Below are 111,597 nucleotides of genomic sequence, written 5' to 3' on the forward strand. Positions count from 1 at the left end.
TTCCCAATCTTTTTCATATTTGAATGAGATAACCTCAACTAAAAACCGCTTCTTCTTGAATGTGAGAAGTGGTTTTTAGATAAAAGGGGGTCAGCATTAAGACGGTAACGAGGGTCATCTGGACGCTCATCATTTGGACAGGAAAGTTTATTTAGACGCTCAGGCAAAGACAGATCCACCTTTCGGCTTATGGGGGCAGGGGCAACGGCCCCCGCGTGGTTTCAAAGTTTCACAATTATCTAAGTTTTTTTTTTTGTTTAAATATCAAAATTATACATGGTGGCCTCCCACTCAATAAAATAGTGGATAGAAAGGACATTTTCGACTATAAATATTGTCTGACTCAAAACACATACTTCGGACGGAGGATGAATTTCTCACAAATGCTTTGGTCATATTTATTGAGAAGGAAATTACCTCAACAATTAGTTGTAACTCAATAATAGATGATTTTCGGATCTAAGACATCGCTAATTTCCATTTTTGTACATGCTTGACGTATTTTTTTCACCTTTTAGTTATTTTTGATTTTTTAAGATCACGTAGATATTATGTTTTGTAATGGGTATTATTTTGTCATTTAGATATTTTATATTCTTGAACGTTGGAATTTTAAGATTTCATTGTTCATGCTGTGGCCGGCCTTCTCTTATAGCAAATCCTGGTTCCATCCCTGCGTTCGGGGACGGAGACTAAGAAAAAATCAAGAGGCAAAATTGAGAGGGTGACCGTGGAATGTTGTAATCCTTAATACTACTAGTATTATTGTTCAATTCTGAATCAAATGAATTTTTCTTTCCTCGTGAATGTATGCTAGGCACACAAATATTGTCCGTCAAATCACCGGTTCTTGCTTTCGTTCACCTTTATTATTCGCGGTAAATCATTTGAATTGTGTTACTAACAACAGTAACGGAATTCTCATGTCATCATTTAAAGGCCCTCGCAAAGCCCCGCCTATTATTATTGAATACTTTCTACAGATAAAAGATCGCCACGACATTTTGGGTTAGTCTGTCTTCCAAATCTCTCAAGAAAAGTGAATGATAAGTCTATACCTACTAATTTGTTGCTACGTAAATAATTAGGAGTATTACGTAGAAAGACGTCGCATGGTACTCCGGGAACACTTAATAATTACACACTATTGACGTAGGGAGGTTTTTTTTTTGGGTGTTCTTGAAGCATTGCTCTGCACCATTCTAAGCCTGCCATGTGTCATTTTTCCCCCTTAATTACCAATACAAAGTATGTAGACCCCACAAGATGCACCGATCACATAACATTTGGAGCACCAAGTGGATTTACTCCAGGAGCATTCAAAAATTTTGTCAATGGCCCATGGCCGTTGGATGATCAGTAATCATTGGATGATTGGAACATTAATTAGCATATCTCCAAATCAACAGGTATCAAAACAGGTAAAAAGAAAACGTACACACAAAGAACACAAAAGAAGATTTGGATGAGATCACTTTCTTTTGTAATAAAATTCACTAAATTAACAACCCTTAAATTAGGGGACTGTGCTATGCACCATTCGAGCCGTCCGTTCAGCAATTCAACGGTTTGGATCTCATTTCGGCAATGAACGATTCATATGCTACAAAGCGAAGACGAGATCGGAGTTGTTGAATTACCGAACGAACGACTCGAATGGTGCATAATACAGCGTTGTGCCTCGTGAGATGGTGAATCTAGTTAAGGACGCAAACCGAGGATAACGAGACAGTCAAAAAAGGTGGGATTTTGATCTCCCCTACACATATTCTTTTCTTTGCTTTAAGGCGGGACCCATTCATTGGGTTGTCTGTTTGTGATCTCTCTCTCTTTTCCTTTATGGCTCGCTGTTTTTTATCCGTTTTGAGAAGAACAAGGCCAGGGTAGGGCATCGTTTTGGTGCTTTTGATGTTCAAAAAACGACTTGAGGCTTTCCTCACATGTCATTATCCTAGCTAATATCTGCACCTACCTTATATTTCATCGACATATATGTCATTTGTGTGCGTGTATTATATATATTGGAGTATATACAAGCGGTCGGGGGTGCGCCCTCCGTGTGTGCATGTGGAATTGCAAATGAAAATATTTGGGGTGTGAGAGTGTGGATGGGTAGTTTTTTCGGGAGTGGGATGTGTGGTTAAGTTTTAATGATTTTACTATTTCGCCTTAAGATTAATCATGTTACAACAAAATCGGATGTAAAACATGGGTTTTGATTAGGTCAAAAGTGGAAATTACTCTTATGACACGGCTTTAAAAACAGGTCACACCAAAAGCTCCTCTTCCTTTATAGATTAGAATAGATGGATATCGTTTTCAAATCAACTGGGATACTTGTATTGTAAGATGCGTTAATAAAAGTTACAGACTAATATGCAATTACAGGTTAGTTACTAGATAATATAAAAATATGTCGTACGTATATATGAAGAATAAGTTTTTAACTTTTTTGGATGGAAATTTTCAAGTCTTCCGAGTGAGGTCTATCACATTAAGTATTTATGGTGCCTCGGTCAAGGAAAGGGAGAAAGAGTCCTTATCTGATTCAACCAAAGCATAATTGAATATGCTCTTTCTTCTATTTGAGCTTCTAAAATGAATAAATTTTTGGTTTCCTTATTGCTGTTATGATTTGATTTGATATATGAAGGATGCTGCTCATTTCAAATTTTACAGGAGTGAGAAGAGATCGAACTTGAATGGTGAGAGAGTATTTGGAATATTTGCTTAAAATTAGCATGTAAAAGATATTAAAATCTTTATTTATTTATTTATTTTTTTGCTATTTGGTATCTCAGGATCAGCTGGCGATGCTATTAAATGATTCATTATAAAAATTTGATATTTTTGCGGCACACGCATCTAATATGCACAACCTCTAGAGCTTACGAAAAAAAATTACGTGTAATGCGCGGCATGACAAAGAAATTTATGTTTTCAATTGGAAAAAAGAAGAATTTTTTTTTTCCTCACAATGATAATAGGTGATATTATAGATCCAAGAAACAATACATCAAGAGAAAACTGTATCCCTAAACAAGAGGCAAGAAACCAAATAGAAGGGGACTCAGTCCAAAGACTACACTTAATTTCAACTAAACCCATTGCTCCAAACATATGGAGCACTGCAGAAAAATAACCAAAAACACCCACACAGGGGTGAATAGAAAAATCGGTAACAGAACCGGACGGAGTCCGCCGTACTAGAGCAAATTTCATCCACCCACCTAGATCTCCTACTTCGGTGGGAGGAGGACGCCTCCGGCAACCACGATCTACAAGCCACTACATCCAAAAGCCGTTGGACTGCATGGATGAAGAGGCAGAGGAGGGGCGGTAGATGATGGTTTGGAGAGGAGGAGGATGGGGTGAAGGGGGAAAGAGAAAAAACCTCTGGAATCTATAATCGGGAGGTTGAAAAATTCCATGAGGGAGAGAAATTCCTCCCCTCCCGTCACCCATTGGGACATAAAACCCTTGGTGGAGGGAAAGGAGAGATGGGGGCAGTGGCTTCTTTAAGGTGAGAGAGAGAGAGCGCGCAAGGTTTGATAGTCTTGTGGAGTAGTTTAATCGGTGAAATTTAGGGATTAGAGTGCATGCATGGCTTTGCAAGATGCAACTGATCAAGTTCTCACAATAAAAATAAAGAAGCCCACCCTAGATGTCTATATGGCGCTGAAAAGGATGTAATAATTTGATGATCATGTTTGGCCATTTAGTATTACTAGCAATTATCTTCCTATAGCCCCCTTTGATAATTTCCTTCGCAATTCATTTTTGTTTTAAACCTCGAAAGTCAATATGTTAGAATAGTTAGATTAACACATTAAACGAGAAATTGAGTTCCTGATCTCCTTTCTCCTAACATTTAAGTGCGCTCCTCCTTTCTAAATCATGTCTCTCAGGCCATAAAGTTTCCAAATCACTTAATTGTTTTGGCATCCAAGCATTCGCTTTTGCAAATTTGCTAGGGTTCTTGTTAGAGATTAGTTCCATATTGCTTGGGTATGAAATGTGGGAATGACACGAGATATATGTCATTTGTGTGCGTGTATTATATATATTGGAGTATATACAAGCGGTCGGGGGCGCGCCTTCTGTGTGTGCATGTGGAAGTGCAAATGAAAATATTTAGAGTGTGAGAGTGTGGATGGATAGTTTTTTCGGGAGTGGGATGGGCGGTTGAGTTTTAGTGATTTTACTATTTCGCCTTAAAGTTAATCATGTTACAGCAAAATCAGATGTAAAACTTGGGTTTTGATTAGATCAAAAGTGGAAATCACTCCTGTGACACGGCTTCAAAAACAGGTCACACCAGAAGCTCCTCTCCCTTTATAGATTAGAATAGATAGATATTGTTTTCAAATCAACGGGGATACTTGTTGTATTGTAAGATGCGTTAATAAAAGTTACGAAGAAATCTGCAATTACAGGTTAGTTACTAGATAATCTAAAAAATCTGCCGTACACGGTGTTTATGAAGAATAAGTTTTTAACTTTTTAGGATGGAAATTTTCAAGTGTTTTGAATGGGGTCTATCACATTGAGTCTTTCTGGTGCCTCGGTCAAGGGAAGGGAGGAAGAGTCCTTATCTGATTCAACCAAAACATAATTGAAATATATTCTTTCTTCTATTTGAGCTTCTAAAATGAATAAATTTTTGGTTTCCTTATTGCTCTTATGATTTGATTTGACATATGAAGGATGCTGCTCATTTCAAATTTTACAGGAGTGAGAAGAGATCGAACTTGAATGGCGAGAGAGTATTAATTTGGACTATTTGGTATCTCAGGATCAGCTGGCGATGCTATTAAATGATTCATTATAAAAATTTGATATTTTTGCAGCACACGCATCCAATATGCACAACCTCTAAAGTTTATGAAAAAATATAAAATAACGTGTGATGCGCGGCATGACAAAGAAATTTACGTTTTCAATTGGAAAAAAGAAAGATTTTTTTTCCCCACAACGATAACAGGTGATATTATAGATCTAAGAAACAGTACATCAAGAGGACACTCTATCCCTAAACAAGGGATCAAGAAACCAAATAGGAGGGGACTCAGTCTAAAAACTACACTAATGCAGGCCGATATTTTAATTATTTAAGAAATATAGGAATTTTAGTTTATTATTTTGTAATTAGTATTTTATTAGGAATCTTTTCGTTTTAGCATAAATTGCCTAGGATATTGGATTTTCTTAATTAGGTTGATTCTATTTCCTCTTTATTGTTTTCTTGCTCTCTAAGACGTAGATTTAGTTTTCCCTTATTTAGGTTTCCTTTTTAGTATTTCTAGTAGTTATTATAAATTGAGTTGTAAGCCTTCGGGTTAGGAGGGTTGTTGTTATTGAATTAAAGAAAAAATGAGAGTTTTTTCATAATTGTGTATTCGAAGAGGGAGTACCTCTAATTCATACTTATTCGTGTTTATATTTCAAATAGAGAATCTTTAGCATAAGCAAGTTCCTGATATCTTCTTACACATAATTTCGTAACTCCAACTAAATCCATCGCTCCAAACAGATGGAGCACTGCACAAAAACAACCAAAAACACCACATAGGGGTGACAGAAGCTCCACAAACAGGGAAAAAATCTCACACAGGGGACACCGAAGAAAAGAACTAGAAAAAAAAGAGAAAAATCGGTAACGGAATCGGACGGAGTCCGTCGTACTGGAGCAGATTTCATCCACCCACCTAGATCTCCCACTCCGGTGGGAGGAGGATGCCTCCGGCAACCACGATCTACAAGCCACTACATCCAAAAGCCGTCGAACTGCACGGCGGAAGAGGCGGAGGATGGGCGGCGGATGATGGTTTGGAGAGGAGGAGGATTGGGTGAATGGGGAAAGAGAGAAAAACTTCGAGATCTATAATTAGGAGATTGAAAAATCCCAGGAGGGAGAGAAATCATCCCTCCCCTTTTGTCACCCATTGGGGAATAAAACCCTTGGAGGAGGGGAAGGAGAGAGATGGGGAGCGGCAGCTTCTTTAGGGTTAGAAAGAGAGAGCGCAAGGTTTGATAGTCTTATGGAATAGTTTAATATGTGAAATTTAGGGGTTAGAGACTTAGAGTGCATGCATGGCTTTGCAAGATGCAACCGATCAAGTTCTCACAATAAAAATAAAGAAGCCCACCCTCATATCTATGTGGCGCTGAAAAGGCTGTAATAATTTGATGATCATGTTTGGCCATTTAGTATGACTAGCTATTATCTTCCTATAGCACCCTTTGATAATTTCCTTCTCAATTCATTTTTTTTTAATCGTCAAAAGTCAATATGTTAGAACAGTTAAATTAACACATTAAATGAGGAATTGAGTTCCTAATCTCCTTTTTTCTAGCACTTAAGTGTGCTCCTCCTTTCTAAATCATGCCTCTCAAGGCCATAAAGTTTCAAATCACTTAATTGTTTTGGCTTCCAAGCATTCACTTTTGCAAATTTGCTAGGGTTCTTGTTAGAGATTAGTTCCATATTGCTTGGGTATACATGGAATGTGAGAATGACACGAGGGACGATCTCTCCACTCATTGTCAGGTATAAGATGGATATAAAGTTTTTATAGATGCCCAAACAATATATTCAGTGATCACCGATTCCACTTTCAAGCAATGTAAAACCATATTCCGTCTATCAAATTGATGAATTGATAAAGTAATTTGATAACATGACTAGACTTGTTTTAAACACAAAATACAAGTGAGCCATTCACTACCCACTTCCTTAAACCTTTGTGTTCTTCCAAGCACTTATCACCTTCCAAGTTGTCTATCAAATCATTAGGTTTCTAGCATCTTTTTCCATGGAAAATACTAGAATCTTAATTTCTGGACCTACTGGTAGAAAAAAAAAAAAAAATACAGTAGAAAAGATGTTTAGCTGTCATCTCATCCCAATCGTTGTATGGTAAACGCGAAACAAGATTTCTATTTACATATTTCTTATAACCTTTTAGCAGGAGATGAGAATGTACACATTTTCTTCATACTTTTTTTTTTTTTGGTAATGAAGAGTGTCCGTAATGAAGATTGATCCCCGGACCAGCTTGCTCGCACCACATGACTAATCTCTCTAGCCCCCCACCAACCTTTGCTAACCCAAAGGGTTTTTTTTTACGCATGGGGTGCCCCCCCAAGGGCTTTTTGCAATATAGGAGAGTCGAACCTGAAACCTCGGGATGGTAAGCTCCTCCGTCCTCGGGGTTTTCTTCATACTTTAGTGTTACTATCTTAATATGTTAGTAGTTCCGAGCCTCGTTAGTAGCCATAGCCAAGTAGGGTTGATAATACTTCATTGTTCAAATTTGATTTGAAAACATAACGAGATTTTAAAATTTGTTCACCTGTTTATAAGGCAAGCTAATTTGAAATGAGCTTTAATCGAGATGATCTCGAGTATTGGATTTGTTGTGCCTCTTAAGTCAAACAAGACAAGTACTAGCTTTTTTCGAATTTGGTTAGAAAGTTTAATGAACATCAAAAAGGAAAAATGTCCAAGCATGCATGGGTAGTCTATATAACAAACCGATCTCAAAAGTGTTTTTAACAAAATGCCAGGAGCTCGAGCTCGAACAATTTAGTTCTCGTTTATCAACCCTAGTGATTGTGCCGTTTCAAAAAAAAAAAAAAAAAAACCCTAGTGATTGTGCAGACTTTGAGCCCGGCATACTGAATGAAGCCCAAGAGGTCTTATTACCTCTCCTATGGCCCAACCAGCAACAATGGCCCATCAAGTTCTATGGGTCAAGCCTTCACTACAAAGCCCAGGATCTCTGGCTTGAAAAAACCCGCCCAAGCTAAGGAGAAGTTTTGTGCGCGTGGTCAGATTAGTGGTGCCAAAGATTCGAGCCGAGGTTTGTTGTGATCGAGCTCGGCTCATTTAATAAATGAATTCAAAATTCGAGTTCGAGCTCTTAACAAGTCGGGCTCGGTTCATTTAACAAACAAGTCTTTGTAAACAAGCTGAACTTTTTTGAGTCGAGCCAAGTTTTAAAATATTGAACCCGGATCGTTTATTACGCAGCCTAAAATTTGTGCTCAAACTTGGTTCAATTACTATTAAACAAGCCAAGCTAAGTCAAGCCTTAACAAACTAAACTTCGAATAGATCGTAGGCTGCTCGGTTCGTTTTCAGCCTTGAGTGAGATGCTCCCAATTCTTTCCAAAGTTCTACACCTCATTGCCGAAGGTCCACCCATTCACATACAAAGAGACCGTATATTCCCAAACCTGCCCAAAACTCGAGCCTCGAGCTCCAGTCACTGAGTCAACCGAGTTTTGGAGCGTTAAACTTGGCTCGATTAATAAATTAGTCCAAGACTCGAACTCAAAAGCTGCTCGATTACTAGATGAGTCCTAATTAACAAGCCAAGCCTCGAGCAGCTTCCCTCCTGCTTTTTTGATCTCCACCCGTTGCATACCGCATACAGAGAGACCGTATATTCCTTACTTCAGACCCGAAGTCGGCGTCTGAGGATTCGGAGTATACGCCACCAAACGCCTCAAATGGGCTCCAAACTACGACAAACCTCTGACTTTTCGACGCACCCCACGTTTCCCTCCGAATTCGTCTGATACCCACTTCATCGGAGGTACCTTGGAAGCAAACAATCTTGTCTAATCGGGGGAAAAAAAAATGGCCTCTCTGTTTCTTCGACGGAGACTCTCCGCTTCAGTGGTTTCTCGTTATGTCCTCAAAGGTACTGCTCTCAAAACCCTCATTTGTTTCTTCGAAAGAAGTATTGTAGTGTTGTTTGGTTGCAAAGAAAATAACAGCAAATGAAAGTGTTGGCCTTGTGAACCCCGCCCTAAGCAGGAGTGTTAACGTGGGTTATGCAAACCGTAGGTTATAAATGCTCTGTTCCAAAAAGATTGTTCGGTCCGCCCGGGAAAAACCTTAAAGATTGCATTTTCATTGAAAAAAGAATTCAATTTTTTTTTATTGAATTAAAAGAACCCGGTGATATTTAGTAACGAGAGGCAAAAAGTTTGAATTTTTCACGATAAAAGTGCATTCTGTTGAAATTTATAGAAAAATGCCAAGTGCTTGTTTGTGTCCAATCCTTTACAGTTTTCCTATGGTGTCACTGCATCTAAATATATTTAGCTGTTGAAATTTATAGAAACTTTTGAAATAAATTGCCTCAGAACGAGGAAAAGAGAGAAGGTTTTTTTTTTTTTTCCAAGGGTTGGGGGGTGGAGGGTGGAGGGTGGAATTGCGCGGACATATGGCTTCGTCAACAGTATTCCATTGATTATGGGAGATTCTAGGTGTTGTTTCCGAGCTCAACTGCTTGCCGAATAGTTTGTTAAGGCATAGCATTGTGGTGATATGATTGCAGTCAATTCGTTCCCATCCTAGAGTTCCGCTAATGTTTATGCTCTAGTCATCGGTTATTAGTTGGTTTCTTCATTGTCTTTGACACTGAAGAGAGATTGTATATGTTAAAAACAGTTGAAACCTTGTGACTCTACTGCGTTGGCTGGTCATGTGGTATTGCTACTAGAAGTTAATAGCAAAGGCAGGCATTGTAGTCCAACAGCAATGGCAAAAACAGCAGGCTGTGTTATATGCTATTATCATGAATTCTTGCAGATAATTCTTAACATTGGATGCTGTATGTGTTCTGTGGTTGTAAGGTGGCATGTGCATTGTGCACAGTGCTCTAGGCAAAGTTCACAAAACAATTTGGATTTCTTGGTGGTTATACTACCATGACGGATGATTTTTTTCTTTCTCAACACTAAGATAATCCAATCCTCCCCCCGCTCATAACCCCAATGATTGGGGATTAGATGGTTCTGTTATTGTTGGTGGTGTTGTGGCACTAAGATAATCCAAGTTGATGCGATCTACCTTATAGTTTAACTGATTTAAAGTTTAAATTGCTTGACATTTTCCTTCTCATTAGAACCTGAAATATACTTGCTTCAATCTGATATTTCGTGTTAGTGATCGTTTTGCTTGATGTATCTTTCACATTTTGTTTTCTCTTTTCCGATCACAGATTACTTGGAGTCTGACTGGCTGGCCTGGAAATTGGAATATGTATCTTCATGTAGAAGTTGTAATTGCTCAAGGCACTTTAGCAGTTCCAATAGTGCTACAAAAATAGACTTCACAGACCTTACGTAAGAATACTAAGCATAAACAGCCGCCTTAGTGCTATATGAGTTTCTTTCTACAATTCTTTTGTGTTGTTTGTGATCATTTGCTTAGTTTTATTTTGGGCTAGTACTCTGCTTCTAAGCACGTGCTATTCGAAGATGAAAGTTTATTACTTACTGCTATGTTCAAATCTTTTACTCCCCCTCTTTTTTCGAAAGAAATTTTAAATATCACTTGGGTCGACTGTTTTCCTTTCCTTCTATTTTCATTCTTTTGTTAGGTTTGGTTCTTTAGTAGTCATTTCAATGGGTAAGATGATATCTCTCCCTATCTCACACACCCAAAAAGAAAAGAGAAAAACAGAAAAATCCCTCGCCCTCAACGACACACCTCGATATCAAACCTTATCTGTATAATGCTTAATCTTCTCCGTTGTTAATTATTATTTTGATGCTGACTGAAAATTTCCTATCTTCAATTCTAGTCAGCCTCACACATGGTACCCGAATGCTCGAAGAAAGAACCGTAATGTTGTTCTACATGTGGGTCCCACAAACAGTGGTAAAACATATCATGCGCTGAAGCAACTGGAGTCCAGTCCTACTGGTGCGTCTTAAATGCCAAGATCTCGATGGAAGCAAGATAGATATAAATTTTTGAAAACGGGTTTGTCTTGTCTGTTACAGGTGTTTATTGTGGGCCATTACGACTGTTGGCATGGGAGGTGGCAAAAAGGTTGAATAAGGCAAAAGTTCCTTGTGATCTGATTACTGGACAAGAAAGAGAGGAAGTAGATGGTGCAAAGCACAAAGCTGTGACTGTAGAGATGGCGGATATGACCTCGGACTATGATTGTGCTGTTATTGATGAAATTCAGGTATGTCAAAATCTTATCAAGAGCATTTCATAAGCATGGGTGTTTTGGAAGTTATCAGATTAGAACTAATATGGCAACGGCGCTAAAGAATTAGAGGAATGGAATTTTTATACATAGTGCACAAGCCCTTTCACTGTCACTTGCAGGATTCTGCAACAATTTTGTTTAATTCGTAGTTTTACAAATACCAATTTCTGACTCGTGTTAGGTCTGCCATTTGTGATATCTATTGTTGCTTCACCTCATTAAGGTTTTTTGAGTTCTTTCTTATTTTCTCTTTGAGAAACCAGCAATACCAAACTATTCTTTCACAATTGTCATGGTTATGTTTATTATGTGACCATTTTCTCTTCTTTCAGATGGTAGGTTGTAAGACAAGGGGTTTCTCCTTTACTCGTGCTCTGCTAGGAATTTCTGCTAATGAGCTTCACCTTTGTGGAGATCCAGCTGCTGTTCCTCTGATTCAAGAAATACTTAAAGTGACTGGTGACAACGTAAAGGTAATTCAATTGCTCTGGCCTCTGAGTGTGTTTCTTTGTGCACGCACTTAATGCTGGACTGCACGTTCTTCTGTTATAGTACTGTTAGATATGTTTCGTTTTAGTTGTTGGTTTTTCACATCTAATGTAGGTTTTCATGTTTATATTTTAGGTTCAATACTACGAGAGGCTTTCACCCCTAGTTCCTTTGAAGGTTCCTCTTGGGTCTTTCTCTAATATACAGACTGGTGACTGCATTGTAACCTTTTCACGTCGTATGATATACAAATTAAAGGTGAAGATTACAAGCAGCAATATTTTACTTTGTCCTATGAGATAACATTGTTGTCTCTTCCACATCATGGACATAACCATTTAGGCCCATTATTTTCTGTCATCTTACCTGAGTATTTGGAAAATGGTCAATGCGTGTATGCCTTGAATCTTTGTTTATTAAGATGATTTAAAACTTTTTTGGTATGCACGAAAGTTGTAACTACAGAAAATTTCGGAAAGAGTTCTTTAAATTGTGGGTTACAGAGCTCGAAAAACTGTTTGACAGAGAGTCTACTGCCCTTCGATTTGATTTGTTTTGGGAATTGAGATGAAATTGTCGAGACGGGGGCGTTTCAGCAGCTATCTAGCATACTGTGCTTTGTGGTGCGGTGTTGATTACAAACCATGGATGATTCTAATGGTGCCTGCATATTCTTTTATGTGGTCAGAAACAAATTGAACATAGAGGAATGCATCTTTGTTCTGTAGTTTATGGCTCACTTCCACCTGAAACTCGAACAAGACAGGTATTAATTCCTGCCTTCATCAAGTATAACTATTTTCTCTTCTTGGATTTTTGCACCTTTCTCCATTATCTCTGCTGTTGTCTTTTGTCAATTTCCTTTTGGTTTGCTAGCAGAGTTTCGTTGATTTGATCTGTTATCTTAGGAATGCAGGCAACAATGTTCAACGATGCAAGCAGTGAGTTTGATGTTCTTGTAGCAAGTGATGCCATTGGGATGGGTCTCAATCTTAACATTTCTAGAATTATTTTTTCAACATTAAAAAAATTTGATGGTACCGAAATGCGGGAGCTCACTGTTTCTGAGATCAAACAGATTGCAGGTACGCTTCTTAACTATCATAAAAGCTTCAATTCGGATCGCAAGAACCATTAACTCCATGTTTAGGGAAGTTTCCAAAGTTTCAGGTGGTTGGGTTTTCAGAGTTGTGTGTGTAGTATTCATTAGTTCTATGGATGGTGTGTGGACTGTTAAGGTGGATGCTGCATTATCTAAATGGTAGATGAATATAGTTTACAGTTGGCATTATGGGACAACAGTGGGGTTGGTCATTAGAAGTGTTGGGAGTATGACTTCAAGTAAGGGTTAAACATGGTGGCTTGAGAGTTGGAGTTTGTCAACGGTGCACAAAATTCTGTTTCTTATGAAACCGATGGTGGGAGCCATCAGGCCGCTGATACTGTGCGTGATTTGTGGTTTAGCCCATTTATAGCTTTGGCAATAACTGCTACCATAACAGTCATGGCTTGACAAATAATCATTCTCTTTTTCTGTTTCTATGGAGGTATAAGCCTAATCTGCCAGTTTGTTGGGGAGGTGAGGTCAAATATCATTTGCATACAAAATAGAGGTCTGTGGTCCATTTTGAGCAGTAACAACGAAGAAGACACTGGTCAAGTTTGTCCCACATCTGTTAATTACCTCCTCCAAAACTAGTATATAAGCCTGGGCAGGGTGGCCTCTCCACTCATTGCCAATTGGTATTGAGTTGGATGCTTAACATGGTATCGGAGCTAGGGTTTCGGAGAATTTGTTCTCCCTTGTTTGTGCCATAAGTGCACCATTGTTTGTTGTGATCCAAAAATGTTATGGATCGTTTGTTTACCTCTCCACATGCAAGTCAGGGATCGCACATGCGGGGGAATGTTAGAGTTTGTTCCACATCGGTTAATTACCTCCTCCAAAACTAGTATAAGCATGGGCGGCCTTTTCTCTCATTGCCAATTGGTATTGAGTTGGATGCTTTAACAGAAACTTTGATAGCCTGGTTGGCATACCTTAACAATAATTTGGGGCATTTGTTCCATGATGCCCCATGCAGTAAGCCCGTAACCATCATAAATGTGGGATGTAAGGAAAATCTTTACCTCATGATATGAGCCCTTTTGTTTTGAAATCAGGAATGCCTCTAAAAAATACTTACACTAATGCCTCTTTTGGTTAGAAAATACGTGTTTCACGCATATATTTTTTGCATGTTTGTTGCCGACTTGCCATTGATGGAAGTGCTATTGGGCCATTGTCTGTGGTTTTGAGACTTTTTGTGTTACCTTAACTTTCTTTTTCTGGAATATACTATGAAGTTTTACCTATTATTTTAACTTGGTTTTTTGTTTTTGTTGTAGGGAGAGCTGGCAGGTATGGATCCAAATTTCCTGTTGGGGAGGTGACTTGTCTAGATGCAGAAGATCTACCTTTACTTCATTCAGCATTGGAGTCCAAGTCTCCTGTTCTAGAGGTGATGGAGTAATCCTCGCGCTTTAAAATGTCACTTGACTACATTTGGTGATGTTTATTTCGGGCTCTGTTTGTTCTGAAGTAAAACATTTTGCACCGGAAAATATTTTGCACGACAAAAGATTTTGCACGAAAAACTTATTTTCTCTATATTTTCAAGTGTTTGGTAGAAATTTGACAAATATATTAAAGAGGTGGTTATCCCACCTCAGTGGAAATTGGGTAAAATGTTTCTGCAAAATAATTTTTGCGTTTAAGCAAATAGAGCCTTCCTTTGAATTATCCCAAATTAAACTTTGAAATCAATTCTCCACTACCACTTCTAGATTTGTGTTTCTTATACCTACAAGGATTTTGGTTATATTGTTTGCTAAACCAAGGTGCAATTTGTTCCGCAGCGTGCTGGATTGTTTCCAACCTTTGACCTATTGTATATGTATTCCCGTTTGCATCCAAAGAATGGCCTCCACCAGATATTGGTAGACTAACATTGATCTTTCATGTTTTGATATGGCTTACCCATAAATGAAGTCCTGTTTGAACATTTCCTTTCTTTGTTTCCCAGGAGCATTTTTTGGAGAATGCAAAGTTATCTGCCAACTATTTCATTGCAAATTGTGAGGAAATGTTGGTATGTGTTTTTTCTTTTCCTATTTTTTTTACCATTTTTTGTCGTGGCCAGCAAAAGATTAATCCCATTAGAAGTTAGGCATGAAGCTATGAAGAAAGTACAGAAGAGGCTGTTCACCAAGAGAAAAGAAATAAAGGAAATGTGAAGAAAAACAGTTAAAAGTGACAAACAATATTTGAATCTCTAGAAATCATAGACAATGGAGCTTCTTAAGGGGGATAGATATCAAAACCCAAACAAATCATATCCAAAGTCTACAGCATAACAATGACGAATTCATCTGTAATGCCTATTTCTTACTAACTGCTAGGTTCATTTTGCTGTCACCAGAAAGTTGCCGTTGTAATTGATGAGCTGCCCCTGGGGTTGCACGATAAGTTTCTTTTCTGCATTAGGTAACTTCTTAATTTCTTATAAAGGCAGCTTAAAGATGAATTGGCTCGACTCTTATGGGAAAACACATCAACTGTTCCGTCCAACCATACTTCAATGTCTTATATTGCGTTGTTGCTGTTTTTTATTGTTCTTATGGGTGTTATAAATGTCTAAAATTGCATTATTGTTGACTTGTTATTCATAAGCCAATACCACTGATCCAATTGGTGTATTTTGTTATGTTTTCTGAAATATTTGGTGCTTGCCAATTCGAGATGGGTTCTCATAAGCAGAAGTAACAGGAGATAATGGAAAAAAGTTATCTAAGGTATTTTTCCAATTAAAAAGTGAAGCTAGGATGTATAACCACTATATGAACCTTATTTGCTAGATTTTTGATGGATTAGTTTTGAATTTAACCTTGGGGAGTTATAAGTTGGTTTTGTTTTTTCTAATGTCCTCAACTTGTCAAGTTGTTGACCCTTTAAAACTTTTGATTTGTAGTCCAGTTGACATGAACGATGAAATTTCATCTCAGGGTATCACCCAGGTAAGATTTATTTCTGGTTCTTGTATCTAGGTGCTTGTTCTGGATGATGTGATTAATACTGTACACCTGCTGTGTTGGCTAGTTTGCAACAAATTATTCAAATAAGGGCATCGTTCGGCTTCGAGAAATATTTAAGCCGGGGACACTTCAGGTTCCAAAAACGCCTACAGCCCTAGAGGAGCTTGAATCTATTCACAAGGTCAGAATTTTTTTTGTTTGGGTTTGTGTGTGTGTTGGTGCGTGTGGTTATTGGAAATGAAGATGTTTTCCATTGTACCTGTTTCTTGAATGACGAATAAGGTAATTTTTTTGGGTTTCAAGTATCACATTTCACTTTGCGTTGTAGAAAGACCTATGGAAGTTGGTCAGAAATAGTGGGAGGAACTCTAAGGGAGTATTTGGATTAACTTGAATTCTTATGGCACGTTTCACCTGTATGGTCGTTTAGTGTGATTTTCTAACATAGCATGCACTTTTTAAAGAAGAACAGTGTTGAGTTGAAATCTTCTTCCATTTGAAGTTGTAAATTAGCTTGTGCTTTGGCTCTGTGGGAACTCTTGTTATTCATTTATTGCCAGACAATTGTGTTCCTCTTACCTGCCCCTAATTACCTTTTACTTTAGCAGTGTTTCGCACAAGAATATGAATTGGTATGTCGTTTCATTTAAGATTTTTTTCCATTCCATTTTTGGTCTGATAGCACGGCAGCTTTCTTCCATTTTCTTTTTTATATCACATAAGATCTTATTCCCTGATTGAAGACTTTTTTCTCACGCTTGGGTGCTCATAACTGCTTTATGAAAGGATAATTTCATGACTTTCATTGGTGATCTTGAGTTCTGTTTCGGTTTTGTGACTGAAGGTTTTGGACCTCTATGTTTGGTTGAGTTTTCGACTTGAAGACTCCTTCCCAGATCGTGAGTTGGCGTCTTCACAGAAAGCACTCTGCAGCATGTAAGTAAAAAAGTTTGGCCTCTTGTTGTAAGTTCATTTCCTTTTCTTTTTCTTTGGGGGTAGTAAAGATATATTACCACAGAAACCAAAAATTAAAATTAGGATCATTACACTTCCCCACGGTGCATACCAAAAAAGACCAGTCTCTCAGAAAACAGAAGACTAGCCAAAATACCCAAACCGCTCCCCATCTCAGAGGAAAACTGTACGCCTGCCCAGTGAGTACCCATTATTGAGTTTCGGGAGGGGTAGATTGGGTACAGGCCCAACCTTGGTATGAAATGCACGAAGCAGCCTTAGCGTGATAGAGATATAGGATTTTATAATTGCTTTGTCCCGTTTCACTTCCAGCTAGGCTTATTCAATGTATTACCATTTTTTTTTTTTAGGTTGATTGAGGAATTTCTGGAAAGGCTGGGGTGGCAGAGGCCCAAGGGAAAAGCATTGCCACGCCGTACAAGCTTAAGCTCGCTATTTCCCCAAGATGTCAGGCAATATCTCTAAAGATGAGTGTTATTCTCTTTCCAAGAAACCCGTGTGCAACACACAAATCTTCATGCACAATTGTGCGGCTGGGAGTGAATAGCGACGCGACAAGAACTTTTGGGAACACAAAATCCTTGGCAAGCTAAATCTCGCGAAATTGAAGAAATCTTTGACCTTTGTGCCACCTCTTTTGTGCTCCATTTGAATGCGGCTTAATCAGTTCGGATCAGGCTGCTTGAAGTTAAACAGAAACTTTATGCGGCTGCTGCTGCTGCTCTCAACCGGGAATCCTACTTCTGACTTTCAATTCATTTTTGTTTTGGCATCTTTCAATTGTTACCTTGGAAAATATATACTATCTTCGTAACCTTCAGAATAGATAAATTATTTGTGCTTGGTGGATGAAAATATGGAGTTGGGTTCGTCTTTGTAGCTCCGCAAATTCAATTTTATTTATCAAAATTACATGCAGAAGTATCTTCTCATTGTTTAGCTTCATTTTGGTAGATCATTACACTTTATTTATGCATGGCTCATCTTGATTAGCAGACATATTCATTCATTCATTTTATTTTTATGAAACGACATATTCATTCTTTAGGTCATTATTTATTTTGTTGCTAGTCTGAACAAATTCAAGGTGATCGAATATCCTTGCGGCTTTTTTGTTTGTTTTCTTGTTTGTAGTTGTTTTTGTTTCTGTTGTAACTTGTTTTCTGTTTTTGTATCAATTCAATATGTTTATGCTTCAAAAAAAAAAAAACTACAGCTAAATCTGAGCACAAAATAGTATGTGAATATCATAAATCGTTAAGTTGGTAATATATTTTTCTGGTACAATTGAAGTTAATAATATCTAAAGAGCACAATTAATGATTTTCTCATTTTGTTTCTAAATGTTTGCACCAAATAATTAATGTGCATAGGGAATAATGTAACGTCTAATATTGTGTGTTAACCACTCATTAGCTTTTTGTGGTAAAAATTACTGGAACGGAAGAAGAAAATCAAAAACAGAAATCAAGGCTAGAGAAGGGAGAAGTATTTCTTTGCCTAGATCTTCAGAAAAAAATAGAAAGACCAAACATGATCAAATCAAAAATAGCCTTTAAGTTTGAAATCAATTGAGACTTGTTACATGAATACATTTTTTTCCTTTGATGGCCAATTGTGAGTTTATTCAGTGGTTTTGGACACTGCCATCTAGTGTCACAATTCTTTCACAACACGCATTCATGTGAGATTCATTAACGTAGGGTATAAAACTAAAAACTGAAACTGAATACTGAAAAATTAGAGTGGTGCTATTTGCACCGATGAAAAGGGGAGGGAAACGGAACCGTATATACACGAAAAATAGGGTGTCTAGATCAAGCACCCTACACACATCGGATGCCGTTGATTCCCGCGTTGGGCCCCTCGGTTTTTTTTTATAAAATTCTTGGCAGCTCGGATCGGCCGTCCGGTGGCCGGAGACCGCCGCGCGCGGCGGTCGGTACCGTTTCCCTCCCCTTTTCATCGGTGCAAATAGGATTTCTGGAAAAATTAAGTACTGAAAGCTGAATGCTGAATTTTTTAAGTTGAAAAGCTATTTGGTAAACATATTAAGTACTGAATTAAAAAAAGATAAATTAATTTAAGTTCCAATTCTCTCTTAATTTACTAATGGTCACGATGTACTTATAATAATGGTGGAATGGTGATTATGGTGGTGGTGTGTTGGTGGTGATAGAGTGGTGGCGGCAGTGGTGGTGTTGAAGTGTTGGCGATAGTGGTGTAATGGTGGTGGTGGAGTAATGGTGATGTAACGGTGGAGGTGGTGGTGGTGTAATGGCGGCGGCAGCGGCGGTGGAGTGATGGTGTAATGGTGATAGTGAGTGGCGTCGGTGGAGTGATAGTTGTGCAATGGTGGCATTGTGGTGGTGGCGGTGGCGACGGTGTGGTAGTGGTGGTGGCAGTGTGGTAATGGTGGTGGTGGTGATGGAGTGATAGAGGAGTGGTGGTGAAGTGGTGGTGGTGGTGGTGATGGCGGCGAAGTGGTGGTGGTGGTGGTGGCGGCGAAGTGGTGGTGGTGGTGGTGGTGGTATGGTGATTAAATGTAAGTACACAAGAATTCAACCAGAATTAAGTAGCTCAAAACTACTTTTTTTTTTTCAACTTTTTAGCCTACATTTTGAGTAGCATTTAATTTGTTAAGCAATGTATAACATTGTTATCAAACCTACTGAATCACTTATTACTTAATTGATTCAATTTTAAATGCTGAATTTAGGTTATCAAACAAACCATTAATTTGTACAACAGAATGTATAGTCGGAGCATCATCATGTGGCGGTGTCCCTTAAGCATCCCATGATATTTTTTAAGAGCTGGCCAAGTTATTAAGAGTGGTGCTACTGGTACAAATATAATATCTGTACCAACAACTACAAATGATTTTTTAGTCCTTTTTTGGATCTCAAAAAAATAATCGGAACCGCTAATTTTGTTTAGAATACTTTTTTTTATGATCTTTGCAAAAAATAAGCTCAATCCGATATCGGTAAGAGCATTAACAAAACAACTTTGTCATAGAATTCTGGCCTGAATTCTAAAGCAAAGTTGGATATTTTGTAAACGTCCTTACCAGTACCAGATTGAGCTTATTTTTTGCAAGGACCATAAACAAAGTATTTTAAACAAAATGAGCGGTTCCGATCATTTTTTTTGTGACCAAAAACAGGCCCAAATAAGCATTTGTATGCACCGGTATAGATTTATATATGTATCATTATCAATTCTGTTAAATAAGATAGTAGCAAGAAAAAGGAAACCAAACAAAAACAAGGAAACAAATATTATTGTACTTGGTATATTTTCTTTCCTTTCTTGCTCATCACCAATCACATGCAATTCCTTTCTCGTGCTTCTATAGTCAAAGTGACTCTTTGATCATTCCACCATTGGCACCAAACTAATATCTGGTTTTCTCTCTCCCAGTCTCTGCAATTTCTTTTTTTAAACAATGGAGGGGCCAATTCCATGGAAGGAGGAGGTGGATGTCACATTATCAGATGATTCTTCTCCTTCTTCGTCTCGTGATGCACATGGTGTTGGTGGATCATCTGGGTCTGCCAGCAAGAATTTGAATAAAAACATCACAATTGATCTACCTCCCAAAGAAACAGAGTCTGACTCTGAAGGTATCTTCCATATTTGCATCATCTTCTCAATTTACATTTTCCATCCAAATACAATGAAGGTTTTGCATTGGTCTTGGGCCATTTAACTTTTTGTTTATGGAGAAAATTCATTCACATAAGCCCAACAGCACTTACATAGAAAACGATGTCGCAAGAAATGACAATCTTTGACCATCTTCAGAGTTCAGAGTTCAGTGTCTTGGCTCAAATATTTACAGTCTCACTTTGGAGGGTGAGAAAGAATAAGAAAAGAAAATAAAGGAGAATCCTTTCACCTATTGGGATAACCAAATGACATGAAAAATGGTGAGAAAGTATGAGAAATAATGATGGTCAATAAAGGAGAATCCTTTCACCTATTTTTATGATCCAATAGCCAAAAATACACCGGTAGATAAAAGGGTACACAGGATTTGAAGGGCTTTGGAAGTGGGTTATTCTCAAGTCTTGAGAACTCCCTGTGTAATGTAAGGGCCCAATAGTTTGACCAGATATGAGCATCGGATTTGACTATATATCCAGGGTGACCAACCATCCATTGTTTGGTTAAACAATTATGACCCGAATTAAACAATGCTTCAAAAAATAATCCTATAGGGACAATATATTCCTCCAATATTAGTCACCTCAACCAAATGGACCTTAAGTAGACAAACCTATATGGGCTTTGTAGCGTGACAAATCTGCAGACATATCAGCTTGGTGAATCCCAAACTAGAACTGCAACTAATACTGAATTTACCCTTTCAATCAGTTCATAATGCAGAAAGATTATCACTTGGTTTACACGAAAGAAGAAATTGACATCTGTTTCTTTCGCTGTACGGGAGTGAATTTAGGAACATCCTGGTTTGCAATAGCAAGTTCATCTCGAATAAATCGTATGAGTACACAACATTTCCATTCTGTAAGCGATTTGGACACCAACCCAAATGGAGAGGAATTCGTTCTAGCTCATTCCAATGTCATTCAGTATGAAGAAAACATATCAGCTATTGCGCAAAAACATATCTGAGGCGAATTTTGATTCAAGAATAGGGGGCTAGAATGTTGGAAACTTGCTTAATTTTTTTCTCTTGCATTCTCTGCTGTGTTGTAATCATCGCTTCATATGACTTATTGACTTGCCTTGCTTTCTCCAAGCACTGCTTCACATCAACTTGTATTGTAAAATGCAGAGGCAGTGTTCAGAAGGGCGCAAATGTATCAAGACTACATGAAGCAGATCCCAATCCCAACCCACCGTGGTTCTGTTATTCCGTTCACCTCATGGACGGGATTGGGCTATTCCATCAAGAAGTTATACGGGCAGCCCTTGCATTACCTCACCAACATTCTCCTAAAACAGTGGGACAGAATGAGAATCGGCAGTGAGGATGAAGATAGACCGTTGGATACTGTTATCCATCCTTGCAAAGCCGAAGCCAGCATTTGGCTGATTGAAGAAGTTCATCGGCTCACCACGTCTCATCATCATCTAGCAAAACTCTGGCTCCCTGATCCAATGCCCCATGCATTTATCGATCCCGTTTTCCCCATAATATGAACTTCTTCGCGGGGAAATTGAACTCTTAAACTGTACCGGAAATTTGTAAGGGTCTCTGTCATCTCGGAGTGTTAATCTGGCTCTTGAAGGTGTTTCGGTGAATTGGTGTAAATAGATTGATTATCTCCTACATCTCACTTGTTTCATTTCTGCTGTTTTTGTAGCTGTATTTTGTTCCCTTTTCTTTCATACAGTGTTATCCAGAGCAGTAACAACCGGTATTCTATGTTTCAGCTATGGTCTATTCTTATTTGTACAGGTTAATGGTATTCTATGTTTCAGTACTGAGATGGTGAAGAAATTTGACATTTTGCAAGTACTATGTGAAATATGTGGTGCAATATTGATTTCTAAAGAATGTGGATGTCTCTTTCGATTCACCAAAAATCATTACAAGAACAAAATCCTTGCCGGAAAAAGTGAAAGCGATTGTTGTCCCGAACAACAATTTCCCTCCCATATGTTTTCGACACCAACTTTATGACTGAATGACAATCAGAGCACATTCGGAGATTCTTAACTACACGAATAGGTGTTCCGGGACTGGTACTAATAAGCCCGAAAGCTGTAGCCAGCTTCTCACTGTGTCGACTGAGCAAGAACTCTTTCTCCTTGTCATCAACATCCAGTAAAACATTGGTGAGATCCGGAAAATACCCAGAATCTCCGATTCTACTACTCATTTCACGAACCATTAGGGAAATGTGGGTCATTTCTGGGTGCGATTCATCACTGGAGGTGAATTCATGAATAACTCCGTCTATCTCAATTGAGCTTGATCCAGGAACTTTTAATAGTCCCTTTTCCTTCATTTGTAGCCTTACTCTAGCAACATCGGTCCATTTTCCAGCAGATGCGTATATGTTTGATAAAAGCACATGGGTTCCACTCCTTTCCTGAGCCGATTCATTCATCATCTCAGCTACATATGTTGCCATATGGGTATCTTTTTGTGTTCTGCATGCGGCCAAAAGTGCTCCCCACACCACTTTGTTAGGTTCCATTGGCATTCCATTTATCAGATCAAGCGCATCACTTAACAACCCAGCTCGACCAAGCAAATCTACAATACAGCCATAATGAACGATTTGTGGGGTAATTCCGTAACTTTCCTTCATGGAGCGGAAAATTTGCATGCCTTGCTCCACCAACCCTCCATGGCTGCATGCGGTTAGAACTGCTACAAACACTACTGCATCGGGTTTCACCCCTTGATTTGTCATCTCATTGAAAATCTTCAATGCTCGGATCCCGTTTCCTTCCATGGCCATGGCTCCAATTGCTGATGTCCAAGCTGAAACGTCTCTGTTCTGTATCTTGTTGAAAACTAGCATTGCACTTTTAGTATTGCCACACCTAGCAAACATGTCAACAAGGGCTGTGTCAAGCTTCAAATCGCGATGAATTCCAAACTTTTCTATGTAACTGTAGGTCCACTTTGCAAGATCAAGAGCTCCCAAGTATCCGCATGCAGAAGCAACACTTACCATCGTCACCTTATCTGCTTTTATACCTTCACTCTGCATTACTCTGAAAAGTTCAATCGTGTCCTCAAATAAGCTCTCTTGCACTAAAGCACCCATCATGGTATTCCAAGTCACAAGATCAGTCTCCGGCATTTGATTGAATAATCCCCAAGCTGAGTCTACATCACCGTTTCTAACAAAACCAACGATCAAGGAGTTCCATGAGACCACCGATTTGTTAGACATCCGATCAAAAACTCTGCAAGCCAAGTCTTGTCTCCCGCAATTTGCATACATGTCGATAATGGCATTACTAACACTTTCCCAACCTTCTAATCCATTCCTCATAGCATAACAATGGCACTGCCGTCCAAAGGCAAAATCACCTGACTGTCCAGATGCTGAGAGTGCAGATAACATTGTAACCCTATCTGGCTGCAGTCCTTGTTGAAGCATTTCAACCAATATAGCAAAAGCTTCGCTTTCCATCCCCTGATGCACATAATTCGACAGTATCATGTTGTACAAAACCAAGTTTTTATCAATGCATTCATCAAAAAGGCTTTTAGCTCTATCCATGGCTCCACATTTCATGTACATATCAATAAGTGCATTCACTAACACTGTATTATTAAGCCCCTGCTGGCCTATACAAGCACATATCCTCTTACCCAAATCCAAGTCCCTCAACTTCGCACACGCAGATATCGCACATACCAGGGTAACCGAATTGTGCTTAATACCCGCCTTGATCATCTCAAAAAACAAAGAAACAGCCTCTTCATGCCTGTCCCTCCGAGTGCAACCACAAATCAAGCTAGTCCACGACACGACGTTTCTCTCAGACATTTTGTCGAACACCTTCTTCCCAAGATCTATCTCCCCACACTCTGCATAAAGATGGATCAGGCAGTTCTGTATAAACAAATCTCCCTCCAAACCCAACTTCACCACTGACCCATGAAGCTGAATCCCCTCAAGAAAGGCTGCACCTTTCGTGCACCCACTCAGTACAAATGGAAAGGTGTAGTGGTCAGGGTTTACACCTCTTTCAACCATGTGTGCATAAAGCAAGATAGCTTCATCACAAAAACCAGCAGCAGAGTACCGTCTGATCAATGAATTGAGCATGTGAAGTGAAACTCTATTGCTCGCATCGCCTTCGAATAACTCGTAGGCCTTTTTCGCGTATTCCAAGCTATCAGGGGTGGCTATTTCTATACACAAAGCTATTAGCTTGGTGATACCAGAGGTGCGGCTGTTACTGAGGCCTTTTTTGGTAACCTGAGCATGTAATTGCTTGACTTCTTTCATGTTTTTGCATTGTCTGAATGACCCAGTTCTAGAAGGGTGTTTGGTTTTGTGTTTTGGTTGGCTTTGGGTGGTTAGCGTGAGAAGCGGGGAGAAGCTGGTGGCAGCCATTGATGTTGGGTGTCCAATGTTTCAACAAAAAAACCAATTGAAAATCACTCTATTTCTCAATTTAAAGTGAACCCATTGTTGTTGGGTCTCCCTCCCTCCAGGCTCCAGGGGGTTGCCCTTGAGCAACTTCTCGAACTCCAAGATTTGAGAGGTCAAAAATCTTTTCTTCCGAAAAAATGCATGTACATTTGTTTCCGTGCAATTTTAAGATTGCACAGTAGTCTTTTTCCGGAAGGGTTTTGTTAACGTATGCCCCCGGGGCATATGATAAACACTATATATTTTCTTTCATTTATTTTTTTTTGTATGGGAAATCTAAATTCTAAACACTTGCCATAAACTCTACATTTATTATTTTTGAAAAGATCAACTTTTTTTGTTTTGGACAGAAATACCCCAATCAATCATACACTTTCCCTCCCAAACAAATTTCGGCTTCCTTCATTCCCTCCCAAAACTGGCTGGGTAAAGGTACTTTTTCCTTTTCCCTGCACAATTCATTTGGCTCCCACCATTTTTATGCCTTTTCACATTCCATGGACTTTTGACATGCATCCACGAGCATATCTCACATTCTTCTTCTATAAATACTCACATTTTTCTTCTATAAATACTCATACACAGCCATTAGCAACAAAAACAGAGAAAAAACATGGTTGGAGAGTTTGTTGATTTGGACAATTTCACTCACCCTTCATTTGCGTCATCGAATACTGCAATGGATGGAGAGTTTGTTTCAAAAACCCATTTTGATTTGAATGAGTTTCCTTTGGAAGGTACTTCTCTTCTTTTAATTTCTTAACAAATTTTTTTTAATGATGGAATTGATACTGATTGTTTTGTTGATTGCCCTCCCATTTCAAAGACAAAGGGGCGTCCGAAGCAAAAAAGAATGAAAGGTGGAAAAGAGTTGACGAAGCGAAAGAAACATTGTGGACTTTGCAAGCGTGCCGGCCATAATATCTCTACCTGTCCAGAGAAGGAGAACGCTACATTCTCAAATGGAGCAAATAAAAGGAAGAAAATGACTTCAACAACCGTAGAGTTGAACCCGATTTTTTGTTTGAAATATTAGATTAAAGTTTTCGGAAGAATCGTTCATGATTTTGGATGTTGATTTCAATCTAATGAAAGTTCTAAGTTTGAATATATCTGATGAGTTTTTTAGTTTTTCAAATAATTTTTTATACTAGTCAGAGTGCAAGGAAGGTGAAAAGGAATCAATCTGTTCAAAATAAAAATAAAAATTTCGGTTCCAAAAAAAGCTGAAAAGGAATTAATCAACTAATTTTGGGAGGGAACGAGGGAAGCCGAAAATTTTTTGGGAGGGAAAGTATATGTTTGATTGGGGTATTTCTGTCCAAAACAAAAAAAGTTGATCTTTTCAAAAACAATAAATGTAGAGTTTGTGGCTAGTGTTTGGAATTTAGATTTCCCATACAAAAAGAAATAAATGAAAAAAAATATATAGTGTTTATCATATGCCCCGGGGGCATACGTTAACAAAACCCTTTCCGGAAAGAAGAGTTGTGCAATACGGTGACTGAAATTAGAAGATAATAGATGTATGTGCATTTTGGGTACAAATGACTTGAGGTGAAGATTTGATGTCCCTGAATGAATGCTTATATACCAGAAAAAACATAAAATTTGAACTATCAATAATCCGATGTTGAGGCTTAGCTAAGTGCCTTGTTCCGCCAAGGTTCTTATTTTTTAAACACTTATTTCTCGTTTTATGAGACATGTCATTTTTTTATAATTTTTTAATTCAAAAAATAAATACCTATTTATATCAGTGGAACACACCCTAAGCTCATTCTCCTTAGAGCTCCAACCTCATCTACGAGATTGGCCGGGAGTTCAACCCTCGTCAACCCGTTCCCTCCCCCTAGAATAGAATAGATGTAGGACCAGGATCTGGTTTATCAAAAGAAAAAACCTATCAATAATCCATTTTTTTCGCCTTTTTTGTTGTTGTTGTTGTTGAGTCCAAAAAAAATAGGAGGGATATGTATCGTTTATGGGGTAAGGGCCACCCCTATTTGGAAAGTCCCATAATTACTTTTGGTTTTTGGTTTTACTTTAAACATTTAAATGTTGCCCCACATTGATTTGTTATGCAAAATATGACATAAAGAGTAGCTCGTGTTTTCTTACTGGCCAGAGTTGGTCATGTAGTGGTCCCCTTTTTCGTACGCGCACCTCGACTAAATTTTAGAGGGAGACTAACACAATAACCCACCGCCATGGCTCCCCACTTAAGCCATGGTTTGCTTTTAGGGAGAATCAAACCCTGCCATGTTGCAATTATAGGTTTGTCCTTACCACTGAGGCAATCCATGGGTGGGTCATGTAGTAGCCCTTTTGTATATGAAATCCTGGTTCCGTCCCTAGCAAACCCAATAACCTGGAATACTGCAAGGGGTTTGCAGCGCTGCGCTGCCCCAAGATTGGTTTTTGACTCGCAACCTGGCCTAGCGTTGCTGAAGCCATGGTATATGCTGGAAATAATCGTTAAAATTTTTGCACGAGACAATCACAAAACTAACAATATGTTGAGAAAATTACTATTACAAAAAATATGATAACCTCAGGTAATTAAAAGAAAGAGAAATGAAAGAATACATGGTGGGATACGCATCATTTTCCGAAGGATACGATACAAATCGTACGATACGTATCATGTATCGTAAGTTTTTAACAACCATGATCAAAACTAGAAGTGTGATGTACTTTTCGCCTCTAGGTATCGTTGATAAAAAAAAAAAAAAAAAACTTCCGCCAAAATCACCTCTCCAGCTTGTGCGCTAGCCACTGTATACGACAAAACCATCGATAACTGGCATTAACAATTGCACATTATATGAAATTCAAATATTAAAGAGGCATACAGAATGTGCCCCAACATCATTCAATACTTCGAACTCGTATCATCTTGGTCAATTGACCGCCTGGGAATCTCATTCAAAATCTTCATTTCTCGGGTCCAAGATGAAACGTCTATGCTATTTATATTGTCAAACACTAGCATTGCGCTTTCAGTATTGCCACAACTATGGAACATGCCAGCAAGGGCTTTGTTAAGCTTCAAGTCGCGCTGGATCCCCTGATTTTCAATATAATGGTAGATCCACTTTGCGAGATCAAGATCTCCTAAGTACCCACAGGCAGAAGCAATAATCGTCATTGTCACCTTGTTTGCTTTCACTCCTTCATTCTGCATTACTCTGAAAAGTTCTATCGCGTCTTCAAATAATCTCCCATGCACCAATCCCTTTATCATGGTGCTCCATGTCACAACATCGGTCTCCGGCATCTTATTGAATAATTCCCAAGCCGAATCAGTGGCTCCGCATGTCATGTACATATCAAGAAGGGCATTCCCCACGAAAGTATCGGTCATGAGCCCCGCCTCCCTTATATAAGCAATTACCCTCTCACCCAAATCCAAGTCCTTCAACTTTGCACAGGCCACTATTGCACCCACCATGGTAACCGAATCAGGCTTAATACCTGCCTCAACCATCTCAAAAAACAAAGAAACAGCCTCTTCAGGCATGTCCCTCCGCGCACAACCATGAATCAAACAAGTCCACGACACGACATCTCTCTCAGACATTTTCTCGAACACCTTCTTCCCAAAATCAATCTCCCCACACTCTGCATAAAAATGAACCAGGCAGTTCTGTATAAACAGATCTCCCCCTAAACCCAACTTCAAAATTGACCCATGAAGCTGAATCCCTTCCCGAAAAAATGCTGCCTTTGCACAGCAATTTAGAACGAATTGAAAGGTACAGTCATCTGGGGTTATACCTTTTCCAACCATTTGTGCATAAATCATGATAGCTGCATCAACCAATGCAGCAGCAGAGTACCCTTTGATCAAAGAATTAAGCATGTAAAGTGAAACTGAACTACTTACATCATATTCATACAACTCATAGGTCTTTTTCGCGTATTCTAAGCTTTCGGGAGTGGCTATTTTGGCACACGATGATATTATCTTGGTTATTGCAGTAGGGCAAGTGTGATTGAGGCCTTTTCTTGTAATTTGAGCATCAAATTGCTTGACTTCTTCCAAGTTTTTATCAACACATTCCTCGAAAAGCAGTTTTGCTCTATCTGAGGCTCCATATTTCCTGTACACATCAATAAGGGCATTCACCAAAAAAGTACTGACCGTGAGCCCTGTCTTGCTAATATAAGCACTTACCCTCTCACCCAAATCCAAGTCCTTCAACTTTGCACAGGCCGATACCGCACACACCATGGTAACTGAATTGGGCTTAATACCAGCCTCAACCATCTCCAAAAACAAAGAAACAGCCTCTTCAGGCCTGTCCCTCTGAGCGCAACCACAAATCAAACAAGTCCACGACCCAACATCTCTCTCAGACATTTCCTTGAACACCTTCTTCGCAAAATCAATCTCCCTACACTGGGCATAAAAATGAACCAGGCAGTTCTGTATAAACAAATCTCCCCCTAAACCCAACTTCAAAACTGACCCATGAAGCTGAATCCCCTCCCGAAAAAAAGCTGCATTTGCACAGCCATTTAGAACAAATTGAAAGGTATAGTGATCTGGGGTTAGACCTTTGCCAACCATTTGAGCATAAATCAAGATAGCTGCATCAACCAATCCAGCAGCAGAGTACCCTTTGATCAAAGTATTGAGCATGTAAAGTGAAACTGAACTACTTACATCATTTTCATACAACTCATATGCCTTTTTCGCGTATTCTAAGCTTTCAGGAGTGGCTATTTCGGCACACGAAGATATCAGCTTGGTTATCGCAGTAGGGCGGGTGTGATTGAGGCCTTTTCTTGGAATCTGAGCATGAAATTGCTTGACTTCTTCCATGTTTTTATCAACACATTCCTTGAAAAGCTGTTTTGCTCTACCCGGGGCTCCACATTTCGTGTACATATCAATAAGGGCATTTACTACAAAAGTATTGACCGTGAGCCCTGTCTTGCTCATATAAGCACTTACCCTCTCACCCAAATCCAAGTCCCTCAACTTTGCACAGGCCGATATTGCACTCACCATGGTAACTGAATTGGGCTTAATACCCACCTCAACCATCTCAAAAAACAAAAAAACAGCCTCTTCAGGCCTGTCCCTCCGAGCGCAACCACAAATCAAGCAAGTCCATGACCCGACATCTCTCTCAGACATTTCGTCAAACACCTTCTTCCCAAACCCAATCTCCCCACAATCGGCATAAAATTGAATCAGGCAGTTCTGTATAAACAAATCACCCCCTAAACCCAATTTCAAAACGGACCCATGAAGCTGAATTCCCTCAAGAAACAATGCTTCCTTTGCGCAGCCATTTAGAAGGAATTGAAAGGTATGGTGATTTGGGGTTAGACCTTTTCTGAACATTTGTGCATAAAGCAAGATAGCTTCATCAACAAATCCAGAAGCAGAGTACCCTTTGATCAAAGAATGGAGCATGTAAAGTGAAACTGTACTAGTTACATCATTTTCGTATAACTCATAGGCCTTTTTCGCATATTTTAAGCTTTCGGGAGTTGCTATTTCGGCAGACGAAGATATTACCTTGGTGATACCAGTATTGTGGCTGTTGCTGAGGCCCTTTTTTGTAATCTGAGCATGTAATTGCTTGACTTCCTTCATGTTTTTGCAAAGTCTGAATGACCCAGATCTAGAAGGGTGTTTGGGGTTGGGTTCTGGTTGGTTTTGGGTGGTTGAAGAGAGAAGCAGGGAGAGGCTGGTGGCAGCCATTGCTGTTGGATGTCCAATGTTTCACCAAAAACTAAACTAAAAATCAATCGATTTCCCAGTTTAAAGGGAAACCATAGTTATTGGGTCTCTCTCTCCCTAGGAGTCTCCGCCATATTTTTGTTTGTTGAAAAATGAAAACCATTTACTCCGTAATAGTTAAGGGAAATTGACTACACCGGTCTCTACTTGTTTGTTGTTGAAGAAAGTCAATAAAGGTGATATATTTATGGATTTAATTATTTGATTTAATGGAATAATTAATTGTATGGAGTTACACTAGTTCGGATGAACAACTGTCTACAAGAGTTTCCATAATTTGTTCCACATGAGATTAGAGAGTAGTTTTTTTTTTTTTGATAATTTTCATGTGAGTCTTGAGTGAGTACAAAATTCAAGTTGCTTCGTCAAACCCATCAAATGTAGTTCTACTCCAATGGATTTTCGAATGTTGTATCCGTAAGTACTATAGCAGGAACCGATCTAATATGAGCATCTCCAGTGCCCTCCCAAAAAATTGCTTCTAAACTGAACCTAAGGTGGAAACATGCATTAATGAGACCTGATTTTGTGTGCTAAGAATTTGTTAATTTCGAAGTAGAATGGTACTCCAATGGATTCCCTAAATTTGATTCCTAAAATTAGTCACATTTTGTTTGGGAGTAAAAAAATGTAAGTGGATCCCCCACTCCTCTCTCACTCTTCTCCTTCTCTCTCTCTTTCACTTTATTCTCTTCACTCCCAACTCCTCCTAGAGCCCGTTCCAGAACACCTTCTTAAAAAATAAGTATTTATTTCACATTTTCAAACTTAAAAATAATGCAAATAAAAAATAATTTTTTAATTTTTTTTTCACCGTATTAAAGATCTCAATGAGATCTTTCAAATAAGATCCATATTGCATATTTTTAAATTTCAATAAACCCATCATTTTGGAGCTTGAAATTGCCTTCTTAAAAAATAAGTACTTATTTAGCGTTGCGGAACGGGCCTAAGGCTCCATTCCGCAACCTTAAATAAGTACTTATTTTTTAAGAAAACAATTTCAAGCTAAAAAATAATATGTTTACGCAAATAATTTTTCTACTAATATGGATCTTGTTTGATAAATCTCATCAAGATCTTTTATACGGTGCAAAAAAAATTAAAAAATTATTTTTCATTTACATTATTTTTGAGTTTGAAAATGTGAAATAAGCTGCTTATTTTTTAAGAAAGTTTCTGGAACGGGGCCTTAGCACACCAATCATGAGATAACTTAGGGAGCCAATCTTTGGAGCCACTTTAGGGAGTCCATTGAAGCAGTAAAATGAAGAAATATTTGCTTACCTTTGTCAATGTCACCTAGGTGTAAGTAGTAGCCATTGAAGGAGCCCATTGAGGATGAGGAAAAAGCTTCTAACGCTAGCCTTGATCATCTTTCATGTGATTTTACATGTTCTATCAACTTATGATTGTCATTTATGTATCCATCATTTTAATATCCTAATCACACAAAGAGTATAACTATTGGAAGTTGGTTGCCAGTGCAGTTGGCACGACTCATTGCCCCCACTAAGGTGTGGGGTTCGAGCCTAGTTCGAGAGCCCCATAAATACTAACGAAAACAACCCTATATGTGCGTGACCTAGGAGTACATAGCCGCTGCGGGGAGGCCCACAACGAAGGCATAGGCGAATCCCGTAACCTGAAACAATGAGCACAGATACTTTGCAGACACCCACTCGTCCCTGGCCTAGCAATATGCTGAAGCCATAGTGAAGTTATTGGCTTAAGATAAACAAAGTATGGGTCCGGAAAAAAAATCGTTAAAATTTTTGTACACTCAATCAATTGGAGATAATCACAAAACTTATAATAATAAGTCTAGGTACACAACAATCTCATTTAAAATCTCTATTTCTCGGGTTTAAGATGTAACGTCAATGTTCTTTATTCTGTCAAATACCTGCATTGCGCTTTCAGTATCACCACACCTACGGAACATGCTAGCAAGGGCTTTGTTAAGCTTCAAGTCGCGATGAATCCCCTGATTTTCAATGCAACGGTAGATCCACTTTGCAAGATCAGGATCTCCCAAGTACCCACAGGCAGAAGCAATACTCGTCATTGTCACCTTGTTTGCTTTCACTCCTTCATTCTGCATTACTCTGAAAAGTTCTATTGCGTCGTAAAATAATCTCCCATGCACCAAAGCCTTAATCATGGTGCTCCACGTCACAACATCAGTCTCTGGCATCTCAGTGAACAATTCCCAAGCCGAATCCACATTGCCGTTTCTTGCAAAACCCGCGATCAACAATTCTTGTTTTCCACAATTTGCATACATGTCGATAATGGCGTTACCAACAGTTTGCCAATCATCTAATCCATTCCTCATAACATAACCATGGCACTGCCGTCCAAAGGCAAAATCGCCTAACTGTGAAATTGCTGACGCTACAGATATCATTGTAACCCTACCTGGCTGTATTCCTCGTTGAAACATTTCAACCAATATAGCAAGAGCTTCTCTTTCCATCCCCTGACACACGTAGTTTGATAGCTCAACATTGTACAATTCCAAGTTTTTATCAACACATTCCTCGAAAAGCTGTTTTGCTCTATCCGCGGCTCCACATTTAAAGTACATATGAATAAGGGCATTCACCACAAAAGTATTGGCCATGAGCCCTGTCTCGCTTATGTAAGCACTTACCCTCTCACCCAAATCCAAGTCCCTCAACTTTGCACAGGCCGATATTGCACCCGCCATGGTACCCGAATTGGGCTTAATACTTGCCTCAACCATATCAAAAAACAAAGAAACAGCCTCTTAAGGCTTGTCCCTCCGAGCACAACCACGAATCAAACAAGTCCACATCACGACATTTGTCTCGGACATTTCCTCGAACACCTTTTTCCCAAAATCAATCTCCCCGCACTCAGCATGAAAATGAACCAGGCAGTTCTGGATAAACAAATTTCCCCCTAAACCATATTTCAAAACTGACCCATGAAGCTGAATCCCCTCCCGAAAAAACGCTGCCTTTGCGCAGCCATTTAGAGCAAATCGAAAGGTATAGCGATCTGGGGTTAGACCTTTTCCAACCATTTGTGCATAAATCGAGATAGCTGCATCAACAAATCCAGCAGCTGAGTACCCTTTGATCAAAGAATTGAGCATGTAAAGTGAAACTGTACTACTTACATCACCTTCGTATAACTCATAGGCCTTTCTTGCGTATTCTAAGCTCTGGGGAGTGGCTATTTCGGCATACGAAGATATTAGCTTGGTTAGCTCAGTAGGGCGGGTGTGATTGAGGCCTTTTCTTGTAATCTGAGCGTGTGATTGCTTGACTTCATTCATGTTTTTGCAAAGTCTGAATGACCCAGTTCTAGAAGGGTGTTTGGTGTTGTGTTCCGGTTGGTTTTGGTTTGTTAGAGTGAGAAAATGGGACAGGTCGGTGGCAGCCATTGCTGTTAGGTGTCCAATGTTTCACCAAAAACCAACTAAATTTGCTGTCGGGTCTCTCTCTCTTGGGGTTGCCCTCGAGCACCTTCTCATGCTCCAAGATTTGATGGTAACTCCAGAATGCTGATATAACAAAAACATAACGCCTGGTTTTCTTATAACTATCACTAACCGAAAAAATAGGAGTGGCGGCCAGGATGTAGCAACCCTGTACGAGCATGACCAAGGAGTTCATATCCGCTGGTAGAGCAGCAAACAAGCCGATCTCGAGTCAAGTTTTCTTAGGTTTGAGTCATACTTGAACTTGTTCACGAACTTTAACTAATAAGAAAAATTAGATATTTATGCTCTCACACTACTTATGCTCTCACACAAGTTTAGAACTGCAAATAACGGTTCCGGTGATTTATCCATTTAATTTCGGGATACCTTTTAGGGGTACATAGAATTATTGCAGTCCTTATGGGGCATTTGCTCAAAAGTATATACTATCAAATAACTATGCGTATTACATACTGTAGGTATATTTGTTAAGAACTTTCATCAAAATCAGCTCTCCATCTGTGCACAATAAAAATATTATTAACCCCTGCATATGAAATGAATTTGAATATGAGAGAAAAGAATAAGAGTTTCAAATATTAAAGACACTATAGTGTGAGGCTGAGCCCTAATGTCATTCAAAACTTCGAACTCTTAGAGCATCCACAATATAATAATCAAAATCAAAAGATTGCTAAAATTAGCAATACGTGCTTAAAAAAGTGTTCACATTGTAATAATCAAAATTAGCAACTTCCTAACCAATAATCAAATTTGTGCATTTGAATAATCAAAAGTAACAATGTGGGATTTTACATTGCTAACTTTAACAATCCTTTAAATGAAAAATCAAAAACTGACGTGGCAAATTTTGATTATTCACTTTTGATTATTACATTGCGGATGCTCTTATCCTCTTGGTCACTAGACGATTGGCGCTTGGGAATCTCATTCAAAATCTCTATTACTCGGGTCCAAGATGAAACGTCTATGTTCTTTACTTTGTCAAACATCTGCATTGCGTTTTCAGTGTCGCCACACCTACAGAACATGTCAGCAAGGGCTCTGTTAAGCTTCAAGTCGCGATGAATCCCCTGATTTTCAACGCAATGGTAGATCCACTTTGCAAGGTCAAGATCTCCTAAGTACCCACAGGCAGAAGCAATACTCATCATTGTCACCTTGTTTGCTTTCACTCCTTCATTCTGCATTACTTTGAAAAGTTCTATTGCGTCATCAAACAAGCTGCCTCGCACCAAAGCACCAATCATGGTGTTCCACGTCACAACATCAGTCTCTAGCATCTCATTGAATAATTTCAAAGCCGAATCCACATCGCCATTTTTAGCAAAACCTGTGATCAAGCAGTTCCATGAGACCACCGATTTGGTTGACATCCGATCAAAAACTCTGCAAGCCAATTCTTGTTTCCCACAACTAGAATACATGTCGATAATGGCATTACCAACAGTGTGCCAATCATCTAGTCCATTCCTCATAACATAACCATGGAACTGCCGTCCAAAGGCAAAATCACCTAACTGTGAAATCGCTTTGGCTACAGATATCATTGTAACCCTATCTGGTTGTTGACCTCGTTGAAGCATTTCAACCAATGTAGCAAGAGCTTCTCTTTCCATCCCCTGACGCACGTAGTTCGATAGTAAAGCATTGTACGATTCCAAGTTTTTATCAACACATTCACCGAAAAGCTGTTTTGCTCTATCTGTGGCTCCACATTTCATATACATATCAACAAGGGCATTCGCCAAAAAAGTATTGACCGTGAGCCCTGTCTTGCTTATATAAGAACTTACCTTCTCACCCAAATCCAAGTCCCTCAATTTCGCGCAGGCTGATATTGCACCTACCAAGGTAACTGAATTGGGCTTAATACCTGCGTCAACCATCTCAAAAAACAAAGAAACAGCCTCTTTAGGCCTGTCCTTCCGAGCGCAACCACAAATCAAACAAGTCCATGACACGACATCTCTCTCAGACATTTCATTGAACAACTTCTTCGCAAAATCAATCTCCCCACACACTGCGTAAATATGAATCAGGCAGTTCTGTATGCACAAATCTTCCTCCAAACCCAACTTCAAAACTGACCCATGAAGCTGAATGCCCTCAAGAAACAAATCTGCCTTGGCGCAGCCACTTAGGACGAATCGAAAGGTATACCGATCTGGTGTTACACCTTCTCCAACTATTTGTGCATAAGTCAAGATAGCTTCGTCAACAAATCCAGCAGCACAGTACCCTCTGATCAAAGAATTGAGCATGTAAAGGGAAACTCTACTCCTTCCATCGCGTTCAAATAACTCATAGGCCTTTTTCGCGTATTCCAAGCTTTCGGGGGTTGCTATATCGGCACACGAAGATATTAGCTTCGAATAACTCATAGGCCTGTGACTGAGGCCTTTCTTTGTAATCTGAGCTTGCAATTGCTTGACTTCTTTCATGTTTTTACAAGGTTGTTTGGTGTTGAGTTCGGATTGGGTTGGGGTTGTTAGAGTGAGAAGTGTGGAGTAGCTGGTGGCAACCATTGATGTTCGCGTCTCGAATGTTTTCCCAAACACCAACTAAAAATAACTGAATATCTTATCTCAACTTTAACTTCAATTTTTTGCCGGTGGCTCACTCTCTCTCTCTCTCTCTCTCTCTCTCTCTCTCACACACACACACACAACTGCCGTCGAGCAATTTCTCAAACTCCAAGAACCCTCTTCTCTTCTTTAGCAAGATACTAGGCGACCGGCTCGTGCTAGCACGAGATGTCTCATGCCTGTTATTGGTAGGACTGCACAAATAGGAGCAAGTAAATATTCAGTGATTTGCGTATAATATTCATACAATAGAATTCTATACACATCTAAAGACATGTAATAGGTATGTAGTTTTACATTGCCACTTTTCACTTACTGATACAAGGCAGACGATTTGTAGTGATCAGCGAAATCCATTCCAAGATGGACTTCTGCTGCAACTGAGCTCACTTCCAGCATCCATGTCGCTGTATTGTGCTTTTCACTTACTTACACGAGTGCCATGAGGAGATTTATGCCAATTGAAAGCTACACTATTGGTCATCAAAGAAAACACCGCTTTTTCTGTTTGGTTGATGTTTCTAGAATAATAAAGCTTTTCCAAAACTTTATAGTTGACAAGCATTTTCTACAAAACCCTAAAGAGATGTTCACAAGTTTTCAAACATAACTTCTGCTGAAAAATAATAACATCCGAAATCTAATAGTTCCTTGTATTCAGAATAGTATCCTGCAAAACTGATTCTCAAACCCCCACCAAACAGCCCATGTCAACTTGCGGGACTTAATAGAAATGATACAGATACATACGGACAAAATATGAAATAAACAGAGACGACTTACCCATTATTATTCCTTGAGCTCCTCTATAATATGAACTGGTTAATGTCCTGAATCGTTCCTGTCCAGCTGCAGAAAGAGAAATAAGAGAACTTTTCGAATACAAGACAAAACGTTTTAACAGTAGTCAAATCCAGAGAATCAAACACTGCGACATGCAATGCAAAAGAGCCAAATCGAACTCTTGCATTGAGATGAAAATTAACCTAAAATAGGAGAACCCAAAGCAAGGGAGGAAATCCTAACAAACAAGCCTTCTTTTGGTGAAATTGATGTTTTCAGTATTTTACAGCATGTAATAACAGTAATAGTAACACGCAAATGCATAATCCCTCTTTTTTTTTTCCTCCTCTTTTCCTCTGCACCATAGTGCCAAGTAAAATCCTCGACTCCCGATAAAAGGCGGAAATGCTCTCTCAGTAACCTAGAATAGTTTCCACAAGGTAAAAAACCTATGCCTCCACGGTAACTAAATTGTGAATACACTACGGTGACTACAGAAAAGGAGATAAACATTTTTAAGATCTATAAAAGTTGTGCATTTGAGCAACAACAAAGAGTTGACCTTTAACCCACCAACCCACTCTTCCCCATGAAGAACAAACCATGAAAGGCCAGAGTCGAGACTAATCAAAACCACAGCCCAACAGCCATCCAACAACACTCGAGTATCTGCTCTAATGGTTACAGTTGCCCCTGCTGGCTTGCAGGAAGAAAGAAATGTATTTCCTTCAAAGTTTTTAGATCTTCCTCCGACTTACCCGACCCATTTTACTTGACCAAAAATAATATACAGTTAAATTGTATAATTTACACATTACGTACAACTCCCTTGAAGAAGCAATTCTCAAGGTATTAGATTGACAAGATCTTATCCGGGCACTTCTCAAGGTATTAGGTTGACCAGACCTTATCCATGCACAATCTTCATTCCTGTATTCCAAGACAACTCCAAGAAGTCTCTTGTAGACTTGCAGTTGAGAGCCTCAAAGAAAGCTGGCGTAAAACCAGAAGAGAGGGGAGGAAAACGGGGTAACAAGAGAAGAACAAGGAAAGAATCACAGAAGAGAGAACACTGCGGAAGAGAAAAGAGGATGATCCCGAACAATGTCCAATATGCAGTTTTCATATCATTTTTTTTTTCGGGATAAGTTGATATTCAGTTGTCATATCATAAATCTAAAAACCCTATTACATTGTCTACTACCATTGCAAGCAATAAAGGAACAATCCAATAATGAAATATGGAGATTAAGGAACAGGTGGAATCCTAAAGATACTACACACCAAATTAATTCAAATTTCTAATCCAAGTAAAATCACAATCTTTATCCAAAGCCTTTGTTGTCCTTGCCAAAAGGTCAAACATACATACTCAAGCCCAATACGGTATAGAGTTCCTTTCAATCAATTAATAACCCATGCCTAATATGCAAATTGCCACGCAATATCATGTCCCATGGGCGAGCGATACTTCTTCTCATCTCTTTCTTTGAATGAAGCTTTGTTAAAAAAAATTCATGTGGTTTGTGAACTCACACGCAATACAACTTAAGACTTTCATTATCGCAGCCAATTTAGACGGTTCAATACTTGCAGTTAGTTAATCGGATACGTGCAACAAATTTATAAGTATATTAGTGGCATTATACATTTTCATGAGTTTATTGACTTATTCAAAAGTATTCAACATCGAAAGCTACATCATACTCATGACTATACATAAGTAAAAATCCATTTCATACAAATACAGGCACCACGCTCGCACAAACTCATAAACTTCTATTTCTCCTTCTAGTGTAGAATGAAATTCAGATCAACAGAAATGCCAAAAACAAAGAACCAAAACAATTCAAATATGTTTGCATCCTTCAAAAAAAAAAAAAGCACACAATGTAACATTTCCTGAAGAGAAACCACATAGAAAAATTCGTGTCTGAATAAGCCATTAGTCTCATTTTGGAACTATCTTCCCCTTAATAAACCTTTTCCTTTTTCTTTTTCTTTCTCTTTTCCTATTTCTTTTTCTCCCCCGGGTTTGGGAGAAGAGGGCCCATGAGAAGCATTACCTATGTCCCAAATTGCAAGCTTCAACTTTTTACCCCCCATGGTAACATGTTTTACTTTAAAATCCACCACTATAAAATAAGAGAATCAATTAGCCAAAACATGAAATGTAGATAAATCATGCACAACTGATGAGAAGAACAATTGGTACAGCTACCCCAATGATTTCATAACACTACTTTCATTATTGAACACTTAGCACAAACTTAAGCATTACAATCAGCAAATAAAGAACAGCCAGATTACCCTGTGCAGTGTTTTATGTTAGTTGGTTGTGTTGTGTTTAATGTAGGTAGGTTAATGTAGTGAGGAGAAGGCGTTATATAACGTACATCGGTTGTATTATTGACCATTTCTGTTGCAGTGATGTCGTAAAGATGTTCTGCTTTTTCTGCAAATGCAGTGGCAGGGATGAATCCAATTTGGTCTGCTATCTCCACATTGAATTTGAGCCTGCAGATAGTTTACATTTAATGAGAAGTTGTTTGCGCTAAACTCTGAACATGGGTATGATTGAATAGCATGTATATATCTTAGCAGCAGCGAGGGTTGTTCTTCTAGTGGTCAAGATGTCGGTAAAGCATTAGTTTAGTCTAGTCATTCATCAATAAGTTTTTTTTTTACTTAAGTACCAGCAATAGAGCAGAAATAAAGTGGACAGGTTACAGAGAGGTTTGGAATTTCTGCTACTGGTAATTGTGGCTAGTCCATGATTATCTTTTTTTCACGTAAGGTGCACAAAGGTCATCATCTACTATAGCAAAAACCTTTCAAACTTGTGATAATAACTCACATGGGTATGAGAAAAGGAGAAGAAAAGGGGGTTATCAGGAAGGAGCTGCATATAGTGAGGAAGTAAAGTTTGACCCTTTGTATCTAAAGTTTGACCCTTTGTATCTAATATGCATCCACGTGTAGATTCAACCACTCATCAGAAAAAGGTCCAAAGGATGGAAGTGGGAAACCTAATTTCCAAAGGTTTCTACCGAAAGTCATCTCAGTTGTTAGTTATTAATGTGAAACCCACGAACTCCCTCCCCTCCTTTTGTCTAGAAACATCTGACGGAATTCACTCCCCATTTTAAAAAAACTTTGATTTATCCTTTTTTTATTTTCTGTAAGTTATAAGCCTTGCAATCCTAATTCACATAAGAGACTTGGATTTTTAAGAGTTATGATAAGATATGAATGCGCTTGTGATTGGCTCCCGAGCCCGAGGCTCGGGATCTGATCCCCCCTTTGTCAATGGCGTCAGAGAACGGAAACCCATCACCAGCTGCATCTCTGTCTCCACCACCACCACCTCTACCTGCGCCCCATGGTTTTATGCAAAAGTTCAAGCTATACGAGACTTGATCGGTACATCAATCTTCTTGCCCACTCTATTATCCTGTCTTGATTATTGCTTTGATGTAAAAATGGGATCTTTGGATTTCTTTTGGGATTGGAAAATTGCATCATACTGGCAGTAGCAGTTTTTCAGAGATTAATTTGGAATTTTGGGTGTGACAAGGACCTAAACTAATTTAAGGTATTTTGCATACAATTGACCTCAGTCAAGTATGTGTCGGATAAAAGTTGATCAACTGTTAGTTGTGTCATTGGTTTGTCGATGCTTGTTTTAAGTTTTTTGGATTTTCCCTTCTGCTGGCTGAGTAAAATTTTTTTTCAAGGGCAATCCCTAACCATAAGTTCAAGGGACAAGACAACAAAGCTCATACCCCCAAAGCTCCAGCGCATAACTATGTTGATGGCTACGTTCACTGGGTTAGATAAGTAATGTAACCTGAGTTTCTGCTAACGGTTCCAGCAAAGTATATTCAATGATTAGCGGTATTCTCAAAACGTTTCCAGTCATAAATAAAACAAGTCCAGCCACACTGACATAAGCAACAAAAGGAAGCTAGCACACCGTAACTTTCCTCAAACACAAAAACAACCACCCCAAAACATATGCTCATGACTCCAGTAATTAACCCATAACCACCGAAACCTTTGATTGTTCACCAATAAACCGCAGGAAACACCATTTGGCAAGTGCATGGTGAAACGAAGAAACCCCCAAATCACAGTGAAGAAAATAAATTGGAAAAATCACAAAAATCAAGCCAAACCCTAGAAGGAGAGCAGGAGCCGCCGATCTAAGCAAAGAACAAAGCAACGAAATGAAGAAACCAGAAACCCACAACACGTCCCTAAATCGACATAGAAAAGAGAAGTCCAAGAAACAAGAACCGAACCTATGGAACGAGTAACAACTGCTAATTTCACCATCGGATGAACGAAAGGAACATCAGCAAATCACGAAGTCTACGGCGAAGAACCTCCCAATAACGACTCACCGTCCATCGCCTAGGCTTCTTCTTCTCCCGTTCTTTTGTCGGTGTCTCCTATCTCTCTCTCTGCTCCAAGCCAGACGAAGGCAAGAAAAAGGCAAAACCGGAGACGTGGCTTGATCTAGCCCACGTTCTTCACATGAGGCGAATAGACGAAAATACCCTCAATGCCTAAACTAGTGGCTCCCCAATTGAAGGGCACAATTGGAAAAATTGGAAAAATTATGGCAAGCGTTCAATTGGCTTTTGTTCTCTTAGTTTTAAAGCTTAGATATCGATGAAGTTGATTTTTGGTGTGGATGAAGCTTTTAATGAGATATGAACAGTCTTAATTATTATTGTGGATCCGAGATGAGCTCACATGATGTGACATACTAAAAAGGGAAAGGAACTTGTTCATTAATAAAAAATGTTGACTAAAAAAGAGGTGGGTGACCGGAATGGAGCAACTCTCCATGTAAATGTAGTGGTGAAATCAGAATTTGGCCATGGGTGCGACAATTTCGAAGGGGAAGTGTATTGTCAAATAAGGCTTCACCTTGAGGTTTTTTTTTTTTTTTTTTTTTTGTGTGTTAAAAATAACAGATTTTTAGTTCAATTATATCGTGATCTTTAAATGAATATCATTGAGATATTACTTATATGATTCAAACAGTTAATTTTTCAAATTGCTAGTATTTCATTGTTTGTGTAAAAAATTAAGTTGTTCAAGCCTCAAAAAGTACCAAATCAACTTTCATTAGTACAATATAATTGTTTTTCGGAATGGGGATGGCACATGCCACCCACCCCCATTTACCTCCGCCCTTACCTCTATGGGCGTGTCGAATTTACCTCCGACTTTCATTAAGGGCTTGATTCGACTTAGTTTGTTAGCAAACGAGTCAAGCTCAAAATCAAGTTTTATGCCTGTTTAGTAAACAAGTTAGGCTCGAATTAGTTGTAACTCAACTCATATATAAAAGCTAGCTCATTTGTTGATGCTTAATTGGTTCATTAACATATGCTCATATAGTAAACAGGCTAAGCTCAATTATTTGGGCTAGACTCAAGTTCAAGCCAAGCTCGAGGCAAGATAGTTTTGAACCGAGCTTGAACACCTCAAAAGCTCATCTCGGCCCGTTAGCCCTACCAAGTCGTACTCATGGAGTCATGGGGCAGCATCAAGACAGGCTTGACTCATAAATTGACCAGCCTGGTTGAGGCTGGAAGACATGAGTATGCCCTAGCAAGTAGCATCGTCCAAAAATTTCAGACTCATATTCATCTGGGCACAAGATCGACGATTATTAGACATGAGTATTCTGTAGCATCGTCCAAAACTTTTGAGCTCGTATCCTTCTTCTCACTAAACCAGCCTAAGATTAATAGATGAGTACAGCGTCGTGTAAAAGCTTTCGAACTCATAGCCTTTGCTGACACCACATGAGAAAAGCTCAATCAAAACTCTCACCCCCTAACGATAAATATCTCGTGCCAGTTGACTCATGAAAGGGAACTTCTATTTGAAATGAAATTAGATCCAGGCTATGGCCAACTAATAATGGTGAGACCGTGAGAGTCGAGACCACACTTTAGTACCATCCAATGATCATTTTCTAAATCAGTCACCAACTGCCTAAGCCTCGATCTGATTCTCTCACGAATACTACCATGGAACAGCGATGAAAGATCAAATTTACTCCTACAGGGACTTTTAGTCTACAACTAACCCCCATTCACATCATATTGCAAGGGAATGTGTATGTGATGAATCTGTCGCATTTGACCACTTGGCCACTCTCCCCTTCCCCTCAATGAAAATGAGAATGGTGCAATATGCACAAGTTGACAAACTAGTAAAGAGGCAATAGAAAGCTCTTAACATGAGCAAAATAGATGAACGAAAAGGTCAAAGAAAGAGTGGAAAAGATTATAAAGAGACATAGAATAGAGTTTTTGTGGATAGGATGCACATAGAGCAAAACCAGATGAGAGGAAACTACTTTTATGCTTATAATCTAGAAGAAGTTCACGCGTTAAATCTCTCTCTCTCTCTCTCTCTGAACTCAGAACTGGATGGTGGTTGCAGAAAATGATCTGGTGGAAAGAGCCTTAGTTATAGCTCTGATAGTGTTAGGAGTAGTCCTGCAGCAACCTCCAATAAGACAAGCCCCATCTTCACACCACTTTCCCACATATGACACAAAATCTTCATCTGCAACTCCTGTTGATTTCTGCAATCAAAAAGTACACAACATTTTAACATGTTCGCAGTTTTATGGAATGCATCCACATGAAAATCAGAAAGATATCAGCAAGACAAAAGAATTGTATTCTCGTCTCATTTTTTAAAAACAACATAATGGCATATTGCAAGGTAGGAAAACTAAATGAAGAGGAGGTCACACCAAGAAACGCTATACAAATGGATAATTGCCATTCAGAATAATGAGGCTCGTTGCACCCACATCATTTTAAAACATGACCCGTAACTGGCTCAAAGTTAGTCCTTCCAAACGCTTACGAAACTAGTCCAGAAAAATGAATTGTAAAAGGTTACTCCTTAATGCCTTATAGCCATATGGTTTAGATACGGCAAGCTCAAAAACAAACACTTACCGGTATAATCCCCAATGGAAACAGCCCATGGGATAATGGTCTAAGATGCGTTACTTTACCGAAGATGAGTGCAAGAGGTCTGACTACTGAAAAAGTGAATGCAGAAAGAAGGAAACGGATGACTCACCACCCACTGCTTTCGCTCCGCATCGTAAGTCTCACCACTGTTGGGATATAGTAGTACTGGTTTAGTTGTTACCTGCAAAGAAAATTTTCGGTAAAATCATTACATAATTCATTCCATCCTAGGAAAAAAATAGTAAAGAACAAAATTAGATACTTCTGTAATTTTAGTGATCAATCCTTGTTGAAGAGCATAAATCTAAACGATCATATACCTTCCCAATTGCCTGAATCAGTCCATGAATAAATCTAGGAGGGGTGCAGTTGATTCCAACAGCAACAACTTGCTTACATGAATCAGCTATTGAGGCACACTCTGATATGGAATCACCACTAACCACATTAACACCATCCTTAGAATTGAAAGAAAACCACGCTGGGATCTTTATGTCTTCTTCGTCTAGAATCTCAGCAAATGCCTGAAGGAAACCAACGGAAATCAGGACATATGGCTACAAAGACCAAATCCTTAAAGCTTGTCACATTCGTTGCGAAGGACAATGCTGGGTATATACATGAAAAAATGACCAGCAGCTACCTCCTAACCACAAGCAACATTGAAAGTACCTTGGCTTCCAATTTATTTGGAATGGTTTCAAATGCAATTATGTCAGCGCCTGATTCTGCTAGAACCTGAACCCTTCTCCTGTGAAAATCTTTCAAAGCTTCCAAAGTGACAGCATCACCATAGATCCCACTGTAAAGGAAGACAACAGCAACATTGTGATGCTACCCAAAAAGCAATCAATAGGAGAGAGATCTTGCGAAGCTTTTCACGATCATGATGTCACCATAACTCCTATTCTTAGTTATCTTGTTTAAGTCACCTAAAATCACCATGTTTCCATTGAACTCAGGCTAGTCCCCTTACTCCAAGCAAGTTAAGTAAAATTTTCTCACTTCAATCATGTCACTATAGTACATCACATGGAATTCTGATCCCTTCCAACCTAAAAGATTATCTGCAAATACTTACTTGCGGTGACCAAGCATTGTTTGTTGATGACCTTAATCCCCTAAAGACTGCTTTTACAAGTGATAAGTTGGTAACTCAAATACACCGTTCTTCCCTGATCCATCCAACCAGAGAACTTAAATGCTTGAGAGCACAAATAGTTTACTCCAACACACAATGCGCTAGGCTTACATGCATATGTTCCTGATGTGATTACACATGCGGTGATATAGTATAACCTACAAAAATTTAATGTGAGAGTTGGATATTAAGCCGAAGAACCGCAGCAAACCAAGATGTGAAAAAGCCAGAAATTTCATGCGTACAAACCCCAACAAATAGTGCATGCGATCTGAGCAACTATGCTAAGGAGCAACCAATGAATGTACCTATATTCAGAACCATCAGCAAGATAAGCTCCAAAGCTTCCCACAGAGGCAGCAACTAAAACTGGGCGTTGTTTCAAAATCTCTCCATTTCCAGTGGCATCCCAAGAACCTTTGCATCCTATGTTGTGATACATCTCCCTTGCCTCACATGCTATCTCAACACTTCGTCGAAGCAAAGCTTCACCTTCTTCCATAGACAAGCCTTTAGCCTCAAATCCCTGAAGGGTAGCCTGTCCATGCAAAACGAATTTTTATGACTTTTCTTTATGGTGGAACAAGAATGGTTTTTCGGGTTAAACTTGAACAATGATATAGGAAAGTAGGAAAACCAGTACCTGATAAGATGCAGATATTATGATATTCGCACCAGCTTCAAGGTAATCAAGGTGCACCTATCATACAACCAAGTCAATTACGAACAGAAAACTGCGATAAACAAAAGCAGTATTCAAGTTACTAGTGATTATGTGTTAGCAACGGTACATTTTGGGATGAATTTCACGCGGTTTTACAAAAAAAAAAAATTCATGGATATCAAATGAGGTTGGATTACTTTATTCGAATCTATGTTATTTGTAATCCAATCCTTCCCGCCTGTCCAAACATGATTTGTTATAATGGGTGGAATAAAGACTGTCTTTGGAATAAGTTGGAGCATTGTTTTTCTCATCGGATATGGAATATGATGCAGGATAACTTATGCTATAATATCCTATGTTCAGTTGTGACCGGACTAGATTCTGAGATTCTCTATATTGTATATTTGCCATTGTTTTCTATAATTTTCCAACCCATCCCACTCAATCCCATCAACCCTATGGAATTGGTCTAGTTGTGGAGTAAAATGTTTTATCACACCACATTATTCCATGGTCTAGTTATGCAATGGTCTACTGCAACCAAATATAGAAAAACCAAAATATAGGATAAATGTTAAATGCCAAATGAGTCCCCATGGATAACTAATCCAATCCCACATCTTTTATCCCTCAAACAAACCTGCAACGCGCTTCGTCCAAGAACTATGTACGCTTGTCTCCTTAAAATCCCACCCTCCGTCGCTGAACTAACCGTATAGATTCAACATTTTCCCAGCATTAGTAGGAGAAGTTTCAGATCAGTGGTGAAAGTGGCAAGTATTATTATGGTCATGGCATAAAGATTGGAAAGCTCTGTTGTGACGGCATCAAGAAAATTATTGGGTGGTCTTGGGACACCGCCACGTGGTGCCCAACAACGCCTCCCAACAATCACATAGTCATTAGAGCCCACAACTAAAAGTTTATGAATCCCACATGGTTGTGTGATGTATAAAGGGCATTGGGGCACCATGTGGTGCCGAAAAACCAACGAATAGTTACTCCTCTCTTGGGTGTCTCGATCAGCCAAAAAAATAGACAAATTCTAGTGCTACGCAACAACTCTATAGAAAGAGTATTTGTTTAAAACATGTACCTTACAGAGTATAACTTAAATAAATAAACTTAGTACATGAAAGTGGGCAACTGCCTTAAAAAAACAAGTCTTTCTGAAGCAACCTCTGAGGTGGAGCGCATAACTTCGGACACTTCACTTTCAGTATATAATTCGTACCCGTACTGAAAAACAGCAGCACCCAATCTGATGTTGGTCACTACTGGAATGTATTTAGGACATAATCAGATTTATTGATGTTTTTTTAATAACTCAAACGTTCGGGCCAGCTTACACGCAACTCGTTTATTACTTGGAACTAATACCTCCCCCACTTCAATTAAAGCCATAGCAAAGCAGGAAACTGTTTTGTTTGTTTGTTTTTTTATCTCTAGTGTCGTTTCAGGGAGCTTTTTCAAAATAAATCGATTTATTTTTATATATGTTTCGAATTACTCTCGTTGAGTTGGATGATTGCTCCTAATTTTTTTATATATAAAAATATAAACAAATAATACCAGTTGTATTTAAGGCAAATTAATTTTGGAAAAACTAAGCCTTAATTCTGTATTCTTTTTCTGGCATTTGTATTATTTTGGGGTTTTACTCTAATTCTGTGGTGGCCAGGTAATTTGGAGCTTGAATTTGGTTTTTTTTTTTTAACGAAATAGTAAAGTATCCATATGAAAATTTTCAGACTTAACCAACGGGGTCGTAGCCTAGCAGTTATCTTCCCGTCCTCCCACAAGGGAGGCTAGGATTCGAGTCTCGTAAGAGGTGTTTATTAGAGTTCAAGGTTATAGACAGCTTCTAAACCCCTGTGAAACCTCCGTACAACATTAGAAAAATAAAAAAAAAATTCAGACTCTGCTCTGTTTTGAGTCTTATATGTGTTATAGATCTTATTGTAGTACTATATTATCTTTTATATTTTCTTACTAGGATAATAATCTCAACTCTCAAGGAAGCCAGTAAGACTGTGAGAACAGAAATTCAATGAAAAATATCTGGAAGGAAAAATGACGTCAAATTTGACTAATTTTTTTCTAATAATTCACCAAGATTACCATTTGTACACTTTTTTCCTTACTAGGAAAATATCTCAAATAACTATAAGGAGGAAAATCAAGGGAAAGTATTTGGAAAGAAATTGTGACGCAGAATTTGGGATTTCATTTCAAATTATCTCATATAGTTTTCAAATGTATTGTAATCTCCACCATCTCTTGAACTAGACCAAACACTCCTTTTGGGGCCAGTCCATTATTTTTGATGATTAATTTTATTTTTTATTTTTTACTTTTAGTCGTAAGTTTTAACTTTTAGACTATGATTAATTCAAGAAATTAACGTAAATTTAACAAAAAATCGTTCTTGAAGAAGGAGCCTAAATGTAGTGATAATACTGTGATATATAGATACTGCACCATTTACACACACACACACACACACACACACACACACACACACAGAGAGAGAGAGAGAGAGAGAGAGAGAGAGAGAGAGAGAGAGAGGTTACCTTTCTAATGAGGTGAGGGGAACTAATGAGGCATTTGGCGCTCCACAAGGGGTCGTTGAGGTCAGCGCCGTGTCGTTCGAGCTCGGTGGCTAGGCCGCCGTCAATGACGGCGTAGCCGCCGCACTGCCGGAGGAAATCTGACATTAGCGTCGACGGTTGGACTGCGTTGTGTCCCATCTCCGTCTGCGGCGGCTGGCTGTGGATGGTTCTGGGTAACTCACGGTGACCAAGTGGCAGTTTTTTTTTTAGAGAAGCAGAGTAGGCAAGTGCCGAGAGATTCTTAAAACTGATTCGGTTTGTTGCCAAAACGCCTCTTTGAACTTATTTATAAAGGGAGAAACTAAGGCCGTTTTCGTTTGGTATCTTTGGGTATTTTAGTTTTTGCAGTGGATAAAAGTAGAATAATGATTGAAAAGATGAGTAATGAGCAGAAAGATAAAGAAAGAAATAAAATTAATAATTGAAGAAATAAAGTAATGATTAGAGAAAGATATAGGCTAATAATTGAAAAACAAAGTTAAAATAAAATAAAATTTGGAAACGAAGAAGGCCTAAGTTTGTTAAGTTGATTGTCTCATTTCTTTTCCCAGTGGTGGCTTGAGTTCGAGTTCCACGCGAAGCAATTCTATGGATAACCTTTGAATCCCTCGTTAATTAACATATTAACACCCTGCTAATTAATGTATAATGTATGACAAAAAAACACTCTTTTATAAAGAGAACTGCTATGTGTACATATGTATTGTACATACCATGTACATATGGATTTTGTGGGGCCTACCTCGAGTCCCACAAAGATGATTCGAATAATTCATTATTTTTAAAATATTTTTTTATAGAGCCATGTAAAAAATCAATTCAACTCGATACTAGTAATGATTTTTTTTTGAATTTGTAGGGGCGAAACTAATTGCTCAGTGTCATCTCTTTAAATTCAGAAAAAATTCTCATCGATATTAGGTTGAGCTAATTTTTTACAGAGCTCCATAAAAAAATGTTTTAAAAATAATGGATGGTTCGAATCATCTTTGTGGGACCCGAGGTACCCCATAAAACCTATATGCATATGTTCATATGTACCTATAGCTTTTCCGTTTATAAAGGGTTGCTACCGTGAACTCATTGGGCACGAAATAATGCGCACAAAAAACAAAACAGTTGGAACTCGTATACAACTTCGACCGATGTCAATGCACTTTGATAAATATCTATGTACTTTTTACAAATATCGATATACTTTTTTGTTATTATCTAGAGCCTAATGGACTTTAGAGTATCATTTTTCATTTATACACAGGGGAGAGTTGTACAAATCTATTTCGTTCGTGTATCTGTCACTATTCGGGAAGATGACAACAAAAATTTTGAAACTTAAAAATTACATTTTTTCCTTGTACAAATCAGTTTTGTTCATGTATTTATCACTGTTCGATCAGGCTAATTTTTTACGTAAATGATGCACTCAATAAATTCTACAAAATAAATAATTCCGATTATTATTGTAAGCTCAGAAGGAACCCCAAAGGCCCGAAATTAGACTGGACTAGACTGTGTAAAAACTGGACAGGACCCTGTCCCCAGTACACGTGGTGCGGCCTATGGTGAATTTGCTTTCAGAAATTCCACTTTGCCCCAAATGACTTTATTCTAATGTTAGAATTAAATCAAGTCTTTTTTAGGGATTACTTTTTCAAAAAAACTATATTAGAGTTCATATTTTTTGAATTATCCCTTAAGCCAGTAAAATTAAGATTACTATGGAGTAGGGGTGGGATTCGGCTTTCACTCAATTTGAAAATGTGATTCTATATTCAATATGGCATGGTCAAGCACATTTTTATTCTACTATGTTCTTAATATAAAAAAAAATTACATAGAACTGACATCACATTCTCATTCTTACTCAAGATTTCTATCATCTCAACTAGGTATAAAATCTCTAGCAAACCCCTCAAACATCAAATATCAAAAAATTCAAGGGTTTAAGTATTTTTTTAAGTATTTTTTGTATGATTCAGCAATTACATCAAACACTATCTCATGATTAAATTGCCCTTCATACGTACACACAATCATGAGTGTAGGTTTTACACTTAATCAGGCTTAGTTTCCCAAATTGTCTAAATGGACTAAAACCCAAAAAAAAAAAAAAAAAGTTTTCGAAACGGGTCATTCTTTTCACAGTATTAACTAAAAGTCCAAAATAGCGGAAACAACTTTTCTAAAGGCCATAAGCTATGTACGGACTTTTTTATGAAAAATTTACCCTGCGTGTATAAAAATGAGTGTGGTTGTAGATTAATTCATACACAAGATAGCCCATTTTCTCTCTCTTCTTATGAATTTGCAGCTATGAGCAGATTGTATCTGGCCACTTTCAAGGCCACATACTTCTTGAGATAGTCTACTTTGTCAAAATTCTCTTTAAAGGAAAAAGAAACTTGTCTTCATTTGTTTGGTTGATAAAGTGGAGAGAGTGCACGCTTAGAAAAAGGAATGCCGTTTATGTTTTGAAAGCATACTACTATTTCTTGACATTTAGATCGAGACCCCCAATTTCCAAAGCCCATCCCTAACAAGTGGCCTTGATAGAGCTCAATAGAAGAAACGGATTCATGTAGCCGACACCAAGTGATTGGGACGTAAGGCTTTGTTTGGTTTGGTATACCCAACAACCACAAAAAAGAAAAAGGCATACATTTGCTCCATTTGGGCAAGAGTACAATGGTTGTTTTTGATTGCTGACATGCCCCAAACTATAGGTAGGTTTTCCGATGACTTGCTTTCCATGAGCTCTCACTATCGCGATAATCAATTGTCTTTGTCGTACAAAAATAGATATGCAAATAGGCCATTCCCAGACTCAAATCCGTAGCGAAGGTAAGCGTCAACTAGACATATATCCGATTGATGAACAAGAAGGAAAATGGAAAGTCGGTTTGCCTGCCCATTCGTACATCTGGAGTCTTTTCCTAGGAAGCCAATGAAGTGGGCCGTTGTTGCTGCTGAGAATCATAATTGGGGTCGGGGGTGTTGCGTTGTTATAAGCGGGTCTGGGGGCAGAGCTTGCACCGGGTTTTGCTCGATATCAGTGCATGCTACGGGCACAAATTAAAAGAGCATGCTGCATACCATAGAATTTGACCACCCCAAACTCAATTACAGTCTGTTGCAATATGTGTTAACAGAGCATTAAAGTGTCGCATCTCGGTGTTTGATGGAATAATCTCTGGCTCCTAATTCCATTATCTTCTGCGACGAAATTTTGTATGTGTCGTTGTCTATTTTGTATTGTCACATCGTCAAAACTCATAGAAGGGCACGGAGTGCAGGAGGAGAAAAGGGAGGAAAACAGAGGTCACCAAGTTGTTAACTTCTGTTCCTCTCCAATTTAGAAACCATCATTGAATGGTGATAAAGTTTCAAAATTGGAAGAAAAGGTAAGTGGGTGAATTGGGAAAAAAAAAAAAACCCATTCAGATATGGATGATAACGGGGCAAAAGAGCTCCAAGGATTAGTCCGGTTGGTTCGATTGTTTGGGTCGGATCGCAATAAAGTTATTTCTTGTGAATTCTCTAGCTTCGGCATGGATGACATGTCTTTGACCGGACCGGGAGGGAATTAGTTGAGGCGCGCGTAAGCTGAATTGGACATCCGTGACCTTCGAAAAAGAAAATGACAAAAAAAAGGAAGATAAGAGGGCCTAAAGTGCGTGTACGTATTTGTCGGGAATCTTATCTTCCATGTAATTAGTGCTTAATAGACAACAATATTTTTCCTATTGCAATGGATATTTATCTAGTCTAGCCACCAAAAAATAAAATTTCTGCAGTGGAAATTTCTTGGTTTGTCTTGTGTGACACACCAACCAAATGCATGGAACAAATTTTAGTGCCTTTCATTTTCATTTCCAACAATGTGGATGATGTTGAAGTTCTTTTTGCTTCTATGTACTCTCCTATTTCCACCTGGGGAAAAAAGGTTGGATAAGCAGAGAGAATGGGAGAGGAGTCAGCCATCATCTCGTTCTCATTGTGGTCCATGTCCACTTATGCTTTATCTAATGCATCGTTGTGTACTCTAGGACGGACCGAAGGGGAGATGAATCCGGGCGACTATCCTAATTAAAATTTAAAATTTCTTTAGAGTCATAATAGTTTTTTTTCGCAAAAACGTTCAAATTATTAGATAAAATCTAAGACCCGCTTGTCTTAGAATTTGAATAAGTTCAATGATCATCCTAACAAGATTATATAAAATATTTTAACACTGAAGGGGGTGTTTCCGGTTGTGAAAAATTTGTCGATTTTTATTTGTGGTTGAGAAGTTGTTGAGTGTTTTCAGTAGTGAATAAGTTTTTGAGAAATATCAAGTTGTTTTCGGTAATAAATAAGTTGTTAATTGATGGGTTTGTAAGTAGAGTTACGGTAAAAAAAAAAGTTTTTTTGTTGACAACTATGAAAAGTGTGATTGAATCTGTTTCACTATGTACAAGACGCATCAAACAGAAACATCTCAGATTCTCAGTGATTCCTCCCAAAGCGCATTATGCGCATAAGCTGAAGCAAGGCACATGAACCAATAACAGTTGTAAAAGCATTCTGGCTACGTGCGAGCACGTCGCGCCTTTCGCAAGTAATCAACTACAAGCCTAGGAGTTCAGTTCTTACGCAGTTCAAAAGAGCTCTAAATGCTTAGGCTTGGAGTTGATTCATCTCAAGAGCTCTATGTATCCTAGCTGACACGCCATTAGCAATATAATGGCCTAAGGCAGAAGCAGCTAGAGGGCACAACACAAACCATACCAATGAACAACCAAGCAATCTTCAAACAAAACCCGAGAGATCAAACCCTCATTCGGTTCTCTAGCAAGTGTCTGCATCAGCAACTCAAATACTGAGAAAGAAATTCCTATAGAACAACAACCGAGATATTTCAGAATCCAACGACAACTTGTAGAATCTAAGAGGAAAACGAGCACCATTAAGGGTCTTTCCCCTTGAAAGGAAAATCTTTTTCAAGTAGAAGAGAATTTGACGAGGAGTGCTCTCATGAACAAAGGGGCAAACAAGAAATGCGAAATGGTAATTAATACTCCCTTCGTACCAATTTAAATGTCTCTTACGATTTTCTGTGCATTTTCAAACCCCCAAAAAATATACTTCTTTACATATTATTTTTTTATTTTCTAACACCAAATTAAAGTGCTCATTGAGTACTTTAATGAGTACTTTAATTTGATGTAAGACAATTAAGAAAATAATATGTAGAAAATTTATTTATTTTTGGTTTGAAAATGCACGAAAAAACGTAAGGGACATTTAAATTGGGACGAAGGGAGTACAACTTAATGGTTGCTATTCCGCCATGTCATGCACAATCCTTTATAGTTTCTTGAACTAAAGGGGAAAACAAGAGGGAAAAAAAAAGGTAAAGAAAAGAAGAGGAAAGCTTATTCACGGAGGTGAATTGTGAATGTCCAAATGTGCTTTGAACGGTCTAGATTTTTAAAAAACTTTTTTGGGAAAGAGTTCTCTTCTCCGAAAAGATTTTTTAAAAATTCAGACCGTTCAAAGCCGAAATAGACGGGTGGGATCGCATGGCTCCATGAATAATTGAATCACGGCTCCTCCATGAATAAGTCAATCTCAAAGAAGAAATGAGAGTAAGGGAAACTAAAATCCTCATCATTGGGGAGAACAATTGGATCGACATATGGCATTCTCTATGTCGACATGAGAAAATCTTATTTGCGGACCATTCCGTAAAGAAGAGATTACGGAGGCCAATCGCGCGTATCTAAAGTGTTTTCGGACGGTCCGGATTGAAAATCAATTATGACCAGTAACAATTAATTATGACCAGTCATAATTGAATACAAATCTCAGCCATTGATTGCGCGAATGGATGACTGAGATTGCATCACTCTGTGAACAACCTGTTCACGGAGCCTCCGTGAATAAGTTTCTCTCTGTCGACATACTTCTTTTAATAGTGCCGTGACCTTTGTATCCCTCTTGCATTTTCACTTGTCCAAAGAAAGAAATTATTTCTCTTGCATCTTCAGCCATAGCACTGTATCATTTCTTAATTTTTTGCCTTTTTCTCTTTGCAATACGCATAGGACGCGAGTGACAGGACTTGATGAAGGTTAACTGCACACTCATACGATCTTTGCCGAGAGATAGGAGCATTCAGTGGAACCAGTGAACTACACTTGCTTCTGGATAGATGTGTGGGACAGAGGGCTCGTGGTACCTGCTTCCCACCCTTCCTCCTCTGCTTTGAGAACCGTGTGAACGGAGAGTGGGCAGAAGGGAAGGAGGTTTTCATACGGAGTCGCACACTTACTTGAGCAGTGCGGGAGACTGGGGAATGGGTCAAGTAAACTCCCCAGGGGCCAGAAAAATAACAACAGACGAAGCTTTACTACCAACCCTTTGATTACTTCTTTAGAAATTGCTTGTATTTTTGTCGCTGGAATTTGCACATGTAAAGAGTCTACACTCACTTCACAGAGTTCATCTTCCAAAGAAAGAAAACTTCATTAGGTGCTTCCAATTTGTGGCAGTACTCACTAGGGTGTCCAGGGACGTTGTTACGCCTGCTCACAATTTGGTTAAATCTGCAATTCGTTAGTAGATTTATGACGTTATGTTTCCGTTTCCCAAAAAAAAAATTCGGGCCTTGTGGATGCAGGAGTGTCGATGATGGAGGTGGTGATTTGCTGATGAGATAAAATGGTGCTTCGTCGGCCAAGAGTTCTGGTAGAACATCTTGCCAGCCAATCCTCGAATTATTCCGCAAGGCAAATCAATTTCATGCGACCCCCAAGCACACGAGTGCAGAAGAAATTCGGAGTATTGGCATCGATTGTATACTTTGTATAGTTGGGAGAATTACATCTCACTCTCACGTATAGTAGGCGCAACCTAATCATGCTTCTCTCCATCCATTCTTAATTTCCGTTCATAAACGTAATAGATCGTGCAACACCCAAGCACACATGGAGAATAAATTCGGAGTATTATGCTAAATCTTAAAACCAGCATAGTAACATCCCCATAAAAGCGTCTCGTTATCCACTTCTTGATTTGTCGCTAGCGTTCCCAGCAATTCCTACTCAAAAACATACAGTAAAATGTTGGACAACAATTTAGGCTTAGCAGACCTTTAATTTACCCATCCATTACAATTGAGTGAGTCATCACACCATGGTAAAGAAAAGAAGTACTTCAATTTAAGAACAGAGGTGTGTTTCTCTCAGTCTCCCGCTCTTTGAAACCCATATCGGGCTAGCATAGCAGGGGAACTAGATTCAGAGTTCAGCAGTTAGTCCTTCGTTAGAGAAAAGGAATCTGGTTCTTCATTGAAAGCCAAAGGGTGACATGCGTCAGACAGATACACAAGGCCGTTCGATGTGTCTGTGCTTCTCAGCATAGATGCATAGATTGTGCTCTTGCATCCAAGATATCTTAAGAACATGCTTTGTACTTTTCAGCTATAGCTGTTTGGGTAGAACTGGCTTGTATGATTGTATCCATGTGGAAAGGAATTCGTATCCTTATTAGAGCATCTCTCTGTGTTATTTTCTATTCACATGATCGAGTTACATTTTTATTTTGAAGAATCATATAACTCGTACTCCCTAGTATAGCATTTTGGCGGCAAAAGTAATAGGTAAACATAAAACAAAACTATTGAGATATCATCACCCCATAAGGAGTTTTTTAATGTCCCTTCACTGATAACATTCAATAATTGGTAGGATGTATCATGGAAGAGAAGTATTTCTCTGAAAGAAACGAGATTCATCGATCGCAGTCGAGAATTGCAAGTATCCTACAATGATAGCATTCAAATGGTTCATGTATGAAGTAAGTTGGTCCTGTATTTCCATTAGTCTCATGACCATCAGATCCTTTTTTATTTCCAGTGATTTGCATGTTAGAAAGAAGGATCCCAAGTTTCCCTCTCCATGGTTTCAAATAACTTTTAGTAACAGAGTTGGGTGCAAGTCTTTCTCATCAAGTCACTTTTTGAAATGTCTACTCAGGACAGATTGAGTATCAGTTCCTTTCATGATTTATGCGGCGGAACTGTCGAATCCAGCCCTATAACTAGGGATTCAACTTCCGAACATGATTCGGAGGTTGACTCTGATCAATTCGGAAGTTAATTTTTGAGTAAAAACCCATAATTCGGAATTGGAAATTGATTTTTGCGCTTCACTTTTTACCGATGGCGTTCCAATTTTAAACTTCATGAACAAAGTGGAGCGCTATCAATAAAAAGTGGAGCGCGAATATCAATTTCCTTCGGAATTTAACTTGTGAATCCAGGCCTATAATTCGGAATTCAACTCCAGAACGATTTCGAATGGAACTTGAATCTGGGACGGAACCTTGGGTTTCTTGGTCTCCTTCGATCGATCTCCAGGAATCAACGTGAGGCTATGGGTGTGGATCTTAAATCCTCGAATTCTCTACAAGATGATAGAGATCTCCAGGAATCAACGTGAGGCTATGGGTGTGGATCTTAAATCTTTGAGGCTATGGGTGTGGATCTTAAATCCTCGAATTCTCTACAAGATGATAGAGAGCTTTGGGCGTGGATGAGAAGGAACTGGGTTTGGGGGATGAGAGAGAGCTTTGGGTTTCCGATGCCGATGGCAACGGTGACAGAGTTTATTAAGTACTAAGCGGGAATCTACTCATTGCATGAATTTATCAAACAAGGCAATGAAATGAATGACCACGAAATTTGAAGGATTACTTTTCCGACAAATTTAAGAACAAAAATTTAGTGAACATGTATATATGGAATGAATCACAATGAGACTTGCGGGGTAGCAACTGGCACAGACAAAATCAATAATGGTGAAACTTGTAGAGATAATTATTTGTTTTCAGTACAACTACATGCTTTTTTTGTTCATACGAAAACTCTGAAACACTACTTCATCGACCAAAACAAATGAATAAAGGATTCAGGGACCCCGGGCTCGAGTAAAGCAAAAGCAGCCTCCGCCCTGGCCTTCGGGTATCATACCTCCTCCTTTGCTCGTGTCAATTGCTTCTAACATCCTCACAACCTCATCCATGTCGGGACGTTTTTCTGGGTTTGTATCCCAACATTTCTTCATGATGTTCGCTAAAGAGTTCGGGCAACATCTGGGTATTTCTGGCCTCAAATTCTGGTAACATGGGCACAATATTATCTCCAGGGTATATGGATTTATAGCCTTTTATAGAATAAAATTTACTCGGGATGTCCAAAACAACTAGTAAAAAGAACACAAGGCAATTTTATAAGGTTTGTTGGAGCCGAAATATTTGGAAACAAGTGGCACTTCGACATTTACTTAACAAAGTCAATAATTAAGCTTACCTGGCGAACAACGGCGGACGAAACTTCAGCAAAGCTAAGGTCTGGATAGGGCAGATCACAACAATAGATTTCCCATAAGCATATACCAAAGCTATAGACGTCACATTTTCTATTATAAGGCTTGCCATCAAGAACCTGCAAAAATGGAGTTACCGATTTTTCCTTTTAAATGAGACGGAAATAAAGCCAAAACCAAACATATCATATAAGGTTTTATTTCTCACACTTGCCCTTTTTTGATGTAATAAAAAATGTTGTTTTTCATCTGCGAGAACTTGTTTAGAAGATGAAAGTACCTCTGGTGCCATGTACCCAAGGGTTCCAGTTTCACCGGTCATGTCTTGCGGATTCTGAGCTTCAACACGAGCAACACCAAAATCAGCAATTTTTAGATTTTTGTGAGCATCTAGTAACATATTTTCAGCTTTAACGTCACGATGTACAATTTTCTTTGAATGCAGATAACTTAGTCTGCAAACGACAAAAAGGGAGTGAAACTCTCTATCAAGAGAAATAACATTTACAACAGTTTTAATACAAGAATGAGGGACAAAAAAAGAAAAGAAACTCACCCTCTAGAGAGGCCCAAAGCAAGTTGAATCACTATTTGAAAAGCCAGCTTCTTTCTCCTATTCAAATAAAGGAGCTTTTTCAGCGTCCCACCAGTTTGGTATTCCACAAGCACACAACAAGCTCTTGATGGAAGGGTAACATAACCATCACCAGAAGCATCTTTTGAAGGAATCTTGAGATTTGATGTCCCCATTGAAGCACCAACAAACTGCAACGAATATCTATGGCATCATCACTATGTAGGAGAAAAGTTTGAAGTATCATATCATCAAGTGTTCGGCCATATTCATTAGCTTGTTTGTTAAACGAGCCGAGCCCGAGTTACATAGAGCTCGGCTTGGATGGGCTCACGAGCCAAGCACTATCCATGGTTAATATGACTACTCATTACTCAGTACTAGAAAGGTTTAAGCTTGCTAACTTTTAACTTGATTGGTCATAATACAAAGCTGCCATATGTTAACATATCGTGCGTACACAGTTGATGCAAGAAAAGCAAAGGGAGTGAAAGAATTTATAGCAAATGAATGGCTGGAGAGTGTAGTCATAAGTAAAAGCATAGGAAAGGCATTCAATGTTAAAGTCATCACCGCCTCTCCAAACAATTCTGGAAATTTTTGGGTTCCTCCGAAATGTTCAGGATCCTGCTGAAATGGTCTGGACACTACTAGAAAGTTCCGGGTCCCTCTGGATTACAATGGAAGCCTCCGGACTCCACCAGATCCTACCGGAACTTCCGGTACTTGAAACTTCTAGATTTCCCCACCATATTTCCCTCACCCTCCACATTTAGCTAGAACCTTCTTGTATTATCCCTAGAAATCTTAACCTAGAATGTTTCTAGTCTAGAATGTTCTAAGTGCATCTATAAATATGACTGTGGGTCTCATTTGTAAGTGTGTGCAAAGAGTGAGTGTACAAAGTGTCAGTGAGAGGTCACTTGAGTGAGAGTGTTACTTGTGCGTACCTTGAGTGTGGTATTGTTGTGTACAAGTGAGTGTACTTGTGTAAAGTTGTATTGAATAAGAGTGACAATATTCAATACAAGTGTATAGTTTGGGCGTCCAAACTCAACATTCAACACCAGTCCCACATCGGTGAACTTCAAAACATCTGTAGACAAAGAGTCCATCTAAGCCTTTGAAACACCGAGCTAGTCTCACGCATGATGTTCGAGCTTCCGCAAGCCGAGCTCGAGCTAAGAAAATGAACTACAAGCCGAGCTCGAGCCCAACTTTCACAGCTCGAAACGAGCTGACGAGCTGAGCCCGAGCATGTCAAATTAAGCTCGGCTTATTTGCAACTGTATCAGTTATACGGAGTACATAACAATGCAACTTCTGCTTTCCAGAATGACATTTGCACATAAATATTACATCTTTACAGTTATAACAGGTTGTTAACCTTTCAAACTATTAGAAAAGTCAAGTAGTTCTACCTTGGTGATATTTGGATGGTCCAGTTTGTGCCAAACAGCAACTTCTTGACGAAATGATGCCCGTAAAGCAGTAGTTTCAGCAGTTGTGGCCATGCCATCCTCTCCCCAGTCCAACAGCTTCACTATAATAGAAAAGATAAAGATAATTGTGGTATAGTAGGGAATCCTAGAACAAGCATAAATAAAATGGAGAGTACACAAATTGTTTTAGGGATTCTTGCTCGTTTCTTTATTTAGCAGTGAGTTGCACTTAGTAGATCTTATTATTACATAATCCCTCCATCCTATTTGTTTGCCTGTGGTTCCAATTTGGGATGTCATAAAATGCATGTTCACTTTGAAAGGATCATGACTAGTTCTAAAACTGAGCATAACGGGGCAATGCTGAAAACCATTGCGTATTAATCACTTTTATATAGGATTAAAAAAAGAGTATTTAATGCATGTTCATTTCAAAACTTAGAACTCCCAAACGGACTAACAAAAAGGAGCGGTGAGAGTACCAGTTGCTAGATAACTCACCAAAGACATGAATCTTCCAAAAGGATAATTTCAATCTACGAAGTTCTTTTGTTTAGCATAGAAACGCTTTTCCAGTACATCAGCAGTTCAGCAACATTTACTGATAATTTAAATTTGTCTAATTTAATGAATAATTACCCAAGGTTCACTTATTTGGACTAAGCCATAATGAAAAGATATATCTCTTACCAACAGCAAGCTATCCCCTTTCCCACCCAAGTTCCCTTTGATTGAGAGGATATTCCAAAGTTTCTTCGCAATATAGTAGGTGTAGTCAACATAACTAAATCTCAAAATCAGAATTTCACATTGACACCAATGTCTCTCATCCCTAACTTGTCTCCCAGTGATTCACCAAAAAAAAATACTTGTCTCCCAGTGTGAATAACATCTACTTACACAAATAACGATTCCATCTTCAATTATTCTGTATGCATATCAATCTATTATTCACTGTAACAGTTTACAGAAGCATGCAGCACAAAATTCCATTTCTCCACTAGAGCATGACCAAAGACACGATGACAGGGTAGATTGTGGGAAGGAATCAGTTCAGCACTTGATAGTGATACCATTCGAAGGTAAAGAGAATAAGTTCATGGGAAAAGACAACTAGTGGCTGGGTAGTTTGTTCAGGTGACAGCATTGATCACTTATTCCCACATTACCCTTTGGATTTGGCACTGTGGCATAGACTATTACAAATGGAGGAGCTCCTTCGGATAGTCTCAGTTTCATGTTCTAAGGTGGTTTTCATCAGCTATGAAGGTTATGAACTTATGGGACCAATAAGAAGGCCTGACTAGCTTAGATTTGTGCTATTATTGGTCAGCTTTGGGTAGTTTAGGTGGAAATAAACGTGCGATTTTGTATGACAAGTCTCATATTTTTGGGCTTTTGTGTCATCTCCTTTTGATAGTCCGACAATAATAGAACTTTCTCATAGAGAATTGCTTGAAACTTCACTACATACTTCGTGAAAATAGGTAACCATCCAATAAAACTATGAGCGAATGATTTCCCAATGGGATAAAAATATATTGGTCCAATTCACATGTTTTGAATAACAAAACACCCAAACAGGCAATCTAGTTAAGACATGGAACGAGATATACTTCAATCCTATCCTACAAACTGTTTTCTACTTTTTCAGCTATGCAGTACAACAAGCCATGGAATCAGATAGAAATATATGCCAGAAAGAAGATGTAAGGAACTCGATAGGGCAATATTTAGAACTAAATGGTCGAACTGACAGATAAAGATGTGTTACACGCTACTCTCCCGGCAAGAACCACTTTTTCAATTGCGATTTTTGTTAGTCTTGAGAAAACATGGAAGGGATACTTTAAGGCAGAGAATTTGTAGAAGTTTACACAATTTCTAGCACCCAATTTTAGATGACATAAAAAAGGAGCAAAGCCTGAGCCCATTCACAACAATCACAACCTATAGCAGCCTTTAAGTTCCAATGGAAAAAAGGAGCCATGTTGGAATCAACCTGCAAGATTATATTTCATCCATTTTCCTACAGACAAAATAGACCACAAAGCAAATATTCGATTCATAAAAGTACACAAGAAGAGGGGTTATACCTGCGACATCTTGGGTATCATAAGTACCGCGATAAACCGTACCGTAGGTGCCCCGAGCTACTAAATATCTTATATGCAACTTAGATGGATCAATCTCCCACTCTTCCTTTGGCTTTGCAGCTTCTGAATTCTTCGACCAGACCCGGCTCACGTGCCTCTCCAGCTGAACATCTAAACTTTTCAGATCAATCTTGTCAGCTCTGACAAACATATCTTTGCTACTAAAATTTCCATTTCTCTTCCCCAACATATTTCTGCAGCTAAGGCTCCCCCAACCTTTCAATTTTGAGTTTGAGCCAAAGCTCACTTCTTCATCAGTTTTGGCAACCTCTCCAATTTCACCTTCTGCTTTCACATCCATTTTAAAGAACCCAATTGAAGAAACAATAGTACAAAACACCTAATGATAGAAATCCCAATTCCACAGAATACCCTCTTTTCTGATAGCAAACAGCAAACAACTCAATCAGAAAATTCTAACCTCTTGATGATCCTCCAAGAACCCCACAAGAGACTAATCAAGCAACTAATTTGACTAAAACAAAAAAACTCTAGAAGGATTTTTCGTCGTTGGGTTTGAAAATAACATTCGAAAAAGAGTTTCAAATAAGACCCAGATACACAAATCCAACCCAATTCCGAAAGGAAAATTTGAAGCTGCGACTTTTAGCTGCTCAAAACCCTAACCTTTTCTCACCAACCATAATCTTGATCAGACCCCACGGAAATGACCAGATTCCCAAACTCTCTATAAAGAGGCCGAGGACCCATCAATTGGAACACGAAAAAAGCTTACGGCACAAATTTGAATGATACCCACAAAGGAAACTTAGTAAAATTCAACACCCATATTATTAAAATATTGAAGAGACAAATGCAAGCGAAAGGGTTGACCAAACACCAACTGGGTCCAGGAGAAAAGTGCCGCTGGCATTGCTTGAAAGTTTCAGAAGGTGTAAATTGACTAGGTGGAGCCGTGGAGAGCTGTGAGAGGTACGGGTAAAAGACATGTTTAGAGAGAGAGAGAGAGAGAGTCAGAGAAGCAGAAAGAAAAACGCGGGGTCAGAAGGTGTAAATTGACTTGGCGGACTCGTGGAGAGCTGCGAGAGGGACGGGTAAAAGACATGTTTAGAGAGAGAGAGAGAGAGTCAGAGAAGGAGAAAGAAAAGCGCGGGGTTTATAATACGAGCCTTTTATAGTGACATCTTGGTAAAGAATAAATGCTAGGCATACAATTTAATGGAAAATGACATTCCAAATTTTTATGATCATACTTCATAATTTGTTTTTTATTTTATCTTGTTATGTAGTATAATTTTTACACTAAAAAATAAATTTTAAAATGTCATCATAAAAAAATGAAGTGTCAAAATAATTTTCCTTTTAAAATACAAATATACAATTCTGTCTTTGATCGTTCGATACACACGATGAAATCATCTAAATCCCAGAGGGGTAAACGGGACGACCAATTAAAAGTAACTCAACCACAAATTCAAAGCCACTAACCAAGTTTCATACTTAGCAATCCAAATCAACAATCGAAGTAAATTGCAATAAAGCTAAAGAATAAGAACGCGAGATATATGTGGAAACTGCTAAAGGTCAACATAAGCTAAGCATAAAATCATGGCCTAATCTACTCAATTTTTCATAAATTAAAAGGTTTAACAAAAAGTCTACAACTTAGGAATTATCAAATTTTATTCCAAGTCACATTTAACTCAACTTCTTGACTAGTACCCCGTGCCCCTTCTTGACCCCATAGAAATCCTCGAGCTCAATCTCTATTCTAGAACGGCTATGGCATCCGGCCATGTAGATTCACTGACATGAATAAATGTATGATAAAAATGAAAACGTTTTGGTAAAAAGAATTAATCTGGAGGGTTTAAAAAGCAACGTGAAATGCAAATGATATGATTATACCTCTGTTGATTGAATACCAAGCATTTTCCTCATGCATAGACTTCCTAACCAAGCGGAGTATCAAAACTCGATAAACACAAGGACTACCTTCCAAATCCAAAATGAACAAAGAGCTAGAAAATACAGATTTCAATAGTTTGTCGGATTCTGGAAATTGTCAATACCACTCACACGTGGGTACACAAGCATGGAACGATTCTGACCATATGTGTATCTAAAATTGTGTGCGTAGATGTTCTGTTGTAAAAGTTCGAAGGGCAAAGGTTCAAGGAATCAACAGCCGATGATCAGTAGCATTGCAGTTATATTTTGTGTCCCGTATTTTTAAGTGTCTTAATTGCTAGAGCTATCTCATACGTATCAATTCAAAAAATTTGACCGGTAAAAGTCTGTTAATAATTATAAGTAAATTGTTAAATTATCCGAAATAATTACTCCTACTTGAGAGAATCGAAACCCCTTACAAAATCTAATAAGAAAAAGATAATTGAAGGGGAGTACAGAGCTCCAGGATAAGTATGAATGACATACGTAATTTTTTTTAGGTTATTTTTAGTATAAGATTGTACTTTATATAGACTCACCTGACTTTTCTTCGAAGTAATCTCGTACAAGGTAAACGCGATAACTTCTTCGGATGACGTCATGCATGAAGCATTGAACATAGCGGTTATACCCACATGCCTGAACTGTCTTTCCGCCAATTACGCAGGCCATGAAGCTCGGATCCGGGTCAGGCGCCGACTGGCCCAACTAAGGGATTGTTCGGCTAAATAAGCCACTTGCTTTATTTTTTTGTTTTTATTCAAATTTTTTTTCACATTTGTTAGTTTTTTGTTATTTTTTTGGGATTATTGTTTCTTCATGACAAGAGAAATCTAAAAAGTAAGTAAAAATTTACAATTGAAATCCAATTTTTTTTGAATAAAGATGAAAGAATTGGCTTATTTTTGTCTTTATTCAAAAAATTAGGTTTTGATCGTAATTTTTTACTTTTTAGATTTTTCTCGTCATGACGAAGCAATAATCCCCAAAACAAATTGACGAAAAGTAACAAATGTGAACAAAAAATTAAATAAGAACAAAAAAATAAGCTACTTGACTTATTTAGCTAAACAACTCCTAATCAATTAGGGCAGAGTGTTTGGCTCTACTGAGAACGAGTCCGCTTGCTGACCCGGAATCCGAAGGCCCGGCCCGATCAATATTTGCGGTCCGATCCAATACTCTGCCAAATTAATGTGGCTGCTAGAGCGTTGGCCCTGCCCAGGCGAGTCTGATTCGGCCCACTGCGTGCAAATCTTTGAGCTTATCGTAACAGCCTATGATCCAGTAGCCTCCCTTGCTGAAATCTCTTCCAAATCCAGCCGGACTGGAATGAGGCTCAAAACGAACAAGGTTTTGTAAATTTTTTCGAACTTTTTTTTAAGTTCGGTTCGTTGTTGTCTTATTCATCTTGTAGAGACGAATCAAAAAATATCAAACAACCAACATATAATTTACTCATCAGACAATTCAAATTAAAACAACTTAGTTAAAATTGATTGACTCGTTTACAAACTACTCTGTCAAACAAGATGAAACGCTACGCCAAAGAAAAGAGTTTGAACTTCACTAGTCATGTTGGACAAAAGGAACACAACTTCAGGTAGGACAAATGTAAACGATTAGGTTGGCTTCTTACGCTTGGACTATATAACAAGACCTTCCTTTAAACAAAATTTTATCTTCTAATTTCCCAAGAAAGCTAAGGTCAAGCAATGGCCCATTTTCTTAATTTTTTAAAGTTTGGTTGGTGGTTGTTTTCGTTTTTCTTGTAGAAACGAATAAAAAAGTCAAAACGTCTTAATGAAAAGTAGGAGTATAAGTTATTCTTAAGAGAGTTTAAAGTAACGATTAATTCAAAATTGGCTGACTCGTTTGCACAACTTACTCTATTGAACCAGATTATGAAATACTGCGCAGAAGAAAAAAAAACTACTAACAAGTTTTCTTTTCTTGTTCAACCAAACTTAGTTTAATTTAGACCAAAAGGGACACAACTATATATGTGTAGGACAAATTTAAGGGATTAGGTTGGTTTCATATGCTTGGACTGTAACAAGACCTTCCTGTAAAGTGTAAACAAACATTTCTCTTCCAATTTCCCAAGAAAGCTAAGGTCAAATAATATTGGCCCATTTTCCCAGCCAGAAAAATAACAGTAGTAAAATGGTAATCTCAATTGACCTTGTAAGCCATGGCTACTGCACAACACAATTCCCCAAGCTTATTTCCAACTTTTTCTCTATTGCAAGTTGAGAATTAATCTAAACCAAAAGATTTTCACTTTGGAGTGTTTGCTTTTAGTGTTTATGTGGATATCATATGATTGGAATCTAACATTTAACATTTACCTTCGAGGATGGTGAATCTCTCTCCATGGAATTTTAATCACGCGGTTTATTTTTGGGCTTGGGTGGGCCGGTGTCTTGGTGGTCTTGGAATTTTTTTTGGTGTAGATTGTTTGGTTTGTCTGGCAGTTCTCGATTTTTTGGGTGTGGTTTTGGTTGGCTTCTTGCTTTTTCTTTGGGTGTGATTATGACCAGAATCCTTTTAATTTAGTCACTTTTCAAACCCATGCTCCATCAGACTCTATATATATTCGTACTCCATCCCATGGGAATATTTCTATTTCTATAGTATATTTTATGCTTTCTTTTGTTGTTGCTCTCTCTCCCTCACTCGATCTCATTCGTTTTCTAACTGATTACGTTGCTTTTCTCCTTACGAACAAAGCATGTAAACGAGAACGTACAAGTGGGTTTCTTCTTGAAAATAGATATTAAAACTCAGTTCCATATAATGTTCCTATACTCTTATCTTTCATACATTTCGTAGAATTCAATATTAAATGAATAGATCCCACGAAAACGTGTGATGCATAGACACTGAAAAATAATGCGACCATACATAAAACCACGAAGGAATTACTCCCAAAGAATGTGGGAATTTGGGAAAGTACAACATTATCTAAGTGTACTTTTCCTAAAGGATCATTATGGCATCATTGAACGGACAAAATTACTAGTATCATTTATACGGTTGAGTACTAAACTGCAACCTTGCTAGCTAGTTAGGGTTTTGGGCCTTGGGAGGCGGGGTGGGTGTCACATGTCAGTGGACTTTATAAAGGGACCACTTCTCACCTAATAAAGGATGCATGGGAGGACAAAAGTGATACTATAGGACGGAAAAATTTTCAGTGTTGGGTAGGCATCACGTGGTGCCCGTTCGCTGCAATCGAGCCGTAGTGTCGGATGGGTATCACGTGGTGTCCGTTCGGCGCAATCGAGCCGTCCTTTATATTTTTAAATTGTTCGGATTTGGAGAAAGTAAGTGTTGAAGTGAGAGGAGAGAAAGAGTTTCAATATGCCAAACAGATATAACGTAGGATATACCTACCCGACACCGAAAAATTTCTTCTGTAGGGGACTACCTCAAAATTAAAAAGGTTAAAGGAGATTTATTTTGAAGCCCATGTCTACTATTTTTTATGTACTAGATTTTCTATTTTCAAGATCTAATTTTCTACTTAAATACCGCAAACCCCATGAATCTTAAAGATCAAATTGCTAAAGATTTACAATATTATTATCTAGAGGTAAACCTAAAATCCCAATGGGTTGACTTGGTGGTCAACAACCTCTTAATATATGAGTTTGCCTCGTAGATATGAATTTGGTTTTATATTTGAAATATCTTCAATGGTATTAACTCGTATGGAGTCGGTCCATACGAGATTTTGTTCCAACTTCAATTAGGACCACTACCAGTAGACTATGGGACAGGTCTCTTAAAAATTAATCCGAAGTGTTCACAAACCGGAATGATCTAGACATCCAGTAGTGCTCCAGAAACAACAGTTGAGAACATCTTATAGATGTGTTCCCCACAAATTGTGGATCACAGAATAATTTACTGGTGGGCGCCGTGTTTGGATGATGAAATTAATATTGGATTATTCTCAACCGTATACGTTTCGTGTAGTTTCCTTGCATGTTACTCATGCATGCATTTGTCTCAGTTGATTTCCCACAGTGGGCCATACCGTGAAAGGATTTTAAAACGTCGTCAAACAGCCAAACAAACCATCTGATCTGATGTCTTCTTTCTGATGTTTCCTTCTGACCAGGGAATGTGGTGGACTACAGAGACTTTTTTCGTTTTGTTTTTTCCTGTGTGCTACGTACAGTGGGGACGCGGGGGGCTGCTGTCTCAATTTTGGGGCCCATCCCGGTCTCGCTTCGATGATCTGAATCGTTCACTTTGTAGAGCTCGTCGAGTAGAACAACTATGTAAAAAATCAGCTTAATTGGATATCATTAAGTACCTGATCGGAGCCCATATAACTCTCAGTCCATGGGTTACAGTGGATTTGATCTAGTGTTTCGGATCCATTCTTTTTAAGACAAAAAGGTTCCGATCAGGTACTTATAAATGATATCCAATTAAGCTGATTTTTTGCATAGATTGTTCTACTCGACGAGCTCTACAAAATGAACGATTCACATCATCAGAACGAGATCGGGATGGGCCCCAAAATGGAGTGCAGCAGCATGCTACTGTCCCCAAGGGGACAGCAGCCCCCCTCCCTCCCGTACAGTGGAAGCACACAACATGCATGAACAAGTCTATGGTTGACCGTGGATCCCAGAATTTTAAAATGTTCAAATTTATTCATTAATAAGTTTTTTGAACGAACTCGAGTTGAGCTCGAATTCAATAAAAATATGACGAGCCGAGCTTGTCCAAATTTGAGTCGAACTCAAACTTGTTCATTTCAAAGCCGGCCCAAGACTACGCAATGGGGATATTGTTGCCAAGCACCCCCGCAAAGCGGGTGCAGAGCGGTCCATCCGACTTTTCATTTCGGTTATCGTCGGGTTTGGATCTTTGTCGGGTAGTCGACAGCTCAGATTTGTATGCCCTAAAATTCAATCCGAACCGTTCGTACCGAAATGAACGGCTAGATCGAACGCTTGACACCACTTTGCAGGGATGCCGCTCAGCAGCTCTACTTTCAAAATTTGCATAAGTTAGCTGGAATAATAGATTTTATTAAATACTACTAGTCTCGTTTCAGCCTTTTTGGTGTGGGCCAATTATTAGGGTTTTAATGTGGCACTTTATGTAGCTTGATCTATCAATATGATGAGTTAATCTCAAGTACTATATACTAGTGGTATGTTAAAGGTTCATTCCTTGTAATGGACGTCCAATGTAGTGTAAACCCACCCTTTGAAATCTGTTGCGCGCCAAAAACCAATTCGGTCGTAATGGGAGACAGCCACGTTTTCTATATACTCCTCTGCCGTAATTATAACGGCGCTCTGCATGTGCATTGTAGTACGTATACGTAGTTATATATAATTCCCTCATTAATGCAACTTTAATTTTTTTTTAATGGAGAAACAACTTTATAACCAAGTCATTAAATGGGCCCGACTGCGCAATCTAAACTTTCGAGGAAGCGAGCGTGGTCACACCAGTTACGCCCCCTTCCCCCCCCCCCCCCAATTTATTGCAAGGTACTCACCCTCTGGGAATCGAACCTCAGATTTTGAGGAGTACTTAAGTCATTAAATGGGCCCGACTGCGTCATCTAAACTTTCGAGGAAGCGAGCGTGGTCACACCAGTTACGCCCCCTTCCCCCCCCCCCCCCACCCCACCCAATTTATTGCAAGGTACTCACCCTCTGGGAATCGAACCTCAGACTTTGAGGAGTACTTTTAAAGTTTGGGCATTCGCTCGAACTGCTGGGGACAACCTCTGAATGTGTCTCATTAATGCAAATTTGTTTGGGAATAAGCAAAGAAAGTTGATCTGGTCCAAAAAATTGTTTGTCAAACTAATTTGAGAAATGGTAGATTTTTGGAAAACCACTCGACATCTTTTGGAACGGGCGAAAACAAAAAAATTAAATACAAAAAAGATGTTGATCTAGCGGTAATTTTTTTTATTTTTTTATGAGAAGGTGACATACAGAGTTAAACGGTTACGAGGAAGCAAATAATTGCTTGGAGTACAATTGACAAGGTTGATGACTCAATTCAAGAATAGCAAAGGTATTCAAACGTTTCCAGCTTCTTTGAGAGCTAGCTAGGGTTACAAGTGGATTTTAAATATACGTACCGAAGACATTTCTTCTTCGAATAAATTCGATATTGTTTCTAAAATACAAAATCATGAAAATAACCCAATCCAAAGAATGCATGTCTTACCTTTGAGTTGGATCGTAAGTGGAGTGGAGTGCAATTAGTGCCTACTTTATACGTCAATGCATATGTGTAGGGTTCTATTCCCGTAAACACTTAGCCCCCCTCTCATAATCCTTTAAAATAGAGTAGATTAGGATTAATGAATGAAAAAAAAAGCCTTTGAGTTGGATCTTCTTTTACTATTAAGGGTCCACTTGAACTAATTGTGGTACAGAATATAAAATTTTGTACAAAAATTGATTCCAAAAGATTTGACAGTTACATATTTCATAATTATGCTGATCAAAATGATGGGTTTATTATTTTGAATGAGAGAACACATTGGATCACATAATTCTATCTCTTATCTTTATTAGATGTAACAAGGTTATCGGTTCAACCCTTATAAAGAGAAAACAGACCCGTGTTGATGCATTGAGTACGGAGATAATAGTATAATGGCAATAAAATATTGACTTTTTTTTTAATTATTTATGATTGCTCAATATTTTAAAGGTTTATGGTCAGCAACAATAATATGGCTAAGATTAATCCAGGCCCAGCCACCCAAGCATATGTGAAACGGGGAAAATTAGATAAAGAAGTGGCGGAAAATAAAAATACTGTGGAGTAAAGCAGAAATAGGTAAAAAGTCAAGGACCAAGTTTGAAAATGCAACAAATACCGCTAAAACCAAGTTTACGTTGCTTTTTGGGAAAAGTCTATTCACGCTCTAACTTTTACAGCCAACCGTAAATCGATTTGTCACATTAGCATATGATCTCCATCATTTTGGTAATTGGAAACATTCATCTCATAGAATGTGATAAAAATACTAGTTACGCCAAAACTCATATTTATCGGCTTTCGATAAATGCATTCTATGCGAGGAGTGTCCATTCGGGCCATGTCCAGGATCAAGGAGGATTGGAGACATGAATTTTTGTGTTCTAATTACTTTTGACGGGTCCTATAAGATAAACGTTTTCACTTATCGTTAATCCGAAGGAGCCCATCTCATCAAGTGACAAATCGGTTGGAAGTTTGGTGGTAAAAATGAGGTTTTGGGCATTTGTCCATGTGGAGTGCCATAAAAAAGGAGTCTAACAGCTGTGAATCTGTGGTAGGGTAGACGGTGGTGGCCCTGGTGGGGTTATCAGTTACATCACCACGAGAAAAATCCACTCCCTCTTCCCGCCTTCCCGCTTCTTCTTAAATCTCGTCAGTCTAGAGAGAGAGAGAGAGAGAGAGAGAGACAGAGAAAAGGGTCCACTCATAGAAGAGAGAGAGAGAGAGAGATGGGTGAAGAGCGAGAGAAGGTAGAGAGAGAGAGAACTGAAGAGAGTGAGGGGTTTGGGAAAGAAGGTTTTGGTCTTGCAATGGACACACCGAATCGGAACCAGATCACTACTCCAGTCTCTCAATTCGAGGTGATTGATTTCGTCCCAAATTTCTCAGCTTTTTGTCGAGTAAACGCGATCTGGGTTCAGTGGGTCGTGCTTGTAGTGCTTTGATGTGGTCTGCATTGGTTAATTTTTTCGGACCCTATATACGTTTTTGGTGAAAACTTTGTCCTCAATCTTAGTGAATTAGGGTTTGGATTGGCCTGGTTAGAGGGGGGTTTGTGAATTTTTTTTAGTACGGAGTATGTTTCTCTCAATTCGAGGTGGGTTGTTTGCGATCTGGGTCAAGTGGGTCGTGCTTGTTTTGCTTTGATTTGACCTTGATTCTTTACTTGTTCAGTGATTCTGACAGTTTTTGGTACGGGGATTGTTTTATTTTTGGTGAATAACGGCTGAATTTCGTAATGAAAACTGTTGGATTTTGTCCTCATTCTTAGTGAACTAGGGTTTGGTTGGCTGGTTCAAGGATTGTTGTGTGATTTTATATGTTTCTGTTGGGCTTAAACTGAATTCTGGCGTTAGGAATTGGCGAAATTTTCCCTTTTTGTTGGTTTTTGCGATCTGGGTCGAGTGGGCCGTGCTTGTTTTGCTTTGCTTTGACATTGATGAGTTATTTGTTCAAAGATTCTTGACAGTTTTTTGTACTGGGTTTGGTTCATTTTTGGTGAAAAAACGAATCTTTTCTTCAATTTAGTGGATTAGGGTTCGGATTGGTTGGCTAGAGGGTTTTGTGTTTGTTTTTTTGTTTCTGTTGGGCTTGGGCTGAAATCTTCAGGGATTGGCATAATTTGGGTCTGAATTTTGTGCAGTTCGGCCTATGGATTCAGTGCAATCGGAGTTTGGTCCAAAAAATTGTTTTTTTTGTTATTTTTCAAGATCTTGGACAATTGGGTTGTGCATGTAGTTTACCAGTAGTTATGAAACTCTCTGCTCTTTGCTTGGTTTCTTTTTCTTTTAAAATGTATATTGTTGAATCATATTTATTATGGAAGATCTCGATGCATGCTGGTTCTTCATTTTTTTTTTTTTAGATGTTGGCAGTTATGTATATTAGACTTTGACTGAATTCTTCTTGGGTTCGCTATTGTTTTGCCTGAATTCTGTGCGGGTTTGATCTGTGCATTCAGTAGAATAGGGTTTGGTTCTGTTGATTTATGTATTCTGCAGTTATTCAACAGCATTGCACCATTGAAGATCTTCAAGTATACTACTTGTTCTATTTCTAGCGGCGTTTTAGAAAATAGTTTGCTAAGTGGCTATCCAAATTTGATTTTGTTTATGTTCATAGTCAGACTTTTTCATTTATTGCGTCTATCATTTTGATTCACATTTCAAACTTTTGATGCCTTCTACAGACAAATTTTATGTTTAACAGTTGACTTAATGCTACATGATTACTGTGTCTCTTTCTCTTTTTGCATGAGGAAATTTAATTTGAGAAATTGGTGTTTTCAGCATTGCCTCCTCAGGTGAAGTTTGAGGCAACATGACAGTACTTCCAATTGCTACATGTACTACTGAGATATAAGCCTTTAAATATTTTTATGTACTTGTTAAACAAGCATCAATCACAGCCTAATAAATTACATGGAACCATGGAAGGCCTCTATGTTTTATGTTCTTGCTGTCTAAATGGATGAAATGACAAACCATTTAGGCATCTACTTATGTCTTCTTATTTTCCATTTACATAGTGGTTGGTTTTCTCTCGGTCTTCCTATACAAATGGAACAAAACATTGGATCTGAATTTCACTTTCATTGTACAACTTCTGATGTTTATGCATTGTTGAAGTATTTGATTTATTGCGAACTCTTTTTCGCTAATGAAGTTTGCATTGACTTACGTAGTGTGTTCAAAGTCCTATTGGTGTGTCCCATTGTTCTCTCCTACCCCACATTTCTTCTGAGCTGAACACAATTGTTTTTTGGCTTGTTGCAGGACTCGCCCGTCTTTAATTACATCAACAGTCTTTCTCCTATCAAGACGGTTAAGTCTACACGTATTAGCCATACATTGAACTCATTTAGTTTTGCAACTCTACCGTCTATTTTTACTTCACCCCATGTCAGTTCACTCAAGGAAACTAGATTCTTAAGAAGGTAACCATCCATCTTACTTGCAGTCAACTCATACAATATTATGAAGTATATGACCTCATTTTCTGATTTTTGTTATCTTATTGTTAATGGTTTCGGGTTCATTTCAGACATCAGTTCTCAGATCCATCAAAACCAGAGTTTTCTTCCGATAATGAGAACAAATGTGGTGCAATTGAAGGGGTTATGGATGTTGCTCATAACATTGATGAGCCGCAGCAATATTTTGATCAAAGGAGTTCCATTGATGAAGCTGAGCCAACTTATGAGTGTTCAGAGCTAGCAATTGAGGTCTCGCAAACCCTGATCTATGATTGTGGTAGCCCTGTTTGTAGTGCAACACCCTGCAATGAGATTGAATCTAAATATGTGTCAGAATTTGCTGGTACATCGAGCTCAGGTCTGCCATCTGCTCAAGAGGCCTCTGAAACAGGTTTCTTAGGAAATGGGGTGCAGTTAGAAGGGATAAGTATGACTGAGAACAATACTGAAGGCGCAGGACGTGATTGGGAGAGCATGATATCTGGTGCGGCTGGTTTATTAGTATTTGATTCACCTGATGAAGGAGAGGCTTTTAAGGGTCTTTTCCGGAAACCACTGGATTCTGGAACAAGGTTACGTACTTCTCTTATGTCGGAGTTCACTCAAGATGAAAGTACACAATCTCTTGATCAGGTTGGGCTCGAACATTGTGAATCAGAAAATCCTTGCTCTCAAGTAGGAGAAGAAGGCCGTCTGAATGTAATGGAGGCAACTGGAGATATCCTCGCTAGTTCTTGTCCGCATTCACATGTGCCTGAGCCAAGTGAACAAATCGATAATGAGGTGAGATATTGTGCTTTATTTGCTAGCGGGGTAAAAGTATCAAGTACCACCAGTGCATTATGGCCCTTTTGTCTCCTCTTTTGACGGTTCTGGATCAGAATATCTACTCTAGTACAGATGCACACTATTTTTGTGTTGGTTAGCATGCAAAGCTAGGCGCTGATATTCATCATCGGTCAAAAATCAACATGTGCTAAAATAGTTGACTTAGCAAAAAATATTTTGGTATCAGATAGCTGACTACGTATCAATTATGTGTGGGATAGCTCTGCCATTATGTGCTTGCTTTATCTTATGTCCAGTGCTATGGTGATTGGAGACCATAATTCTCTCTGTCCCCTAAAGGAAGTTTCTTCTAGAGTCCATTTTTTGTTTTCTTCCAATAGAATGGGTCTGCGAAATATATTCCACTTAAACTTTTCAGGGAAATTCCCCTTTACCCATTCTAGGATTATTACTGTTATTCATTGGGAGAAATATCGTATGATCTCCCTTTTCTTAACTAAGTCAGAGAAATCAGGAGTCATGAAGCAATGCAGGGCTGCAGGCTTTACGTCACTTTCTAGATGCTTAGATTCTTGTCAGAAATCCCATGTTGCCTCTCCCCATGTGAATCTTGTGGTCATTAAACTGCACTATTGAGGTTGCTCTTGAGTTTGTATCAAGATGTTAGCTAAGCTGCTGTATACCCCACCTCCTTATCCTTCATGTTGAATTGTAGAGCTTTTTGGTTAACTCAAGTTGCAGCTGTAAACACTTCTATGTTGTTTGTTGTATGGAAGAATATGTTGCTTCAAAATGTTTGACATAGCATGGTTATTTTATGTGTTTTTACAGCCAAATCCTAATTTGCATCGTGGCATTAGGAGGCGCTGTCTGGTGTTTGAGATAGGTGGAGCTTGCAACAAGCATTTAGGCGATAGTTCTAGCTCTTGCTCTTCCTTTTTATCACGATCTGATGTCAACATTGAGTCCAACGTCAAGCAGCTGGTTCCTATAAAGACTGGCACAGAGTCTTCACGCCGCATTCTACCTGGAATTGGTTTGCACTTAAATGCTCTTGCGAGGACTTCAAAGAACTACAGCATCAGCAGTCATGAAGTTTTGACTACTGATCAAGAATATCTTGATAAATCTCCGGCAGTGACTTCTATGGAAATGCGCATCATTCCTTATGAAAATGGAGGTCAGGGTATAGAAGATACTTCTCAGGCATCTGGGTATATAGCTAATGAAGAGTTCAATCAGAATAGTCCAAAAAAGAAGAGGCATGTACAGTAGTTCACTTATTCTGGATTTGGATGATTATGAAACATGTTGTTTTTGGTTGCCTCAGTTTTCATAGTACATATTTATTTTCAGGCGTAAGCTGGAAACTGCTGGAGAGAGTGAAGGCTGTAAGCGGTGTAACTGTAAGAAATCAAAATGCTTGAAACTGTAAGCTCTTGGATTCCTTTAAGTTGCCATTACATTGCTTTGTGCATTTTCCACTTACTAGTCACATGATTGCATCTTCTCCTTTTCAGTCGTGACATTCTCTTTGGGTTTGTTTGGTGCATAAATCTAACTTATTTATTGTAGTGTTTAGCCAAGATGGTAATCTACTAATAATATTCAATTGCTTGTTAATGATTGGTGTCTCATTGTGGCTCCCTTGAGTTTTTAATATTGTTGAGACTTCTAGCATGCAGATGTAACGTACAACATTCAATAGAAAGCAGAAAAGATAGAGATAACAAGTTGCTCACATGAAATTGAGGGTCAATCAAATTTTGAAACACAAAATAGAAGTCTCAACATTTGGTAGTACTTAATTGTTTGCCTGTTGACTTCCTTCTAGCACTTGTAGAATTAGAATCTGACTAACTAAAAAAACAAAGCTTGTTGATGCCACATTACCAATGTTCCAATGAAACATGCCTTAAAGCCGCAATGAAGTTATGCTCACGAATCATGATTCACCTATTGAGCTTCTGAATGCAGTTATTGTGAATGCTTTGCTGCTGGCGTCTATTGTGTGGAGCCATGTTCATGTATAGATTGCTTCAACAAGCCTGTTCACGAAGATACTGTCCTTTCGACTCGTAAACAGATCGAATCTCGAAATCCCCTTGCATTTGCTCCTAAAGTAATTAGGAGCTCCGATTCTGTGCCAGAAGTTGGGGTTAGCAAGCTATATCTGGCTTTGCAATTTGACATACTTTGACTTGCCTTTTGATTCTTTTGCATGGCTATCATTTAACGTGGTGTTGCTCTCTCAGGATGAATCAAGCAAGACTCCAGCTTCAGCAAGGCACAAAAGAGGATGCAATTGCAAGAAATCTGGCTGCCTGAAGAAGTACTGTGAATGCTTCCAGGTTCGGTTGCTTGATCTCTTCTCCATTTGTTTCCCCAGTTTTGCTTCTTTTCCTTTGTGGATTCTATAAGTTCTTGCTGTTTCTTGCCGTCTGATATGCAAATGATTCTTTCCTTTAAAAGGGTGGTGTTGGATGCTCCGTTAACTGCAGATGTGAAGGGTGTAAGAATGCATTCGGTACAAAGGATGGTGAGCACGCCCCTTTCAAGTTTTGTTTTAGTTGATCAATGCCTCTTTAAGCTTTAATGAAGAATCTTTAGCCTACTTTCTACAAATTTATATTCTTCACTTCTTTATGCGGAGTTTGGATGATTTAGATGTGAATTGATAGTGACATGGAAGAAAAGCAGAAGGTAAAGCAAGATTTGAAAAGATACTGAAGTGAAGAAGATAAATTTGTTTCTTCGATCCCCCCATCATTTTCCTCTCTCTTCCTTGAACCTTTTGCAAGTTCATGGTCCTAACTAAGCCTTAAAAATCCTAGTGTTTCGTCTCTTGAGTCGGCATTCCTTTTTACTTGCCTTCTACATCTTTTGCTATCTTTTGTATCGTTTTATGATTTCATCCGATGCAACAATGCATAGCAGTTGTTTTCAGTTTGAAATATTGTCTCCCTGGAATTTAGGGTCTGCTTTAATAGGAGCAGAAGCTGAGCTGGAAGAAGAAGAAGAAGAAACAGAGACATATGAAAAGACCGTTGTAAACAAAAGTTTACAGAAGAATGTAATTCAGAACAGTGTAGAGCAGAATCCAGACTATGCTCTTCCAGCAACACCTTTACGGTGTGGCAGGTATAAATCTAGCTCTTCTTTACCCAAGATATTTATTCCTACAAATATTTGTTTTTGGTTTTGACTTTGCTTTAATATTCGGTGACTCAGAGAATTGGTTCGACTCCCATTTTCCTCTAAGAGCAAGCCACCGCGATCTTCATTTCTTTCCATCGGATCCTCTTCCAGTTTTTATGGTAGCCAAAAGTTTGGAAAGCCGAACTTCTTACCTCAACCCAAGTTTGAGAAGCGAATCCAAGCTGTTCCGGAAGACGAAATGCCTGAGCTTCTTCAAGGGAACTGCTCTCCCATCAGCGGTATCAAATCTGCTTCCCCAAACAGCAAGAGAGTCTCTCCTCCACATTGCAGTGACTTTGGGGTGTCCCCTGGCCGGAGGAGCAGCCGGAAGTTGATATTGCGGTCTATTCCTTCATTTCCTTCTCTCAACCCCAAGGATTGAAAGGTTAAATCATCACATCAGTGAACTCGAGACGAAGTTGTTTAATCTTCAGTGTAGTTATTTGAGCTGTGTTGTTATATGTAGTAGTTGTATGTTATTTGAGTTTGTGTCATGTATAATATTACAGCAGTCCTAATAACGAATAATTTGCTTCAGTTAAGTAGTGAAATTCTAGTGGCCTCTCCAAATGTTTGTTTTTCTTTCTCATTTCATGGATTTTGAATTTGCTGAGCCACAGAGAGATGCAGGGAAAAGAGAAACCATTGTGGACTAGAATGTGGCGTGCAAAATTTATCAAGTAATTTAGGACTGCAAATGAGCCGAGTAGTAGTCTTCAAATTTGCCAAGCCATAATAGTAGATTTGTCTGAGCCCAGAGTTTTTATACACTTGATAATATGAAAGAGTCGAACATGAAAGAGAGTTTTAAAGATTCAATTAATGCCTGCTTAGTTGATGAACATGGGGATGATGCTGTGTGGCACAGTGCTGTGCACATTCGGACTGTTCGTTTGGCAATCTAACAATCCAAATCCTATTTCTACCATCCACGCATTCGAGCCGTTCATTGGCGAGATGAAATTTTGACCGTGGATTGCCGAATGGACGGTCTGGTTAAGAGTCTGCGAAACTCGTAAAAAGATCAACCATATATGAAAAGAAAAGAAATACTACGAAAGATCCAATGGAAGGCATAACATTTGCCTGTGAGCTTAGTCAAATTTTGTCCAATTTAACTCGGGCTGGAGAACGTGTCAAGCTGTAGATTTTCAAGCTTAGTTTGAAATTTAGCGAGCTTCAAAATTATATTTAACCATGACATTTATTATACTTTGGTAGCCTCAAATGAGTTCTACTCGAGCTGATAACAAGAATGAATTCTTTTACATGTCATAAGCAAAATGAGCATACCTCGTTCAAGTTTTAAAAGCCTAACGAGCTTCAACTTATATGCAAGTTTGATTTGTTTACGTGACAAACCAACCTCAAACAAGTCGAATATGAGCTCAAAATCAAGTAATATCATTAGAAGAAACAACGACAAGACCAAACTTTATCAAAGGGATCTGGAGATAGATCTCACAGGTTTCATTATCGACAGATCGTTACCTTTTTCACTTCCTCCTTCAAGGAAACTAGGGATGGAGTTACTACACTACCATTGAAAATGGCTGCAATGAACTTCTCAATCCACCTAAAAACTTTGGGATAGCAAACAAAGACCCCAAAAAATCCGAAGGCAGGTTGAAAATTTAAGACAAATGATTTCACTCATGCCATGTACACGAAAAACAAATCATCGGGGTAGAAATCAAACATATCACGTCTATTTCAGAGGGGTTTACATAAGCGATACTAGAAATTGACCACATTAAGGGAGAAAAAAAAGGCACGGAAGTGTGTTCTCCTCGAGATCAAAATTCTGACTACATAATACGAATTCACTTAAAATCTAGTTTGTTCCTTCATCAGAGCATGAAGCAGCTCAATAACTTAAAACGAAAAATGAAAGCATATTCCTTTTAACTTCATTTAAGCTTTACTCAGCTGCTGCTCCCTCTTCAGGCACAGGATCCTCAGCAGGCCTTTCCATTTTCACTCCAACATCCTCAGTAGAATAATCACCGTGAACCTACATCACCATGCCACATTTCAGGAGAGAGAGAGAGAGAGAGAGAGAGAGAGAGAGAGAGAGAGAGAGAGAGAGAGAGAGAGAGAGAGAGACTTACCTCCATCAACTTGCTAAGATCAAACTTAGGAGCTTTCAAGATCTTCACTTTACGAATGAACACATTTTGGAGAGGATAGATGCTAGATGTTGCTTTCTCAATCTCCCTGCCAATTGATTCAGGAATGAATTTGAGGACCAAATCCTTCAGATCACAAGATTGTGACTGGTTTACCATGATCTCCCGCATCTTTTGGCGGATCTGAGAAAATGGATGAGAATAAAGAGAAAAACAATTAATAATAAACCTTGCATCGGTATCTGCCATGCCATGGAACAACAAAAACTAAAAAAATGAGCTATATAAGACTTGCATCAGTATCTGCAATAAAATCAAAGTCATTCCATTAACAACGCTCTGTTTGTTTGACCGATGACCAGATATGAGCATCGGTTCGGGGTTACATCCAAGGGGATCACGACCCAGATCAACTACCCCTAGGAGAAAGAATTATTGCTGGTCAGCATATTTGATTTCTTCAAAGGTGTAAAAACTCAGTTCAAGTTGGTGTTCGTTGAAATTGTTACTGCGTGGATTAAATATGCATTGGACACATTATACCCCAGAGTACAGGATATACAAAACCGAGAGGGTGTGATATATAATCCCATCACTCTTATGGCCGATAGGAATGCATAGTAAGGGACTACATATCCGTTCACCTACTAGTCACATAAAAGCAGACAGGCTCGAAATATTTATCAAGATGTCCTGTAGGACCCGTTTGTTTCTCCAGATCAAAACATTGGACTGGACTATAAATCTAACAGGATCATATCCTGCATTTTTAGAACACTTGTAGTCATTATTTTAAACCATTCAAGATTTTATTCAACAAGAAATGAGATAACAATAACTAAAGGGATATTAATCCCCTCCTTACTGCTAATCCGATTGGACGCTAATCCGATTGGATTACCAATCCGCTATATAGCCTATATCCCTTCACTATTAATCCAACAAAGAACTGGACAAGGCTCTGTAGCAATGCTTTATAGATGAACAAACAATTGTATAACAGAAATAACAAAAAAGGAAAAGCAATAGGTTGTAGCAATTCTACAGTTTCTACCTGCTTTATCTGGCTCGATTGTGCATAACAGGTTCTCTTCTGCTGGTTTACACGCTTCTTAGTGAACCCAATGCAGAACAACCTTAAAGTAAAGTTGTCAGTTGTTTTCACATCAACGTGAGCCTCGATCAATGTTTGCCACTTGCGCACCAGCGACCTCAGCTTGTCAGTGGTAAAATCCATTCCCTGAGATTTCCAGAAAATAATTACCAGACATACACACAAATTAAAGATTGGAGAAATTGTAAGTGACACTTGTGATCTTTATCATACCCAAAAGTTGGTCAGAACATTTTTTCCTTGAACATCCTCAGCTCTCAGTCTGATCTTTCTGTAGGAATGATCCTCATCACCTTGAAGGTCAGCCAAGGAGACTTCGAAAACACGGTGTTTGAGTCCTTCTGAAGCAATCTGATACAGAACATAACTCAGAACATGGGCATAATGCCAAAACCTAATGCACAAATCAAGGTACTAAATGCCTTGCAAAGAGAGTTGTAACTTTAATAGTATCAGCACTCAAACCTCTCAACATTCAATGCTCGATTATTATATTTCAAAAGCATAGAAGCTTCATAATGGTAGTAGTAATGTAAAAGGAAGACTGGACAAGTAACAACAAACACAGATGAACCTAAACCATCACTCTTTCTAGCATCTGCAATTCCCATTCGATGACATTTTGTTACACTAATACAATATGTATTACATAACAGAGGAAGGCTTCTGGTGTTGAATATGTATAGGAATCAGATCATATTTTAAACCAAATTCATAATTTGTGGTCTTGCAAAACATAGGCAACATTGGCAACTCAAAAGTCTATTGGATTCTGAATTTAGAGCAATTTCATACTCCCAAAATGGAAATAGATGGAGGGTATATTGCACAAGAATCTAAAACGATGTGGATGTATTTATCAGTCATTTCGGGCACCTTAAATCTGAACACAAGGCAAGAGGAAGATAAACACATGAGCGATATTGTAGAACAACTCAAGCTTTTTAGAGAACCCAAAGAGAAGGCCCCATGATAGTGGTAACAGTAATACTAATTATTTTTCCATGGTTCTGACAAAAACCGCATAGGTAATTTGGATAACAACAAAGAAAATTTGATACTACGCAGGATTTTCAAAAGTAAAAGACCAATCGGGACCACTCGGAACAAACCAATGCCAGTTACACTCGAAAAACAGATCACAATCCAAAAGTAATCAAACTGAAATGCTATAATATTACATTTTTTCACAAACTTAATATACAAAGTCATGGCCCTTAATATTCTAATATACAGGCTTGATGGGTCCCAAGACTCATGAACAAAGCCCAAGTATGAAGATTGGAATAGCAAAATCCCTTGACTATTGGGCTCCTATATTCAGATACCTACGGTACCAAAAGCTCTTCCATTTGCCGAAATCACATTATTACCTTTGTCCCTTGAGTTCTGGTGACGAGAGTTTTCCCAACATTCCGGACGGTAAAGAGGGATGGAGCCTTGATATCATACCAATCTTTCTTCGTGAATGGATCAGCTCTGTTCACACCAAAAACACCATAAATCATTTTCATACATACCCATACCACAAAATCAATGATATACCACCATCATCCAAATAGCTTAAATTCAGATATGATAGTTATGGATTTCAACATTGGGTTTTGAAGCATCATCTTAATGAAATGAAAATGACAATTTGATAGGTGTGATAAGATAGGGGAAGGAGCCAATGACAAAATATCATTGTTTTTGTAAAATTCACTCCATTTCTCACCAAATCACTCAATCCAAATGAGTGATTAGGCAAGAAACTCAAATCCTCTCATTTCTTTCCTTTTCTCATCAAATCCCTCACTCCAAAGAAGCTACCATGATAAGTTCTCAATTTACACAAGGAACCAAATAAATAAACATCTCTTTCTACCTCTAACCCATCTTCCACTCTAGTTTCCAAACAACCCACAGCTAAATCTGTTACCTTGTTGTTGAATTCTAAACCAAGCCTAAGGAAATTTAGTGAACTTAAATAGCTGCACATATTAGATTCAGGTTCCAGATGCTCACGCTTTCTTCTTTCCTCCTTTCTTTCCCTTCGAAATCCTCTTGTTCTTCCTGAGAGGTACAAAAATGTTTAGGTCAGCAGCAGTTAAAATGCATGCACGCACACATAAGATCTATGAACGGGGACGTCTACGTAAACATACATATGAGAGAGAGAGAGAGAGAGAGAGTACCCGACGGCCATTGTTGAGCGAGTGAGGAATCACTGCGAGCTCAGCGACGGCTCTCTGTGGGAAGAGGCACTGAGGCAGCACTTCGTTAATTCCTCAAAACCCTAGGCATCGCGAATTTGTACTGGTTATTGGATTTTACGACTGTGCGCTTAACTACATCTCGCCCCCCTAAACTATCATACTTTCTCAAAATAACCCCTAAGAAATAAAACCGGACACTTTATCATCTTGAACTATTCAATACTTTGTTTGGAACTTGAGAAAAATGAAGAAAAATAAAATGGGAGAAGAATGGTAGGAAGAATGGAGGGAAACTTCGTTGTGCAAAGTATTTGAATTTGGTATTTTCTCCCCTCTTTCTCTCCAAACCAATCAATGAAGAGAATTTTTTTTAATTTTTTTGTTGATTTTATTTTCTTTCTTTTTCAAAAGTTTCGAACAAATCCTAAATCTTTCAACTGTGGCTCTTTTGGTCTTCAATTATATAGTGGCTATCAAAGAGCCTAGAATAGTACTCAAATATGTTTTTTTTTCTCAAAATATGACTAGAATGTCCATAATGTTATGCATATAAGATTTGTTTATTTGAAAAAATTGAAGTCCAAATCGCCATCTAAATCACATTCTTCCACTCACTCTTATCCATCGACCTCTCTTTATTTTATCCCCATTAAAACCTCTATTTATTCTTGCATCCTCAAAATCATCAAGACAATAAATAATGAACTTAGACAAATGTCTAGTGTCTGATTTCGATAAATACGCAGGTGTATATGCATATCAGTATTTTTGTCATGTTTGGAGAAAAATAACATTTTGAAAACTAATCCAAGATCTATAACGGATATGAAACAAAGTTTTGGGAGACAAGACGTAATTATGCCATAAAGTGAGGCTCTCAAGTTTCAGTCTTAGCCCGGCCCAAATAAAGCCAACGGCCCAAACCCAACATCGGATCAAGTAGGAACTAGGAACAGGGTAAGACCAACCCTCCAACCCGACCCAAACTCTCGAGGCGGATCATGGATGTTCTTTTTCACAGCGGAACCAACACAGGGTCTCCTAATCGGAAAACCCTAATGTCAGAAAACCCCACAAATTACAACAGAGCAATAAGTTTTTAAAAAATGGCGGAATCAACCTTGAAAGATCAGGGCAATGAATTCTTCAAATCTGGGAATTACCTAAAAGCTGCTGCTCTCTATACTCAGGCCATTAAGCTAGACCCTTCTAACCATGCACTTTACAGGTATTTTTGCATCAGGTATCTCTATATATAGATGCACACACAAGGGTCTATATCTGTGTAGCTACTGCTGTACATGTAGTAAGATTATATTTGCTCGTGTGTATTCCTACTAACCTGCAATCTGTAGTTTAAGTTCGAATCTATAGCAGAGGTGGTAACATTGTGATTCTATCTGGGTTAGGTCAAAATGTGTATGCAGTGAGATGGGTTTGCCTTGATTTATGGGAAAAGTATTTTTTCCAACTGTTTTGTCGAGAAGGGGGAAAATCATGATCTTTGAGTTCGATGGTTCGTATGAGTTTTCGGTAACAGATGGTTTTCCACTGTTTGGTTGCTCAGAAATATTAGGAAAGGGGGGGAACTCATTATCTTTGAATCCGACAGTTTGCATAGTTTTCAGAAAAAAAGATGGTTTCTTTTACACTGTTTGGTTGCTGAGTAAGCTTAGGAACAGGGCAAAATCACGACATTTCGAGTATTGGAAGGACATAGGATACATGTACATTCAGTAAGAAACAAGGGGGTAGCAAGGTGAAAGTAGGAAATGCAGTTACCTACTAAGAGGGTTGATTGGGCCCTGGGGGAAGTGAATTGGGAGGAGCATAGTCTTAGATTTCAATCTAAGTGGGGGAATTTAATGTATAGCAATGTTTAGTTGGGACAAACGTTTTTTAAAAAGCTTCAGTCCAGAAGATAAATATGTACAAACTCCATGAATGCAGCAAAAAAGTTTGTTCTCTTGTTTCAAACTGATCGCTCTAAGTGGAAACAACTGTCGGACAAACTCAGGTGATGTTAACTGTATAGCCTATGGGGAACAGACTTATGAATATTTTTTTTATGCTAGTACGATTTCTTTTGCAGAATATTAGGTTGAACTATGATGAAACTAGACTTATTGAAGTAATCTCTTGTTCTAGGGAGGGCAACATTTTGGTTGATGGTTTTCATTTACGTGTTCCAAATGCTTAAAATAAATCAAGTCGCCAATTACAGACGAGAATCAGCATGGCAGGAATAAGCATCAGTTGGCTATTCAACTATGTCTTATGCTAATTAGTTTTGTAGATACATGTGTGTCTTATCCTTTATCTTTAAACATCAATTCTCATCTTGATACATCTGACTCGAACCCTTATACAAATATATTTCATACAAATGTATCTAATATGTCTTGCTCATTTGTTTGATGAATCTCTTCTTGCTAGCAACCGTGCTGCTGCCTTTCTGCATCTGGTTAAGCTCAACAAAGCACTTGCCGATGCTGAGACAGCAATAACTTTAAACCCTGTCTGGGAAAAGGTATATGATTTTTCTATTGCATTCTGCTTCATTTTCCTCAATGTATCTAGTAAGAGATCAAGTTCATTAAACCTGCAGGGTTATTTCAGGAAAGGATGTGTATTAGAGGCGATGGAAAGATATGATGATGTAAGCATATGGTTCAATTAGTTCATTAGAATGTTTGAGAAAAATTATTCTGTTGCTGATGTCTTAATTGTCTACCTCATGCAGGCCTTAGCTGCCTTTCAAATAGCATTGCAGCACAATCCACAAAGCTCAGAGGTGTCAAAAAAGATCAAGAGACTTACACAGCTGGCAAAAGATAAAAAACGAGTTCAAGAAGTGGAAACCATGAGATCGAACATTGATATGGCAAAGCACTTGGATGAATTAAAATCTGAACTGGTGAGTCGTTTTGACTTTCTTGTAATGATTTCCCTTTTCCCCCCTGCATAAGTCCTGATGTGTATGTCCTTATATCTTTGCATCTTGGATATTTTCTCTCCCTTTCTTCCAATTACTTTAATTTGTTTCCTTAGCTTACTTGTGGAGGTTTAGTCTTAAGTGACTCTTAACATCTTTCTTGTTTTTGTCATTACGAATCCTAAATGTTCTGACTTACAAAACAGATGTAGAGAATTGAATTGAGTTCTATTTTTGCAGTCTGAGATTTATGGAGCTGATGAATCTTGGAAAGAGATTTTCTCTTTTGTTGTTGAAACAATGGAGACGGCTGTAAAATCATGGCATGAAACTTCTAAAGTGGATGGCAGAGTTTATTTTGTCCTTGATAAGGAAAAGACACAGACTGATAAGTATGCCCCAGTTGTCAATATTGATAAGGTAGGTAGTTCTTTGCCCCCTCAGTTAAACGTTCTCATTTTACCCATTTCATGTTTAAATGCTCCGCCTGTTGATTTCGAATGTTCATTTCTCGTTTTGTGTGTTTTTTTGAGTCCTTATTTTTCTTGTTGATTTATAATTGCAAGTCCAGTGATGCTGTAATACAGGAAATCGATCTTTCTTTCGCAACCAGGAATGTATTGTATTGTTTAGAGTTTCTGGCTGTAATGATTACTTACTCTGATCCCCTCCCTTGCATTATATGATGAGAAATACTATACCGTTGTTTGTTTTGCTTTTTATTATTTTTATTTTGCTGTGATACTAAAATTTGGTTCTTTTCGCCATTCTAGGCATTTGAATCACCCCATACGCACAGCAGTTGTTTTGAATTTCTGAGGCAGTATGCTGTGGATTCTTATTCTCATGCAGCTTGCTTAGTGGCTCCCAAAAGCATTATATCCTACCCACAGGTAAGGATAACGACTTTGCATCATCCTCAAATAGTGGATATTTATGAATGTGTGTTACCTGGAAGAGTTTTTTTTTGGCTGGGCAGGAATAGCTGTTAAAAATGAGTAAACTTATGAGACGGGATTAGGGAAACTTGTCTGAAGTGGTGTATTCATGTGATGAAAACCAACATGACAACTCAGAAGAGTTTTACTCACTCTACAAGAACACGAACAGAGAAATAACGTGCTATGTTACATGGACTCCTCTAAACTTGTGAAGTACATGCATCGGACACTTGTCGGAATGTTTATGCCTTGATTAGTTGGACATGCACCTGTAAAGTGTGCTCAAGAAGTTTGAACTATGATTTATACTCTGTCTTCTATTGCAGGTCTGGAAAGGTCAGGGATCAAGGAAATGGAAGCATGGACAAGATGATGGATTCTTTGTTCAATTTGAATCACCTCTCTCGCGAAAATTGTGGTTTGTTCCCAGTTCCACCGAGAAGGGGCAAATATTGTGCAGGTCTCTCTCTCTCTCTCTCTCTCTCTCTCTCTCTCTCTCTGTCTCACACACACACACACACACACACGAACATGTAAATCACCACAGCTTAGGTTAAGATCTCGATTCTATCTTAATATGCTCTAGAGTTAGCACCCAAGGATAGAGACTCTGAATTAAAATGGTTTTGATGCGACATGCTTATTACTATACAAGATTCCCGACAAATAGTGAGCTGTTGAATGGATCACTTTCCGGAGGCTTATATTTAGTTTCAAATGGGTTTGAGGGCAACATGCGCCTTTTAACACGAGAAACTATGATGAGTAGGTTGTTCAGTTGATCACTCTACACATCAATGACGCATTTTGAAGTTGTCCAAGAACTGACAATGTTTGTCTTGCAGTCTTTACTCTTGCTTTCATGTAATGGAGGTGCATCCAGTGTCTCCTTTAATACTAGGAATCGGATGTAGAAATTATTCTATATGGTTGCTGTGACAATCCAGAGGATTAATACCCGTTCTAGCATAAAAGGAGGAAGAATAAAATGTTGCTAGAAAGAATAAGTAAGAAGTATGCAAAGGAAAAGCTAGACTCTAGTACTTGAAATTCTGCAAAATAGTCGGCTACGCTCTGTATGTGCAAATAGTTGCCTACTTAATGTTTCATGCATGCTTATCAAATAAAATAAAAAAGTTTCATACATGACATTCACAACACCACGGTTTCTCCCACTTCGCTGCTGCCGTATCACTTATGTGATTTTACATTCTCTGTTGCCCAGTGATCCAGTGGTTTTGGACATAAGCATTCACGAAGTGCTTCCTCGTCTATTCAAGTAATCTGAATGTTCTATTCCAGATGCCTCTTTATCTTTGGTCCAAATGCATTTGAGTATCATCACCCAGCAAGGGAAAAAGGGGGCCTGTTGTTTGGAAAGAGGATAGAGTTCATGGTGATCACCAGTGAATTGCATGGCCATGCCAAATGTTGAGAGAGAGAGAGAGAGAGAGAGAGAGAGAGAGAGTACTTTCAGGTCAGTTGTTGAACTTGTTGCAAGGGTTTCGGCATGATTCTTTCTTTTTCTTGTTGAAAGCAATTGGGTTGTGGAGTTAGTAACTGTATAACAAATTTTGTGGTTGTGGTCGTGTGTTGTAGAAGGTAGCGCAGTTGTGAAGGTAACTTGGCTTCTTTTTCAGTTATCTAACAGTTCATCCGACACTCGCTATTTGTTTTGTTTTGTAAAGATGCTTAAAAGTATTTCCTGGTTTTTCAAAAGGTTTGGACGGTGATCTTGATTCTTGAACATGTGATTCCACTAGAAACCTTGCTACCTTTTCTGGTATGCAATTGAGGAAGTATATCATTGCAACTTCCAATTTGTACTCTCATGTTTTTCAAAAGTGTACTTTGATCGTTTACTTGGTATTTTGAAGGGCAAGATTAGTAGATACTTCAAAATTTAAGTTGGTATTACTTTTCTAGCGTTTTGCTACCTTGATAGTGTATTCCATTTGTTTCTTTAAGCACCAACTCACTTTGTTATGGCATATGCGGAATGGGAAATCTTGCAGTGCAGCCCGCACTGCAGGGGCTGTAGGGCGGCCGATCCGGCCATCCATTTTGACGCTGACGACTCGGATTTAACCCGAGCTCCTATTGATCCGAGTCGTCCATTGTTCGGATTAAAATGGACGGCCGGGTCAGCTGCCCTACAGCCCACTCGTATATCAAATGTGAAAGAGAGGGAAAGGGGATTTGAAGGGTGCTCTCATATTTCTAGTCTGATGAAATCTTGAAAAAACATTCAAATTTTATCAACTTCGAAGGTTCTGCTGGGTTTTGCTATAATCAATTGAAGTAGCAAAATCGACTTCGACATTTTCTAATTCTTTACTGGTTTCATTCATAAATCTAAGATCAAGAATATCAACAATCCTAAAAATCCAAGTGTTTACACAATTTCACTGAGGATTGCATTGAACTTTCTTTGGGTTCTACACAAATACATATGTAATAAGAGGGGGAAAAAAACACCCTTGTCACTCAAAACTTCAACTACATATATCATTGGGACTATAATTTCCCATCCTCAGTGGTAGGCGGATACGTATCCCCACACTAACGAAGCTACAAACAAGCTCATTTATCAATAATAATAAAAAAAAACGAAGCTACAAAAATAGGGAAAAAGAAAGCTAGCTATAAAGAAAATACTCCAGTGGGCGGTCCAGATTCAAACACTGGTGTAGTGGGTACAGAATCAACGGGCGATAAAAATTCAACATATATTCTTAACCTTTTTTTGGTTATACAATGTTGTCTGCCTGAGCCTCCTCTGATTCAATTGTCTTAGTGGAATTGGATTTGCAGGAATGAAGCATGAAGTTGCAAGCTCCAACAGCCTCCGCAACCGTGAGGTATATCCATTCCTCGCCAATTGCTTCAATGAACTTGGACTTGTCCAGCTTCTTCATCACCTCGCTTTTAGGGTTTGCTAACACAAGCTAAATTCCAACGACGCGAATAATACATCCGTTAGTGAAACTAGTCAAGGCTTTTTTGATAATGGAATGAACAAAATCAATAGCAAAAATGAATACTTTTTGTACCTTGAGACCCCTTCTATCAAGGGTTTTCTTGATTTCTTCAAGCATGCTAATTCCACTTGTATCAATGCTGCCTACAGCTGTGAGATGAAGAGTTTTTTTTTATTAGAGGGACTTGTAACACATAAAAAGGTGCAAGGCTCGTTAGGTAACCCTTGCTTATTTGCTTATTTTTGTTTCCGAAACTCTGCTTATTTTGCGGCTTAATTCAGACGCAAATCAAGCGAAGGTTACTAAACACGCCCGAAGATCCTTGTATTTCTTTTGTGCCGGAGAGAGCAGAACATGGGAATGTGTTTCCGACGAATCACTTACCGCTCATATCCAGTATGACATAGTGCAATTCAATCTCTAACGAAGATTTCAGCTTGTCTTCCTCCTCATCGATCCATCTCGAGATCCTAACAACAACATAGAAACTTAAGGTTAAGATCCATAGCTGTTTAGCATGGCAGTTTCTTCTTGAAACTCATGAAATATGCTCTACTAACATTGATTTTCTATGCACCTGTCTTTTTTCGTATGTTTTTGTGTTGTACGATTTCGGGTGTATAGGTAAAACGTACCTTTCTCTCAAGTAGTTTGCATTGGTGAAGTAAATGGGAGCGTCGATTTGAAGAATAAGAATTCCAGGAATGCTGCGAGCGACTGGGTACTGATCGATGCTTCTGAACGCAACGGAATTGGGAATGTTGCCAAGAACATGAGTTTTCGGCCTTGCTACAAATAGCAGCACCCGGAGCAATGATATCACAACCTGAATTTAGTCGAAAAATTCATATCAACGAACTTGATGAGCAACTAAAAATTCATGTAACGTCGTTTAATTCAAAGACATGTTTAAGCAGGGCGGAGCAGGATTTGTCGAAATGAGGGCTAAACTTACAGATTTATAAGGCCCTCTATTGATGTTCAAGTTTCAAGAACTAAAGAAGAACTAGAAAAAGAGATCAAAACTTGAAGATTGACATACCGCGATGACTAAGCCGATCTCAACGCTACCGAAAACGACACCCAAGAAAGAGCCGATGCACACGACAAAGTCAAATTTGTCGACCTTCCACAGGTGGATGGCGGCCTCGTAGTCGATGAGGCCGAGCATGGCTGCGATTATGATGGAAGAAAGCACAACCAGCGGAGTGTAATGGAACAGAGGAGTGAGGAACAACAATGTAAACATCACTGCCATAGCCATCACAATATTGGACACCGCCGTCTTGCATCCCGCGTTGAAATTCACAGCTGTCCGCGAAAATGGCCCTGGATTGGAATTCATATATAGTCAGCAACAAATTAGGTCAGATGATCTATTTGCGACGGAAGAACATGGCGAACATGCAGTAGCATACGGCCCTCAAAAGTTTCAGGGCCGTAAGCATGGGCAGCTACATTAGTGTTTGAGGGGGTTCACTCAAGCGAACCCCCCGGGTTCAATGGACTTTTCTACTTTCCTGTACATCAGTTACGCTCTTCGATCATGTTTTGATTTTTATTGTGTTGGGAGGGTTACCTGTGGTCAAGTAGCAAGAAGTGCAGGAGCCAGCAATATTCATCATCCCGAAAGCGATCATCTCTTTGTTCCCATCGATATGGTAATTCTTGAACATTGCAAAACTTCTCCCCACTGCTATTCCTTCCTGCAATATATGTCCACAAGTACACTTATCAGTTAGGCTATATGGTCGAGTTAACTTCCGAAGGAATACCGAAAGGGAATCGAATCGAATGGACTAACAGCTAGAGCGATGACACCCGTGATGATTCCTGTTTTAATGGCTGTAGGAAGATACTCTGATCCGAAAGCCAGTTCCGACACGGATGGCGGATTCAATCCTTTCTTCAAGTGCCCAATCTGCAAAGACAATCCACAAATTGGGTGTGCATCAAAATATGTATGCATTCCACATTTTCCTTTAATCTACGAAACGCCTAGGGGCCAAAATGGACAAAAGATTACCACAGATTGGTTGTGCATTGTTAGATGCACATGATTTTACTAGTAGACTGGTGTGAGCTGTACATTTTATAGTCCTTTTCTTGTATTTTCGGAATTCGTCCAATACTTGTTGGGAGAAATGGGAAAACAGAAAGTCTTCGCACATAACTTTAAAACACAACTCCGGACAGAACCGTATTCTGGATCGCTTGATGCACACATAGAACTGTTGCGAATACAATTTTGTCCAGAGTTGTGTTTTAAAGCTGTTTGAGTGGCATTACACGGTTAGTATTTCGTAAGAGGGAGAGAGAGCGCGCGCTTACGACTTGGACTCCATGTTTTTCAGCATGGGTGAGGTAGACAACTAGGCTTCCCAGAATAACAGACATTAGAGGCGCCAATGCATTTACCCAAAAGAAAGCTCCCTTCCTTTTGCTCTACTCATCATCAACATCGCAATCACAATCAGTAATTCCTTAATTAGACAATATCCAATAATAAAGAAAAGATCAATTTTTTTTTTCTTTTTTGGAAGTTTTGGGTTCACTTACAAAATATCTGGTAAGGATCAGAAAGGAGAGGAAACAACAGCCCAATACTCCACTTTCCCATCTCCACTGCACCAACAACCATCACCATCCACGTAAGAGAGAGAGAGAGAGAGAGAGAGAGAGAGAGAGAGAGAGAGAGAGAGAGAGAGAGAGAGAGAGTATGTCGATCCTAAATTATTACTATATCAGTAGCTTTAAAGCAAGGATTTATAGACACAATTGCATATTAATTATGGCTAGTCACAGTCAGAGTAGCTTTAAAGCAAGGAATTATGTAGCTATGTATACTATGTTAACTACTCAAAGACATTGATTATATGATGTGATTTAAACGTGCAAAACACTTGTGATTGGTGCATATAAGGTGCTCCAAAGATAATAAGCATATATGGTGCATAAGCAGTGGCGAACACAAGAGGGTGCTCGGACCCTGCATAACTTTAAATATTCTCACTTTGGGTTCAGATCCTCTCCGGTCTAAGCCGCACATTGGAAAAATCAATAGTTCAGGTCTGCTCACAAACTGCTCGAGTGAAGAATTGAATTCTTCACGCGAAGAGTCTCTGAGCACATCCAAACCATTGATTGCAGCATTAGACGGTCAAAGTTTTGACTGTCCGTTTCAATCCAAAACTTGGACCGCAGAGGATCCACTTCCTCTCACTTACTACACTAGTTTTCCAAGTCTGCAAGTCTCTAGAGTAAAAATATTCTTATATATGTATGAAAAAAATTCTAAAATTTCAACTTATCAATCAATTTATTTGGACGTCATGTGCATAACATAAAATGGCAGCTACGCATACAAACAAAATTTCGTCTCTTTTTCGATCCTCACAAGTAGCAATTTATACATTTGAAATAAATTTACTCTTATCAATAAAAAAATCCATTTGGTTCGGATCCCTGCTAGGCACAAATCACGTGTCCGACACCTCGCACAATGACCACAACCAAGGGCGGAGAGATATTGTGACAAGTGCGATCACTTGATCCCACCCGCAAAAGTTCTCAAAAGACATGTGTCTATATATCTTCGAATTGTAGACTGGGATTCGACCCTATATATAGATATTAAATTTTGCCTACCCACTAAAAGATACCCCAACAATAAATTATCCTTTAACTTATTCAAGCATTCCTTTTGTATTTGACAACATGTCTTATCAAGTACTCTTGGCTCCGCCCCTGACCGCAATTATCTTCGGCGAGTGAGCATTTAAAAAATAAAACTTTTGATTAAAAGCGTAGTTAAAGTTGACGATGGATCAAAACCTGGTGTGTTTGGGTAAGGATGGATCGCATGACGGAGACAAGATCAGTGCCATGAGTGAAATGGACCAGACCCAGTATCCCTTTCAGCTGCTGCAAGCACACCACCGTGGCGGCTCCACCCATGAACCCCACTATCGTCGCGTGCGACAGGAAATCCACTATAAAACCTAGCCTGGAATAATTAAGGACACCAATCATATTAGGAAAGTAATTAGTATAACCCACCACCCAGGATTAAAGCAAGTTTAACTAACAACTTTTTTGCTTTAAGCTTTAGAAGAGATCGAAGTGAGTACGAGATCATAATCAATGTGGAGAGAGAGAATTTGGATTCATTTTGATAACCGTTTTGTTAGGAATTAGTCGAGTTGTGCGTAATTTAGTCCAGCCGAACTAAGTTGCAAAAGAACAAAAAAAGTCGCTTCCCTTGGCTAGAGATTTTCTTGTTTTCGAAATTATGAAATTTTCTGGCTCAACCTATCGTAATTGACTCGAATTCATACAAAAGAAAGTTGAAAATCTCGAACTAGGACTAGAAACGAACCATGTCAGGTGAAATAATGAATATTTTAAGTTTGATTCGAAAATTTAATAAATTTAATAATTTTTGTGCCTGAATTAAGGACACCAATCATATTAGTAGTAGTTTGATTTGAAGTAATTATGCCCACCCCACCCAGGATTAAAGTAAGTTTAACTAACAACTTTTTTGCTTTAAGCATTACTCCGTAGAAGAGAAGTGAGAACGTACAAGATAATCAATGTGGAGAGAGAATTTGGATTCATTTTGATTACCGTTTTATTAGGAATTAATCGAGTTGCGCGTAAATTAATTCAGTCACCCTGAGTTATAAAAGAACAAAAATGACGCGAACTTTCCTTGGCTAGAGATTTTTTGGTCCTAAAATTATGAGATTTCCCGTCTCAGCGATTTCCCGCCCCTATCTTAATAGACTCGATTTTTATTTTTTGGAAGTGGTCAATGCCATATCATATCAAAAGTCTGAAGGCAATACAGAGTTTATCAAAGGATACAGGAGTGAACCAAAATTACCACAACCTAGACGTACACACAAGCACCTTCTGCAAAAGCAGGCTGACGAGAACATCAGACATAAGAACCAGGCGTAAAAAAAGTATTCGAGAATCATACAAAAGAAATTTGAAAATCTCGAACTAGGACTAGAAACGAGCCATGTCTGGCGAATAACGGATATTTTAAGTTTGATTCGAAAACTTAACAAATTTAATAACTATTGTGCCTGAATTGTTTATTTATCAATCAAGACGATCTTCAATGGAATTATAATCGACTGCATCACGAGCCTAGTAATGCTTTATTCAATTAATTGTTAAAAGTAGTAAATTGATCAAAAGAATCCCTAATTGGAAAAGGCATGTTTAATTAATCTCCCTTTTCCCTCCATATGCGCATGATTAATTAAGTAATTAATTAATTTAAGACTGACCTTAAGAAGCCCAAAGCAGCTTGAAAGACTCCGGCGAAGAAAGTTGAGGTGAGAGCCAGCTGAACGTAAAGCTTAGGGTTTTGAACGGGATTGACTTCCTTCGTTAACATGGAGGAAATCAGAAGCGATGCGACGGCCACCGTCCCCACCCCCAGATCTTTCGAACTCCCCAACATGGCGTACACCAGCGGCGGCACAAAGCTTGAATCTGCATGCATTCCCACACACGCAAAATCTTAACACAAAATGATACAACGTTTTGCTAGCGCGCGCTTTAATTTGTAGGAGTACTACAGAACGTATATATGATTGTAAATTATCTTAATGGTGCCACCCACCAACTTACATATTTTGATGGATTTTGGGTGTGAATTTTGTGTTTGTGAATTGATTGTTTTCATATTTTACATATACTAGCTTTAGAACGATAATCTAGAAATAACTGAAGTGCCAAAAATATCTGGGACAAAGGAAATTTACCCCGAAAGTACCCCGAAAACAGCAATTAATGGTTGAGATTCACTTTGATATGTGTGACCCAATCATCAAAGTGATTCTCAACTATTGATTACTGTTTTCGGGGTACTTTCGGGGTAAGTTTTTTTTGTACGTAGCATTCCCCTATTTATTTAGTTACTGTTAATTGATGTGATATCTTACGTGCATCGATCAATCGCACAAACCAGGCGTACCGTCAAAGTGAATGCGTTTGCTAGTTAGTACCATGAAAAATGTCGCACATAAAAGGTCTCTACCTTAAAACCCACTTCTAACTTTAAATACACTCAAATTCAAGAAAAAAAAAAACCTTCGAAACAGAACCAAGAGTCCTGTAGTGAGGACCTTGTAGTCGGATTGTCTATTTTCGCAATTGTCAAAATTAACTCTTATTGATAAAAGTTGCTAAACTTATCTGAACTATTTAATTGCGGAAACAGACAATACCACACCACAGGTTCACTACAGGAACCTCGTTTCCCTTTGAAACACACTTTTTTAAATATTGAGAAAATGTAATAGTATGAAACTCACATAGTCCCAGAATGGGAGGCAAGTTGGCCAAGTTGGCATAACTAATCCCCTGCGGCACGGCGAGGCTGGCAATGGTGATCCCGGCCACCACGTCAGCCTTAAAGTACTCGAACGTGTACCGCGGGGCCCACTCGAGGATCGGCACAAAGTACTGCAGGCCCAGCACCAATTTCCGGCCTGGCGGTTGGTTCTGGAACTGGCGGAGAGGGTCGTCGGGGAAGAAAGCCTCCTTGAGGGAGGATTTCAGGGAGAGGAGGAAGGGTTTCGGCGGGGGCACACCGACTCGGTGTCGGCACTCGAAGTCGGCGTTGCCCATATGATATGAATGAAATGCGGTTGTTTGTTTAGTTTGGCGGTACTACGATTTGGGTTTGGTTCTGAGTTTGGAAACAATATATGCGTGTGTTGTTTTGTCTGTTTTTTAGAGAGAGAGAGATAGAGGGTGACGTAGGAATTGCTTGCTGGTGGAGAAGGAGAGAGAGAGTAGTTTGTTGTGAGGATTGCGGGGAATGAGAACAGGGGGGGTTGGATTAATTTATAGTGTGGGAGGGAAGGTGGGTGGGGGATCCAAGGTGCTATAGTACGCATGTAGAGTCGTACATAATTGTCGGTCTTATCAATTAACGGTATAGATTAAAAATAATTTTTTATCGATAATTTTTTTTATTACCGTTCAAAATAAAAAAATACATCATAATTGTTGATTAATGAGGTCCATTGTCTGTGTGCCACACTACACGCACACTACAGCATCCTGCTTTCGGGCGGGGGTGGGAGAGGAAGCAGGGGTGGGGGAGGGCAGGACTAGGCGGTGGGACGTACAATGGAGTCACACGTGGAAAGAAGTCAAACGGCAAGACTCAACACGACTATGGTCAGCCAACAAAGCCTAGCTTGCCTTCTCTTGCCTCTTCACTGCTGTTTTGAGTCTTGCAGGACGCCAAAGAGTGAAGTTGGGCTCCACGTACACATCTGCGGGTTCCACTGTTCGTAAGAGATGAGTATTCGGGAAGTGGTTGAGAGACGTGTCTGTAGCATGTTTGGTTTGTATAAATGACACAGATGTTTTATCAAACTAATTGTTCACATAAGAAGTTTATAAACGAATTTGTGTGAGTAATTTTTCTTTTTCCGATATATCCATATAAGGTTTAGACTTCTATCTATGGCAATGCTTTGACTGTTTTATTTTTTAGACAGCACCTTATTTTGGGATTCAAGGGTGCTTTAGTTTGTGGAGTAACGAGTGTAGCGGGCCGAACGTAATCGTCCACACCTGATCGTCGTGACCGTACCTGAGACTGGGCTCGGCTCTACGCCGAGACTTATCAGTTACCGGCGTTGCACTCATCTCACGCTTGGCGCCAGGGGAGTTTCGCCTGGGCTCGGCCACCTTTTGGGAGATAGCTTTGCTGGAGAGTCCTTCGACTAAGTTGCCCTCCAGGCTTGGATAAAAGTGGGGCTCGGCCACCTGTTACACCTCACATGCTTCTCCACGTGCAGAAACGATTATGCCAAAGGATAATTATGAGCACACATGGGACGTGCCAGCTCACACCAAAACGGTTACCAGATCTATTCAGTGATGTCACACTAATGACGCCATTTGGCTCGTGCAAGGCACATGCCCGTGCTTGGGGAGCAAGCCAAGGAGATTCTATAAATACTAGAGGATGACAACCCTAAGAGGTATACGCCACTAAACACAAAAAACCCTAGTCTTCTTGCTTGATTTTTTGCACATTCTCATCCTCTCGCCGGAGGGCCTTGCCGGGCGACCCCTAGTCAAGTCTTAGTCGTGCGTTCACTGTGTAGGTTAAGACGAGAAGGTTAGGAAATCAGCAAACCAGCGGAGGAGGAACTCGAATCAAGGATCACGGGCCACACAACGAGTAGAGGCGGTTCAGTACGTTGTAATCTTGCTCTTTGGTTATACTAGGAATTCTCTCGCTCTAGCTTCGTCTGTGGGGGTACGTAAACGTTGCTTCGTGCTTTGTGGAATCAAGTATATTTTGGTGTTCTTGTGCTTTCGCCTTTTGTTTGCTTAATTTATTTATTTTCCCGTGGCTTGACATTTAAAAGAGCTGTGTTAAATCCCTAACAATTATCATTTCGATCTGATCAATACTAGTACCTATCTCCCTAATTTTGGGAAAGATTATCTGAAAGGCAACCGCTTGAAAAAGGTTGGAAGTTCGAAACTAGTACTTGATGAGTTGAGTTTGGATTGTAGCAAAACAGCTCATTTTTTTTGTCATTTTTTTAAACACAGTTTTTTTTTTAATTCGACTTATATCACGATGCATATATTCTTTACAGTTAATTTTACAATCCACCTATACCAGGTAAATATAGCTTCAAATATTTCAAGCCCAGAATTCTCAGGACCAGAAGGGGTAGGATTTATTCTCATAATAATTATAAATATTAAAAAAAGTCAATATTAGGGGGAAATATTTTTTGTGAAAATTATCGAGTTCAAAAATAAATGTCCGATAGCAAGTTGATCGGTTAATTCAATAAGAAATGAGAGTTAGTAACTCAATTTTGTTGGTACCGTCCAACTGAATCGAATTCGGATCCTACTTTTTAAAGTGCTGATCGGAAAAGAATTTTAGAGAGCATATATAAGAGAGATCTACCGAAATACATGCAGGTTTATCTAAGGTATGCTTCTACTTTAGAAGAATTAAAGGTTTTAAATCCGACTGATGATAGGAACAACGTTGTTCGAATTAGATAATAACAAGAATCAATTAGGTTTTTCTATTAAAAAAAAGATAATAAGAAACCTTTCGAATATGGGACAAATTTTTAGCAAAGTCACTGGTGGAGATCAATGAGCATGACACGTGGTAAAATTATCACAACGAAGGATCCAAAGAAGTTGGGGGATTTGGGGGAGATACTTCTAAGAAATTACGGATTAATACAGCACTTTTATCGATTCGAGGCGGATTTTCTGCGGTCCAACTGCAGAGAGTCTTCACAACCGTTCATCTTTGTATTCGACAGTTCAAATTTTAAATAAAAAATTCTGAAATTTTTTTTTGTTAAAAATCTCGACCGTTAAAAATATTATCCTACGACGGATGAGAACACTTCAACCGCACCACACGTTTGGACTGCTGACAAGCCTAGTGCCATCAATTCATTGGCATATTGACCGCATTATGAGTATTTCCCCAACTTTTATCAAGGAAAAAAGTGGGAGAAAGGACTAAAGTAGGTTTTTATGCCGGTGGGTTTTTCAGAAATAGTATCCATCCGTTTTTAATTAAATATTCAGCCCGTAAACTTAAGTTTTTAAAAAAATACATTTTTTTTGGTTAAAAATTCAAACATTTTCATAACTTAAAAGACTCATCGATGTCTCTATTGATTTGTGAATTTTTTTTGAATATTTTAGCGTATAAAATTCATCTTTATAGAGAATTAGGTTTGCAATCCGGACATTTATTTAGGCCCCATTTCAGAAATATTCTTAAAAAATAAGCAGTTTATTTTACATTTTCAAACTAAAAAATAAAGTAAATGAAAAATAATTTTTTAATTTTTTTTGCATCGTATAAAAGATCTCATCGAGATCTTCCAAATAAGATCCATATTGCATATTTTTAGATTTCAATAAGTCCATAATTTTTGAGCTTGAAATTGCCTTTTTAAAAAATAAGGACTTATTTTTTGTTCCGGAAAGGAGCCTAGTAACGGAGTTACTATTTTCTGTTTCCTACTAGCTTTATTATTCAAGCAACACCGATCAATAGTGATGGCATGTCTAGGCTTGGGTTGATTTTCCCGTGCTTGTTTTTTTGCAATGGGTTTTTTTCTTTGTAACGTAAAGTGTCTCCGGATCAGCTTGCGTGCACCACACTATTAAACCTCGACGGCCTCCACCAGCCTTTATTAACCCAAAGGATTTTTATGCATGAGTAGCCCTAACCATGGTTATATTTGGTGTGGTGGATTAGATTGGATGTTTAGGTTTTTTCTATTTTATTTTGTTGGAATTCTTGTAAGTGTTGGATTCCTAGCAATTGAACGAAGAACACTGCACCAATGACATTTTCAAAAAAAAAAAAAAAAAAACGAAGAACACTGCACACCGTGCATTTGGGCATCTCTCGGCCGAATGATGGATCCAATAAAATGATTGACATCGTATGTTCACGTTGTAGAGCTCGTCGAGGATATCAACCTCGTCAAAAATCATATCAATTGAATTTCAATAGTAACTACTCGGATTATATATATTTAGAAAAAAAAGGACTTAGCACGCTGAATAAAATCCTTTGGCGTGACTGGTGTTCCCAACAAGCTCTACAATGTGAACTAAACTAATCATTTAATTGGTTTGTCGTTCAAGATTACGGTGTGGATGGGTAATGACTCTTGCTCAGGAGCTCGACATTAGTTTCGTCTCTTTTAGGGTCCTGTAACTCTGTTTTCTGTTTTCAGATGGTCATTAGCGGCTCCTGTATGACTTGATCTGAATGTGGGTGATTTTTTTGTGGGAAATGCTACACCTCTCTCACATGCATGTGTGAGAATTCCACAATAAATGCTAGGACCTTCTAGGGACCCACATATATGTGAAAATGGTGTGGTTAAGGTGTGACAAATTGATGTGCCCTTAATATCTCTTTTTTTGTAGATGCCGTATCGCTTATTTGAAGAGTATGCTTTTTTCGTGCAAAAAAAAAAAGGATTTTGATTTTTTGCGCAGCTTTTTCTATTGATGGGGCTCAACTTTGTTCATTAAATCACTGGTAACTTCACGTTAAAAATGGAGCGCCATCAGTAAAAAGTGTAGCATGAAAATCAATTTTCAAAAAAAAAATCATTTAATTGGATGAGTGGTGCTAGGGACACATCCACTCTCACACCCAAACACACACCCACACTCACATGAGTGGTGGGCCCCATACACACATGCGTGTTTGGGTGTGTGTTTGGGTGTGAGAGTGGATGTGTCCCTAGAATTATTATAATTGGATCTATCATTGGACAAAAACCGACCCATGCGTCAGCAAATTTATGCAAAATCTCATACTCCAACTTCCAGCTGCAGCTGACGAAAGCGATCTAGGCGTACGAATAAATATTTAAGTATTTATTTAAGACAGTTTTGGTCAAACAAAAACGCCCTTTCAGATAATAAAACAATGCTGCTACTACAGGTACAGCAAATGATACAAGCAGATGCGCACAGATCATTTTTGCGTCCGTCTCGAGTCCTACAAGGATGATCTGAGCCGTTCATTTTGTTCAAAATACTTCGTTTAGGGTCCCTGTAAAAAATCACCTTAATCCGATATCAAGAAGGGCATTTACGAATCATCCAACTTTGCTTCAAAATTTAGCCTATATTTTGAAGCAAAGTTGGATGATTCTTAAATGCCCTTCGTGATATCGGATTGAGGTGATTTTTTGAAATGACCCTAAATGAAGTATTTTGAATAAAATGAGCGGCCCCGATCATCTTTGAGGGATCCGAGACGGACGAAAAAGCGATCTGTGCGCATCTACTGTGCATCATTTGATGTACTTGTATCTTTACTGAAAATAAAAATAGGACAAAGATAAGGAGAAAATACTTTTATTAAAGAAAACTTTTGGAAGTGGTGGTAGGCTTGATGGCTCAACAAGTTTAGCTGATATTTGTGGTTAAATTGTATATTTACAGGTACTCTTGGTGTGAAAAAATCTACAGTTATTGCCAATCAAGTGTACCTACTAATGAAATTAGAAGAGCAAAATGTTTAATTGTTTGTGCGTAAATTTTATCTTCAGGTATAATAATTAAAATTTCTCTCTCTGGGACGTCAAAGTATAAAGAATTCCCACTATGATCTAAGTCGTAGGAACTACTTGCAATCAACAGTTACAACACGGGCTTCGGGTTGGCCTGCTGCACGCCTCTAAGCTGTCGGATCGTGCATTCGACGGCTCGGATCTCATCTTGATAACCAAAGATCGAGAGCCGTTCATTACCGAGATGAGATCCGAGCTGTCGGATGCACGATCCGATGGCTCGGAGATACACACACGACTGCACAGCATCATCCCTAATTGTTACAACACCATCAAAGTTAAATAGTATTCGCAGTTTCAGTTGAATTAATTATAAAACTTCATAATTGTTGTGCATATGTATGTGGAAAAAGGTAAGTGAATACATTCCACATGACATGTTGGGCATGTTTCCCCCCTCCCCAACATTAATCTATTGTTTTTTTTTTTCCTATTGTTTTTTTGAAACATCAATCTATTGTTAGACGTCTTAACTACTTCGTTCGGGAAAAAACTACAATATATACACACCACCACATACGGATTTTGTGGGTGATTGTTAGGAGTTTTTTGTGGCTCACTTTATGAGTTTTGGTGGCTTATCTTACGAAAGTGTGTACGGTACACCCTTATGAATTTGGTGGCTTACTTTTAATGAATTTTTATGACCCAATATATGAGATTTTATGGTTGTTTATATATGAATTTTTTGTGGTGTAGTATATGAATTTGTGTGGTGTTGGAAATGAATTATTTTGGTGTTCTATACGAATTTTTGGTCAAAAAGACAGAACAAAAGTAAAAAATGATGGCTCAAATAAATGATATTTTGTGGTATCATTTTTTTATGAGATTTTGTGGTGTTATTTACGAATTTTTGTTGTGGTGTTTATAAATTTTGTGGTTCAACATACGAATTTTTTGACAATCAATAATGAGATTTTGTGGTGATTTTTAGGGGTGTTTATTGTAGTCGTTCTCTATCATTTAATATGCTTGCGCTTGAAGGTAATGTGGCGTCAAGCAGACGCAAAAAGTTGAGCCTCAAGTTTTAGGATAGAGCAAATCTCTATTTTCTAGGCCCCCGTCACCCGGCCACGTGTAATGAATGATTCCAAATGGGTTATTCTGTGCACACAAGCCGGTGGACGCAGACTTCTCCTTTATAGGTTGATCTTTTTTTCAAGAGGGTCTTGATTACGGCTGGAAACAATTCTACGTGAATATGATTTGATGATGAGTACCTTTTTTTTTGGGTCAAACGGAAATTGTATTGTCAACGAGAGAATTTCAATATATTTCCTTTTCATAGTAAATCTCAACCACGAGAAGATTTTGGGTGTCGAACAAGTATCATGTGGTGGTTTCTGTCGGCAATTCGGACTATCCAAACGTATTTTGGACGATCTAGATTTATTCCTTCTCTCTCTTCTCACCCCACCCTCTCTCCTCTTTTTCTCTCTCTAAAATTCGGACCGTCCAAAACACGTTTGGACGATCCGGATCGCCGATGGGATACCACGTGTATGGTACCCTACCGGCACCCAAAATCTCTCCTCAACCACAAGTCTGATATCAGGAGTCCTCACAGACAATCATGGTTCTATAAGAAATGAAAGAAAACAATGTGATCATTCGAATCACATCATCACACCGTCTATATTTGCTCTCCAAGTTGCATATAGGTCGATATACAAGTAACAACCATGTATGCCTATCACAGAAAAAAAAGAACCATGTAAGCAAGGTCTTATGACATTTCAGGTTCGATTTTCTTTGCAAGTAACTCGTGGATTCACCATACCCGAGGAAAGGACTGTAGATATTAGTCTTAGATGTGCACTAACTGGCCCGACACAAGTACACCCTACATTACCAAAAGAAAATCTTTGGACATGGGAGAGAATTTCATGGGAATTGATTATATACGAGAGAGGATTTTGCTGGTGCCCTATTCTTTATGCTAAAATGTGTGCAAATGTCAAGTAGCATGCATCAAAGTTGCAATAAAAAATTGGCATTATCACCACATGGTTGATTTAAGGATAAGGATGATAGAAAGAGAAATGCAGCGCATGAGGTTGCAAAAGTGGCTGACATGTATCATGCAAACTATATCATATGGAAGAATTGCACATGAATAATTAGTTAATTAATTATATGGGTTGTTGAATTTATGGTTTGATCATATATTGAATCACAAAATCGTTAAGTATCTAATAAATAATACTTGAGTTGTTAAACGAGCTAGTCAAATAATACTTGACTTTTTCAAATCTAAATGATTTTATAACACATGCATGGTAAAGTTTGCTTTAGTTGTTTACTTGAGCCAACATCAAACGAGCTTTAATTATCATGCCGATTACGATCGAAATAAGCTGAAAAACTTTAGTGGTTTATCAAACAGGTTAAATAGGTTATTTAAGTTTAACTTAATCATGCAACCACTTTGAAAAACGTACTTAGGATGTGTTTCACTGACTAAAATAAGTAGTTTTTGAATTAAAGGTGGTGTATTGTGAGCAGGGACGGAGGCAAAGGGGGGCACGTGCCCCCACTCGAACGTGTGCCCCCACTCGAAATTAAAATATTTTAAAAATATATTTTGTATAAATTAGTATAATTATGAAAGTGTGCTAATATATAAACATATGCACTTGCATGTATCGCAAAAATACACCTATAGAATTAGTTTTATGCCTGAATTTCATCATATGGTGCATTTATATTTGTTACTTTACGAGCCTTTTGTCTATTTGAAGCTATTCTTTATTAATTCTCTTTATTTTTAGCCGTCTAGGAGAAATATTTTAAAATAAAGTCATTAACAAAACTAACTCGATCTTTTAAAAACTTGTTGATGTTCATTTAAAACATATTCTAAAATTTTTGTCTGAGATTTTGTGCTCATTTTTACCTAATTCAATTTAAAGTATGCATTATAAATTTTTGTAATTAGTAATGCATGTCTTAATTTTGTACGACCTTACTGTAATAGACTAAAAAAAATAAACTTTTGTCATTATGATTAACAGGTGCCCCCACTAACTTATATTCCTGAATCCGTTCCTGATTGTAAGAAAATGACATGTCTCGTAAAATAAAAAATAAGTATTTAAAGAATAAGAATGTTAACGGAACGGGACCTTAATCTTAGTTTACATATACTATATAGCAAGATAACTTCAAACGAGTTTTAAATGAGAAGTTGGCTTTACTTTGCAAAGTCTGATGGGCACTCACCAAAGCAAATAATTGAGAGTTAATGGTGAAAGTACTCCACAGTCTTTTAGCTTGTGGAATTACAAGCATAATAATTGAAGCGGGCGGCACACCATGTGAAGCATATACTCTCCCACTAAATATGTGGGAATGGGAGACACTGTTTCAAGAATCACCCAAGGGCCCTGTGAGATTGTCCAAAATTAAAGGAAACCTTTAGAAGCATTAATTTCACTTTAAAGGAAAGTGTTCAAAGGATGAGAAGAATTTGATGCATGTGGATTAGAGGTGGCTCAGGTCCGTTTCACTAAAATTCTTATTTTTTTAAGTATTTATTTTTTTTATTTTAAGAAATAGATCATTCTACCACAGAACGGGCCTCATAGCTCATTTGATTATACCCCTTGACTTTCAAAGGAGAGGTTTAGGGTTTGAGTCGATTGGAAAAACGTCGAACTCCCTTTGGTTACTAACCTACTAATTTTTTCTCTAACCCCCACTAATGTGTACAATATTGGCAAAAAAAACGAATATGGATGCATGTGGTTCATAGACGAGGGAGTCTATCGACCACATATATAGTGATAGGGGCAAAACTGAAACTGTTAATTTGTGATTCAGACTCACTCTTAAAGAGGGTGTCTGGATTGTTCAGTAATACCCTACTTCTGTACTAAGGTACGTGAACCCATTACCTAGCATGGACTCATGGAATGATCGGTAGGTCCGTAATATGAGAGAGAGAGTGAGAGAGAGAGAGAGAGATGTGGCCAGAATTTGGTTTATTTCTGGGTGAATCTACTCCTGTGGGTGTACTCATGTGGTGTATGAGTTGCTCATAGTAAAGCTGGAATCCCACCGGCCATGTCTGTAATATGATAAAAGTTTCGTACCAACTGACCCAACAAATTAAGGTGAGAGTCGAACTTCGTATCAAAAGGTTTTCTGAGGTTTTTTTTGTTGTTCAGCAACTTGTCATTGCGATAACCCCTGGCGTTATTTTTGTTCATATCGTATCCATTGAAAAGAAAATTTGGTGAAAGTCAATTCAGACTATAGTACAGTATAATGTTTAGTATTCAAATGAATGTCGAAGTTCTTTTTGATAAAATTTCGAATTGCCTCGATGGAATTTGTACCATCGCGTTCTTCTTCATGTGTTATAGAGTTACCAAAACCTTCTGTCGATCGATGCGGTATATTTTTATTATAATCCTGGAATACGAAATCTCGGCTCTGTTCCTTAAGAAATGGTAACCACACAATACAAAAGTACTATGCAAGGCAACACATGTGCAGGGGATTAGTATCAAATAATTGAGGAAATAGTGGGAATTGAAATGGGTTAATGTTATCTCAAATGCCTTTGATCATCACTACCCTTTTCCCCCCTTGATTGGAAAGGTCCTCTGTAATCTTCTGTATTAAAATTGCTTGGGAGAGAGTGGGAATCCCTGCTCGCGGAGACCCTTGAATAGCAGCTAATAACCATTATGGTAATGTGATCATTTTGCCAATAACCCCACAACAGTGTTCATATTTAAGCCAGTCGCATAATTCGCGTGCGTGTGCAGGAACGTGATAGCATTTTTTATTATTATTCACAACTCAAACTATTAAAATTCATGAGAGCGAGAATTGATAGCGCGAGCGCAATGCAAGAATTGAAAATGAAAACGCAGAAAATTTTGAAGAATTATGTGACTAAAATTCATATGCTACTAGCCTCACTAGAAAATTTTGCTGTTACATCACTTAAGATATGAATCAAGGGGTAATTTTATATTGTCTATCAATCAAGGGGTCCATCCGGGCTGGTCTTATGTTGGTGGACAATGCCACAATAGGATTCTCCAAGCCATAAATTCAAAAAGTGGGACCGACTTGACATTATCTCATGAATTCAATTATGTCAATACTAGTGAAAATTACATGCTATTCTCACTGCTTGTGATATGAATCCCTCGTTATATATTCTCAAAGATTGTACGGAGTAATTATTCAGTGATCTTGGGACACTGCCATCATTGCGTAGTAAATCTGTAGCAATCTTAGGGCACCATTCATTGCGAGTCCATACATGTACTACTTGGCCTCGCAATAAATGCGTGATGAAAAAGAATGTCAAGCCACTACATAACAGTGCCCGAAGCCGATGGAATAACTTTCCGATTGTGGGATGGTTTTGAGACGTGGTGCAGGTCGTGTCATAGGGCCTACAGTATATAATTTCCGTAAAATAGTTCAACCAATTGATTGACAAGAATCAAATGAATAAAATCATGTCTGCCCTAAAAACCAAAGTTGACATTCTGAATTATTGGCTCCTATGAGGATCGTGATAATTGGGTTTGACCCAGCCCCTTCATTATGATGACTGCCATTGCTCATAGACCGTGAAAGATCGATATTGGATTGACAAGAACGAGGTCCATGTTATGTGTTTCAGCTAAGGAGGGCTGGTTTGGCTAAAAACATAAGTCTTGAATGAGAGAAAGTTTCAGTGCAACGGTTAGCAGTAACACCTCTCCCATGATGTGTAGGCCCCACATCATGTGAGAGGGCATTACAGCTAACCGTTGCATTGGATTTTTTTGCCTGAATGAGAACGTTTTCTGTGTCTGCTTGAGCCTTTTCTTTCATATTACAACTGAAATCTTTTAAACCACAAAAGAAATAAATCTCAAGACAATGTCACTCAAGATGACAATAACTAGCACCCATGTCCGATTAACTTGCAACAATCACGACAAAAGCAAAAGCGAATATCAGACGAGAATTGCTTTACACTGTTAAAAAGATCAGTAACAATGACAGCACAATCAACACACCAACAAGGAAAAAACAGGACTGTATGAACAAATGCAGAAGGATTAAGCTCCATAGTTATTACCATGTCACTGTCTTGCACATTCTTGTGAAGCATATTGACAATCTGCCGATTACAAAACTCATCCGATGAGGTTAATCTCAAGCATTACAAAGTGGATATCGATAACTAGCTTTACTGCGTAGGACCCCTCAACCCCCAACCGTTGATCCGTTGTCTAGCCTCTGACATTGCTTCCAGTTGCTCCACACAAAACATGTAGTCAGCAGTGGTATGGTACGAAATCAATTTCAGTACCTATTTCCATTGACCTGCATTGGCAAAATTCAGTATATAATGCAAGTAGATATGATTCCTGTCCCATAGAAGCAGAAAAGCTATACAGAACAATGTTGCTGGATTATAGCGCCACCCACATCACTTTAAAACAAAAACTAAGGAAAACCATCTAAATGTTGTTTCTTATGGATAGAAATGTCACTGCCACATCGTTCTCGTGCCAGATTGTATAACAAAATTCCATAAGGATATCATTTTTTCCATATCATCTGTGTTACTTCAATTGAATTCTAGTGAACTTCAAAAAGATTTACTCACATCGAATCCAACAAGAGATCTGCAGTAAGCATTCGTTTGAACGGTTTGAATGGTACTGGTTGATCCACATTCGCTGTCCTTCAGCGAGACACACGACCGGTCAAGCTTGACAACCGACCACGGGTAATGGAAGTTGGGTGCGGCGGACCCCACGTGAGATGAAGACCTCTGCATCCTCACCGCCTTTGGCACGTTCCTTCCTTCCAAAGACACCCTCCGCCTGCTCGGCTGTCGATCGTACCCCTCCGGCCGTGACTTGGGCGCGCTCTGTGACCGCGCCTTAGCTCGCGACGACTCGGTGTTTGCCATGTAACTTGGAAAAAACGGGTGATCATTGTATAGGGAATCTGCATATTCACTGGGTTTGGACATAGCAGAGTAGTATTGAGGACTACTTAGGGCCGTGCCGAAGGAGTAGTCCTCAAAATGGCTGCTCAGGGCTCTTGGGCTGGTTTCCGTTAGGGCTGCCGACGGGGATGGTGATATGTCGCGGTGGTTGTTGTGGCTTGAGTAGGGGCGGTTCGGGGCGGAGTGAGTGGAGAAACGGTGGTCGAACCGATCGGCTTGTGGGTGGAATGAGTGTGAGCTTGAGTAGCTGTTTCTGCTCTTTGTGCTGCCCTTCGATTCTCCTAGATCCATTTCCACTATCTTGATGTTCTCCTCCATTCCCCTGTCCATTTCCTGCATACACATTCAGAATCACTGTTTAGGAAATTCATCAACGCCTTCTTACCTGCCAACCCCATTTCACATGAATCTCTACAGTCTGTTTGTTGTTGGACTGCAGAGTGCCGTTCGCGTGATCCTAGTTGTCGAAAAGTGTTTTAACAGTCCAGATTTTAAAAAATGGCAGGAGGCCTTTCTACAGTCCAACTGAAGAGAAGCCGGGTCCTTTCACATCTTCCAGCAATTCCCAACCTCCACAAGTCTAATTCTGAAATAATACCTTGGAGAATTGATTATATTCTTCAAGTAATGGCTAATTCTGCATTTGGATAATTTCTGTCACTAAAATCAACTCAACCGGCTTTTGGTTCAATTACTTAGGATCAGCCACATTTATCCATTTCCTCCCATTGTGTCACAGAGTGCAACAAAAAAAAATTCTGATAACTCAAATGTGCGGGCCAACTTACGAAACTCATTTCATGTCTTCCACTGTACAAGGGAGTAAATGCGTTAAAAGTTAATTTATCAATGCATCTTCTATTGTAGAAAGGTGTTCAAAAGGTCATAATGCCAACCCCATTGCACAAATCAATCCCCAACATATTCTAGTAGGCGACAGAGATCTACAAACATAAACAGAAGGAAACTTCTTTTAGGATTTACATTAGAATGCGTATTACTCTTATTTCTCGAGCTATGGCAGATTCGGCATTGGGTGATTCATGTCACTCAATTCAAGAACTCGTCGTCTCAATTACTTGAGAATGACTACATGGATCTGTTTCCCCCAACCGCATTATAAACTTACAAAAACTTTCAACTTTCTCGAGTAGAAATTTATTGAACAAGAATTTTTTTTTAATTTTTTTTTCAGAAGACCACAACAGGGAAATGAGACTTACATTATAAGGGAGCCTGAACCTATTGTCTGGTGCAGGTTTTCTGTAGTTTAGTTGTTTCTGATAAGGATTATCGTTAGGGTTAAATTCTTCAGACATTCTGATCCTCTGAGCTCGAGCCCTGGCTTGAACCGTCACCAATGCCTGCATGCACCGGAGGGTAGCCGTGGCCTGTTTCCTCACTAGGTGACCCCTCACCAACGCCTGCAACTTCACTAGCCCTTTCAATGCACATAGTGCTTTCCTTGCCTGAAAAAATTAGAACCACTTGAAAAGTTCAGAAATCACAGATGACTCTTGGCATTCAACTAAATAGAGATTTTTCGAAAAAGGTAATCGAAGGAAAAAAAAAAATTGAATTTGTAATATTTGCCCTTGGACCCGGAACAAAATAGAAAATTGTAAATTGAAGACTATATCCTTGGATCTTCTCATGTGACGATCTGTCGTGTGTGGTCCCTCATGTAATGCCCAATGAGATCCCCCACAATTCAATCGAACAATTCGAGCTGGTCATTTTGTAAGCCCTCCAAATGCTCATCATTTAGGATAAAAATCACGTTGATCAAATATTGATACCCGTCAATGAAACATAAGTCAACCACTCATCATATGAACACATCATGTCCTACAAAATAAATGACTTGAATTTCCAAATGAATTTAGAAGAACTTGATTCCCACCCCATACATTATCAACGGATCCTCTCATCCATACTCCAACACATTAATATTCATAAAAAAAAAAAATAATGGAATTAATTAATAGGGCTGTTAAACAAAATGCTACTCATGCCAAGATGCTTCTTTTGGCTAGTTAAAACTTGTTTGAACACATGATTCAATCTCGACAAGTTTTCCAACCAAGCTTGAACAACTAGTATTTGCCTCATATGGTATTGGTAGAAAAAACCCGCATCCTTTTCAAGCTCATTTCATCAGCTCGAACGATAAAATGTCAAAATCCAACAACTGGCCACCAATTCTTAAGGGTTTGGATTCTCTCCGGTTCATTTCATCAGGTGTGAGCGTTTAGTAACTAACGAAAAATGTATCCCCTAA

At 38.6% G+C, this 111,597-nt stretch overlaps 12 protein-coding genes and 1 long non-coding RNA gene across 18 annotated transcripts in view; 5 read left to right on the forward strand and 8 right to left on the reverse strand.

Moving 5' to 3' along the window:
* Positions 1-8,323: 8,323 nt before the first annotated feature.
* Positions 8,324-17,486, forward strand: LOC131310479 (DExH-box ATP-dependent RNA helicase DExH16, mitochondrial). The gene is made up of 16 exons (XM_058337512.1): positions 8,324-8,711; positions 10,020-10,143; positions 10,605-10,726; positions 10,807-10,997; positions 11,357-11,497; positions 11,649-11,771; positions 12,202-12,279; positions 12,430-12,598; positions 13,902-14,014; positions 14,412-14,492; positions 14,579-14,644; positions 14,975-15,039; positions 15,524-15,569; positions 15,652-15,768; positions 16,432-16,523; positions 16,913-17,486. Exons 1-16 carry the CDS (start codon positions 8,648-8,650, stop codon positions 17,025-17,027), a joined length of 1,707 nt encoding a protein of 568 aa, XP_058193495.1. The 5' UTR covers positions 8,324-8,647; the 3' UTR covers positions 17,028-17,486.
* A 2,355-nt stretch (positions 17,487-19,841) lies between these two features.
* On the forward strand, positions 19,842-22,056 carry LOC131310483 (protein RDM1-like). Its single transcript, XM_058337527.1, has 2 exons — positions 19,842-20,191; positions 21,370-22,056. Exons 1-2 carry the CDS (start codon positions 20,014-20,016, stop codon positions 21,735-21,737), a joined length of 546 nt encoding a protein of 181 aa, XP_058193510.1. The 5' UTR covers positions 19,842-20,013; the 3' UTR covers positions 21,738-22,056.
* A 28-nt stretch (positions 22,057-22,084) lies between these two features.
* Positions 22,085-30,573, reverse strand: LOC131316967 (uncharacterized). Its single transcript, XM_058346549.1, has 4 exons — positions 27,543-30,573; positions 27,420-27,442; positions 26,954-27,129; positions 22,085-24,648 (listed from the first exon to the last, which is right to left on the reverse strand). Exons 1-4 carry the CDS (start codon positions 30,384-30,386, stop codon positions 22,115-22,117), a joined length of 5,577 nt encoding a protein of 1,858 aa, XP_058202532.1. The 5' UTR covers positions 30,387-30,573; the 3' UTR covers positions 22,085-22,114.
* Positions 30,574-32,010: 1,437 nt separating this feature from the next.
* On the reverse strand, positions 32,011-33,174 carry LOC131316968 (pentatricopeptide repeat-containing protein At3g22690-like). The gene is made up of 2 exons (XM_058346550.1): positions 32,332-33,174; positions 32,011-32,118 (listed from the first exon to the last, which is right to left on the reverse strand). Exons 1-2 carry the CDS (start codon positions 33,172-33,174, stop codon positions 32,011-32,013), a joined length of 951 nt encoding a protein of 316 aa, XP_058202533.1.
* A 1,028-nt stretch (positions 33,175-34,202) lies between these two features.
* Positions 34,203-34,999, forward strand: LOC131310503 (uncharacterized). The gene is made up of 2 exons (XR_009195233.1): positions 34,203-34,492; positions 34,808-34,999. It is a non-coding gene; the product is annotated as an uncharacterized LOC131310503 (long non-coding RNA).
* On the reverse strand, positions 34,637-39,794 carry LOC131310490 (pentatricopeptide repeat-containing protein At3g22690-like). Of its 3 annotated transcripts, XM_058337538.1 has the most exons (5): positions 39,668-39,794; positions 39,338-39,406; positions 37,272-37,337; positions 36,805-37,166; positions 34,637-36,682 (listed from the first exon to the last, which is right to left on the reverse strand). In XM_058337538.1, exon 5 carries the CDS (start codon positions 36,426-36,428, stop codon positions 34,755-34,757), a length of 1,674 nt encoding a protein of 557 aa, XP_058193521.1. In that variant the 5' UTR covers positions 36,429-36,682; positions 36,805-37,166; positions 37,272-37,337; positions 39,338-39,406; positions 39,668-39,794; the 3' UTR covers positions 34,637-34,754. The 3 variants fall into 3 exon arrangements, with proteins under 3 accessions (XP_058193521.1, XP_058193530.1, XP_058193539.1); XM_058337547.1 differs by lacking the exon at positions 36,805-37,166; XM_058337556.1 differs by lacking the exons at positions 36,805-37,166; positions 39,338-39,406 and having other exon boundaries at positions 39,668-39,791.
* Positions 39,795-43,560: 3,766 nt separating this feature from the next.
* Positions 43,561-48,975, reverse strand: LOC131315884 (homocysteine S-methyltransferase 2-like). The gene is made up of 7 exons (XM_058345109.1): positions 48,672-48,975; positions 46,075-46,131; positions 45,740-45,969; positions 44,963-45,092; positions 44,611-44,814; positions 44,400-44,471; positions 43,561-43,887 (listed from the first exon to the last, which is right to left on the reverse strand). The coding sequence occupies exons 1-7, from the start codon at positions 48,846-48,848 to the stop codon at positions 43,720-43,722; spliced, it is 1,038 nt and encodes a 345-aa protein (XP_058201092.1). The 5' UTR covers positions 48,849-48,975; the 3' UTR covers positions 43,561-43,719.
* An 8,564-nt stretch (positions 48,976-57,539) lies between these two features.
* On the reverse strand, positions 57,540-63,214 carry LOC131316484 (serine/threonine-protein kinase STY13-like). Of its 2 annotated transcripts, none has more exons than XM_058345871.1 (7): positions 62,804-63,214; positions 62,191-62,630; positions 60,074-60,195; positions 58,635-58,843; positions 58,359-58,533; positions 58,063-58,197; positions 57,540-57,868 (listed from the first exon to the last, which is right to left on the reverse strand). In XM_058345871.1, exons 2-7 carry the CDS (start codon positions 62,549-62,551, stop codon positions 57,662-57,664), a joined length of 1,209 nt encoding a protein of 402 aa, XP_058201854.1. In that variant the 5' UTR covers positions 62,552-62,630; positions 62,804-63,214; the 3' UTR covers positions 57,540-57,661. The 2 variants fall into 2 exon arrangements, with proteins under 2 accessions (XP_058201854.1, XP_058201853.1); XM_058345870.1 differs by having other exon boundaries at positions 62,878-63,213.
* Positions 63,215-71,510: 8,296 nt separating this feature from the next.
* Positions 71,511-78,460, forward strand: LOC131316742 (protein tesmin/TSO1-like CXC 2). Of its 3 annotated transcripts, none has more exons than XM_058346173.1 (10): positions 71,511-71,789; positions 73,704-73,864; positions 73,972-74,686; positions 75,524-75,954; positions 76,049-76,123; positions 76,670-76,850; positions 76,948-77,043; positions 77,165-77,231; positions 77,668-77,833; positions 77,924-78,460. In XM_058346173.1, exons 1-10 carry the CDS (start codon positions 71,658-71,660, stop codon positions 78,270-78,272), a joined length of 2,373 nt encoding a protein of 790 aa, XP_058202156.1. In that variant the 5' UTR covers positions 71,511-71,657; the 3' UTR covers positions 78,273-78,460. The 3 variants fall into 3 exon arrangements, with proteins under 3 accessions (XP_058202156.1, XP_058202155.1, XP_058202154.1); XM_058346172.1 differs by having other exon boundaries at positions 71,584-71,789; positions 77,683-77,833; XM_058346171.1 differs by having other exon boundaries at positions 71,584-71,789; positions 76,670-76,844.
* A 1,093-nt stretch (positions 78,461-79,553) lies between these two features.
* On the reverse strand, positions 79,554-83,437 carry LOC131316747 (small ribosomal subunit protein eS1-like). The gene is made up of 7 exons (XM_058346177.1): positions 83,311-83,437; positions 83,141-83,188; positions 82,507-82,612; positions 81,347-81,484; positions 81,074-81,259; positions 80,002-80,202; positions 79,554-79,904 (listed from the first exon to the last, which is right to left on the reverse strand). Exons 1-7 carry the CDS (start codon positions 83,319-83,321, stop codon positions 79,812-79,814), a joined length of 783 nt encoding a protein of 260 aa, XP_058202160.1. The 5' UTR covers positions 83,322-83,437; the 3' UTR covers positions 79,554-79,811.
* A 908-nt stretch (positions 83,438-84,345) lies between these two features.
* Positions 84,346-88,954, forward strand: LOC131316745 (uncharacterized). The gene is made up of 8 exons (XM_058346176.1): positions 84,346-84,559; positions 85,768-85,861; positions 85,940-85,990; positions 86,075-86,248; positions 86,507-86,686; positions 87,040-87,159; positions 87,534-87,667; positions 88,433-88,954. The coding sequence occupies exons 1-8, from the start codon at positions 84,438-84,440 to the stop codon at positions 88,488-88,490; spliced, it is 933 nt and encodes a 310-aa protein (XP_058202159.1). The 5' UTR covers positions 84,346-84,437; the 3' UTR covers positions 88,491-88,954.
* A 647-nt stretch (positions 88,955-89,601) lies between these two features.
* Positions 89,602-97,031, reverse strand: LOC131316743 (sulfate transporter 3.1-like). The gene is made up of 12 exons (XM_058346174.1): positions 96,524-97,031; positions 95,492-95,699; positions 94,023-94,194; positions 92,748-92,813; positions 92,520-92,633; positions 91,993-92,109; positions 91,768-91,894; positions 91,231-91,517; positions 90,824-91,014; positions 90,573-90,658; positions 90,261-90,337; positions 89,602-90,155 (listed from the first exon to the last, which is right to left on the reverse strand). Exons 1-12 carry the CDS (start codon positions 96,837-96,839, stop codon positions 89,958-89,960), a joined length of 1,959 nt encoding a protein of 652 aa, XP_058202157.1. The 5' UTR covers positions 96,840-97,031; the 3' UTR covers positions 89,602-89,957.
* An 11,214-nt stretch (positions 97,032-108,245) lies between these two features.
* Positions 108,246-111,597, reverse strand: part of LOC131316744 (protein IQ-DOMAIN 19) — a 4,775-nt gene continuing 1,423 nt past the window's right edge. Inside the window, exons 2-4 of the mRNA XM_058346175.1 lie at positions 110,540-110,785; positions 108,969-109,649; positions 108,246-108,682 (exon numbers count right to left, since the gene is read on the reverse strand). Of these exons, the coding sequence (XP_058202158.1) occupies positions 108,662-108,682; positions 108,969-109,649; positions 110,540-110,785 (948 nt within the window). The 3' untranslated portion in view covers positions 108,246-108,661. The remainder of the gene's footprint in view (positions 108,683-108,968; positions 109,650-110,539; positions 110,786-111,597) is intronic.

The sequence above is a fragment of the Rhododendron vialii genome, chromosome 2a (assembly GCF_030253575.1).
Source record: "Rhododendron vialii isolate Sample 1 chromosome 2a, ASM3025357v1".
In the NCBI taxonomy this organism is placed as follows: Eukaryota; Viridiplantae; Streptophyta; class Magnoliopsida; order Ericales; family Ericaceae; genus Rhododendron; species Rhododendron vialii.

Bases quoted from the DNA above. Each gene is read 5' to 3' on its own strand.
- LOC131316967 (XM_058346549.1), bottom strand. From the start codon at position 30,386: ATGGCTGCCACCAGCCTCTCCCTGCTTCTCTCTTCAACCACCCAAAAC. The intron at 27,443-27,542 runs TGAATGATGTTG...TGTCGTATACAG, and splicing joins ATGATACGAGTTCGAAGTAT to TGGCTAGCGCACAAGCTGGA. The intron at 27,130-27,419 runs GTGATTTTGGCG...GATTATTTCCAG, and splicing joins CTAGCGCACAAGCTGGAGAG to CATATACCATGGCTTCAGCA.
- LOC131316745 (XM_058346176.1), top strand. From the start codon at position 84,438: ATGGCGGAATCAACCTTGAAAGATCAGGGCAATGAATTCTTCAAATCT. The intron at 86,249-86,506 runs GTGAGTCGTTTT...CTATTTTTGCAG, and splicing joins ATGAATTAAAATCTGAACTG to TCTGAGATTTATGGAGCTGA. The intron at 87,668-88,432 runs GTCTCTCTCTCT...TCTGTTGCCCAG, and splicing joins AAGGGGCAAATATTGTGCAG to TGATCCAGTGGTTTTGGACA.
- LOC131310483 (XM_058337527.1), top strand. From the start codon at position 20,014: ATGGAGGGGCCAATTCCATGGAAGGAGGAGGTGGATGTCACATTATCA. The intron at 20,192-21,369 runs GTATCTTCCATA...TGTAAAATGCAG, and splicing joins AACAGAGTCTGACTCTGAAG to AGGCAGTGTTCAGAAGGGCG.
- LOC131316742 (XM_058346173.1), top strand. From the start codon at position 71,658: ATGGGTGAAGAGCGAGAGAAGGTAGAGAGAGAGAGAACTGAAGAGAGT. The intron at 75,955-76,048 runs GCATGTACAGTA...ATTTATTTTCAG, and splicing joins AATAGTCCAAAAAAGAAGAG to GCGTAAGCTGGAAACTGCTG. The intron at 77,232-77,667 runs GTGAGCACGCCC...CCTGGAATTTAG, and splicing joins TGCATTCGGTACAAAGGATG to GGTCTGCTTTAATAGGAGCA.
- LOC131316747 (XM_058346177.1), bottom strand. The intron at 82,613-83,140 runs GTGAGCATCTGG...TGGTGTGAACAG, and splicing joins AAAGGAGGAAAGAAGAAAGC to AGCTGATCCATTCACGAAGA. The intron at 81,260-81,346 runs GTATGATAAAGA...TGGAAATCTCAG, and splicing joins ATGTTCTGACCAACTTTTGG to GGAATGGATTTTACCACTGA.
- LOC131310479 (XM_058337512.1), top strand. From the start codon at position 8,648: ATGGCCTCTCTGTTTCTTCGACGGAGACTCTCCGCTTCAGTGGTTTCT. The intron at 10,998-11,356 runs GTATGTCAAAAT...CTCTTCTTTCAG, and splicing joins CTGTTATTGATGAAATTCAG to ATGGTAGGTTGTAAGACAAG. The intron at 15,040-15,523 runs GTAACTTCTTAA...TTTGATTTGTAG, and splicing joins AAGTTTCTTTTCTGCATTAG to TCCAGTTGACATGAACGATG.
- LOC131316743 (XM_058346174.1), bottom strand. From the start codon at position 96,839: ATGGGCAACGCCGACTTCGAGTGCCGACACCGAGTCGGTGTGCCCCCG. The intron at 95,700-96,523 runs GTGAGTTTCATA...GAATGCATGCAG, and splicing joins GCCTCCCATTCTGGGACTAT to ATTCAAGCTTTGTGCCGCCG. The intron at 91,015-91,230 runs GTATGTCAATCT...GACTAAATTCAG, and splicing joins AGATCGGCTTAGTCATCGCG to GTTGTGATATCATTGCTCCG.
- LOC131310490 (XM_058337547.1), bottom strand. From the start codon at position 36,428: ATGGTTGCCACCAGCTACTCCACACTTCTCACTCTAACAACCCCAACC.
- LOC131315884 (XM_058345109.1), bottom strand. From the start codon at position 48,848: ATGGGACACAACGCAGTCCAACCGTCGACGCTAATGTCAGATTTCCTC. The intron at 46,132-48,671 runs GTAACCTCTCTC...GTTGTATGATAG, and splicing joins CCCCTCACCTCATTAGAAAG to GTGCACCTTGATTACCTTGA. The intron at 44,472-44,610 runs GTATATGATCGT...TTTTCTTTGCAG, and splicing joins TGATTCAGGCAATTGGGAAG to GTAACAACTAAACCAGTACT.
- LOC131316968 (XM_058346550.1), bottom strand. From the start codon at position 33,174: ATGGTTGAGGCAAGTATTAAGCCCAATTCGGGTACCATGGCGGGTGCA. The intron at 32,119-32,331 runs GTATTTGACAGA...GCATATTGCTAG, and splicing joins ATACTGAAAGCGCAATGCAG to GCCAGGGACGAGTGGGTGTC.
- LOC131316484 (XM_058345871.1), bottom strand. From the start codon at position 62,551: ATGGATGTGAAAGCAGAAGGTGAAATTGGAGAGGTTGCCAAAACTGAT. The intron at 58,198-58,358 runs GTACTTTCATCT...CCATTTTTGCAG, and splicing joins TTGGGTACATGGCACCAGAG to GTTCTTGATGGCAAGCCTTA. The intron at 57,869-58,062 runs GTAAGCTTAATT...CCATGTTACCAG, and splicing joins CGTCCGCCGTTGTTCGCCAG to AATTTGAGGCCAGAAATACC.